Raw genomic sequence first — 124,506 nt, forward strand, 5'->3', positions numbered from 1 at the left:
AGAAATAGTTAATCGATCAGCGATACGAGCGTTGCGGGCCTCGGCTGCTTATCGCAGCTCTGTAAACGCAGTGTGACGCGAAACCGAGGCGATCGGAGTAGAACAAAATCGATCGGGAAACGTGCGTGGCGGACAGAAACGGAGAACCTTCGCGATAATTCAGTCGATCTTCTCGGATTCTCCGTTACGAATAATAAACTCGCCGACAAAGTGGCCGACGGGGCCACGGGCGGCGGCGCGGGGGACGGGAGGGGGCGGCGGGCGGCGGGCAGCGGCCGGCCGGCCGGCCGGGGATCGGACATAGACGCCTTCCACGAACCGCTTTTTTCCGTTTCGACCTTCCTCGCCGTAAAAGGAGAGTCGAGCTCTCGAGGAAGGACGACCGCGAAGTTTACGCCGCTCCGATATTGCTCGGCCGCTTTTACGGTTTCCTCGATAAACCAAACTTTGCTTTTATTTTTCGTAAAATGCGAGCTCGCGTTCTCGTTAGCTCTCGGGTGGTCCGTGCTGTTGCGGTTCCCGCGGACGGACACCTCGCTCGGGCCGCGTTCGTTTTCTGGACGCCTCGGATCCGGACCGAGAGCGCCCGGCCGACGAGCCGGGGGAAATGAAGCGTTCTCCTGTGGCGAGCGCGAGCCGAACGTAACTATGTTTCGAGAAAAACACGTTTCAACGGTCTGACGGCCGTACGTCTCTCTCGTCGGCTGCGGATCGCCATCGGCGCTCTTTACGTATCGGTCGTAACGTAATTCAAATAATTATGGTGTATATATAGATACAACTGAAGCAGCCAATGGAACAAGCGGTTCTCAACGGACATGCGTCAACCGTTTGCACTCGGTAGTTTCTCGCTGGAAACGTTTAACATACTTCGACGAGGCGATGTTCCTTGAAGCTACGAAGGGAAGTCAGAGGTACACCGAGGGACAAAGATATTTTTCAACGGTAACCCTTTGAACTCTGTAGGCTCAAATATTGCACCAGGAATAATATTAGATACTTTAATCTTAAAGAAACTACCCTACAATTGTTAGATTTTTCACAGATCCAAATTCTGCACTGAAGAAAATGGATCTAAGAAATGTTATAGCATTTCTCATTTTCGCTATAAAAATTAGTTGCTGGTAGATTACAGAACCATCTGGAGTGCTAAGGGTTATCAGATTTTAGTTTTACCAAAGTCAAATGACTGAGAGCCTTCAAAGGGTTAACGCCAATCCGATGAACATACGAAACAGTGTATCCTAGTGTTTACTATCATCTCTTTGTGCCAAGAGAAGTCTGAATCGGATGCGTCTGTTGAACGTAAAAAGTAAAGACTCGACTGTTTCGACGAAGCTTGAAAACAGTCCGCCGTTCCAACTGCGGAGTCAACCGATTCGTCATGAGTGCGCAGGGCTCGGTCTACCCGTCACCGCCGGCGGACCGCCGAGCTAATTGTAAGGCCGGCTCGTTCGAACTGTTGAGAGTCACTGGGTTCTCCCAAAGTGCGCAGAAACCGCTGGTCGTTCCCACTTCTGGCGCGGAGGTGGCGGCGATCCCGAGTTCCGACGCGAGTAGGTCAGAGTACGTCCTGCGCGTTGCACGCCTCGCGACTTGTTCCGCTCGACGCCGCGCGAGTCTGCGTACCACTGATCGCGAGGGGAACGCTCTCGCTTCTCCCGCTCGCCGCCACGGGACATCCCGACAGGTCGCAGCCGAGGAGGAATCGCGCGGTTTCCTCGTACGCATCGCGCTGCCCACGCGCAGTCGTTCGTTGCCCTCTGCTCCTACGAAAACCGAACGACTCGCCTCGCTCGCCTCTCCCTAGCCGCGGACGTTCGATTCTCGGCTTCGAAATCGCTCCGAGTTTCCCCGTGAAATATGTATCGCAGGCCTTTCACGCGTCGCTCGGCTACTCGCGAGCCAAAACTCCGTAGGGGCGGGAATGGTTCTTGCTCCACTTCGTCGCTTCCACAGTCGGGATCAGCTGGTATTCCCTCGTCGCATCTCGCTTCTTGCGTTCTTTCCAGCGACTAGTCTAATAACAAGAATCCTTCAGAACTTAGGTACCATTGTTGTAACTACTTACGGTTCCAAGCACTCTCAGCTCGTAGACAGTCGACCGAGTGAGTCATTCGTCTTTCCTCATTTTCGATGCTCCGATTCGACTCGTCGAATCCTTGAAGTTTTCAGCGGATTCTTGGACGATCTTGCTGCTATCGAGTTTCATGGCGCTAAAAGAAAATAAAGAGGACTAGTCCGGTTTGGTACAATGTATCGGTACCACCGAGGAGACTCGAAGGTGACCAACGCTCTTAGCGGCTTCCGAGAGTTTTGATCGATCGAGATCTTCGGGACCTAGGGATCGAAGATTCTGAAGATTTCGAACCTTCGAGAAACTTCTAAGATGGTGGAATCGTTCTTGGAACGATTCGAGTCTTTTGTCATAGGTTTAAAGCGATTCGAAACGCTTCCAGTTTATCGTCTTTCCAAGTTTCCGCTGTGCGACTAGCTAACCGACTAACCCGGACCTGACTCCATCCGATTTCTCGTTTCGAAAGACGTTTAGCCTAATTGTTGCTACAAGGAAAAATGGACCGAGTAAAATCTACATCTTTCCCGTTCGCGCGACCGATATTGCGCTATTCGAATGTGTCGCCGCTCGCATCCCGTCCCGTCTTGTCACGGTCGTCTCGACCTTTCTCTTTTCCTCGCATTTATCCCGAACGTGACCCGGCTGAACGATCGAGAACGTTGACCCGACGCATGGACCCCGCAACCTCGCTCGCGCGAATGCTCCGTGACTCTCCGTTCGGTCCCCGAGAAAGCGAAAAGCGACGGTGAACGGCGGGCGAAGCTGTTGCGCGCGAAACGTCAACGTCCAAACTGTAGGAGCGTACGCCGCGGACCGAAGACCTTGATACGCGACGAACACGCGACTCGTTGCCAACTACCGGCTAAGAAAATCACCGAGAACGCATGGGTATTTCCGTCGTATCGACGGGAGACCCGTGTATACAGAAGCACGCATCGGGAAAGCCTCACCCCGGCAGCTAACCGCGAAAATTCTCTGCTCCAGCTTGCTTTCTCATAAGCTTATCCTCTGTCTCAATTTTATACCAAGCTGCACTTCCCTTTGGTTGCACTTTCCTATTTTTTCTATTTACCTGCTCTCTATATCCTATTGTTATTTTTTCCTAAGCTCTATCTCAATTTTCTGCCAAGCTCTACTCGCCTCTAGTTGTACTTCCCTATTTTTATTTTTAATTGTACTTTCCTATTTTGTCTATTTTCCTATTCTCTATATCCTATTGTTATTTTTTCCTAAGCTTATCCTCTATCTCAATTTTCTACCAAGCTGCACTTCCCTTTGGTTGCACTTTCCTATTTTTTCTATTTCCCTGCTCTCTATATCCTATTGTTATTTTTTCCTAAGCTCTATCTCAATTTTCTGCCAAGCTCTACTCGCCTCTAGTTGTACTTCCCTACTTTTATTTTTAATTGTACTTTCCTATCTTTTCTATTTTCTTATTCCTTATATTTTATTGTTATTTTTTCCTAAGCTTATTCTCTATATAACTTTCCTCCTAAGCTCTACTTGCCTTTAGCTGTACTTTCCTATTTTTTTTTATTTCCCTATTCCTTATATTCTATTGTTGTTTTCTCCTAAGCTTATCCTCCATCTTACTTTTCTCCTAAGCTGTACTTGCCTCTAGTTGTACCATGGATACATCTTTATATCGTAGATCGTGTGTTCTTTATAGTCAGGTCACACCTTAGTACCGGCTATACATCGCCACGGATTTGTCTCTCGAATTTCATTAAACACTGAACTTCGATCTTATGATTTTCATGAAAAAATTCATCGAACATGAATTCCAACGATCGTAGATCATTTCGTTAAAATTCATATTCGATCAATTTTTCCATAACATGAGATCGAAGTGTTTAATGAAATTCGAGAGACAAATCCATGACGACATACATACATATTATAGATCATTATAGATCTTCAATGTTAATTCGTTGAAATTCATGTTCAATCAATTTTTCCAGAACACGAGATCGAAGTGTTTAATGAAATTCGAGAGACAAATCCATGACGACATACATAGATATTATAGATCATTATAGATCTTCAATGTTAATTCGTTGAAATTCATGTTCAATCAATTTTTCCATAACACGAGATCGAGGTTCAGTGTTTAATGAAATTCGAGAGACAAATCCGTGACGGACCAACGAACACGGAACGAAGGGATCCAAGTACACGGGAAGTGCAATTAGAGCAGAACCGGCTAGTGCTGCGAACAGTTTGAAAGGGAAGAGGCAAACGTTTTCCGATGCCGTGACGTGCAGCGTAGAACGAACACGGACCGTCCTGTCATTAGTTGCGTCCCAATAAAAATTCAATAAAACCTTCATCAATAACAATAATAAAATTATTGATTCCTCGTATTTCTGCAAATTTCTTGAATCTTGCTCTCCAGACTAATGAACTGTCATGGCGGCCGTAACGCTATACCTAGCAGATAAGATCCTTCTACAGCGAAAAGATATAAATGCTCTTCTCAGAAATGATTAAATGAATACATTCAGTAACGCGCAAATTGTAATATGAATCATTCGAAATCCCAACAGATGCATTTCTATATTTTGCACGAGAAAATGCAGCTTAACATGTTGCGTACTGAATTGTTGATGGAAATTTTCAGTATCAACTTATATTGCTATACATAGAAAAACTCAGATATATTGTTATGCAATGTATTTTAAATTAATCAATTTGCATCAAATTACACATTTTTCTAAGTACTACAGTAATTAGCAAAATTGCATAGTTAAGTGTCTTTATATAAAAATGAAATTTCTCGTTGCCAGTACGCAGTGTGCACTGGCCAATAGTTTCTCGTGATCTGTCGAATTTTTGAAAGCATCACGTGAACGACGGTAACGCGTGTCCAGCGCCCTCCTGCATACCAAAGCGGAAGTAGCGAGTCGATAAAAGTGAATCGCAAGATTTACCGATGAGCAATGCTTCCTGGGACCTCGCGACTCTAGCTGAATGCGTACAAGTGGTTTAAATGTCGCAGCATGACTCTATGGAGAGAATAAATGTAAAATTCTGTCAACAAGTTAAGCGCCAAAAATCTTGACCATTTTTCTGTACAATTATCCTTTTTAGCAAAGAAGAGTAGGGACAATTCTTTGGCGTTCCAATTCTTGCATTACACAAAATACACAAAATGGAGAAAATATAATATTGAATTACCCGATTGAATTGCATTATTATTATGCGTTCAACTAGTTAAATGTCAGCGTATTAGGTGACATTATTTACAATAGAAATATTTTCAAATAATTTGATCTATAGTAATTCGATTGGGTCACCGATGACCCTGGCATTCAACGTGTTAATCATTCGACATCAGTCACGCACATTAATACTGTCAACTCAGAAGCGTCAGTCATTTATGACTGACATGACACTTGACGTAACCCTTCTCTAAACCACACGACCTATTCCAAAAGAATTATTCGACATTCGCGGCGAACAGTAACCTAAACCGAAAACGAAACGAGCGGCGCGCGTTCGCGTCTGAGCGTGGCGCGAAACGCGTCAAGCCCAAGGAGGAACGTTGCCGCTCGAGCGTTGTTCGGGCCAACGGACAACGATGACCTCGGTTTCAGGGTCGTTTCGACTATTATTCGCTCGCGTCGCGTTGGCTTACCTCTCGTTCTACCCCCGCCTACCTCATTCTCGCTGAATCGCAAACGACTTGCACATGCATCCTTTCGCCTTGTTTCGTTTCATCTTGTCCCGTCCCGCGCTGTCCTGTCCTATCCCATCCTGTCCCGTCCCGTCCCGTCTCGTCTCCTGTGTCATCCGATTTTGTCTTGTTTCAGCCGGCCGTCGCACCGTTTCGCGGTAGTTCGCCGTGCTTCTCGGATTCTGCAACCATGCTCCGCTTCGCGAAATTATAAATGTAAGAAGAGAGCGAGGGGATCGACGCTGTTTTCCGAGAAGACGAGAATGTCGCGGCAGCGCTGCGGCTGCGTCGTTTCGCGTCCTCGCGGCGACATCTGCCGGCGACGGTCGGTACACGACGGACGAGAAACGAGGAGCGACAGGCGACGTCGCGAATTCGACGCTGCGTTCGCACCAATCGAAACGAACCACATGGTCCGGGGGATTATCCGGTGGAGTGGCTAGATTCTTAGTTCGGCTTGCAACGCTGCCCGAGCGTGGGACACCACGTCGACAAAGTACCCGGAAGCATGTTGGAATTCGTCGAGCCGAGGAACACCTCTTGGCAAGTTTATCCGTTTTCCGCGAAAACATGCTGGTATCGCGGGCGAACCTGGTTTGCGCGATCGACGGGAAGCCCGTTCGCGTAAAGGAGGGAACCCTACGGAAGAATGTCAGCGTCGTCGCGACGATGAAACGTGCGGTTGTGTGGTCGTTTCTGTTGTTCGCGTCGGGAATAGCAGTCGCCGCTATCAGTGCTTTTCTATCGCACTATTATGTGGGCCGTTTGTCGTCGTCGTCCTCTGAAATACCTGGTAAGTGTATGTTAACTTTTCGCACTCGAGAGGTGACTCTCAGTCACTTGATTTGATACAGTGAAACTGTAAAATTTGATGTTTAACCTTTCGCGGATGAAAATTGTTTAAAGTACACAAAGCTGGTAAGGTGTAAAACTAAATTTTACTCCGAATGCTTGAACAATAGGAAAAAAGGAGAGTACACTGGTCTCTTGTCATTCAAGTGATTAATTCGTTTGCAACTTAATATTCCAATGAACATTTCATCTCAAGATGTCGGCGTTCGTTCGCAAAGAGTTAATGTTGAACTGTGTATAATGTATCGATGTGTGAAACGTTGGGATAAAAAAGCTTCGTTTCACAATTCACTTGCGATTTCTCTTTGAGTTTATTTCATATAATATCGTCTATGTTCAGTTAGAAAATGTTAAGAATTTCTAACGAAATACATCTGAGAGTAAAGGGTTAAAAAAACCAACGTAACGACGTCGCGAAGACGCTAAGAGCAGTCCCCACAAGATCCTAACCTCAAATGGTTTCATTTTGCAGAGACAAGGGATTATCGTCGCGCGTTTGTTCCACTGCCGTCAGAGAGTGCGTTGAACGCTTTGGAGGAAGGTAGCGTGGATGTGGCAATACCGATTCTTACGGGGTCGGATGGCCGACGAAGGCATGGTGAGATATCAAACAGCGGTGGAACAGCATCCACCGTTGAGGCGTTCACGTCTCTGCAGTTGGCGTTTGAGATGAAGCTATCTGGAAAAGAGGCAAAGGCGGTGAAGCTGTTCCAACACGCCGTCGCCTTAGCGCCCCGTCATCCTGACATCCTGAATCATTACGGGGAGTTCCTTGAGTACGCTCAGAACGACGTGATCAAGGCAAACGAATATTACGTGCGTGCCCTCAATTACCAGCCGAATCACGAGGAGGCACTGATCAACAGCCGGCGTACAGCGCGCATAGTCGACGAGCTGGATCGCAGGATGCTCAGACGTATAGATGAGAAACGGGATAATCTCTCTGCGATACCTGATAAGAATGCAGCCCTGATACGTGCCAAGAAGGAAGCTTACTTTCAGCATATCTATCACACGGTTGGCATTGAAGGAAACACGATGAACCTAGCTCAGACCAGGGCTATAGTAGAAACCCGTACTGCTGTTGCTGGCAAGAGCATAGACGAGCATAATGAGATTTTAGGATTGGATGCAGCTATGAAGTATATCAATGCGACCTTGGTGAACAGGGTGGGTTCTATTTCGATCAAGGATATATTGGAGATACACAAGCGCGTGCTAGGACACGTCGATCCTGTCCAAGGCGGTCAGTTCCGTCGCACTCAGGTTTACGTTGGTGGCCATGTACCTCCTGGCCCTGGTGACATACATTATCTCATGGAGGAGTTCGCGCTATGGTTGAATAGCGAGAGAGCCATTCGTATGCACCCTGTCAGGTAAGGAAGTACATCTATTACCAGCTATTTATCACCGTTAACACGTTGACTGCCACGGTGGTCATCGGTGACCAGAGCTTCCAAATTCCTTGAAAATAATTACAATAAGGAAACTGATATTGAACCGAAATAGTTAGTAACATAAGAATCCGTTTCCCTACCTCTTAACGCACTCTTCTTCTTCTTCCATTTTTTTCTTGTTCTCACTGTCATTTGTTCATCACTGCCTTAGGTATGCGGCTCTGGCACACTACAAGTTGGTACGAATACATCCGTTCTCAGATGGGAATGGTAGAACGTCCCGGTTACTGATGAACACGATCCTGATGCAGGCCGGTTACCCACCCGTCATCATCCACAAGCAGCATCGGCATACTTATTACGAGAAATTGGAAATAGCCAATACGGGTGACGTTCGTCCGTTTATTCGATTCATAGCCGAATGCACGGAACAAACGCTAGACCTTTTCTTATGGGCAACCAGCGAGTACTCCAGGCAAGTGCCCGCTCTCGGCCAGGATTCCTTCTTTCCTGAGACAGCTAAGACGATAATCACGGAGGAAGTCAGTGATCTCGCCGACGCCTTTAGCAACGATTGAACAACGTTTTTACTTGCCATGTCGCGCCACGTCAAACCATTTTAAAGTATTTTATATAGACCAAAGAAAAAAAATGGTAAGACTTATTGTCAGGCTCGCCGAGAGTTCAATTCGACGATTCTCATAGTTTCCAATTTCGCGAAATATTTTTATCTCCGTTTAACGGAACCAAACGCTTCCACTAGTTCCCGTTGCATTCGGTCGCTTATACTTATTACTATTACTAAGATTACAGTCGTCGCCTAAGATAGAACTAAGTCGTAACACCGGGCATCAACACTGTATCCACCGAAGGTGTCAAATGCCACCTGAAATTTTATCTTACAATTATCTTCCGAGGTCAGTCGTATATTCTGAATTGACTTTTAGACTTTTCCAGCGATTATAAGATTAACGGGAAATGTCCAAAATTCAATTGAGGATAAATGATTAGACTGAGAAAATAATTTTAAGTTGAAGCTTGAAAAGTCTTTTGACACCTTCGTTAGAGATAGTGTTAAACGTGTTTCAAACCGGAGGACAAGCGAGTTGACAGAAGTATGATCTCTTCGATGCTCGGAACTCCAGCCACGTCACTTGGTACCGATTTTTGGGAGATCAACATTCAATTTACGACCTTGTATCGTGGCGACGACTGTACCGCTACTTCTGCTACACGCACGGAAACGACAAAGAACAGTATGAAAATTCGATGAAAGACTGTGATGATTTTATATGATGCATGTACGCGCAGGAAAGTAAGGTGCTGCCAAAGATGCGAGAAGTCATTGTAGAATTGACTCAGCGCGGAGAGAACAACGGTCAGAGGTTCGTTACATCCGATTCTGGTAGCTTTTCTTTACTAGTTACTTTTCCACAGGGTAAAATCGGTTTTTCTCTTCGTCATTATTTATTTCGCTGTGTTCGAGGTTGCGCGTTTGACGTTTAATCAACCGCTTTGCGGGACAAAGGTGAACCAAGCACATTACGTGTCACCGGACACAGGCGTGTACGAACCTTGCTCGTTGCCGTTAATGCGTATAATTGGATCTTACGAAATACCTTAACCGTTTTGTTAATTAGATTACCAAAATCGTTAAGGTATTTCACATGCTAGCGTGTGTGTGTGAATATATATAAACAAGTAATATGTATATATATACACCCACACGCATAATGTATTTTAAACGCGCGAAACAAATCGTGTTAATATAATAGAGAGTCCTCGCAATTGTTGCTTGCTGGTCAAGACATTTGCGATGCGCGATTGTACATATATATATATATATATGTATATATATATATATACATACGCGGCTTTTAATAAATGTATTATTTTGGAAATCATTGTTCGTGTATTTTGTTACGACTTCGTTCGATACAGATCATTAGAAATACACTTGTTAGGCGTGACTATGAGAGACAGTCACTCCCGTCATCTTCATCTTGTCCCGTTATTTTTCCTCGTTCTTTTCCGTAATCGATTTCTTGTAAAAAATACTCGGAGCACCGACCGACTTTCCTAAACGAGTACGCACAGCGCGCCCCATTTAATCACTTAAACGGATTGTTCTAAGAAACACCGTTCTAACGGGGTACCTTAGCAAATAAAACTCACCGAACCATCGATTCAGAACCTGAGTCGTGCAAAATGTAATCTGATTATATACCGAACCTTCGATGAGAAAATACGTAAATTAAGAGACTATTTTATATAAATATTTCACGTATTAACGCGTTGTACGGAACTGAACCCTTTGCACTCCGAACATTTCAAATGTCTTAATAGTTTATTTCTATAAGGAAACATTCAAGAACCTAAAATTTCGCTTTAAAAAAGGAAAATTACAAGTACACATGGATTCGCTTTTAATTCGTTCTGTCGATTTCCCGTATTTGAACAGAAAGGAGAATTTTACAATTTGAGATTAATGTAACATGACATCTGAAATTATGTCTCTATAACAGAGCCAACGGAGTGCAAAGGGTTAGTATTATATATAACAGTTTGTAATCTTGTTATATTGAAGCAAATGATGACTGAGAGTCATCTCTATGCAAAGGGCTAAGATTAATGATAGAAATGTAACTTTCACGATTACCAGTAGTAATTGTTAACACGTTGAATGCCAGCCAACCAAATTGAATTACTATACTTCAATTAAGCGACGATTATTCGAAAACATCTCTATATTATAAACAATGCCACCTGATATTCAGCGTGAACCTGTAACAATAACGCAATTCAATCTGACGATTGAATACCATATCCTTTCCTTTTTGTATATTTTGCTCTATAAAATCGTGCGGCATTCGACATGTCAATTATTCAGCGCGATCTCCTCGATGTCGATTGTAGATCGGTAACAATTGGAAAAGATAATTTGCTCGTATATAATCAGATACACATTCTGCCCGACTCTGTTCGGAGTCAACGTTGTTCGCCTTACATTCGGTCAGCTCGGTGTCCGTTCGGCGGCTTGGTTCAAAAGTACGGATGCTTGGTTAGGTCTTTGAACTCGCCGCGATTTACGAGCGTCCTGTTTGCCCGCGCGACGAGAAATCGTTCGTCGAAGAAAAACATTTAAAGGCAGTTCGTACCATTTTTTAAGCGAGTTTAGTTTTAATACGTTTCAGGAGTGAACAAAAACTTTGCGTTCGATACACCAAACGTTCGATTCTCTTTTTCTCGTACGCGCATTCTCTCATTCTCGCTCGTCCTCTCACACTCACACGCACGCGCGCGCACACTCTCTCTTTCTCTCTATACATATATACGCGTTGCAACGACGCTGTTACCTATATAAATACATTTCTATAAAAATCATATTTTGCCAACAATGCGAGTCGACTGTTTACAACTTTGAGTTTTTTTTGTTTTCTTATATCAGATTTCTTTCTCTCGTATTCTCTCCTTCCCCCTTTTCTCGCTCGTCCGAACATGCCTCTCTCTCTCTCTCCGCGACCCTCCGTTGTCCCGTCCGTTTCGTTCTCGTCACACGACAGTTTGGAGGAGGAAAGAACTCGCGGTATTTTGGTTTAAACAGCCCTGCGCTGAGATACTCTTCCTTCGACCGTTCGCAAGCTACAACAATGCTCGAGACAATAGGCAAACGTTTCGAAATCGCTCGGTTTATAAATAAGACTTGCGTGCCATGGCGGGAACGGAAAGATGCAAATGAAATTAAACGATAAAAACGCAATCCCCCGATGAGCGCCGCGACGACCGGAGAATCCTCGCGGGAGTAAGAGAATTAAAAAAAAAGGAGGGAGGGAGGGAGGGAGATGGAAAAAGGAAACAAAAGCTGTCTAAAATAATCGTCAGCTATTTCATCGAACTCACCGTGCAAGAGATACTTTGATCTCTCTCTCTCTTTTTCCCACGAAACTCATCGATTTAGATTATCGCAAAGACAGATGCTTCCGAGGCATCATTGAACAGGTTGATTTCTTAATACGCAAACTAAAACATAAGTCAATCGAAATCCCCTTAACGTTTCTATTAAAAAAAAAAAAAAACTAAAAAAACAATTCAATTTGACTGTTCCACAGTTCTAGCGTTAAATCGAAGCGAGTACATTAATGGAAGTAAGCCTAGGTCCGAAGCTCGGCCTTGATACCACGAAGAGCGGATTCGAGTGAACGGTGAATTGAAATTTTCCGTGTCTCGCCTAGGTCTTATGATTCGATCGCGTGAAGCGCGTACGATGAACGTCGTCCCACGTTCCAATTACGACGGATATGTAACAATCGACACCGTGAAGGCAATTAGGTGTTGATTCGCGATGAGTCAAACGCCTGGTAACCATCGATTCGCGGAGATGCTCTATGATAAATGCTGATATCCGACAGGAGAAAAGGATCGTCGAGGCTTGGCCTGCGAAGAGGGTGGAGGGGAAGGAAGGGACGCAAGAGGGAAAACGACAGTGAACAGGTGAAACGATAGAGGTACAGAATAGCGAAGGAACGTGGCAAACGACTCGCGAAAAACAGTGGACGGTATCATCGGTGTTGTAGCTATCCTCCCTTTCCATTCGCCGCACCCTTTCACACTAGAACTACCAGACACGTCGGAATCGCTCGCTTTTGATTTCTTCTCTTACAACTACTGACAAGGTACTGCTTTTATAACAGATTCTTAACACGTTGAATGCCATGGGGTCACCGGTGGTCCCCGTCGAATCTAATCGCTATAGTGCTATGTTATAAATAATGCTAGCTAAGTGGCACTCAGCTAGAACGTATAATCATCCGGTTCAATCAAGTAATTTAATATTTTCCGTCTTATGCATTTCGCTCTATGACATTCAACGTGTTAATCGACGCATTAACGTGCAAAACTAAAATACAAGATAATATTCCAACGGGTACACCGTAGTTCCCTTAAAAACAAAAATAAGAACTCGATCGATTCGACTGCTCGGTAGTTCTAGCGTTAACGCGACGGACGTTTCTGCTCGAGAATCATCTTGACCACGTCGTCGACGTTTTAAACCCTCGATCTTCTCTCCTCCGTTCAAGCAGTCGTTGCTCCGTCGCTCTCCTTTGTAATACGTATTCCACGATTCTCCCTCTCTCTTTCTCTTCGCCCTTCCTCAGCCCCTCGTTTTTCTCTCCTTTTGTCCTCTTCCTCTCTCTCTCACTCTCTCTCTCTCTCACACACTCTCTCATACTCTCGCTCTCTTTCTTGCTCTCTCTCTCTCTCTTTCTCTCTCTCTCATTCATAAAAGAGTCCCAACTTAGTTGTGCCGTAAGTTACGAGTTCGCGTCATCTTCTGGCTGATCTGTTCCTCTTGCAACAGCTGTCCGCGAAACTGACTCACTTGATCTAGCGCGGCGTTCAAGGTATCACGCTGCTGTACCAGTAGTTGCTCCCATTTTTGGGCATACGCTGCAACAAACAACACATTTTCAATGGCTCGGTTCGGGGATCTCGGTTCGCGATCGTGAATCATAGAGCTTAACGCTGGAACTGCCAGACGGTGGCTCGAATCGCCAATTCTGGGCTTCCGTTTGTACGATTTTTGAAAAGCAACGCGTACGCTTCTTTGAAACATCTGTTAACCCTCTGTAGGCCCGTGCGATTTTGAAGTTACGCATCAATGTACTGGGTTAAATTGATTTATTGAATTTTTTATTGAAAACTGACGAATGCCGTTAAGCAATTGATCAACTTAAACTTTCGTATACACAGGAGTTTAACGTCATTGTAACTTCGAAGCTACAAGATACATTCGTTTGAATAAAATTATTAAACTATTTATTAATGTCATACTGCATCGATTTTGTTATAATCACGAAATAAAATTCTTGCTCGTGACTATAAAAATGTGTAGTAGAGAATGAACATCAATCTATAAACAGAAATGAACAGTGGATTCGACAGCTTTAATAATTGTGCAAACGAATGTACCTTGCAAATTACTGAATTTTATTCGGCATTGCAAAATGATATCAATCAACAAAATACCAATATACTGATGCGTGATGAAGTCACACGGGCCTGTAGAGGGTTAATCAGTTTCGTCAATGCGCATTCGACGGTATAAGTCAGTTGGAATATGAATAAATGTAAATAATGATACAATTATTCGTAATTATAGTAATGATAACGAATAAAGTTTAAATATTCATGAGCAGCATAGAAAAACAAAGATCAACCGGTTCGATTGCTTGGCAGTTCCAGCGTTAATGAGTTCTGGTGAACGCGAGTTGTCGCGTCGAACCGCGCGAACGATCGAAGTGAACCCAAAGGACGAACAAGGTGAGAAGGAGTGACGGACGGAACGACGGACGCGCGCCGCGTCCGGTCGGTCCGTCGCGAGTTACATTTTGGAATTAGTGCGAAAGAAGCGCAATGTACCATTAGATTACGAGTCCATAAAAATAACGTTTATTGAGAACGATGACAACGATACGTCGGACACGCGTGAACAGGCGTTCCCTTCAGACCGTTCTTCGTTCGAATTCGTTCTCAGCCGAATTCGAATATTTCCCGAACCGTTTCGTTTCGTTTCGTTTCGTTTTCTCGTCTACACCGAATTCCTCGCCGCGCGAACAAGACAAAACCGGAAGACAGTAGGATTAAACACGCGCGGACGGCGATCGCGACGACCTCGACGGACGGAGACGTAGGAGACCGCAAGTCGAGTCCTCTACGGAACGAGAAAAAAAAAAGTTGAGCCGTCCATCCCGACGCGACGCTTTCGCTCGACGAAAGATGCGCGGTCGTCGCGTTACTTTCATCCGTTTCCGAGGATTCCCCGGGTGTCTCCCCGTAGCCCGATGCTGAAAGAACGGATGCCACACGCGGCGCGACCGATTAACGATTAGTGGTGCTTCTGGCGGGGGGGGATATATTAAGACAAGCGGCAGATTTATTTGATCTGTGATGAACTTTTATGATTGCAAATCGAATAATAGATTCGTACCGTCGGAGAATTGTATTCTCTCTATCAGTCGTCTACGCAACGAGAACCTCCTTGGGTTGGGCGACTCAAACTTTGCTCTTTTTCGTCTCAAATCTGCAACGGTTCGTGACGTTACAGCGTAAAGCTTGTTGCTCGGTCGGCTTTCCTTACGACTAGCTACAAAATAATGATCGTTGCGCAGTGTCGTTGCGTCCATCCGAGTCGCGTGCGGGGACGCGGTCATCCCGAGCGAACGGCGATAGCGGCGCGCGGTGACAATGCTCGACTGACCGTCGGCGTTCGTTCGCGCTAACGGCGAGAGTGTTCACCGGTTCTTCTACGTTCAATAGGGAATGCATCGTTGAAACTGGGAATGCAACGTTAAGACTGGGAATGCATCGTTAAAACTGGGAATGCAACGTTAAAACTGGGAATGTATCGCGTTACAAAACTGGAATAAAACGCGAGCTACTCGCACTCTTAAACAATTAACATCGTGAATCGAACGGAGCCGACTTATTCCTCGGCCGCGTCTCGCGCGCTTCTCGCGTAGACGAAGAGCCCCACGTACACGGTGGGTAAGAGAGAAAAGAGAAACAGATTCTTAACGACAGCCAGGAACACTCGGCAAGACCGGGAGACGAACGACGTCGATTCGCGGCGTTCACAGAGGGAAGCGTCCCGGCGTGTTCGCTCGGTCTCGCGGGACGAGGATCTTCTTAGCGACTGTCCCCGAGGTATCGCGTCGAGATCATTGCTCCCGGGACATCGCGCCGGTCCGTCGACGGTCCGTCGATCGGTCACCGTGACGTCGCTTTTATTGCAGCAGAACAGTTTCGTTTTCTTCGGTTTGCCCTCGTCGAAGGTTTCCAGGTTGTAATTGTAATCGGTGTCATTGTCCTCGGTCTCGTCGCCGACGACGTTCCGGTGGTTCCTCGGTAGACAATCGCGCGACGAGTGAAACGCTTTCCTGTGGCGTTCGCCGAAGCTCGAGTATCTCCTGGCGCGATCGTTGAACGTGCCGGACCAGTGGTACTTGGTTCTCTTGGCGGACGGGGATCCGAGGGACCCGGTCCGCGTCGGCGGCGGAACGTTTCTTCGTCGAGACACGCTCTCATTGAACTTCTTTGACACGTCAGCCGTTGCAGCTGGAAGGTCGTTCGATCCGTATTCGGCGGACGAGCTGTTTCTTCCACGTTCCACCTCGTCTCTCCAAGGGGACCTTAGCGGATGCTTCGCGTTGAAGGTCCCAATCGGCGCGACCCGCGCCACGTTGGCGGCGCCGTTCAATACCACTGTCGTGTCCGAAGCAGTCAGCGTTGCTGTCGTATCAGTGTCCGTGGTGTCTGTGTCCCTATCATCCGTATCTGTATCCGTAATAGTATCCGTATCCATAGCGATAGCGGTAGCGGTGGCGGTCGTCGTTCTGCCGTTATCCCGGTTCCGTTTAAACGTGCAGCTCGCACGTGCCTTACCTTTACCGCGCGAATCTGTTGCAAAATTTCATAGTCGATCAGGCTGTACCCTGATCCCATCCCGCCCTCCTCCGCCCATTCTTTTTTCTCTGTCACCCACGCGACCGGACGGAACGTGTTTTAGCCTCGACTCGTTCGTCAGGGGAGGATCTTCGAATCGTCATTTGAAAAGAAGGAACGCGCTCGCGCGTGGAAGCCCCCGCGGTGCCGATCGATAAGTCGATGAAACCGAGGTCTCATCGAGGGAAAGCTCTTGCGCCCCGAAGGGGAAACTGTGCTTCGAACTTGAACCGGCGGGAATGGAAATAAAGAAGAAAAAAAAAAGAGGAATATACGTGCACGTAGCCCGTACGCGATCGGTGTCGTGTAGGAACGAGAGAACATGCGACGAGCGTTACCTTCTTGGTCGTAGTCTACTTCGTGCGTCGCGCTGAACACGGTGCGAGCGTCATTCAGGAACCCGGTTGTATTTTCAATGACCACTTTGTGCGTGTCCAATACTTCCTCCTCCAGCATCTGCAGTGCCGACACTGCCTCGTGGAAAGTGTACAAGTCTTGCGAGATCTCGCCTTCCTGGTGAGAGAGGAAGCTCGGGTGTGAATACGGTAATAGAAACCGAAAATCGGTGGATGGGGTTCAGGCGATCGAGACTTACATTCAGCGAACGAAGCTGCGCCAGGTCGCTGTCAGAAAGGACGCTAGTGTTCGACTGCTCCTCGATCGTCGGCTCCCGACCCTCGTCTGTGGGGGAAACTTTCACCTCCGTCGGATCAGTCGCAGCCAACTCCTTCACTCGATCAGCGTACCTCAGAGTATTCAACGAGTGCTCGCAAGAACTCATTCCTGGGCTGATCATCGCTATCTGTAAACGAGCAACCTCTCTTCATAAATATGTTACTAGAGAATCGTGCGTATAGTTGTCGCTAAGATACAGAGAGAAGATAAACGAACTGACAGACATTTTATAGGACTTGGAAGTGCGATCAGCACCTTTGCTTCAATTGGAAGCAGTTCTGAAGAACTTAGATTCTACTTTAACACTAGAACAGGTCAAAATGACCCATTCCTGATTTCTTCTGGTACAATTATTGAAAGAGTACAGATTTCTGTGAGAAATCGTTAAAGAAGTCGATTTAGTAATACTTGTACTGAAATATAGACCAATTGAAATCCTAATAAATACACAGATGCTATATAAAGAAGTTTAGAAAAGTCAGTTTCAGTGTTTGCCAGTGGTAAAAGTTCAATTGACCTCTATCGTGGCGACAACTGCGTCAAACAGCTAAACGCGGCCGTGTCATTACCATGCAAGTCTTTGATTTCTCGCCGATGAAGCTGTCCCTCAACACTTGCGTCAGCTTGCTCGCTCTGAACGGTAAATGCGTGCCCTTGCGACTCAACGCTCGAATACACTCCTTCAGAGCCAACAGCGATTTGTTGATCTCAGCGCCTTCCATGCCTGGAAAGAAAGGAACGCGTGTCGGTTTCGAAACACGTGAGCAATCGATTTCCTATTGATACACTCACGGGTCTGTCTGTTGGCGGACGACGTGTCCGCTCCTCTCTCGTTCCCCGCGAGATCGATCAGAGAAAACTTCCCGTGGACCTTGTGCGTGCCCGGTGTTCGCGCTATAATTTGAAATACTGCGTGCGACCGTGAGGAGTTCGAGTTCGCGCTTGTCTGTCCGCTCGTTCTGGCGCTGTTGCCGTGCTGAATCAGCTTGAGTACTTCGTCGCAGGTCTCCACCACTTTCTCCGTCAGCCCGACGATTTGCACCTGAGAACACGCGGAGGCGGTGATAAGCGATGCGAGACGAAACGAGAACAGGGATAGTAACAAATATACCAATTACGCAACATCTGATCCTACCTGCTGCTTGCCATCCTCCAAGACCCTGAGCTTCTCTTTGTCCGCCAACAAATCGAACACCTTGCCGGAGTAAATCTCGAAGAAACTAGCCGATATGACCAAATTCAGAGGCCGGTACTTGGCCAGTTTCAGACACTTGAACACGTCTTTCGCGACCATGGCGTATATGCCTTTCTTGCAGTCTTGCGTCTTCCCGTTGAAGTCACCGCCCATGGTGTGCGTCTTTCCGCTTCCCGTTTGGCCGTACGCGAAACAGGTGGCCATCCCGCCCTCGAAGATCGTCTGGACCAGCGGCTTCGCCGTGTACTTGTAGACGATCTCGTTGGTGCAAGTCTCGTCGAACGCGTAATCGAACCGGAATATCTGATTCTCCAAGTACTTGGTCAGGTCGACCTTCGCCTTCGGCTCGTGGACCACCATCTGGTCCTTGCTGGGCACGCTGATCACGTCTACTTCTTTGCGCGCGTGCTCCTTCTTGTTCAACGGACGCTTCCTAACGCACACCGTGATCTGATGGTCCTCTACAGTGTCGGATTCCCGCAGCGGTCTGAACTCTATGCTGTTTTGATACTCTCTGCGAACAGAAACAGAGTAGTCAACTTTCCATCCGTATCTTCGAGAAATCTAAAAAGGAGGACATCAATTGGTAACAGAGGAAACTTTTGAAGAAAACATTTTTCAGTCCAATGAATCTCCTAAAGAAAATATTAGAACAATGAAACAGAAACGAGTCATGGAGTTCTAATATAACGTTGGAGCCTGCAGAGTTCAAAGGGTTAACCCTTAGCACTCCAGCTTGTTTTGTAATCTATCAGCAACTGCAATTAATTTTCATGGTATCTCTAATGAAAATGAAAAATGCATAGAGAAATCATAATTTATTCAGTTGGAACTCTATTCCTACGTAACGTCGCAGTGGAGATCGTCACGAGTCTGAAAGGTTAACGCTGCCCTTAAGACAAACCTTATCATAGCGAGGAACTCCCAGTTCGGATTGCCCGGATCCAAGTTCATCATAGCCTCCTTCTCCTCCTTGAGTTCCGCTTGCCTCTGCCTTCGCTCCTCCCTGTTCTTCTTCAGCCTCTCGACTTCCTTCACGACGTTCGAGCGCCTTCCGCGTCCATTCTCCACCTGGACTTGCATTTGCTGTTGCTGCTGTTGCTGCTGCTGTTGCTGTTGCTGCTGTTGCCGCGATTTCACTTGAGCGGGAGCGTTGAAGTCGAAGGTCGTAGGCGTCGGCGGTATGTTCTCCAGTTCTCGTCGGGCCGTCAGCCCGGTCACCGAATCCCCGTGTCCGTTCAGGGGCGCGGCGGGCGTCATTATGTTCGTCGGCCTACCCGTCTGCCGCGTGATTTGCCTGTTGAAGCCCGCTGCAAACGAGACATTAGCCACGAGATCTTTAACACGTTTATGTCGCCGCGGTAATTCACGTTTCTGTACACCTGCCGGCGAAATTCTTCAGATCTTTGGAACCGTCGGAATACGCGATATCATCGAGTAAAATACACGCAACGGAGAGAATATAATATTAAATCGCTTGATTGAATTGCATCGTGATTATTCACGTTTCTGTACATCTGAGGGCGAAATTCTTCAGATCTTTGGAACCGTCGGAATACGCGATTTCATCGAGTAAAATACACGCAATGGAGAGAATATAATGTGAAATCGTTTGAATTGCATCGTGATTATCACGTTTCTGGCCACGTGGCGGTGAAATTTTTGAGATTTTTGAAACCGTTGGAATTATTAACGAGTAAATTAACACGTTGAACAGACGATTAGAGTAGAATACACGCAATGGAGAGAATATAATGTGAAATCGTTTGAATTGCATCGTGATTATCACGTTTCTGGCCACGTGGCGGTGAAATTCTTGAGATTTTTGAAACCGTTGGAACTACCAACGAGTAAATTAACACGTTGAACAGACGATTCGAGTAAAATACACGCAACGGAGATAATATAATATTAAATCGTTCGATTGAATTACATTGTTATTACATGTTCATCTAGCTAAATGTCACCGTATTACGTAGCATTATTTATAACATAGAAATCTTTTGAAATAATCATCGTATCATTGAGTGATCCACAGTAATTCGATTTGATCACCGACGGCCATTCAACGTGTTAATTTTGACCGGAGTCTATTTATCAAGTGAATTTCATGAACTACGTATTCAACGGTGCACGCCGTCCGATGCGACATTCGAGTGTGATCCACCGGTGGTACACGCGAACGCGTTAAACGAGCACGAGCCGTTCGAATCCCAAATTAAACGATCCCACGTTACCGTGTCCAGTCTGTTCCGGCGAGGACGGCGCGTCCTCGCGGCCGTCGTCTCGGACGTTCACCCTGTTTTTCTTCCCGAAACAGTAGCTCAACGGGTCGAATTTCATGGCGACGATAACGGCGACACGACAACGCGATCAGACAGATAACCAAACGCGTCTCGAACCGTGTAAACGCGTTGACCACCACGAGAATCCTCAGCGTCTCATACCACTTACTTTTCCATAACAAAAGTACAAACAAAAACCATGTTAAACTCTACTGAAACCTCGAGTATCCGAACTAATCGGTACCAAGACGATTCGGACAATCAGACGCACAGTCGGGTCGGTCCAACCTTGAAACAAAGGAGACGATACGTTATTGATCGGCAATCGAGTATTCGGAGAACCAATAATCAAGCGACACGAACTGTGATCCAGTTACTTACGCTACCGGACGTGCATTCGGCGTCAGCGTGCATGATTGTTTTGGAACGACCCGGAAGCGCCGGTCACCGGTGACCGACGCGTGGCAGTCAACGCGTGAAACGGAACCGGAGCTAAAGAGAAGGAGGAGAGGCGACGTCGGCTGCGCCTGTTCGCGAAGGTTCGCCACCGTCAAGGTCCTTGCCCTTGCGCCTATGCATGTGGCGCGCGACCGGCGAGTCGATAGTCCGGCCCGGGAGGCACGAATCGCGTCCTCGTACTCCGGCAGACTGTCCGTTAACGCTCGTTCGATGCCGACGAGCACCGCTCGCTCGCTCGCTCGCGTTAACGGCACATGCTCGTAACACAACCCGGCGACTCGAAAAATCGATGGACGCGCGCGTCGCGGTCTGCTCCGCGGAAACTGTTCTCCGCCGGACACACACGCACGCACGCTCGGCCCTTGGTACCTCGGCGAACGCACGGCCAAGCGTTACGTACCTTTCACCGGGATCGACTGCTTCGTAGAATGCTGAAAAAAGAAACAGAGAAAAGGTATTGTAACATCGCAACGGATCAGGTGCTCGGGAGACGCCGGAATCATTCGAGCGAACAGCGCGCGATTGACACTGGATTCACGGGCGTTTGTTGCAGTTTATTCTATCGTTCACAGAAAGATCGATGGGATCTGGGGAATCGAATGTTTCACACGTACCACGTGTTTTTGTAAGGAGTTATACGATGGTGCGACTGTTAGTCACTTAGGAGTAAAAGGAATGATTAACCCTTTGCACTCGGGAGGTGACTCTCAGTCGCCACTCGATTTCCTACAGTGAAGCTATTAAGTTTGATATTTAATATTATACTTCATACAATGCATCAATCTGAAAAATATTGACGTAATAGCTTTGTCCGTCAATTCACGTGAATTTCGAGTTGGTTTCACGAAATATCGTCTTCGTCTCGTCAGGAAATGTTGAAATATTTATAGTGGAAAACTTCGGAGTGCAAAGGGTTAAAAGGTTGCTTTTGTGCCCGAATTTTAAGAGCCTAAAGAAACTTTTGGAAATGCAATATGAATAATCAAAAATTTGAAGTTCGAATGTGACTCATCGTGGTCTGATTAGAGTTAAGGTTTACCAAAGGTTTACCAAATAATGGTTATAAAATTCAATGGTCGAATTGGCTCGTCCGTAAATCCAGTGTTAACGAACGTTAGATTCTCAGACCTGATTGATCACTAGATCGTCGAATGTAGGGGAACGGTTCGCTGTCACACTGGGCGACAAACGTCCGTTACGGTGGAAAGTGAGATGTCACGTGGGAGGTTGCACACGTCTAATAATGCGTAACAATGTCGTATCTAAATGGTACCAGGTGGACGGTAGCCTTTTGGCATTCTTTTGTGTCTATTTGATTGAAACAGCGCTGGAAGGACTGGATCGACTCTCATCTTTTCTCTCCTCATTATGCTAATTAATAATAAATTCGCCCATACGATTGCAATCAGGAGTATAAACGAAATGATTCTTGTCCTTGTACTGGGGACTCTTAACCCTTTGCACTGGAGAACAGTCGCTTGGATGCAGCGAATTTCGAAACTTCGATGTTCGGTGTCAAAGTTCGTACAACCTGTCGACACGCGAAGCATCGCAACGAAACACTTTTGTTCCTCGAGTCATACACAACTTCTCTTCATTTCAGTTGTAGAGTCCCGTCGATATTTTGTTTGGAAATGCGAATATTCACGATGATTCTCCGAGTGCAAAGGGTTAATGAGCAACGGAGTAGCTCAAACGGGGACGCGTCCAGCTATTGTTGATGCGTGCCAGTGCAGGTAGGACGCGGCTCCACTTGGACTACATACGAGGAAGCCAAAAGGCTGACATTGACCTGGTGCCTTTCGGATGCGTTGTCAAGTGTGCGACGACCTTTAACACTAAACGTACCGACACTGTATGTACCTATCCCTATTGTAACCGGTCGAATGTAACCGGCTGCAAAACAGGTAAACAAATCGGACCACGAGTCAGTGGGAACAGAAAGAATAGAAAGGACAATTGAGAACTGACCAATAACGATACGAGGACCGATGTAAATTCGAGTAAATGAAAAAACGCAGAATTCGAAATCAGTTTAACCATTTGCGATCGGTGTTCTCTGGTGGCAAAGTGTTAAAGTCCTGCACTTTCAGTGTTTCTACAGAAAAATTTGGAAAAGTATACTCAGCTTGAACGCGGTACGGTTAGTGCTAAACGCGTGTTTCGGCAAGGTCTGAAGCTAGGTGTTCACTTCGGGGCGGAACCAGTCGCGAGTTGCTGCCCGGAGTATTTCTCGAATACCGCTTGGAAAGCGGCGAGTTCAACGATTCCTTCGGATGGCTACTTTCCGCGCGCGTACTCGCTTGCGAGAAACGTTCCTGCCAGTAGCTCGCAGTGGTTTCGCTCCGGAATGGACGCGTATCTTGGGACCGTGGGTAAGAGGTCAACGGAGAACGCGCGGAGGCAAAGTCGCCGCGATATTCTCGACCCGGAAACTCGTAGCGCGGCGGGAAATCGAGAGACCGTACCCTCGTCGATGCGAGAGAGAAAAATCGTGCAGCCGCGATCGGAGACGTTCAATCGATACCTAATCGATATTGTCGAGCAGAGAAGAGGCGAGGGTTGTTGGAAACGGTGAGCGCGACGAGGATCCGAACGCGGAAGGGAACAAGACGTTTCGAATTGCAGATCTGACTCAGAGGTTGAGGGGCTATAGTCGTTCGAGGGGTTCGGGAGTAAACCGTGCGCGATATGTGACTTCGTTGCTGTTTTTCGAGACGTTAGGAAGACTTTGATGGATTTTCTGGAATTTGGTTCAACTCTGCGGATGTCGGCTTCTCGGCGAGATGAAATGTTCGGATTTCGAAGACTGAGTCGTACAAATGATCTAATTAGTCGAACAGCAAGAGATCGCGTACTTTTCTTTTTTTCTATTAATTAAGCAATTGATGTATAATAGCTTTATGTGTTGAAGGTTTTGTACGTTTCGAAGGATCTTCGTCCGCAAAGGGTTAACACGTTCGCTACCAATGTCACATATTTGTGTAATTCTATATTTTACATAATGAAAATTTAATGAATCCTATAGATATTGTTATTAGAAATTATAAGGTACGACGTTATATTTAGGAACTCGATGGCTAGTTTCAGTTTCATTGTTCTAATATCTTGTTTAGAAGATTGATTGGATTGGAGAAAATATTATAATTGAAAATGAAATGAATCCTATAGATATTGTTACTAGAAATCATAAACTACGACGTTATATTTAGAAACTCGATGGTTAGTTTCAATTTCATTGTTCTAATATTTTCTTTAGAAGATTCATTGTATCGAAGAAAATATTATAATTGAAAATGAAACAGAATCCTATAGATATTGTTACTAGAAATCATAATCTACAACGTTACATTAGAACTCCATGACTCGTTTCTGTTTCATTGTTCTAATATTTTCTTCAGAAGATTCACTGCATCGAAGAAAATATAATTGACAGTCACCGAAATAAGTGTCGGCAGCGAACGTGTTAAAAGAGTCCATCTTCAAGGAAATCACCATCGGTGTACGAGTAAAACGGAGCATTCTAGGCGTAAATTAGTATCGGTCGTTGACCCCCGAAGATAGCTGACGGCGAAACGTTGGGATAACTTTCCTACTCGACGCGACTTACTCCAGAAAGCCTGGAACGACTATAAACCGTTCCGAGTCGCTGATGCATTCCTCAGTTCGCACGCGACGCGTAAATCGAGCTCGATCGATATTGCAACGGGGGTGGAAGGTGCGGTGCAGCGGGGTGCGGTGCGGTGCAGTGCGATGCGATGCGATGCAATGAAATGCGGTGCGGTGTAGCGCATCCGTGGTCCCAGGGGTTAAACACAGTTATGGTATCGGTTTCGGTTACAGAAGCGGTTACGGAGAACTGTAGAGCAGGACTATTACGGGCACGCTTGCTACCGCGCTCTCTCCGGAATAAGATCCATCGGAGCCCAAACGTATTCTTCTGATACTATAACATTAATCGACTTCGACAACAACGTAGACCCCAGTGCAACGTGAATTCCTATAACCCGATGATATTGACTATTTCCGTGTAACGCGATACGTAACAGAACACAAGTTCTCGAATTTAACCCTTAGCAGATGGTTTTGTAACTTATCAGCAACTGCGACTAATTTTGGCTATAAAAATATGAATTGCACTGTTTACTTAAAAATGCGCTCATGAAAAGATTATCGCATTGCTACGAATACAATTATCTTGCTTCTAAAAGCAGTATCACAAGTGTTTCTCAGACAAAAGACTCCCCCGAATGTTGACTGCCCTTGCGTAATTAAGGGTTAACCCCTTGCCTACAATGTCGTGTCAGCCTCGTGGTGACTCCAAACAGAATGTAACAATCGTATATAATATTCAATTTGTTAATGCAGATTACAAATTATTCCTATCATCAACGATCATACCTTACAGTACACGTTGACATAGAACAACACTGTAATCTTCCCTTATTTTCAATATATTATTAATAACAACGCAGTCAGATCGATCGCAGTTCAGAAAGAAATCAAAGGGCAAAGGGTTAACCGCATTAACACTGACTGCCACGTCACCCGAACTCGGAGACATTATTTCTTACACAAACATGTACATTTATGACGTATCAAACGAACCGAATTTTGTTGGATATATGAGATACAAGAAAGACAGCGGAGCAATTATTAATCTTGATTTCTCAGTTTCTGCTTAACGGAGAAAACTGTCTCGAGTACATGGGAGTTTTAACGAGCGTTCACGCGGCAGTCAAAGTGTTGAGCAGTGATCCACCGTATCGCAGTTCTCCGTAACGAGTTCCATCTAAACCGACGCGACAGTCTGACACAGTTATCCAAGCTCGTCGATCCCTGCGAGGTTCGGATCCTCGGTGACCACCGGGAAGCCGAGAACGCGTGAACGCAGGACAACGGTGCAGACGATAGCGCAGCGCGAAGCGTGGGACCGGGTTTACCGAGAGAGTAGACGTGACTCGTACAGGAAGCGTTGCGGATGCAAGGCCGTTTCTCGCCGCGTGACCGCCGTGCCGTCCAAGGGAGCCCTCCTCGTGGATCTCCGACTCGTCCACCCCCTCGTCCTCATCGCCGGAGGAGTCCTGCGTTCCCGGGAGTCCCCCGGGCGCGCAAGACGGCGGATCGCCCGGTGAATCGGGGACGAGTCGCGCGCGCGGACCGACGAGGATTGGGGCGGGTCGACGAGCCGAGAGCCGTCCAGAAAGGAAACGTCGGAACGATTCGACGACGCGCCGCGTCGCGCGACGATGATGCGAAGTCGCGTTTAGGATTCGTTAATTGGAGAGGGTCCCGAGATTGTTGATGATCCATCGTCGACCCAAGTCCGAGATAATGAGCAGCGTCCATGGGGGAAAAAAGATGTTAACGTGTTAGTAGCGGGAACGACGAGACGGCGTCGACGAGCGTGGCCCCGTCGGCGTGGCCCGCCGCCGCCCACGCGTCCGGCAAGCGATCGAAGAAAGAGGGTTCGCGCGGCGCGGAGGCGGCCAGACTACGCCGAGCGGGCGGCCGGGTGAAAGCCGAGTTCCGAGGCGGGGCCGAGGCGACGCGCCCCGCGAAAATCCGACCGCGACGATCGAGCGGAATGGCCGTGAGGAGAGCGGTTTTCCCGCGACGCGAGGCGACGGGTAGTGATGGGCTCTCGGATCACTGTCTCGGGTTTCGGCGCTTTCCCGACTGGCCGATGCGGGTCACTTCGAATAGGATTCGGCAACGTTCAGCTGTTCAGTGGTCTGGGAGTCTCGAGACTTCGAGTCGAGCCGAGGCTACTCGGTTCTCTTTGCGGCGCGCGAGTTTCGCGGACACGGTTGAATAGAGGCTGCCCGGAGTTAGGGATTTTGAGCAGATTAGGAGCCAATGCGTTAGTCTTGACAACCCGTTGTCTTTCGTTTCCGTGCCTCGTTTCTCACGTCTCCTCTTGGTTTCTTGATCGTCGAGAGGTTAAAGAGAGCGCTTGGTAGGTTATCGCTAATTGCGCACGTCTTCCACGGCTTATGACTGTTTTCGGAGACACTGAAGAGTCGGAGGGTAACTAATCCTATTCGAGGTGATTCGAACGTTCCGCCGCACGTGCAGATTCCAAACGATTCGAAGCCTTGGTAACCCATCACTAGACGCGGATCCAACTTGGCCGTGGCCGGCTAAGTTCATACACGTACCCTTGCTCTGGAGGACACGACGGCGTGGTTGTTCATCTGAGGCTGCGACTGCGGCGGCGGCGGAGCCATCGTCCTCTGGTTAGCCAGCTCGGGATTCAGCGCGAGGATCGCATCGATCTCCACCTGGAAATCACGCGGAAGGTTTACGTAGTCGGGAAGGGATCCATCGATGGATATCCTTTCTAACACTGTTTCTACCGAAAGTGTCAAACGCCTCGTGAAATTTCTGAAAACTGCTTTCTCGGTTTAGTCGTCTTTCCTCAATTGAATTTCGAACATTTCCTACAGTAAAATTCAATTAGACACGACTAAACTAGGAACATAATTTCCAATCAAAATTTCAGTAGAAACAGTGTTAAAAGCAAACGTGTTTCTCTTCAGGACATGAGATCACAAACATGTTCTTAATGGTCTGGTTAAAGGGTCAGCAACCGTTTCTAACGTACTCGCATTTGCCCGTAAATATATTCGAAAGTATCAAAAGTATCAACCCTTTGCACTTGGGAGGTGAGCCAGCCACTTGATTTGCGGTATAAAATTTGATATTTAATATTGAAATGTGCTGAAATAGATTCCTCAACTTGCGATTTCTGTTCGAGCTCGTTTGAACAAATATCGTCTTTGTCTAGTTGGAAAGTGTTGATTCCTAACGAAATACTTCCGAGTGCGAAGGGCTAATTGGATTCATTTAAGGTGAAATCTAGTTGTTTCCGTTAGGCTGGAACCAGAAATTTCAGACGGAGCCGCGGGTTGCCGACCCCAGTCCAATTGCTGGCCATCTCTAAGGCTTGATTTCCCAGTAACCGTTCGTCTTCGTTAGTATGTGCTCGTTCCCGCGAAACTCGAACGACTTCTTAACTCAGTTTCCCAGCGGTATTGCGCTATTCGTACTAGCGTACGCGCAATCCCAGGGAAACTGGTTACAGCATTCGACCAGGACGGAAAAAGCGAAGGAAACTGGAATCACTCTGTGCATCGATCGTTACCTCTTTTCCTTTCGTTTCCCCTCGCTCGAACCATTCCACGGTGACGGTCCGCTGTTCCCAATTCACTCCGGAAACGACCGCCGAGTGGACACGACCTGCAACGGACAACAACGTGAATCCGATAAATCGGGGCGACTTCGATCGCGAGGCGAATCCGTACGCCGGTCTCCGGGCCTTTCGGCGGAAAGCCGAAACCGGGCGATAGGATGAATTTTTCTCGAGAAAAATCGATCCTCCGATGACGCAAGATCGGATAAGATATAAGGCAAGACTCGCCGCGGTAGGAATCTTACGACTTGGACGTCCTTATAAGGATGCAGCGCCCACGCGCGCGCGTCTCGCCGACCACGCGCTCGCTTTCGGACAAGGACGGCCGCGACGCGGATCCTTCTCCGGCGAACGAGGCTCGCGCGGCACATCGATTCGTCGCGAAAATTTGCTTATGTTCGTTTTGCTCCACTGGCCATGGGCGAGGGCAACTTGCCAACGAATAGTGCGAGTCGGTGGTGGCCTAGTCTTTGTTAAACTGTTGTGAGTATCAATGCTACCTTACAGGAAATGTGTATTTGTGAAAAAAAGAAATATATAATATATTATATATATATATTATATCGATGATGGCCTAGTCTTTGTAAAACTGTTATGAGTATTAATGCTACCTTACAGAAAATGTGTATTTGTGAAAAAAAAGAAATATATTATATGTTATAGATATATATTATAGATATAAAGACAAAAAATTTATATATATAATATATATTCTTTTGTTCACAAATACACATTTTTATATGAGGAACAGTTAAATAGATCTACGTGCAAGATTCGACAATCTTGTGCCCGAGCCACCTCACCCCGAATTACCCTAGATTATTTCATTATTCTTAGGAATGGCTACACGTGCCAATTTATTTTCCATTCACTCGCCTTATCTCGAACTTCTGAGCATAGGATACGTATCTTGACAGATTAAAATCTGTCGATATTATCAACATACTGTGGTTCGACAATCTGTGTTCATTACAGATGATAAATTGCAATGACGTTCACGATGCAGATTTCTATCTCAATGTAACAAGAATCAACGCCTCGCCCTTCAACATAAACAATTTCTCGTCGTAAATAGTCAATAGCAAGATAAGATAGCATGTAGTTAACACTAGAACTACCGAGCGTCTAACACGATTAACTAATTAAAAATAATTAAAAATTTGAATTCGCATAACGATCAGTCTAGTAATAACACAATTTAATAGAAGCTCTTCCATTCAAAATTCCATTGTCAAATAGAATCTACGGTTACGATAATTCGCGAACAACGTTTACAAACAAATTTACCGAATTTCCATCAATCATTTATTTACTGTGTCTTGTATAAGGTCGCCATGGCGGAAAGGGTTAACCCTTTGCGGACGAAGATTCTTTGAAATATACGAAACCTTCAGCAGATTAAGCTAAATAATACACTAATTTCTTAATTAACAGGAAAAGAAGGAAACTACATGCCGATCTCTTGTTGTTCGACTAATTCAATCATTCGTTCGCGACTTGGTTTTCCAAATACAATTTCTTCTCGCTAGAGTGCCGACATTCGTCCGCAAAAGAGTCAGCTGCAAAAATATGACGAAACGACAACCACCGACGACGTCACGAAAATTCGTGAGGGGACCAAGACGCAGCGCAGATTTACCGTGCCAGCCACTTGTTGCGTTTGCGTCGCAGAACGTCGCGTCGCATAGCGTTGCGTTTCGTCCCATCGCGAACTCCGCATCGTCGACGACTCCGTCCGCCGCGCGAATCTCGAACCGTTCTTAACACACTGCGTACCGGCTGGTTTTTAGGAAACTGAATTGTGATGGCAATTTTCACTGAGGTTAACTTATATCACTATACATAGAAAAACTCAGATATATTGTTATGTAATAGATTTTAAATAGATAATCGATTCGAATCAAATTTTATATTTTTTTTAATGCTGTGGTAATTAGCGGAGCTGTGTAGCTAAGTGTCCTTATGAAAAAACGAGATTTCTCGTTATGGGTACGCAATGTGTTAACACTAGATTTACGGACGTTTATTCTACACTTTATTCCATTGTCTTAGAGAACTACGTCTATGTAAATCGAGAAAATCGTAGCTTCAGAACTAGAGCATTGCAATGCACATTCGTGTAATTGCACGAATCAAAACCGACTCAAACTATTACTAAATAATGTTTGAAAAGTTCAATATCCGTCAAATTGACGGGTTCCGTAAATCTAGTGTTAACCCCTTGGCCTATGATTTCTTTCTCGATTCTGATCGATACGGCTACTTTGCGGTTAATAATTTAATCGAGGTTTTCGGGAGTTCCGCTAATGTCAATAGTTCTCAATCTTGTCTCTCCATTTTCTCAAAATTTCGAGGATGTATGTTAACCCTTAGCACTCCAGATGATTTTGTAACCTATCAGCAACTGCAATTAATTTTTATGGTATCTCTAATGAAAATGAAAAATGCTATAACATTCCTTCGATCTTTTAGTTTCTTTCTCAGTAGAAAAGTTGGATGTTGAAAATCGGATAATTTTAGGGTAGTTTCTTTGATTGATTAAAATATCTGATATTACAACTGGTGTAATATTGGAGCCTACAGAGTTAAGGGTTAAGAGGAACACGAGATACCGTGCCGGTTCCGCGTGGCTCGTCCAATTTCCAATCGATCCGTAAAAACAAATGGTTCGCGTATATACCGAGCGGCGTCACCGCTAGGGCGACAGAGAGTCAGCCGAATCGATGCGATTCCCACTGACTTTGCAAGTCGTTTCGTTGCGAAGTCTGCAATCGGCTGGATGAAGATCGAACATCTGCAGAGATGCGAAATTGACTAGCGCAAAATCTGGAGCGTGTAAGAAGACCGCGATCAATGACTCGAGGAAGACGCGTTCCGTTCTGGTCTCGTTGTGCGGATAGGCGGTGAAAGGATAGGTCTGTCGCCCATGTTCCAGCTAGGTCCGCCGAAGGAATCGCATCCGCGCTGCACTGCGGCAATCCGAAGGAAAAAAAAACTCTGGAGGGAAACGAATACAATGTAGTCTCGGTTACACGCACGATTTCCTTCGCGATTATAGTCGTCCGATCCGATTTATTATTAACGCCTTGCATTCTGGCGGTGACTCTTAGTCACCATTTGATTTAATATTACGAAATTATTAAGTATACAGAATATTAACACTAGAACTACTGATCAAAATGACTGGTTTTTTTTGTGTTTCGCAATTATTGATATCTTCGAAGCATTGAATATTCGAAATGATTTTGAGAATAGTTTCATGATCTCCTTATAGTCGTCTGATCCGATTTATTATTAACCCCTTGCATTCTGGAGGTGACTCTTAGTCACCATTTGATTTGATATAAGAAAATTATAAAGTATACACAATATTAACAGTAGAACTACCAGTCAAAGTGACTGGTTTCAGTTTTTCTGTTTCGCAATTATTGATATCTTCGAAGCATTGAATATTCGAAATGATTTAGAAAATAAATAGTTTCACTTGAATACTATAACGACTGTCTGAAGAAACCGAAAATAGTCTATTACTACAATATTCATAGCGACTACATTTCATTACATCAAATGCTCGGTATTTCTAGTGTTGACACGTTGAATGCCAGGGTCACCGGTGACCCAATCGAATTACTATAGTTCACTCAGTTAAACTATGATTGATTATTTGAAAGGATCTGTATATTAGAAATAATGCTACCTAATGCGGTGACGTTCAGCTATATGAACATGCAATAATAATAATAATAATGCAATAATAATAATAATGCAATTTAATTGAATGGTTTGATATTCTATTTCTTCCATTTTGTGTATTTTCCTGTATGAAATCGTGCAGCGTACAATGTGTTACGCTTCGTGTAATCCAAAATATGTGGGGTATTGAAGTAATTACTTTGTTTCTTAACTTATGTATGTTCTCTCATTAACACGTTCGCTACCAGCGCTTATTTCGGTGATGGTTTCCTCAATTATATTTCCTTCCATGCGATAAATCTAAACAGAATATTAGAAAAATCAGATTGAAACGAGCCATCGAGTTTCTAAATATAACGTCGTAGTTTATATTTTCTAATAACAATATCTATAGGATTCATTTCATTTTCAATTATAATATTTTCTCCAATCCAATCAATCTTCTAAACAAGATATTAGAAAAATAAAACAAACTAGCCATCGAGTTCCTAAATATAACGTCGTAGTTTATAATTTCTAATAACAATACCTATAGGATTCATTTAATTTTCATTAGGTAAAATATAGGATTAGATCCGTTACAAATATGCTGGTAGCGAACGTTAAGTTCGTTTCGAAGAACGTCGTTTATAACTCATTGAAAAATGTTGAATATTACTAATGAAAGATTTCCGAGTACAAAGGGTTACCACGTGTGCCATACATGGTGGACGCGAATTTCTATAATAAAATATTTTTAAGAAACGGTCACGGATGGCGTTACAAAGCAGCGAGAACCAAAATACATAAAAATGACCAAAAAACTTGAATACAACTTGATACTCTATGAAAAAAATCAAAACGGTTCATAAACAAAATATAACCAAAATTTCCATGGCACAGAACGTGTTACGTTGAATTCCATGGGGGTCACCGGTGACCCAATCGAATTACTACAGTTCACTCAATTAAACCATGATTATTTGAAAAGATTTCTATATTATAAATAATGCTAACTAACGTGGTGACATTCAGCCAGACGAACCTGCAATAATAACATTGTTAATTTGCATTCATATGTGGATATTTATTAATTTTGTACTGCATAGATTTTGTTATAGTCATGAGCAAAAATTCCTATAAAAATTGTAACAGATTATTTTCAATTTCTTCAGGCATTCATTATAGCGCTCAAATGAAACTATTTATTTTCAAAACCATTTCGAATATTCAATATCGAAGTTATTCGAAGATAATAATTGCTAAATAAAAAAATTGAAACCAGTCATTTCGACTCGGTAATTCTATCGTTAATAACCATTACCAGAGCGTTCCAACGGGCATGCCCCTTGATATTAATATCTTTCTCGTTTCTTCTCTTTGTGTCACGTCTATCATCAATTGAATAGCAGGAGGATGTCGCACATGCCGATATTTCATTTTAAAGCCTGCGCGTAACGCAGCGGCGAAGAGGTCCACGCATAAACGACAAAGCATAACCTCATTCCTCGTCTCAACTACATGTGCCCTTCAAAGGTACATTAAACATTTAATCCGTCAAACTCGATCGTACAATACCGTCAACATATTTCTCACGATTCTATTAACACCAGAACTCCCGATCACTCGACGAAGTAACTGACTTTCACGAATTTCTTTATAAAAACCATAAGTCGTATTTAAGCTGTATTTCTGTTCTGAACCTGCAATAATAACAATGCAATTCAATCAAACGATTTAACATTATATTTCCTTCGATTATTTTGTTCTATGAAATCGTACGGCGTTCAACGTGCCAACCCTCAGACGAAGATCCTTTGAAATATACAAAACCTTCAGCGAAGCTAAATTACACATCGGTCGCTAAGAAATGAAAAAAATGAAACTACGTAATCTCTTGTTTGAGTAACTAAATCATTTATTATTCAGTGCTCCAACTGTAAAAATTCGATCTCCGAAATGTCGACATCCGTTGAAGGGTTAAGGTTTCCTAACCTTTTTCGTGGCATGCCCCACTTAAGCCTACTAAAACTATGCCCCCTATGTAACAAATCTACAATTTATAATATTATATCTTTGCTACATCGATGCACTGATATTTCAAATCGCCTTAAAGATCAGACGTCCCACGTTAGGAACGGTTTAAACAATCCTGCCCGCTTCCGATTAGAAAATATATTCCAAACGAAACACTCGAGTGCAAAGGGTTAACCCGAATTCCCCGAGGCAGCCACATTGCCCCGGATAAACGAGACTCCGCTGTTAGTGCGTCGTCGGTCGCGCGGCAAGGACGAGGAACAGTAAACAGGTGTGCGTAAACGCGATCGCGGATTCGTCGATCGGCCGAGGGGACAGGAACAAACGATCTGTAATACGGACTCGAATATATCCTCGCGATCCCTCCGAGTTCCTCGCGAGAGAACGAAACCGGTCCTCGGCGAGCGTTTCTGTAACGCAGCTCGACCCACGCGCGAATATCAACGATGTTCGTTTAAGGCCGAGAGCCTGTGTGGTGTCATACTCTGGCGGTTGATTGTCGCCGCGACGTAGACGAGAAGGCTGGTCGTGTCGGTACGAGGGCGAGGCGAGAGGAGGCGAGGTGAGGTGAGGCGAGGCGAGGCGAGACGGGACGAGTGTGCTCGAGGGCTGATCGCATCGCGTTGGCACGAGAAACCCTCCCGATCGGTCAGGCTAAATATCTAAAAATACCTGAGCAGCGTAGAGCCGCGGTGCGCGAATCTACTCACCGTCCGTTCTCTTGATATTGATGCTGCATCCGGTTCCGATGTCGTACATGTCCTGATCCATGGTCATTTAGCGGCGGTCTCGCGCCGTAGCCAGCACCGTGCAATAGCCGGCTGTTCACCGGGCAACCGAACGACCGCGATATCGTGGCAAACGAGACTCAGCGGTACGCCGTCCGTTCGCGAATCTTCCGAATCCGACCGTTGACAGTTACGGGCTGGTTCGTATTCAAAATTGCGCGGCGATGCGACGCGTTGGCTCGGCCCGTTCCGCACCGCGATAGTTTTCCTTTCACGCGTCGTCCCCGTTCTTGTTCCTGATCCGGCGATCGAGCTTTTTGTACCTGTTCCTGTACCAGTTACCGAATACGTCACCGTTTTGCCTCTCCGCTCGCCGAAGTGGACGTTGAAGCGTTTCTCGCGCGGCTCCTCGCGAAATGTTCGTCCTCGTCGTGTCCCCTTTGTGCCGTCCGTCGCAGTCGCAGTCGCGGTCGGAATCGGCCGTGCCGCCGCCGTGTATTTTCGCGCGGGGGACGTCGCCGAGTGGCCAAGGCACGCCCGTTTCGCGGATCCTCGAACGGTAGCTCGCGTGTCACGCGCGGCGACGCGTCTTCTTTTCTTTGATCTTCCAGTCCAGGCGAACCCGCGACAACTCGAACAAACGAGACGTTTCCGCAATTTTCGTGCCGGGACACTGCGTCCGTTATTGACAACGGAAAGACTGCGAGCGCCAACTTTCGGTCGAACGGACGACGGCCGCGACATCTGTCCCCTTGGTTGTTCCTTGTCGCCATTGCTGATCGGGCTGCCGCAACGATGTCCGTTGCGAAAACTCGCATCCTTCGTCCATCTGACGGGGGATGCGCGAACTGAGAGGAGGGGGGACGTGCCTCGGTCGGTACTGGAGTCGGTGCATTGACGCGTTGACTGTTACGGTGGTCGTCAATGGTTGGAGCCTCCGAATTACTGGAGAACAATTAGAATGAAAAGCTTGATTTTAAATAAGAATATTTAGTAACGTAAGTAGCTAGATCATAGCGTGATATGACTACTGTGATAGTAAATCATTAATAATAATTTTCAAAATCATTTGCCTTTATTAACGCTTTGTATTTGAGAGGCTACTCTCAGTCACCACTTGATTTCATGTAGTAAAACTATAAAATTTGATATTCAACTGTATATAATGCATCGATGTGTGAAATATTGGGATAAAAAGCTTTGAAAAGCGACTGAAAGCTCGATCTTTATTGTTAAAAATCGATAACAGCCATATTTTTCATCTCTGTTGATTCCTTTCGACCGATTCACTTAAGCGTCATAATTCTTCGCAGCACTGATTTCAATTGTTCCAAATCCAGATTCGCTCCAGCCTTGGCTAATTCCACGATGAGACGCAACCTGAAATCGAGGTTGTATCAAAAAGTTTACAAGCTTCTTAACAAAATTTAAGACATCGATCCAGCGACCGAAGAATCCTTACGCCTCGCAACGTCGACCGACAGGCGACGGGAGCTCCTGCTGCTTCATTGATTCGAACACCTGAAACCCGAACGAAAGGGGATCATTTCCAGTTGATTTCGGGTCGCGACTGCTTACCCGTAAGCTTCGTTGAACGACGCTCTCGTCTAGTTCAGCGATTCTCGCTGCCAAGTGAGCGAAGCTGCTCGACGCGCTGCCGTTGGCCAATCGGTGCAGCAGAACCAAAGACTCTTGCTCGTTGATGGCGTACTCGAAAGTCTGATCAAGATATACGCGGCGGAGCGAAATAAAAAGTACAAGATCGGTATCATTCGAAAGTTACCAATAGTTCGACGAGCGACGATTCGGGCAGCATCTCGAGGACCGCGTGCGCGTGCGTCGCCGCGAAAACGTGCGGACACTGCTGGCCCCTCGCCGCGAACTCGTCCAGGACCGCCGCGAGCAGCGAGCTTCCGCTTGACTCCGACGTTCCCCTGTCAAATTCATCCGCGAGCACCACGGAATCGGAGGTGGACGCTCGAATGGCAGTGTTTATCTGTCGAAGGTTCTGCAAGAAGGAGCTCGCGTTCAAGCCGACGCTCTCCGTGATGGACATTTGAGTGGAGATGCGACGGATCGTCCCTATGGTAGCCGATTTCGCAGCCACGTACGAGCCAACGTGAGCCATGAACAACAGCAGTCCGATCTGCTTCAGATAAACGCTCTTCCCGCAAGAGTTCGGCCCTGTTAAGATCTTGATCAGGCTTCCGTTGCTCCCGGATCGCACGTCGTTGGGTACGAAAGTCGTTGAGAACTCGAGCAGAGGATGCCGCGATTCCTTGGCGTCGATCACCTTCGACTCGGTTATAATTGGTCTCGCGTAATCATGGTCGCGCGCCGCACCTGCGAACGCCAATAGCCTGCGAACATCGGCGAGGATGATTTCAAATCGATTCGCAATAGCGTTTGGAGTAAAACTGTCGCGAGCAGTTTTCAAGAGTATCTCCGCTTGACATTATCGATAACATTTGACACTTTGAATACCGTTGGGTCACCGGTGACCAAATCGTAATACGGTCAATTAAACGATTATTTGTAAATATTTTTATATTACAAATAATGCTATCTGTATGGTGACATTCGGCAAGATAAACGTGCGATAATAATGAAACGGTTCAATGAATTTCATATTACATCGTCCTCATTAAATCCCCAATTTCCAAGATCTAAATGGTACATCAATCTTTCTAGGAACAACAGAATAAACCGGACAAACGTCCGTAAACCTATTGTTAACACATCGAGAACCCGAAAGAGTTAAAACGAGAGCTAAACATTTTCTAGAGCAGCAGCCTAATTTTACAAGCCGCCACTTCTTGAAAGGAAACATCAGCTACCATATAATACGCACGTGTCCAGTTCAGCGCAACGTTCGATCGCCCGCGCGATCGAGCCGGCGTGCTTCCTCGCGTACCGCGTCAGCTTCTGCAGGATGCGGTTCTGCCGGATCGCTATCTTCAGAATCACGTCGCCCACGGTCTCGTCCAGTTCTGAAACGAGTCGCATGAGCGAAACCGAAATCGAAGCGAGAAGGAAACGCAGGAGACGCGCGGCGCACCGACCTTTCGCCGAGGAGCTCTTGTAATAATGTACACCGTTGATGCTAAACTTGAACTCTAGGTTCGGCAGCTCCGCGGCGTCCGGCGGGGTCGGGTACCATTTGTTGATCGCCAGCACGTAGCCGATGTTCGGCAGATAGACCATGTTGCAGCCCGTCACGGACGGCGGCAGATGTTCGCGCATGTCCTTCTCGGCCATTCGGGTTAGTAGCTCGGGCAGGGCGCGCCGCGCGTGGTTCACTGGCGGTTGGCCGACATTGTGGATCGATCATCGAGCATTCAGCGGGAATAAGGAAAAGCGACCGTTTTACGCACGTTCGTCCAGCAAGGGATCCACGCTCGGCTTGACAACGAGCTTTCTCTCCCGCCTGCTCTCTCCGAAGTCCACTATGTATTCGATGAAGTATTTCACGTAGCGCGCTTCGTTCGTCACGCTCTCCGCGACCCGCTTGAAGATCTCGATTCTGTCCGCGTGTTCCTCGCACAGATCGGCGATACGGATCACGCGCGAAACAGTCTGGAAGTTTCGAACCGGGATCGCAGTCAGAGGAGCGAATTAACGAAACGGACGTCCGGAAACTGGGGATCGTTCACCTGGTGCATTTTGTACCAATTCGACGTCTTCGCTCGTGGCCCGGAGCAACAGGCTAGTACGGTGTTCGTCAGCCGATCGACGCGATCCAAGGAGCACGACAGATTCTCGACGACGGTTCGATTGCTGGGGTTCAGGAAGAACTCGATCGCGTTCAGTCTCTGCTGGAGCACGTTCGCGTCGCGCGTCGGGTGCTGCATCGTTTTCCTGCGGAAGTAGCAGCGAGATACATGATGTTCGATGGTATCCGATGACTTTGATGATATTCGAGGCTGAGATGCAGGCTCGCGTTTAGGCACTGTGGAGCTCAATTTTTACTTGATGCTATCGATAACGTTTAATGTAATGAGTTTTTTTTCTCTTTAATTCATTCTTTATACTTGTGCAATATATAATCCTCAAGCTCAATGTCAGCAGTCATCTCTCAGTTATGAAAAAGATACATTTGAGCACGTTGAGTGACGTTTGCCGAGACAAGTATAGAAAATGAAAACAACGTAATATCAATTGAATCACGTTGTTATTATTGCAGGTGTGTATTGTCGAATGTCAGTGCATCAAGTGATATTACTTATAACAGAAAATCGTTCGATCGAACGAATTATAGTAATTCGATTTGGTTGAGGTCACTCCATGGCATTCAACGTGTTAACACCTTCTGTGCCATGGAAATTTCGGTTATATTTTGCTTACGAACCGTATCTTTTTTCTCATAGAGCTGTATTCAAGTTTTTCTCAAGTTGTATTCAAGTTTTTCGGTCATTTTTATGTATTTTGGTTGACGTGTTAAAACAGAGACTACAAATATTCTAGAGCAGCACCCCTAATTTTCTGTATCAGTCATCATTGCTAGATGTCTTACCACAGGAACCGAACACCGGGTCGCGAACGGCAGTACCGCTTGAACAAGCAGAACAGACTCGCGCTACCGGTTTGCGTGGTGCAGTTGCCGAACTTGAAGAAGCTCGGATGATCCCTGGCCTGCACGATGTTCAGTGCTCTGTACGTGTCCTCGTCCAGAGTGACCAGGTCGTGTCTTGACCGGGAAGCAAGAGAGAACCCAAAGAAACGATCAGATGCGAACAGGGAAATCGGATGGGCGAGAAAACGGCGGGAGATCGCTTACAGCGCGAGGCAATCGAGAGAGCTGAAGGTGGGTCTGCCCGACGCTTCGAGAGCAATCTCGTTCCAGTGTCTGTCGACGAAGAGCAACAGTGATCCCAGCGCGTGAATCATCGCGGAACAGGCGAAGTTCAGGATGCTGTTCAAGAAGGTGATCCTGTCGGTGCTGCTCGCGTTCCTCGGCTCCGACGACAGCCGCAGGCTTCTCACCCTCTGCAAACATCGCTCGTAATTGTGCTCCTTTTTGCAAACGAGCTTTAGGGTCTTTAGGCTCGCGGAGCACGGTCCGTCCTCCGAGCCGAGCGAACTCGATCGCTCGCTCGGCGATTCCGCAAGCACTGTTCTCTTCAACGCGTTCAGGAAAACTGCCGGCGATCCGACGATCGTTACCAGGCAACGCGGTCTGCACTGCCTGTACAGCGCTTTGGTCACGTAGAAGCCCTCCGAGTCGTCGTTCGTGTCCTCCATCACGCGCAATTCGGAGGTCGCCAGGTCGTAGCAGGCTGCGCCGAGCCGATCTTTCTTCCAAACCATTGAAAGAATCACCTATGACGCAGATAGGAAAGAAAGACCTTTTCGTTCAGTCTTTCAGCGATTTTCGAGGTTATAGTCGTCAAAATGTAGCAGGAGAAACGAGCAAGGAAACGTGTTCTGCGACATCAATTGCTACGGACTTCGTAGATTCTATGTCCTATCTTAACACTTTTGAAGAAATTACATAAATCTGCAAGCATGTCCCTGAATCATTGCTGATTAACCCTTTGCACTCGAGTGGTGACTGAGATTTAATTCAGCAAAACTGTGAAGTTGAATATCCAGTATTCCAAATGAAACTTCTTTTAAATTGCTGACTTGTTTAGTATCATTATTAACACAATTCCGAGAAACCACTTATTTTCATTTCTAGTACTTCTCGCTACGGTGTTTTATAAACTATTAACATGAAAATACATAAATCTACATGTCCCGTCCATTAACCCTTTGCACTCGGGGGGCGCCTTAGTCGCCACCTGATTCGACGCAGCGAACTTATAGAATTTTCAATTCAATATTAAACCTTGCGTAATGTATCGACACATAAAACATCAAAGTAAAATAGTTCTGTCTCTTAATTTATAGAAGATAATCAATTGTGTTTTTAATGAAAAATATTGTCGAGTGTAAATATTGACTTCGCAACGCTTCGTCCACAAATATACCCACCTCATCTGGCTCATCCAACTCGGAAACCTCCCTCCCGGGACGTCGGGATTCAGCTCCACTGCTACCGCGTCGTTGACTAGTCGCAGTATTCTGATCGAAGGCCGTCTCGTCATCGCTGCTATCCGCTAGCAAGGATTCAAACTCGGAGCGACTGAAAACGATAGTAACGACGCTGGAGGACCGGCGAACTCGCAGTACGAAAGAAAAACTGCTGAATATACAGTAAGTTGCTGGAAGGCGTGCCTCGATTCTCGCCGCTGGCAAATCTACCAGCGGAAGTAGACGGGACGTTGCTCGCAGCTTCGTCGAAGACCTGCTCGTCATCGCTGCTCGCTAATAAGGATTCAAACTCGGAACGGCTGAAAACGATAGAGACGCTGAAGGATCGGCGAACTTGTGGTACAAGAGAAAAATTGCTGAATATACAGTAAGTTGCTGGAAGGCGTTCCTCGACTGCCGTCGCTGCCGATTCTACTGCCGGACGCATGTTTCTTGATATTAGGATTCATAGCGGTCACCGTTGCCAGCTCGCTACCTCTAATCGAACCTTCCGAAGCACGCACGCGCGTCTGCGGTGGCGCATGCGTGCGGAGCGCAGTGGCGACAGCGGGAAATGAAAGTGACATTCAAACGCAACAAAGTACTCGGTGCTTTATTACAGAAAATGATGCAACAAGATGACGTAGAAGAAATCCCTCCTGGTTCGAGGAGCCGTTGGCTCGCTGTGGCTGCCGAACCCGATCAGCTCGGGACGAACGTGGACGGACGGGGGTCGAAGGAAATCGGTCGGTAGGTCCTCCTCCTGGTGAACGGTCGCAGCCCGCTCAGCGTGAAATCGTGCGCAGGGTTCCTCGGTCGTTTCGCCGGCTCCACCGGAGTCTCCTCTTCCGAGGTCGCCGCGTCTTCGCATCGTTCCCGACTGGTCGACCTGTTCAACGTTCGTTCGCTGTTTTGTCTGCGTCCACGACGTCGGCGGGAAAGGCTCGCGACTGTCCGCGCGATCCTTCCTGCCCGGGTTCGTTGGGAGAACGACCGGAGCGGACGTCGGTTCGACGGCTTCCCCGGTTAAATAGATTCTTACGCGCTCGCGTCGCTCGTCCCGCGAACCCCTCCCGCGCGTCGCTTTACCGAAGCGCCGTTGAATGACTAGAGGCGTTCGAATTGAACCTGTTACGCCCGCTCGAAACCCCGGTAACACCGTGCGCGGTTCACGATCGAGGATCCCCGCGAGTTCTAGGTTTTCCGAAGAATTCGAGGGATATCTAGGATTCCCAGGATCTCCGGGACTTCGGGGATCTCAAAGATTCCTAGGGTCTCCAAGGTGTCTGGGATCTCGAGGATTCATCGGGGACACCGTTGAACGTACCTAGATCGATGGGCTTTCGTTTGTACTCCGGTCTCCCTGGACTGCGGCCTCGTGTTCGGCTGCGAGAGTTCGCTGTCGCTGCTCGCGAGAGACTGCTTGGCGATCATCGCGCCGTGCGCGAAATCCTTCCTGCGGAACGAAACGTGCGTTGCGATGCTTTGCTCGTGGGTTCAGGGATCGTCCTGAACACGACCCGGCTCTCACCTGTAATTGTCGGACCTGACAGCGGAGTCGGAAGTGGTCGCCGACTTGCCAGGTTGCGCGTTCAGCTCCACGAAGACGGGAGAGCTCTTCGGGATGTCGCAGACGATCTTCGGGTGAACGGTGGTTTGCTTGGCGTCCAGGTGCGACGCGTTCTCCGGCGCCCAGTCGTAGTAGTTCGGCCGGTACCCGTTCGCCTCGGCGCGACGGTGCTTGGAGTCGGAACCCGACCCGGAACCCGAGTCCCTCTTCCGATGGAAATCGTTGCACCTCTCGAGACTCTTTCGCGGCGGGGTCTTGCAGCTTCCGGCTGGCTGCCAAGTTGGCGAGGAGGCGGTGGAAGAGGGAGCGCCGTCGGGATCCGCGCGGCGCGCCTGCGAGCCGTCCCACTCGGCGCTCCCCATGTTGCTACAAAGATGTTCGTTATATCCATTATCATCCCTGTTCTTCCTCTTCCTACTTCTGTTATTAAACAAACAAACGAACTCCACGCGACGCGTTCTCCCCGGTTCGACCATGCACGCTTACTTGAAATTCTCCTCCATCTCCTTGAACAAGCGCAACTGCTGCCTGATGTTCGCCTTCTCCTTCGCGCGTTTCCGCTGGAACTCCTCTTCCACTTTCCTCATGGCCTCCAGCTCCCCTTTCCTCTGCCGCTCCTTCGCCTCGGCCTCCCTCGACAGCTTCTCGGCCAATCTGCGCCTCTCTATTTGTCTGACCGTCGACTGGAAGGTGAACCGCTTGCTCTTCGAGCCGCTCTTCCCTTGCGATTTCGTTTCCTTCGCGTCCTTCGCGTCTTTCGTCCCCTTCTCCTCCTTCGTTTGCTTCGACTGTTTCAACGAGCACGATTCTCCATTGCCGGACCAATTGTTGGATTCTCGAGCGAGTGGCTCTCGTTTCTGTTTCGACTCGCCCGCGGAATTCTCTACGGCCTCTACGGTCCTCGACCGTCGCTTCGAGATGTACCGATCGCGCGTGCCACGGCTACCCGCGTGCACGCGTCTCTCCACTGCCTTCGTCTCCTCGTAGTCGACACCGATCTCTCTCTCGATTCGATCGTGAGCCGAGTATTTCGCGCCCTCGTTCGTCTCCGGCAGGTACATCACGTGTCCGCCCGGAGACAGGTACGAGAAGGACGGTGGCTTCAGCGCTACAGGGAAATCATCCACGAACTCTTTCATCTTCTCCTCGTTCTCCTTGCTCTTCTCCTTGCTCTTCTCCTTCTCTTCGTTCTCGTCGCTGTCCTCGTCGTCGTCCTCGTCCTCCACTTCCTCCTCCTCCTCTTCGTCGTCGTCTTCGTTGTCGTCGTTCTCGTCGTCGTCGTCGTCGGCGTCGCCGTCCCCGTCGCCGTCGAACTCGGTGTCGCGATAGGTCCTCACGCCGGCGACGAACCTCTCCTCGCGGCTGTTGCCGTGGCCGCGTTCGCGAGCGACGATCGATTTCCAGCAAGAGGACGCGAACCTCGTCGTCGTCTCCGCCGACTGGCCGTGCTGCAAAGAGGTCGGCGCGCTCGTTGACAAGAACCAGTTGTCGTCGAGAGCGTCGTGCGAGTGCTTCCTCCGGAGCTCGTGCGCGCCGATCCCGAACGCCCCTGACACGGATCTCTTCAGCTTCTTCAGCGAGTTGAAGGTCGACAGCTGCTCCCTCGTCTTCGTTTCGGGGGCAACGAAGTGCGTCCCGTACCGTGGATCCTCGCGGGGCAGCGAGAGCGAGAAGACGCGCGCTCGGGGAGGATACTTGAAGGGGACGGGCAACGGCGAAGGTGAATCCACCCCCGCGTCGCTGCTCGATTCTTCGCCGAGGTCTTGCTGCGGCGTCCAAGTCGGCCGCGTCGCGGACGTCTTCACTCGGTTGATCGTGCTCACGTCCAACGAGTCCTCGTTGCCTGCCCCCGCGTCGCCGGATATTCCGGAATCTCCTGATTTGTCGTGGGAGCTGCGAGGACCCAGCGCCAGCAAAGGCGGCGGCGGAGGCGGCGGGGGCGGTGGCCTCGAGAGCCGCTCGATTCGCTCCTCGAACATTATCTGGAATAAGAACGACGTTAACACGTTCACTACCAGCGTCTATTTCGGTGACGTTCGTAATATTCTATTCGACACATCTAAACGGAATATTGAAGAAATGGAACTGAAGCGAGTCACTGAGTCTCCGAATATAATGCTGTACCCTATAACTTTAAATAACAATATTTAATTTAATTTTCTTTATGTAGAATACAGCATTGCTGCCGTCCTGTTAATACCGTGCACTTCGACAAGCCTCACTAGTCATCACGAGTGAGACTCGAGGTGACAATATCATAAATGTTTCGCGTGAGACATTTCTCTAGCGAAATGGTAGACGAATCGAACGAACGAACGCTAACCGGCATTTCTTCGCTGGCAGTGCTCATGCTGGGTCCCGGCGTCTCCATTGCCGAGAGTAACCTCCAGGCAGCGGACGGCGAGAACCTAGGAATCTCCAGCTGCTTCTTCGGTAGCGTCGGTCGCAGTTGCAGCGAGATGTCCTCCGCGACGTTGCGCCCCTGAAGCACAGCGAAACAAAGATACAAGGAAAACGCTGTCTAACGGTCACAAGCTCGAGCAACCCGACAGTTTCCACTCACGGAGGTGTCATCGGTGTCCTCGGCAGTCTCCATGGAAGATCTGCCGTTCTCTTCGTCTCGGAACTCGGTCCTCTTCTCCCGTTTCTCTCGCCTCTCCCGCTTCTCTCGCTTTTCCCGCTTCTCCCTTTTCTCCAATTTCGACTGGTCCAGCCTGCGACGGGATTCGCTCGAGGACACCAACAGCTCGTTCATGCCGAAGTAGAAGGTCTTCGGTGCGTGGCGTGTGGCCACGACATTCCTACCGATTCAGTTACTCATTCATCTCACCAATATCAAATACAAACAAACAGAAAATGAAAAATGATTCATAACGAAACGATGTAATAACCATCGTCGCGCAGCAACTGGCAAAACGGATACGACACTCACGGTTGTTGATACTCTCGTCGTTCCTCCGGAAGCGTCGGCTCGCACTTATCATCAGCCAGGTACCTCTGCACACCGTTCGTCGGATCTACCGGGTCGATCGCGCCGTTCCACCGACCGGGATCCAGATTTTCCTTGTCCCCGAGCCGTCGCTCGATCCTTCCTGGCACCCAACCCCGACCGTCCACCGCTTCTTTCGATCGTGTTGCCAGCGAACCGTCGGACACGTTCCGATCGTTGCGAACGTCAGGATTCGACCGACGACGGGCTGCACAGTCTACCGACCCCTGATCAGCGCTGGATAACTCGAAGTTCGAACCATTGATCTTCTCGTCGCTCTTAGAACCTCTAGGTAATCGTTCGTCCGTTTGTTCGTTGGTTCGCTCGTCGGTCCGCCGGTGCCGAGTCTTCGAACTCTGATTAACGTCTTCGTTCTCGTTGTCCGTTTCGGTCTCGACCTCGGGTCGGCTCAGGCCAGTCGCTTCCGAGCGCTCGCGGGCAGTTTCAAAGAGACGATCGGGTGCACGGTCGTCCGGAGATTCGTACCGGCGCTCCAACGATCTCGCCTCGCCGCTGATCGGATGAGGATGATTAGCGATCGCGGCGCCGCTGGCGCACGCCAGCTTGTCGCGGACTCTCCTGGCTACTTGGATTAGCTCGGCTTGGAACTCGGGGCTGCTGACGCTTCGCCGAAGCGTGTTCTTCCCGTCGTACTGATCCGCCGGTCGCTGGTGCTCGGCGCGTCCGCGTGCGAAATCCTCCGCGGCGCGCGCGCTCTCGTCGTCGGGACGGCACCGGTGTTGGTGCGCGGGCTCCACTCGCAGCGGACGCCTCTGTCCGTCGTAGCCGGACAGCTGCCAGCCGACCCTAGCCTTCTTCGTCTCGGCCCGGGTTTTGAACAGACGAGACTTCCTAGGGGGCGGTTGGACGTCGCGTTCGCGGCCGTAGGGAACCTCGAGGTCGCTGGGCCCGGCCAGCATCGAGGCCGACATCGAGGTAGAGATCGAGGTCGAGACGGAGTCGTTGCCGAGGTCGAGCAGCGTGGTCGGCGGTGCTGGAGCTTTGTACTTCTTCCTAGCTCTGTACCTGCTATCCACGCGATCCTTGTAGTCTCTGTCCAGCCGGCGGCGGTTGCTCAGGCGGTCCTCTTCGCCGGTCATCGGATATCCGGCGTTCGTCCGGGACTCCTGCGATCAGTGGTAGATACTCGAGTCCCAGTTGCAAACAGGACGTTTCCAACACGGTCGAAATTTGAATCGCTTCGAATAGGTCTCGATACTCCAACTCTTAGGTTTTCGTAAAGTTCAGAGGCTACGTATCCACATCGACGCGCAAGATTTTCAAGACAACGAATAATTGAAGGATATTGATTCCTATTCGAAGAGATTCACGTTGTTCTCTACAGTTAGAAGTGTTGATGATCCACTACCTGTGACTCGGCCGAGTAACGCAAGTCGGGCTCGCTGCCGAATCTCTTCAGGTCGGCGGCCGCGTCCGATCGCCGTCGAATCGCGTCGGCTTGGTAGCGACAGCAGGCTCGTTCGATCCTCGTGGACCGCGGCTCCGGGACGCGCGACGCCGAAGTGCTTCTGCAGCGGAACTGGCCCTCGCCGAAGCGGTCACGCTGAAATCAAGCACTCGTTGAATTGGCACGTCAACTTATCAACTAACTCGATCGATTCCTGCACAAATACGACCGGCAGATGCGAAGGTCACCGTTGGTCCACGAAATTTCACACGATTTGTAACTCGTCGCGTTAATTCCTTTGTCAATGTGTTCTCGATACACGCGAATCTTTCGTTCTCGTTTCCGGTGTCGCACGCTTTACCTTGGAGAGGTCGCGCGACGACGCGTACGTCGACGCTCTGCGACCGCTTATGGTCCCGCCGTTTTGGATGATGCTGCCGTTGTCGGTGGCGCGTAATCTCTGGTTGGGTGGCTCCGGCAGGACCTTTCGCGCCGCCGCCACCGCCGCCGCTCCGTTCGCCGGAGACCGATGCTTAGCAAGCTCACGCGGAAACGACTGGGACCAGCCGCGGTTCGCATCCGGAATCGGCAGCCCGTTCGAACGGTTGGACGCGGTCTGTTCGTTCCGGTTGCTGCTTCCATTGTTGCCCATCCTGGAGTTCGTCGCGTTGTCAACCCGTTAGGAGATCCGAGACTCCTCCTCCATCTTGCACCTGTCGCATAAAAATCGCTAGTTGAATCTCTCAATTATTTCTCTGATAATTATTGTAACTGCGATAAGCATCTATTGACGGGATATCCCTTTTAGTATGAAAAACAAGCAAGAAAATACCATGAAAACGGAAAGAACGAAATGAAATTCAATGAACCGATCGTTAGCGACAACGATGTATCAACTTGACGAAGTACATCAACGTCTAATATACTGTTCTCATTACGTTTCTTCCTTTTCCTTCTCCGTGTCAGTCAGTTGTCCCTCATTCGGATTCACATGGTACCCTAACGGGTTTTCCCGCGAAATCGGACTAAACAATTCGAGAATTTCACCGCGCAACCTCGTTCCGGTATATGTTTCGGCCGCGGCCGCTTCGACGGCGAGTTCCACGCGATCTATCCGCTCCAGCCGTTCCCGCTGTCTACTACTAGCAGGCCGTCGGAGTACAGCGAAACGAAACGTGGCGAAGCGAAGCGGGGACCAATCGAGATACCGGCGATAACGGGTTCTATCTAACGGTTTTGAATCGGTTCTAGCTGCGCGATCAATCGACAGACCGTCGATTCGCCGGGACGAGCGGTGGTGCTCTCGAATCGACTCGCTTTCCCTTCGAGCGCGCGATCCACGACAGAAACGCGGCGCGCGGTGGTGAGAACGGCCGCTTACGACGGCGTACCGTCGCGCCCCACCCTGCTTCGCCCCGGCCGACCTCCCTCCTCCGCGCGGTACCATCAATCCTCATCTCGAAACGGAAAAACTCGTCATTGCGTAAAGTCGAAGAGAAAGTTGCTCGGACGCGCATCACCGTTGCGATTCACCCGCGGTCTCGTCCGCGTTCTGTTCCTCGTTATCGACGACGTCACCGCCGTCTCGCCTTTTAACCCCTCGCTCGCCGATCCTCGGTCACCACCGTGGAATTCCAGGATTACATGCTTTCTACTAAACTGTCTGCAATAGCACTGCAAAATATTACAAACATCCGCGTTAATTAGCCTGTTCACACAGCCATAAACGTACGTCCATGATACGATTCTCGGAGACATAGCAGCTTTCAGTTGCAACACCGGTTCGACACTGATCGAATAACGAAAGGAGTATATAATTTAATAGACAACTCGTTGCTAAGGGAGATCCTCGTGTTCGCGCAGTGATCCGTTTCGAAAGAGAGACCTCTCCGATGAGTTGATTTACATATGATTTCTCCTCGCAAAACTTATCGTCGATGATCCTTCGGTTTCCCCGTAGCGGGAACGCTCTCGAGCGCGAAGGGTTAAATCGAGCAACTCGACGACGATCGGGCTGTATCGAGGTCGCGGTCCTTACGCGAAAAAGAAAGTCTTCCTGGGGCGCGGACGAGCTCGAGATCCGGTAAATCCGGTGAGAGCGGACGAGCCGCGGCTGCCATCAGCCCGTTTTTACGTCCCCGTCGCTTTCTTCGACGTTACCACGGCCCGTGGCGTCTCGATGACCGAAATTCGTTCAACGAGGTTCCGCGAACGGAACCAGTAAAAAAATTCCGAAAGTCGGCAAACGAACCCGGCACGCCGGAACCGGTCCTCGGCCGGCGCACGCGGCGGGACGCGGAAACGATCGGCGAGCTCGGCCCGGCGGCGATCGAGGAAAATCGAAACTCGCCGCGCGCGCCTGCACAGGTGTAACGATCGGGAACGCGCGCGCGTGCACGTCTAATGCAAATACCGGACAGCGAGTGTCCGCGCGTACTCGAGGAGGAGACGCGCCGATCTCTACGACCTACATTCCCTTGGAAGGTTTCTAGAGATCGGTGTTGCGTAAAGAGACGATCAGACGAAACGGGACCAGACGGGCCGCGAGACGAGAGCTCTGGTTCGTGTGTGCTCGGCTCATCGTGGACCGATTCGTGGACGAACCGATGGTCACAAAAACGTATTTCGATCACGATGCAGCGATCCTTTCATTTTTCACAGTTCCACGGGTGTGCTCTTTGTACTTGGGAAATGAGGTTTCATTCTGTTCGACGCGTACGAGGGAAAACCACGAGAAACCTGTTTAGTCGCGTAAATGAAATCTCTCGTTTCCGGGAGACAAGGCAGCTACTTTCTGCGAGATATTCGACTAACCCAGATTAAACTCAGAATTACTATTGATGGATACGAATAGCATATTTAACCCCTTGCACTCTGTAAGCTCCACTACGATACCAGTTATAGTATAAAGTATTTCAATGAGTCGATTTATAGAAACTATCCTAAGATTACTGGATTTCCCACATATCTGAATTTTGTTGTATTGAGGGAAATAAGATCTGAGAAATTTTATATAACATTTTCAATGTCCGCTAGGGGTATTATGAAAACAGGAGTTTGTCGGTAGATCACAAGACCGTCTGGAGCGCTAAGAGTTAATTCAAAAATATCGCCGTCTCCCTCGAGAACAGAGGGATCGAAGTTAGAGCATCGCGATGCCGAGCCACTCGAACAGTGGAGGAACGGGACAATTATACAAAGTGCGTACAGATGAAGACGAGGACGTGGAGAAAAACGAGGAAGAGGAGGAAGAGGAGGAAGAGGAACAAGAGTGGGGCAGAGAACGGCAGGTTGTCAAGAACCAGTACGGATGAGTTTTATTCGCGAGGCATGTGGGTCAGGCGCAGTCGCGCAAGTGCACCGTGGCGCACCCATTTCTTTCGCACCTGCGCGCATGCGCTTCGTTCGACTGGATCATAGATTTTTGCCGATCGCATGGGAATAATAAGATTCAAACGATCCGCGGGCTCGCCGCGACGGCCGGGCCCGGCTCTCGCGCGGTTTCCCGTGGTCCGCTCGTCGTCGTTTCGCGTCGTTTCCCGTCGTTGATAGAAATCGGCTGAGCACAGTTTCACAGGAATTTCGGTATGCGGAAGGAAAGCTGCGAGCCGAGGTGAGTCGAGGCGAGTCGAGGCGGGTCGCGGCGCGGCGCGGCGAGGGCAACGATTGAACGAAAGAAGGAGAGAACGGAAAGCACCGGGCGGGGGGCGGCGGCGGAACAGGCAGCCGCGCGAACCTTTATTACAATGATAGGACTGATTAGGGACCGCGGGAAAGGATAACGAGCAAAAGGAAAGCGACGCGAAAATGGAACCGTGCCTTCCGCGCGGAGGAAAACTGCCGATCGCGCGTCGCACGGCGCTGCGAATCGTGAATTCCCGTGTTTTTATCGAGGAACCGGTAATATTGATAATGATTCTACGGGGAACCGTTCGAGCGTAATGAGAATTCTAATAAGAAACGAGAAAGACAGACGAAACGAGGGAGAGACGAGCGTTTCGAGGAGGATCCTCGCTCGATCCTTGAAGCCTCCACTCCGATCTAGGCCTTTGATCGGCGCGATACACCTTCCTGCTGGTCGACGGTATCGCAACGCATTGTAGAACAGCGGATGCGAAGGGGAGTCCTCGTCGGTAACGGAGAAACGGCGCGAATCAACGAAAGGTGAAAGTTGCCCGCGCGCACGGTCGCGGTTCCAGCGGGACCGCGGCTGAAATTCGAGCGCGTCCGCGCGAACGCGGGCGGCGAGCTACGTGGAAGACGTTCTCCCGAAAACGTTCGACGCGCGGCTCGTCGGGACTTTCTCTTCTACCGGTTTCCCGTGGCACGCGGCCGCGGAGCGGATCTTACGGGATGACGGTCTCGCGAAACGAAGGGGATCGAGTCGGCGCGCGATGCATCGCGACGGTTCGCTGACCGAGAGGACGACGCGCGCTCTCGGGGGAGCCGGTGAACGAGAGAAAGACGGTGGTCCCGCGGCGCGTGAGACACCGTCGCGTTAATTAAAAATTAAGAGCCGGGCGAAAGCTCGCGGCGCGTGTGAGTTCCGCGAACGGCGGAGGACCAGCCCGTTTTATCGTTGCGCGTTGCGTGCGCTACCTTCGGTGCTGCAAATTTGCTCGCTCGATCGTTCGCGCGAAGCGTGCGGAGAGGACCATCCGTTTAGGGGATGAATTTTATGGTATTCAGGAGTTCGATCTATTCTATCCTTGACAATAGAGATCTCCGTGCGAAAGAGACTTCCTAAAACGATTTAAACGAGGATTAGACGGAAAGTAGTTACATCTTTGAAGAACCTTAACACGTTCGCGGACGTGAATGCTGCAGCATTCATTTTCATTGCGACGCAAAATGACATGGATAACATTCAGAATTATAAGTCACATGCATATAATTCTATATAGCTTCAATCTTTGGAAATTATTACGCACTTTAACTCTTGGATTGCATTTTAGTAGTTTCTGCAGCTCATTAAAGTCTGTCCTGTCCGCGAACGTGTCAATGAGCTGCAGGTAACACAATATCGTTCAATTCTACACAAGTCCGTGTACTCGTGTTTGTACACGCGTAGAATCCGCTGTCCAGCGACAGAACAGCAGCCGCGAACCGGTAAGAAAGGAACCCGCGCAATGGAGGCAGACCGGTCTCGCAATTTTCTCGGCGAAGGCTGGCTCTTCCAGCATGACGAAACCTGCTCGAACTCGAAAACACTGTTAGAAATGTACGCTCGTTCCGGCGAAGTGTTCCGGCGATGATATAAGCTCTCGCGGAGAAAAATCGAAAGCCCCGCCTTCTGGAATGCGCGTTAAGGCTCCGCTCGACTGCGGCAACAACGACCATAACCGACAATCGCTTCGAGGAGGACTGTCGAGAACACGTTTTCTCGGTTTCCAGAACATCGCGCGGCAGATTCTTCGAGGTTGATTGAACCTTGGAAGTTCCTCCGCCGAGATCGGGCGTAAACAAAGCTCGCGCGCGCGGTTTTGCTAGCAGCTGGAACGTCGAGCGCGCGGAACATAACGGGTCGACGTCACGCCGCGTGAACCTTCTTCCGATTTCGCTCACCGTTCCTTCCTAACTCCCATCCGTACTTTCTGTCTTTTCCGTGCTATCCTGGACTATCGTTTTATCGAAGAACCGATAAGAAAGAGACAGCATCGGGACAAACGCAGAACTCGAAATAAGGAGAGAGAGAATCGGAAGAAAATCGAAAATAAGGGTACCGATCGCCGGCGAGTAAATGAAGACGTTGGTAACGCGAAAGACACCTTCGAAGAACGCTTTCGAGAAGGTCCTCCTCGAGTAACGTTTCCCGCCGCGAAATCTTGCGTGTTCTCGCTTCCGTTTCCGGCTCGCGAACACTCGCAATCGGTGGTTCGACTTCGAGCCAGTAACCGCGCCTTCCTCGCGTTTCTTTCGCGAAGGGAAAGTAAGAACGATCCACGATCGCGAAGGGAATCGCAACGCGAAATTCGTCGATTTTACACACCGATCGTCGATTCCAACGGCTCGCCGCAGCTGTTCTCTTCTCAGCGTGTCCCGTCGTTCACCGTGATCCATCGATCGTTCAAAGTTTCATCGGTATGCCTTGCTGGTATGTTGCTCCCGATCAGAGTGAAGGACGAATCGGCGATCGAACAATCACCGCGGCAAGTTATCCACGATGCGACAATGTTTTCGCAAACACTCTTTCGCACTCACGCTCGAAACTGAATTCCTCGGGTGCGCGTTGTCACGACACTTGGACGTCTGTTTTACGGTACTGTGCCTGATGACTCGGATACCATCGGGCCTACTTTCGAATAAGCAACGGCGGACGGATCGCCTTTTCCTATCTGCCGTCGTCGGGACGGAGCTGTCGGTCAAAGTAGCGGAAACATTCGAAATACGCGGAGACTGAGAACGAGGAAGAAAGAAGAGCAGGAGGAGGAACAGGAGGAGGAGGAGGAGGAGGAGGAGGAGGAGAGGAGGGAAGGAAAACAAAAGAGAATAAAAATTGGAAACGGGGAACGGAACAACGATTCGAATGCTCGACGTCTCGAAGGGGAGTGCGAATCGGCCGTTCCCTATTCGCGAGCGCGACGCGAAATCAGGACTGAACGGCGACCCTCGAATCCCCACCAGCAAATCCGCGATCCACGGCTTAAAAACCATTCTCCTACCTTCGTTCTAACTTTGCTTACCTACTCCTACCTATCTTGGCCTATTCCCCACTACCGCGGAACGCATCGCGTCGCGCTGCCCCTCTCTATCTCCACCCTGAAACTCCTTCCTCTCTGCATTCCATTCGATGCCAGGCCTTCTATTCAAGAATCGCTTCTCGCTCGAACGGGATGCACGCTCGACTCGCGCGTCCGCTGGATCTTCTCTCTGCTCTCTTTTCGTCTTCGCCTATATTCCTCTTTCTAACCTAACAACTCTTCGTTTTGGTGCCAATTAACATTCATTCTAAATAGCCAGCTACAGTTGCGAAAACTTAGATTTATTTCTGGAACAGATTTTTATGCTGATCTCAATGCGCCGGTCGAATACGATATACATATGTTAATTAAAGGTATCTTATAAGCGATTAGGTATCTATTGTTTCAACTCTATGTACAAATCTCCTATATCGGATTTAAATTATTTGTGTGGCGGCCAATCCCACTGATGAGGAGGAGATTCCTCTACCAGGCTTTCCCATGGTTTCCAGAGTCTCATCTTTTCTGCGAGGCTCAGCTCATTCTTCGCTTGTATTATTAGCTCCTCCACTTGTCCACAGCCTATTTTCTCCTCTATGTCTGCTACGTTCTTGGTCTGCAAAATTAAAATGAATCGTCTGATAGTGTGTTACTATGTTTCCAAGAGAAGAGACAGTTAAGCGTTGCAGGAAACTTTGAAACATTACCTTACGCACGATATTATCCCTTTCTTGAACGAGCTTCATTGTGTGTCTTTTATAAGCTGATTCTTCCGGAAAGTGAGTCACAATACGCAAAATTCTTGCGTACAGATCCGTTAACACAATATGGGGATTGTGGCAGACAGCAAGACCCGTTATTCCTGTCGTCTAAAATAGTAATACACTGTCAAAATACGTACCATAAATAAATCCCAACGTATATTGTTATCGAAATGGTTATGTTTTCAAAACCCCTCGATCGAAGATAAATCGACGGTTTCTAAATACTATTTTCGTCGTCATCGATGTTTACGGATACTTTACCTTCTTCAGTGCCTGGGCCATGATCGTTGTCGTGATTCAAATCCAAAGATAACCGATTATGCGATTCACCTTTCGACAAACTATACACTCAACTCGATTCGGCAATGTACTTCTCCATTAGTGACACTGTTATTATTATACTACCATGAAATAACAAACAAGAGTGTATACGAGTGCACTATCGGTCAAAATAAAAAGCTATTTCACCACGCGCAATTTAAAGTAATCCCGAACTGGCAGAGCTCTTTCTTACACCGTTATATTCCATGGTTGAATGCTCCATTTTTAAACAGATGCAAAAGTACTGGCAATGAAAAATGCCTTCCAATACTGTTAAACTATTTACTAGTTCACATTATTTGATATGTTAAAAATTTTTAATAATTTCATATCCTTATACACATACGTAAAATATTGTCACCCTATAAAGGGCACTCATAGTAGCAAATATTAAATTTTACTAGAACTAATCTCCAATACGCATGCGCGTATTAGTTGTATCTCATTAACACGATTACCGAACACCGCAATATCGAGACGTATGCATTACAAAAATAGAATCTTTTCTTTTTTCAGTAAAGTAGACCAAGTAATGAAAGTATCGATTATGACCAAAGGTTCTAATATAAATTTCACTCTCGTATATCTGCTCGGTCCTTTTAGAAGCAGTATTAAGAAATATTTCAAGTTTAGACGCATGTCGTAATCACTCACCATGATTAATGGTAATTAGAACTTTTAATAAGGATCTGTGGTAATAAGGAAATCTATTTAAAGATGGAACATTTATTTGTATGTTTTTACGAAAAAAAGTGTTTATCGGTTCGATTTTGCGACACGTTCGAGTTCGTCCTTCTTTTTGATCGCATAGGAATTTGACGAGCCTTTGGCAGCGTTGATGAGTTCATCGGCTAGGCATTCTGCGATTGTTTTAATATTACGGAAAGCAGCTTCCCTAGCTCCAGTACATAATAACCAAATCGCTTGATTAACGCGTCGCAATGGAGACACGTCCACTGCTTGTCTCCTAACTGTACCGGCACGTCCGATACGTGTAGAATCTTCCCTTGGTCCAGAATTAATGATGGCTGTCACGAGAACCTGATGAAAATCATAAAAAAAATTGTTATACATCGACAATAAAAAACAGACATGAATGAAATGATAAATGGTGGTATTTATTATTTACCTGCAAAGGATTGTCGCCTGTGAGGAGGTGGATGATTTCAAAGGCGTGTTTTACAATCCTCACTGCCATTAACTTTTTGCCGTTATTCCTACCATGCATCATAAGTGAATTTGTTAGACGTTCCACTATAGGGCATTGAGCTTTTCGAAATCGTTTCGCTGCATATCGCCCAGCTGAATGTGGAAGATACTTTGCATTCTTCTCTTTAACGGCAATATAATCTTGCAGTGACATATCATTCACCTGTACATCATCGCAATTCCACCTGCCGAATAACTTAATCTCTGGTAATTCGGCAGAAAGTGTCACTTGTAATGTTGTTGCAGTGGGCACCACTGCATCGTCAAACGCTTCCATGTCTGCCATGATTTATCTGTAAAGTGTAAATCATCTTTTATTAAACAGAATAATTTACTGAAGATCTAACTACGTATAACAAACGAAAGAAAACTATCTGAAATGGAAACATCTGAATTCGACAAATATAATGCATCTCAGTGATGAAAGCAGTGTTCTGTTTAGGTGTGAGAATGTATTGTTGTTTATGAATAAATGAAATCAAAAATAAAATGATGATCATAATATTAGCGTTTTGATCAGGAATAGATTCGAAAACAGTAAATAAAGTTTCTTTGTGTCAGATGTCAATGAACGCAACGTATTCTCAACTAAAAAATAAGCGTAAAATTTGTATAACCGAATCACAAACTTGTATTGGATGGCGATACTTCGTAGAACTTTCGCAAATGTAGCACACATATGAAATACTATTTGCTCAGAGACTGAAATTTTATCCGAGAAACACATTTCTTAAGTCTTGTTGATACGAAATGTATGGAAATCGTGAAAACATGTGGCCATGTGGTTATACGGACGGTAGCAACACTCTCGACTCATATACTGTGAAATGTAAGAATACATTTACAATCACTGACAATCTTTACACATTTCCAATGTTTCAAAGATATTGTTTCTTACACGACCGGTAGGAAAATTCGTGGAACATCCGAATTTCTTACCACACTACTTACGTTCACGTCTTCGCTGGAGTAAGCGTGAACAGGAAAAGGCCATGACAGTGGTGGCGCTTCGGCCAGTGATTACCGGATTTCAATCTACCAAGTCAATTTAAATACGCAACGCAATAATAATTCAAGTCTTTAATATATATCAACGACATTCGAAGAACAAAATTCCTACGTTATTTAAATGACCATGTTATCCCTCGAAAGGTTAACAAAGCAAAAAAAAATAAGCTTCGGTATGAAGTCATTAATTTGACTACGAAGTGTTTACGGCAGTTCTGTAAACGCACAGAGACGATAGATTTGTGAGTTGCCATTTTGTGCGTGTATTTACGATTAGTTTGGTTCGAAATTTTCAAGCTCGTCGATTTTTAGTAGTTTTTATTTGTGTCGTTGTTATATTCTAGTAGTACGGATACGAAACGGTCGTTTACAGTGTGTGATATGTGGTTTTCATGTAGTGTTCTGGGTTAGTACCGGTTGCCGAGTAAACCGGTACGTATTTGGAAGGAAAGTTCGTGTTAAGTACGGAAGATGTCACTATTGGGAACTCTAAGGCAATTTCCGGTCTTTCAAGAGAAACGGTAAGGTTCGTTTTCATTTATACATTCGTTTCGATAAATGTCATTGCCGCTGACAAGGCAAGCGAAGTACGTAAACGTGTAATTACCATACTATGTTACGTCGCACTATATTATATATACTTGAACTTAGTTACATATCGAAGATACTCGAGGCGCGAAAACGAGCAGCCAATCAAACACTCAATTAGAAATCAAGCATTTCCAGTTTCCCCATTTACATCTAATTACAATTACATTTGAAACATTCTAAATCACGAATCATGTTTATGGTCTAATTTAACTACCGTTCAAGCCTAAACGCTACGACAATGTTTATACCGATAATCGACTTGGACTGAACAAACAAAAGAACTTGTGCATTCGTCAAAATAATTTCTACCGAAATCCAGTTATCGTGACCAGAAATCGAAAACAGAAGCCGTGCCGATGCACTTGATCTTCTTTGACCGGAAACGTCTTACCGATTCCTTTTGATATCTTCGCCGAGAACGTCTACCAGTTTCTTAGTACCCCTTACGAATATTATGGGAGGTTAAAAGGGAGCTGTGAAACGGGGACGTCGCGGAGAAATAATTTCTCGAAGCGTGGTTCGAAAGCGGAGACGCAACGGCACGCAACATTTCGACTGTTTTGATCTTGCCGTTCGAACGGCTACAAAAGGCAACAGCTGCATCGTAGAATCTTCCGTTCGACTCGGTTAGCTGCCGCGCGACGCGTTCACTAGAGATTTGTTTCGGAGTCCATGCGTAGTAGGCAGTCCTTGGAAATATAAAGCAAAAGTAGTTGAACAAGTACTGACAGCCTAACTGTGGGGGTTCGAGCCAAGGGTGTATCCTAGCAACTCGTCGAATACTACCGCTAGAGGGTACTTGTTCAGTAACGTAACCAAAATGTTCGGTACCTAACGTACCGATACAATTTTTTCAATGTAACCTTTTACCTTCCCCTCTGTCCGGTTAGAGATTGCTGGCATTATCTCGCGCTTCACCGTTATATTGACAAACATTTCTTCTTCAATCTGCCTGGGAGGATTTTTTATGGGACGTTCGCTATGCCGACATAGAGAACTGTTAGTTACCAAACAACCCAAAGGGAACGGTTACATCGGAATTCCTAAAGATTTCACTCGTTTACACCTAATTGCACTAGGTACGGAGATGAAATTATTTTCAGAGGAAAAATTCAAGTTTGCATTGGTTTATCTACAATTTTAACTCCTTGCACTCGAGAGGTGACTCTCGGTCACTCGATTCGATATAACAAAATTACAAAGTGTTATATGCGATATCAAGTTTCGTATAATGCATCCATATCCGAAACATTTATGTAAAATAGCTTTGTTTCTTAATTTACGTATGTTTTCTCGTTAATTCGTTTCAGATAGTGTCGTCTGAGTTTCATTGGAAAGTGTAGAATATTTCTAGTGAAAAGCTTCCGAGTGCAGAGGATTAATTTCTCATCTTTCGAATGTTTCATTTTCGAAATTTTTAATATAAGTAAAAATAATGCTGGGGGTCATCTTTCATAGAGAAACTTCGGTCTGAATGTGCTAACGTTCATTTCCTGGAAAGTGCACATCAAGCATGTACTTACACAGACGTGCGCATGGTATTAGGGAGAAGAACAAAGCAGTTTCATGATAACGGAGGAACTGTTTTTCAAACTCGTTCCCCGTCCCATCACTTGTTTCGCAATTCTATTTGTATTCTATTTGTATAATCACTCCGCGATCCATTTCACGTTTGATCATCTTCACTTTTTACCTTTTACTCGTCCTTTTTCATCCCTCTTTGTCGGAATAAGAGCGACAGGAGGTTTCGGGGTGGAAGTAAAGTTCATTCCATCGATGGCTCGATCCTCGTCGTTCCGCTAAACTGTTATTCATTCGGTTGGCGAGGATGTTATCTCGTTTCAGTTTCCTAAATGCGGCTTAACCAATTCGGGACCAATTGTACACCGACTGTGCGATGCATGGACCGCGAATGTTTATGCGTTTATGGGAAATCCAGAAGTGCAGAATTGCACGGAAATTACGCGACACGAAAAACATACAAAATATCCAAAGTGCAGCGGTTTCTATAATATTTCTAAAAAAAAACATTTGTCATCGTAATTGCATTTTTCTAGATATATTCTGAATTTACATTCATTTATTATGTTATTTTACATTTACTTCGAAGTTCGTAGTTCATTGTTATTCAGTAATTTTCATGAGTAAATACATTTACTCGACGCTAATCCTCTTATAACAATTGTTCCCAAACAGTTCGCTATGTTAGGCGATCAGTGACCGTTATAACACTCAACGCGTTAAGTATATTACGAACGTTTGCACGGGGAAATTAGTATTTGTACGTGCAAGGGGCGCGGGGCAGGGAAGTTGAAACCTTCGAGGGAAATTCGGTCCGAGCGATAAGAACAGGAGTACGAAATTGCTGCGAGATAGATGGTGGATAAAGGCGGACCAACAAGAGGGGAGAAACGAGTGAAAAAGGATCGAGAAGGGGGTTGACGAGACCACATGCCGCGAATACTCTGCTCCTCGCTTTCCGTCCCTTAACCCCTGCAGCTCTCCTTGGCCGCGGTCGTGTCTGCACGTTTCCCTCGCGTTGCTCCACTCGCGCCTCGCCCGACGAAACGCGATCTGATTTTTCCTCGAAATTGTCCCCGACGATCCGACACTTTCCTCGATTTCCGTCTTCCTCGCCTCGTTTCCCGCTGCATCGAAACAAACGCATCGAAAATACAGCTCGATAAGCAAAAGGGATTACGGATTCACCGGAACCGAGGGAACGCCGGGCCGCGGCGCAGAGGAAATTGCGAAAAAGGGAGAAGGGAAGAGGGAGAACGCGACGATTGAGCCACAAAATTGCAACGGGCCAGTAAAGCTAACGGTTTGGCGATCGTGGAAAGTAAAAGGCCGCAGCTTGCGCCAGATAAACGTACTAAAGGGGGTAGTAGTATCCAACGACTTCCGTGTCTTCCGTGTCTCGTCGCACGTACGAGCGATAATCGTCGGTCAAATTCGCGTGCGGGAATTAAAGGAGATAACGCGTTCAACGGTCAATCGGATTTCGCTGGTACGAATCGAGCCAGCAGTCTCGATCGCGAAGCGTTCGGTTCGAGTGGAGGCGTTGCTCCGAAACCTGTTCGAACTCGCAAGGAGGACAGAGAGTCGAGTTCGAATATTGTTTGTCGTCGAAGGATTTAGTGTTCGTAATAGTATCTAGGAAGATCGACGAGACCACGCCCATCCGGGTATCGATTCGTTGACAGGGGGTTGCTTTCCGTTCGCGCTTCGCTCATGCCAAACTCCCAACTGACAACATCATCGTGGTCTCTGAGAGTACGGGCTGGCGATGCTCGTCTTTCGCGTTTGTTCCGTTGGTTCTTCGCGTCGATCGCGAATACCGGCCGAGGATGGATCAAAGTTGCACCCCTTTCTTCCGGTCGTTACAAAGATGATGGAATCGGCGGCGTTCCTAACGAGTTGCAACGAATATTCCTAGCCGCGAGAACTTATTTCGCCTTTGGTCTGGAAAGATGGGAGAGGGACTAAGCGGGATGTTCGGTGGGTTAAAGGGACAGAAGGGGCGAAGAGAAATAGGAACCGATGAAGTAGGAGGTGAGGATGAGACTCGATTCGACTCGACTCGACTCGAGTACGCGAGGATGGGTATCCTTTCATCGAGGGGTGTTTCGTATCGACCGTTACTCGGCTCCGCCTATCGAGAGTACCAACGCCACGCGATTTCTCACTCTTGTTTCTTGCGAAACTGCCCCGGAAATACGAATTTTCGCTTCAATCCCATTCCTTACATGGCCGACGACACCGATGATATCAACAGGAAAGAACGTTTACATCGAACGGACCGATGACGTGTGCCACCGGAGCACGTTAATTTCCAATAGAATAAAAGAGAAAACTGACGAAAAGAGCGCGTTTACCTGGTAGTTTCAGCAACGCTCGAAACGCGCGTTTCGTGTTTAACCTCGGAAGCCTCGCGCGAGATGGGCCGTTGATCGTTTAGCTTTCGCCGCCGTAAACCCATCCCGATGGTCCACTCCGTGTACACGCGGTCGCTCGTATGATGTGCGTGACCGTACCGTAAGCGGCTAGAGAGATTGTGCACGAACAAAAATGAAAATAGAACGAACCAGCGAATGAGCTATCGGGGCGACGCTCCGCAGCGAGAACATACGGACAAACGAGCGACCGAGCGGAACGATAAAACGATCGAGTTAAAAATGCATCGTAGACGCGCGCGATCATTTTTCCGGCGACCTGCCGGCGAATTGTTGCCCGGGGGAGCGTTTCAACGATGCAAAACAATAATCGAGGATGCGACGTATTCCGTGCGCGCTCGAGAATCCCGCGGCCGTTCCCTTCGTCTCTCGATTTTCAGGCCGCGAGACGTCGAGGACAATCGTGTCGGAAGCGTAAACGTATAAATCTTATGACGACGATTTACCGGATACTTTATCGAAGAAGTAAAGTACCAATCTAGTCGGGAATCCGCTTGAAATCGAATCGATGCGATATAAAAGAGTCGGTGACGTCCGTGTTCGCGTATCATGAAATGTACTCGCGACCGTACAACGTTGCAGGGCATGTTTGTATAGTTATTTATACTTCTTATTTATTATTTATATTCATACGTACACGTGTACACACTTGTACGAGCAAAGTTATCGACGCGTAATCGTTTCTTTTTTTGCAATCTTCCGATCACGGCACGCACGTCGATAACGCGCCGATACACAATAAAATCGTGAAGTCAAGATAGAAATCTTTTTCCTCGGGCAGATTAGATATCGCAGGCGTAATTCGCATAATTATCGCGCCGGTGCGCGTCTCATTTGACGATTTTACGTTGGAACGGTCAACAAGGAAAATAACGTAACAACGTTACGAAGGAAATGGATTTTGACGGTAGTTTTGACTGCAGGCTTTAAAAGGTCAAGTTCCTCTAAAGCTATTATTAATGGGACGGGGAAACTGCTACGTCCATTTGCTCTTAACCACGAACCACGTCGTACGGTTCATTATGGGAACTAAGAATCGTCGAGGAGAAAGAGATGGTGCTCGAGCATGGTCGCATATGCGCCTGCGTGCTCGACAGAGAGAGACTCTGCGAGGTGGCAGGGGCGGGAGGGGTGAGGGAGCAGGGGGAGAGAGAAGAGGGAAGAGAAGAATGAAGCAAGGGTTGAAGTGGTACGGTGCCGAGGAGGGAGAAGGTTGGCGACGAGGAGAGATAATGGGAGGAAGAGAAACAGAAACAACAAAGTCACGGAAGAAAACAAAAATGCTCCTTCTGTGTATCGGTTTTGGATAATGCCTGGGAAGCTAGATATATTTTAGGGGACCGAACCGGGGCGTGTATACAGGATTCTAATCGGATATCTGCCAGAGTATTCTATTAATGCCAGCGAAAAAGGGTACGATGCTTTTCGGTTGCCGGGAACGAATATCCTGTTTTACATGTTGACAGTGAAGGATCACCGTAACAACAATAAGTCGAATAACTCGCTCCGGACATTTGAAATATTATTTGTCAGCGACGAACGGCTGAGATAGCAGTCGACGGGGTTTGCTCCGACGCTAGAACTACCGAGAGTCGACCATCCTATATATTTTAATATTGTAAGAATATATTTATTGAGATTTCGATTTGATTATATTCAAATGTAGGCGTTTCAATCGATTCGTTTAGTCGTTTCTAAAAGTGCGCTTGTCTTTTTGGTAACTGCGAAAGAAATCTGAAACGAGTAATTTTGACCCATCTAGTAATTCTGGTGTTAGAAGACGTTGCGCGAGATGATAGGCGGTGGTGGGGAGCGGTGGGGAGGACAGCGGCGCGGAGTAGAGGGTAGGACATAATGGAGAGGCCGAAAGAGAAAAGGAAAAAGAGAGACAGTTTTGTTTAGATGTACGCGAGAGTATTATACATACATAATATACATAGAACGATGCCGGTAAGCAGGGCTGCTCCTGGTTTCGTTGAGGAATAGAAGGAGGAAGAGGTGGAAAAGGTGGAGGTTGGTCTTGTAGCTCCTTCGGGCTCCTTCGTGCTCCTTCGTATTTCTTCAAGCTCCTTCGGCTTCTTTTCTTCTTTCCGGGTTTTGCCACGCTCACCGTGACACCACACGGCCTTCGGTGGAAGACGACGGAGGACGCCTGTGCAGAACCCTCACCCTGCTTCTAACGGTTGCCCATCACCGGAAACCGTCGACCGGGTGCCCCATTCCTAGTCCTTTGCAGTTTCCTGTTTGAATCTGTTGAATCCGTTCAATCTATTCGATCCACATTGTTCATTCCTCGATGTTCGAATAGGTACACCATCGCGGACCCCTCGGAATCGGAACGAACACAAGAATTTGTATTTTTCTATGTTCACGTATTTGCGCGCGAACGGTAACGATGCGAATGCCGAAAGAAACAAAGATCGGTAGATTAGAGTAATGTAATCGGAGAAACTCGTGCGAATCGATCGATCGACCGAACGTTTATTCCAACGTAGCGACCTCTTACGATCGTTTACATCGTTAACCTAAACCAACGACAACAGGCTGGAACGACCTGAACGAACGTTTACCGGTTAAAAACACGGAACGAGCGTTCAACCGTGACTCGATCCCGATACAGTGACCTTTATACGATCGATGGTAATCCCGATCAACGAGGGGATGCGATGAAACGTTGAATCGATTTACGAGAATGTATGTGCAACGATGGAAATGATTTTACAGCGACTGCCAGAACCAGTAGTGTGGCGATTGGCGCAACGGATACGGCCCTGCCCGAAGTCGACCGAGCACGGCCGGGTACGGCCGATCTTGGTGGAGGCCCGTAGCCATGTGTTGCGGTCTGCCGTGAGTGCTTTCTGACAAGGGAGGTGCGGTGTCTGCGTTTTTTCTTTACTCCTTGGAAACTAGAAACCCGCGATTTTCCGTGCTGCGAAGCGAGGTGTACGCGACCAAGGCATCAGGGAATCGCGTCGGAAAGGGTGCGGTGTGCTCGGACGCCAAATCAGCGAGACATTTTGGAAAGAAAGTGTGTGTATTTCTCACGGCGTCGGCCGAACGAGACGACGAAGAAGGAGCTGCTGCTGCCTGCCTGCCTGCCTGTCTGTCTGTCTGTCTGCTTGCCCTGTCTGCCAGTTAGCCAGCCAGCCAACCTGCCTTGCCTGCCTGCCTGCCTGCCTACTACCTTCCTGCCTGCCTGCCTGCCCGCTTGTCTGCCTGTCTGCCTGCCTGCCTGCCTGCCTGCCTGCCTGCCTGCCTGCCTGCCTGTCTGCCTGCCTGTCTGCCTGCCTGCCTGCCTGCTTTGCTTCGTCTCTCGATGTGTACGCGAGGCTGTGTTCGGTGTGCGATTGTGAGAGTGCGCGATCGAAACCAACGGCACCGATTCGGACCAGTCAAACACCGGTAGACAGGTCCGCGAACGCAAACACCGAAAACAGAGTCATCCAGCGCGAACCAAGAAAGAGAGAGTGCGCACGATAATCGTATCCTCGATAGTTACCGGATAGAGACGCGCAGGGTGCTGCGTGCAAACATCTTTCTCTTTCTCGCTGTGAGTGTTCCCCCTCGCTAACCCCTCATCCTCTATCTGTCTCTCTTTCTCTGACACTGACTCTCCGTCTCTTTCTCTCTTCGTCGCTTGCTCGCTCGCTTATTCGTACACACATACACACGTACATTAGCACACTCACGGAACCTCGTTCTGGCTCTGTCACCGTCCCCTTCCCCGCGCTTGACTCTCGTACCTTGTCCATCCTTCAGTCCGCGTCTTTCTCGATACTGTATCTCTCATGTGTGCGCGCGTGTATCGGAAGATGAGCGCGCGAGCAAACGAACAAACGAACGAGTGCGCACGGGCATGCTCGTCGTTTCTGTGTTGGTATTAGCATCGGCCCGTTCCTCGCCGTGTTTTGTGTATCCTACTTGTAAGCGAATGTCGGCTGGACAGTATCGGTGGCTATCGTCGCGAATAAATTGTGACGCGAGCCGCGCGTAAAAATCGCGTGTCATCAGTTTCGTAAATTGGATTCTGTGGCCAGGATATCGTCGTTTGGTGCCTGAGGGAGTGCTCAGCGGAGAGTCGGGAGCGTTTCGGAGCATCCGTAGGAGCTGCGAACGGTTCTCGTGGTCGTCGCGCGGCGTCGAGGAAAGAAGGAACGAACGAATCAACGAACGAATCAACGAACGAACGAACGAACGAAAGAACGAACGAACACTCGTGCGCCGAATACGCACTGTATTCTTCGCCGTGCACACCGAGAAAGGTGCCCGTCCGTGTCGTGCCTGCCTGCCTGCCTGCCTGCCTGCCTGCCTGCCTGTTCGCCTGCCTGCCTGCCTGCCAGCCTGCCTGCCTGCCTGCCTGCCTGCCTGTCGTCCCCTTCCTCTCCGACCATGTTGCGCGTTCGAGTTCATCGAGTGTAACGAAAAGTGATGTGTCCGCGATTTACTCGCGTTAAGAGATAAATCGAATATCTCGACGGAGGAGATCGAGTGCGAACGCAGGCGGGAGGGGAACGAACAGGGGTGGAGGTGGAGGAGGAGGTGGCGGTGGAGGAGGTGTGGAGTGTGCACGAGGTGTGGGAAAGAGACGAAGGTGAATCGACAAAGTGAGAGTGAACGTGTGCCCAGCGGAATCGATCGACTATCGCCGAAAAAGAATACGAGATAATCGACTCGGGTTCGATCGAGTCTGTGCGCGGTGTGCGACGCCGTATTTTAATTGTCGGATTCGTTGTCTCGCTCGCGAAGCTGTGGCCTGCAGCACCAGCATCGAGGATCGAGTGATTCGTTACGAGTGTGACACGACGACGACCCCTCTGTGTGCGTGCGCATGTATGTGCGTGGGAACAGGGTCGTGAGGTGAATTTGCCGCGTGTCACGAGACACTACTCTCGGCTCGCGACGTCGCACGGAAAATTGATTATCTTTCTTGGGACTGGATTACCTTGTGGAATGCACTGCCATCGACGAGTCCGCTCGTATGACCGACAGACTGACAACACCGGGGGGAGGAGGGATACTTTGAGAATGGCTGAATTTGGCCAGCGTGTGTACGTCTAGCCGTCGATACGCGCGCACAATGGTAAGAAGCTTGTAACTTCCGTCGATCGTACTTGGAGCGCGTGTGTGTGCGTGCATGCGTGCGTGCGTGCGTGCGTGCTGGCTACCTAGCTAGCTAGTTAGCTATCTAGCTTGCCCGCTAGCTCGCTCGCTCGTCCGCCTGCTTGCTTGCCTCTGCCTGCTGCATACTTCTCTTCTTCTTCTTCTTCTTCTGCACACAAACACGGCCCTGTGCATGCTTATATATCGTGCGCGCATATACTATACATATAATAGCCACCACTTGACCGTTGCGGCGTACTCCTCGTAGTCGGAGTGTATGCGCTTCGACTTGCCTCGCCTCGCTTCGCCTCGCCCCGACACGGCTTGCCTCGCCTCGCTTCGGCTCGCTTCGCCCCACCTCGTCTCCCCACCACGCCTCGCGCTGCCTACCTCCCCACCCCACCCGACCCCCTCTCGCCCCACCGCGGCCCGGCGAGCCGAGAGTCTCGAGCGGCAAAACCGAAGCCGGTACGCGAACGCAATACGTGTCGTGCACACATTCTCGGCGGCCCTGCGAGCAGCGAACCACTGCTCTCTTGTCTTCTTTGGAACCGGTATCATGTATTTTGCAGTATGATGCGCGTATTACTTCTATGCGCCGTTTCAGCCGCGACCGCTTGCGTTCGGAATGTTTTTCATCCTGTAGTGGCCCCCCGATTATCGGAACCGTGTTCAGGCCGTCGGTCACCCGGACCTTGGCTACCCGAGCTCTCGATTATCCGAACCGGCGATGGCATTGTTTTTTATCTGTTTCTCTGTGTTACTGTTATTACTTTATCGTTCCATTATACGTACTAATTGTGAGCGACGCGGGTCGTATAATGGTCCGGTTGAACGGTAGTGGAGCCTCGGTTATCCGAACTAATTAGGAGCAAGGTGGCTCGGATGATTGAACAGCGAAACAAATGAAAAGCGACGCATCACTGGTTCGTATAATCGAGAGAATTTCTGCACTCTTGGAGGGTTTCTTGGAACGGGTGTCTCGCTTCGATGCTTGATCGTCGGAAGTTAATATTTCGAGGACCTTTGACGATCGATCGATTAATCTCCTTTCGTACGCGTAACCTTCACGCGTTGTCTCGCGGATCTGTCGGATAGTGGAATCAGTTTCGGAGTAGCGCGAACTGTTCGGCTCTTTCCTCGTCTCCTACGTTCGCCGAGGGGAACGTAGGAAGCAAGCGAATGCGTTGCAACTGTACTTGAACGTAAACGTGCAAGTTTGCCAACCTTGTTGCAGTATTTGCAGTTTAAATTACGTAACGAGGAACGCAGTTTTTCATTCGCGGGAATATAATGGCTGCGCCTTAGGAATGGACGTTGCGTCGCAAAAACAATCGCTCGTCGAATTCGATCCGATCTTAATCCAGAAATCCCCCCCGCAGCTCGAGTTCTCCGTCTATTACATTGCATTCGGCTGGAGGGATCGTTGCACCGTTAGCCGAAGGTTGCGACGTCGTAACGATGTTAGCCGCGTATCGACGCAAAAGCGTTGATCGCGTCGTCGACGTTTGTCGTTCTAGCACGCAACGTACATGAGCGCGATGCTCCTCGTGTACGTGGCCGCGTACGTGCTGCGACTGGAGGTTGTTACGATGAGTGAGATCGTTCGAGATTCGCGCAGCATGACTTACGATCGCGTAACGTTTACACCAGAACTGCCGAGCACTGGAATGGATCAACTCCCGTTTCCTATTACAAATTACATTTGCAATTACGGCATTTCGAGCTAATGCTACCTCAGTGTACTCCGTTACGTGAACATATTCGATAATTCACGAGGACACTTCTCCCTTAACAACGGCAAAACAAGAAATTACAGTCGCACGGTAAATACGTTGACTGCTGCGATAGTCACCGACGATCGGAGCTCCCAACTTGACGTAGAATGGAAATATTTACTAACACGAGCACTGCGAATAATGAACAATCATTTCTAACACCAGTTTCCTTAATTACAAAAGATCAATCACCGTGCAGAACGGTCGAAATTCTCGTGGCAGTCAACGCGTTAACTGCCAGCCGCGCAGCAGGTTGACCGAGGAGTTCGATGTCACGGAGTGCAATCGCGAGGGCTCGTGATGCAGCCGGCGACCTTGCGTCTTTGTTCGGAAGCATCGATTTCGCGGGGAAAAATCGTTAACGCGACCGCGAGCGAGATCGAGGGCTAGGAGATGCGGTTCGGAAGTGGTAAAGACGCGAGCGCGCCTGTTTATGCACGTAGATAGGTGCACGTACATACGCGGGGCCCCGATACGATCGCTATTGTCGGTTTATAACCGAGAGAGCGGTGAGTGAACCCAAACGATCCTCGTGGAGAGTAATTAGCGGTCGCCGTTGGTGGGGCGGCGGATCGACGGAACGACGGAACGGCGGAACGGCTACGTTGCCGACCTCGAGGTGTCGTTAACGAGTGGTTTCAACGGTTGTCCTCGCAGCGAGAACGAGTAACAGTCGTCTGCTAGCGATCGACGCTAACGTTCGATACGTTACTCGAAACGCGATCAACCGGTCCGTCTGCCTGTCCGTCCATCTCGGTTTCAAACGGATTTCATTGTGCCCCCCCCCCCCTACCTCTCCGCGTTAAACGCGTGTCCATCCGATAAAAACTATCGCGTGTCGCTTTCAACGGCATTCTTCGGAAATGGACACCGTGTTCGCGGCATTGTCGAACTCATCGTCGCTCTTAAGGCAGCATCTACTCGCCAGAAATGCATTCGAGGGGAAACTCGGGATGGTTCGCTATCGAGCGGACATCTAGCTGTAGATTCGCCTGCGTTGCATTATCTCGAACCGGTCTGCATTTCCTCTTCGCCGTTCTTTGCGCCAACTGCAAAGTTGATTGGCCTTTTTGAATATTTCATGGAGACTGCAAGAGTTTATGGAGATCCGATTGATTCGCAGTATTGTCTACTTGTTGCGCAATTGATTTCTCTAGTAATTCTCTGGCGAGAAAAGACACCGGGGACTGGTCGTCTTGGCCCATCTGGTGGTTCTAAGATTAATACACCCGATTCAAGCCCGCGAGACGTACGTTATTCGCTCCGTTTTGCCAGCGGTACAATCGTACCGTTGCCCGAACCAGGTTCGCTCGTGTATGAATGCCCGCGCGTGTGCATTATTGCAACCAGGAGCCGATTAAACCGACTTTAGACGCATGCTCATCCAACGGTTGTCGCGTTTCCAGCGATAACCCTTGTTCGATAAAATTGCTCGTCCGTAGCACCGCTGAATCGTTGTCGCTGCTTTTGTCACGAGTGTGTGCGCTCGTTACGGGAATACCGAATTGAAATTATTCGACGATCCTTGGAATTGCTTCTGTGTTGACTCGAAGAATCGGCAGCACCGTTGGAAAGCTTCATACGAAATTCACGGAGAAACGTTGGTCGAGGAACAACGATACAGACCAACGTTCTAGCAATTCAGTCATGATTTATCGCGAACGCGCGTAACCCTGATGAACAGGAAGCGACTTCTGGCTGATTTAGATTCACTATTATATCACTGCTTCGTGAAACCAATTAACTTCGTCGCGTCATTCGTTATTTCACAGCTTCGCGAAGCCGATACGAACATACAGCGTGTAGGAATGTACTGCTGAGAGATCACTCGATGATCGGGCTGAAGAATCATACCGACCGATCAGTTTTTAGTTTTTCTCACCTAATTTTTGGTTGGCTTCATTCCCCGATTCCTAATACGATCATTGATTTACTGTTCGCCGATACGGCTACACGTGACCAAAACTATAGAACTAAATTAGAAATACACCTCTTCTCCCTGTGGCGTTGCAGCCAACGCATCGAGTCATCGAACAACTGTTCTCGGGTGGCCACCCAGCAGTCGCGTTTTTCAGGCAGAACTCGGACGACTCGTTTACGATGTTTGTCGCAGAGCGTACCAGTGATGTTAGGCTAGGTGTGACGCGCGACGCGTACAACGTCGACGAGTCAACCGTTCGCCTTTTCTTCCGTCACTGGTCTCCCGAGTCGCAGCGCGGACGCGGCGGGGAGTGCATCGCCGCGCAGCTCGAACTCGCCCCGATAACTTTAGGCCTGCTCGATCGAGCGGAGAAACGAGGAGGGAAAGTTTTCGAGAACCGGAGACGATCCGGTGACGCGGATGCTCACTGGGCCGGTGATCGCGTTTTCGAGACGCGAACCGTGCAGAATGAACCGACAAAGAGTAAGCTGGAACCTCGATTACCCGATTTAATTGGGCGACTAACAGTCCAGATAAACGAAGACTCGAGAGGGGATTCTTTCAAGCTCGCTCGCAAAACTCGAGCGCGAGCTCGAGGCTAAACGAGTGTGCAGTTTCTGGATAAACACGACTCTCGAGGATTGATTAATCGAGGTGCCAGCGTATTTTCAGTGGCCGAGCGTGGTCGTTCGATCTTTTGGCCTCCTCGGATCGATCAAGGGAGGAAACAATTGTCTTGGGTCGCGTATGACAAGCGTTTGCTGAAGTTTCCAGATTGCTTTCGTTCGAATGCCCTATGCCTATATCTAGAACTGCAGCCGTATGGCTTACACGTAATTTAATCGGAGGCAGAAGTGTTGACTTCCGTCGTTTTAATATTCTCTTTAGCCCCGGAGAAGCGTCGAATCCTTCTATTTTTCGTTTCATAGAATTCATCGTTTTCGAAAATGAAAGTCTGCTGCGAACGACTCGGAACAGTACTCCTGTAATTAAATTCCCATGAGAAACAAGCTTCTATGAAATGTTCTCAGATGAATTAGATGCTAATATCAATGCTTAATGGTAACGATTAACACTGGCATTCTCGTATTAGCATTCAATCGATTCAGGAACAGTTCACAGATAATCCTTTCTCGAGAACCCAAAAGCGCACTGCTGCTCCAAGCCGCTCGTAAATTTATTTCTCCGCTATGACCGCCGTAACTACCACTAATCATATACTCGAAAAGGAGGAAAATTCTATACCTACGTTTCCTCCGAAGTACAATAATGGATAGCAGAAGAGTAACATTTATTTCTGATTCAGAACCATCGAGTGGTATTCATGCCCCTCAAATCCTGTTCAAAATATTCGCCGCGAGTCGGACAGGCTGTTATAACGCGAGGGGTTGAAACTGTATAATCTTATGGGACTATGGTTATCGCGATATTACTTATCGTCAGCCGCGTATCGGGCGTACCTGTTATAAAGTGAAACATTCGGTGCAGTAAGGTCTGTCGGCGTTCGTCCACGCGTACACCGTAACCATTGTCGCTACCATTGGCCGAACAAATTCGTGACCCGAGCGAATCACGCGGCCAATACTTTCCCGGGGCAGGGACGTCGGGTCTACGGGCAAGCACAAAATGGCTGCCAGCAGGAGCGATCGACCGTGCGTGCGTGCGAGCAAGCGAGTTGCCCGATGTTGTTCTTCCCCTCTCCCTGTTGCTCTCGCTGTTCCTTCGTACGGTCGCGCATGCACGCGCGGCCGTGCTCGCTCCCGTTCGCGCTGGTTCGCGGCCGTTCGCGCGCGCACACGAGATAGAAGCCGGGAGAGCCGCGCGTCGATCGGATCGCCGATAAAATATCGTCCTCCGGCCCGTTCATAGCGGAGCTGCATGATTTCGTTTAATCCTTTGCGCTCGACGGTCCATTATAAGAGGAAATCGTACACAACTGCACCGAAAGTTCCACTTAATCAGTTTACCTTGCAGTTTCATTCCAAGTAACGTTTGTATTTCCGTGCCATTTTATCCCGGTTGTTCACTGTGCTGAGGGTAAATACGTCCCAGTGATCGACGGGTGATCTAACAAAAATTAGCTCAAAGGATTCCACGCCAGTGATAGGATAATGGATAGGGTAGCAGGGAACGCGTCATTTGTACCTCGAATTAATTGCCGAATACGTAGCTCCGCGCAACTACTGTCTCCAACACAAACGCTTACATTATTAAGCGAGACCGTATATTTCCACGCTCCGCTCTTCATCACCGGTCTGATCGCGGCTCCGTTGCAAACGTGCCCGTAGCCTCGTCGCACTGTCCCTTTCTCCTGTATTCGGAGACCGACGTTGTCCTTCCTCGTTCTCTCCCTTATTCCGATCTCCGCGTGCGTTCCCCCGGCCGTGGCTCGAGTTATCTTTCCATCGAGCCACGTCTTCCTCCGGCGCGTTAACACGGTCATGTGTCAAACGCGTGTTCCTCCGGTTCGCGGTCGCGGCGCCGCGGCATCGGTGGAACGGCGTTCGCCGTCTCGTTTCCATTTTCGTTCCCCTCGTAACCGCCGCTGCGAGCAGGACTCTGCGCCGCTGCTCCTCCTACTCGGCGTCTCCGCGATGTATTCGCAGAGGTGATCGGTTCGCTCGCCGATCCCTGCCTCTTCGCGCGGACTATCCTGCCTCGCGGCCTGCGAGCACCGTCCGTTGCACGAGAGGTGGCACTCTGGTGTTATTGGTCAGTTTGCATCTCTTCCCATCGCACTTTCGATACTGACTTGCTATTTATCGACACGATTACACGCCGCCGATCGAAGCTACGGTGAGCATTGGATAATTGCAACGCGCAAGAGGAACGGAATGTTGTGCTTAAGTAGAGATAGAGTCGAATCGACCGTAAGAAACGAAGATTTCAGCGGTAGAAAAGAACGCGAGCGAATAGAAGGGACTCGCGATGAACTTGAGATCTGTTATTCAAAAATCGAACCTTGTTATCTTTAGCTTCTGACGAATGAAACGTCGATCATCGTGTCTGCCATGTTTTCCCGATCAAAACGACACCAAACACGATAGAGTTACGATCGTAATTACTCGTATAATAAGCGATTGAGGTTTCGGATGTAGAAGAGGCTGCGAATAAAAGAGAAAGGGACGTTGAAATCGTCGACTTCGACAATAGACGGATCATGTTACACCATTCAACCGTGGCCGGTCGTCGAGCGGTATAGTGTGTTAAAAGGAACCTGGCGGGGATACGGTGGGAACGGTGTTGTTGTAATTACGAATGGATCCTCGATGTTCCAATTATCCGATGTCCACTGTATCAACAAACCGCGTAACGATCAACCTTTCTGGCCGTCGTATCGTCCCAAGTGCCAACTCCGGTACAACGGACGGTACTTAATTACACGGTTCGACGCGTGATAGTCTTTATCGGGCCGGATTAACGAGGATGTCCGCGTGTCTCCGTTTATCGCGCGCAGAACGCGTGCCGGCCAACGAGAACCGCGAACGCGGCCTGAAACGTGTCGCTCGGAATCCAGGAAACCCCGGGAATCGCGGCGACGCAGGCGATTCGTGTTGGTTCGACGGTCGCGATAACGCTGCAGCGGGATCGACCGACCTGCGGAAGAAAGGTTTCTCCGTCGCGGTTCTCCCGACGAACGCTGTCGTGACTTACGAGCGAACGACTCGTGACTTAACGTTTCAATCTCGCAAACTGTTAGACGTCTGACGACCGAACGCCCGTCGGTTTCATTTTGTTGCCTACATCCGTTTTATCGTGCGTTCAGATTTTACGGAGGGATCCATTGGAATACAAGGGGAATTCGAACGGAAAAGAATAAGACCACTTTTTCGCTTTCACTTGTCGATCGGGAGATATCTATACCATGTATCTATACCTTCAACTGTTTTTAGTGGTACGCTGAGAATATCCTTTGTTTCCGTTAGGTATCGGCGATATTTATAACGCGATAATTCCCTCAAGAAATGTGGTCCGTCTCTGCTGGACTTGTCCTGTCGCGTCAGAATTTCCTCGTGGATTTTCCTGGAATGTGCGAGGTCCGCGTGCAACGAAACACGCTTCGGTCTTTGATGATTCTGACAGGGAAAGATTAACGGTCGAGCCTGCGACCGCGGCCGCGACCGCGAAACCACGACCGCGACCACGACAGCGACGAAACTTGCATCGGTTGGCTCGCGAGGCTCCCACCAAATGCGAACGGTTTCGAAATTAAGGACGTCTGCGTCGAAATTCGAATCGTCGTTGAAATAACTCCCGTTTGGAATTACGCGACGCGGGAAGGAAGCGTAAAGGGTTTCTCGTTGCAACGGATGTATTAATAAATCCATCGGCTATGAATAGGAAAAAAACATTGAACGATGGAGTGCAAACGGTAGATCGAAAGTGGAAGGAAAACACAATAGCTGACGACCGGAAGAGAAGGGAATCGGAGGGGAAAGTGGAAATGCATAAGCGTCTCGGTTTTGATTGACGTGTAGAGGTCTTCGAGTAATCGATTTGTCAACGGTTCGTTGATGACGCGGACTAGACCGCGGTATCGAATGCTTCTACGAAATCCTGCGTGTATAAATAAAGCCGAGCGATTGGAGACAACCGGTGTAACGTTGCTTTTCACCAACTTGATCGTTATCGGTTGGCTCGGTTAACATCGAACGTTACTGTCTCTGCGCCGATGAAAGATTACTGCGAATCTGCGAGCAATCGTTGGCTTCTGATCATTCTAATCACAGTTCAGCGACGAAATTCACTGTCCAGTGAGACTGCTTACAATGGATGCGTGTTCGGGCGAACTGGCGTTCCGACGAATGAACATTTGGAGATCGCGCACACGCTGCTAACGGTTTATCAGTCCATTAATCGGATTTTCAATCGCGAATGCTTCGCCAACCATTCGTTAAGATCACGCTGCTTTAACCCTTTGAGGAGGATTTTGAAAATATTCGAAATCTTCGAAGGAAGCTGGAAAATATATGTCAAGATTCCTAAATGCTAGAGAAAAAGAGAAGTATGTGACTCAGATTTTCTCATTTGAATAATTAAACTATTCGTTTGCAACTTCGTGTGCCGGACAAGGAAGTTTGTCCAACGCGTCGACTGCCACGGCAGTCATCGATGGTCGGAGCTTCTAAATTACAAGGAAATAATTATAACTTCTAAGATAATTGGTGCTGAATAAAGATGTTCAGTGGTGTAAATAACTAGATGATAGTGTAACGTAAGAATTACGGTACCAACTAATTAATGGTTCCTCCTTTTTATCCTTGCTAACGTGTTAAATGGCTACGTGTTCGTCCTCAGAGGGTTGAAATAAAAGAAGTTATAATTAAGTTACACGTTAGCCAAACACTTTAATACCGCATCAGGTTTTCGGATCGAATCAGAGTGACACCATAATACGCTATCGTCGAACCTTCCAATTTGCATAGTCTACGCGTTACGCGTCGTCTCGATACCCGGGCCCCGGATACCGCGAGGCGTTATCGACGCATTATCACGACAAATACACCTACCGCGTATCGACACGTCGGGACTGTTATTATCGAAATTGTTGGGGATTGAGCGACAATTCTAGACATTCCTCGCGTACTCTCTCATCTTTCCCCGTTTTGCACGGTTGACGCGTTGACCGCCACGAGAATATCCAGCGTTTCGTGTTGCTTATCCTTTCGTAACAAAGGCAAGTGACACTGGAATTAATTATCAACGATTCAGTATCCTAGTCCTTTAGTTACACTACTATGTAATCATTTATGTTACTAAATGTTTCGATTTGGGATCAGTTTTCTTATTGTGATTCTTTTCATCGATGAGTTGCTTGAAAGGAATGATGAGAAACAGATCGACGTCGGATGAAGGTAACGCAAGTGACTAGATGATAGCGCAACTTAAGAACTCTGATACCAAATAAGCGGACGCAGCTATCCGATAACTAAATAAATGAATTCAACTATCGATGGAAAATATCAGAATACCCGCAACTGGTTTAAAACCAGTATCGCCTTTACTCGCTAATCTTTTATACCCAGTGACGAATAAGTTCGCGAACTTGGATTTATCGAGTGTCCAAGCTCTCGAAGGCACTCACCCCGTTATCGTGCATCTCGCGATCGATTAAACGATCGCCCGGATAACCGTAGATAGCAGATACATCAACGGGTCGAACGATCGGTCGATTCGAAGCCGCTCGGAACGGAAACGTGGCATCGATTGCGACAGTTCCCCGCGTTCGGGGCGATCGGAGTGTGTACGCGTATTATAAATATTGATAGAAACGATAGCAATAAACGATACACGCGACGGTAAATATTATCGTTCCTGTCGGTAAACAATGACGTTATTAACGATAATTGGTCGCGGGCAAACGTGCGTGCACGCGTGCACGGTTTTCTATATGTCGACGGGAATGGAATGCGCTACGATCATCGAACTGATGAATTTCGCGTGTTCCTTGGTGCGTAGTACGAGACGCGAAAGTACGGGATGGGGATCGGAAGATCGGTTCAAAGATCGACTGCGAAAGAAACGGGTTTTTATTCCGTTTTTCACGATCGTTGGGTTGTTCGAGAAAATCTATTGAAATTAGAATCGCGCGACAGCTACATTAATCAACTGCAATGAAACACGAACTCATAATAATTTGCTTTTCCTTCGATGTATCGTACCATCTTAGATCGCGATGGTGTATAGGTCTTTAAGTGCGCGAGGGAGTAGAAGAAAGATGGAACTCGAGTTAATCATTATTAGGAATTTCGACGATAAACTATTATAATGTATAGGATTGATTTGAACCGTATTTTATAGTAAGATCGATGATGATCCGTTGGATGTTAACAAGTCGAAGCTCCGGGGCGCGATCGCATTTGCTTCGAGCGCGTTTTACGGGAAAGCTAGTAAGGAAAGAAGGGAAGGACGGACGAGGAGGATGTCGCGTCGAATAATACAATAATTTACTGTATCCCGTGCGGCCGACTGTCTGGGACGGCAATGTCGACGGCGACGCCGATGCCGACGCCGACACGACTGGAGCATTGCCAAATGCCACCGGTAAAATTAATCGTTCCCTAACACGGATTCCCCTCTAAGTGGGAATGCCACTTTGTAGTCGATGAACGGCTGTTCGATGAGATTTTTGGAGCCGGGATCGGCGAGAAAGTTAACGGGCCGGACGGATACCGACGTGTATCCTGATCCGCGCCGACGAAACTTTCACGCGTATCGATGATATACCGACGACGATTCCGTTTTCCAATCGCGACCGCGCGTCACACCCTCGTTCGCTGATCTTCGTTCCGTACGACTCGCATGCACACAGTGTTCGTCCTCGTTGAACGGAAGATTGTTCGCGGCGAACGGGTTCGGTGACGAGATGATTAACCGTCCGGCGGTTGGAGCCAAATTATTTTAAACGAGCCAAAGAAACGAAGCGAAACGAAACGAAACGATGCGTCGCGTCGCGACGCGATCGTATCGAAACGCGCTTCAAGGGATTCAATGTTTTGGTTACAGATCGACGCAACGACAAAGGGCAGCAGCAGCAGCACGGTCGTCGTTTTAGCGTTGGGATATCGGAAGGGGGAGTCGAGCTCCGTACCGACGGTTGGCGAACGGACGAAGGGAAGACACCTGAAAAGCGTCTGAGGAAGCGGTGGGAAGAGCACCGTTTGGGTGGGCAAGGCGAGTATCATCGCGGTGACGACCCGCTCGCATGCGACTACGCGAGACTCGGTGACGAGAAAAGACGAGGAACGACAAGAACCGCGGTAGCGGTCGACGGTGTTGCGAAAAGTGTTGTCGAAGGGCCGGCGTAAAAAGACGGAGAGACGGGGGAATCGGAGTCGGAGGAGGAGGAAGAGGAAAAGAAGTTCGTGGCGTACGAGAGAAGACGATCGAATACCACCTTGAACACGATAGCGAGGGGTGTACCGGAAGCGAGTGGGCGAAGTTCAGAGAGGGAAGCTGTGAAAACGGCGAGGAGAACGGAAAAACGGGGACACGAACACGGGGATAGAGATAGACGTTAGGAATAAGAATCGGATCCGGAAGCGGAACCGACGGAAGGGCCGGATTGTCCGAACATTAGGGAATATCGGTGGAGGGCAGCTGCGAGACAGTAAAGTGATGTGTTCGATGGACGAGGCGCGTCTGGCGGGCGGAGGTCGGGGTAAAACAGACGCGTGTCGCGCGCGCTGCGATTGCTTCGAATCATCGGTGAGAACAGGCGGGCAGTCGGTGATCAGGCTGGCGGGCGCCGGGGAAACGTTTCAAAGGGCATGGCGACCACGCCACTAGGCGGTCGCCTCCCTAACGTAAACCGCAAAGGACCATCTCCGTTCGTCGGCGGTGGTGGTGGTAACAACGCTAATTACGGCAACGGTAACGGTATAGGTATCGGTAACAACAATAATAACAACAACGAAACTGGTGGCAACAACGGCCATCACAACAACAACAACAACAATAATAACCACAGTAATAAGAACAACAATCATAGCAGCAGTGGTAGCAGTAGCGGAAACGGTAACAACAACAACAACAACAACAACGTTGGACACCGTAACAACAACATCGGCGAGAGCAACGGTAACAACAGCAGCAGCAGCGGAGGCAGCAGCAATAATAACAACAACAACAACATCAAAAACCGCGTCGACGGTCACGGAAAAGTTTGTGTGATCGAGGGCGCCAACGACAACGACACCGATCTCGTTGCCAGCGGTGGCAACGGTAGAAACGGTAGCAGCGGTAGCGGGAACAGTAACAACAACAACGGGAACCGCGCCGGCAACGGGAAGCACAACGGCGGACAAGTCGTCGGTAGTTACGGTGGAGGAGGAGGAGGAGGAGGAGGAGGTGAAGGTCAATCGTCGAGGAGACAAGAGCAACATCAGCAACGAGGATCGGTAGGAAGGGAGCATCGGGATCATCGGCATCATCACCATCACCATCATCACCACCATCATCATCATCACCACCACCATCACCATCAGGGTCGGGACAGGTCCTCGTCGTCGTCGTCGTCGTCGTCGTCATCGGGACAGCAGCGCGACTCTAAAGCAAGCACGGTGGCTGCAAACACCGATGAGCTGGACCCGGCCGCGACGAATGCGACCAACAATTTCGAATACGACGACAACGAATGGGACATCGGTATAGGAGATTTGATAATCGATCTTGATGCGGACATAGAGAAGACGAGGGACGAGAAATTGAGCTCAGGGACAGGCATGGCTTCTACGCCTGCCTCGGCAGCATCGACTTCGAATACCCCAAATCATCACCACCACCACCATCATCATCATCATCAGCTTCAAAGCTCCTCGAACGGCTTGACCTCCTCCGGACTGTCTTCGTCCGTGGTCGCGTCAACAGGGCCGAACGGTTGCGGGCAATCCTCCTCGTCGTCGTCGTCTTCGTCTTCTTCGTCCTCCTCTTCGTCGTCGTCGTCGGCGTCGTCCTCCTCGGTGTCCTCGTCCTCGTCCGCGTCTTCGTCTTCCTCGTTGCCGACCTCGGTGTCGTCCGCGTCGTCTTCCTGCGGTCTGAACTCGTCCGGACGGTCCAACAGCCCCGGTAACGGGAACGGGAGCATCGTAAGCGGCATCGGCGGGATCGGCGGGAACGGTGCCGGTAGCGCGAACGGTTCCGCCTCGATCGTACCCGGGACGGGTGGCAAGCAGATAAACGCCGTCGCGAGCGGCGTGAACGCCGCGCACGGTAATCCAGGGAATCCCGGCAAGATGGCCGTTGAACATTCGGCCACCGTCGACAAGGGCCTCAAGATGAAGATCAAGCGCACGAAGCCGGGCACCAAGAGCAGCGAGGCGAAACACGAGATCGTGAAATCGAACGAAATGAACGGAACAGTGTCCTCGCAGGACTCGGCCGCCGGGGGTGGCCCCGTGCCGTCCTCCGGCGGCTCCTCGTCCTCGGCCGGCTCGAGCGGCTCGTCGGCCGGATCGGCGATCGGACAGAACGCTCAGAACTCGGACTGCGCCACGGGACTCGGCGGCAACGGTGCCGGTGGTGGTGTTGGTGGTGGTGTCGTTGGTATCGGTGTCGGTGTTGGCGTCGGCGTCGGAATCAGCGTCGGCGGTGCCGGTAGCGGCGGAGGCGGCGGCAGCGCCGGTTGTGGCGGTGCTGGTAGCGGCGGCGGCTCTGGCGGCTGCGGTAGCGGAGCCGGTGCAGCTGGGGCTGGCGGTGTAGGCGGCCCTGGGGCCGGAGTCGCCGGTGTCGCCGGCGGGCCTGGCGGCGGCAGCGTGGTGGGCGTCCAGTCTTCTTCATCCTCCTCTTCGTCCTCGTCCTCCTCGACGTCGTCTTCTTCCTCGTCGTCCTCGAACAAATCGAAACCCAGTCACTCGGCTAGCACGGCCGGTGGCGCCGGAAGTACGACCTCCTCCACCGCCGGTTCGAAGAGGGGATCCAGCGGACACCGGAGAGACAAGGCGCGGGACAAGCACGAGAAGCCACAGAGCAATCACGCGTCGGCGCAGCAGAGCAAGCCGGAGATGAACGGCACGGTCAGGCCGAGCGGCGGCGGCAGTGGAGGCGGCGTCACCGGCAGCGGCCAGAGTCAAACGTCCAGTGGCCCGGGCCCTGGGCCAGGGCCAGGTCCGGGGCCGGGCTCGGGATTCGGGGCCGGCGCCGGACCTGCGGGAGCAGCCGCGCAATCTCAGGGACCTCCAGCGGCCGCGACCGCTCCACAACAGAACCAGGGACCACCGCCCAGCTCGCGGACCGGGTTCTCCGTCTCCCAAGGGCCCGGCCCGCCGTCCGGCTCCGTTACAGCCCCTTGTCCGCCGCCAAGCCCGGCGAGCGCGTCCGCCGCCGGACTGGCCGCCAAGCCGGAGCAGACCAAACTAGCCGCGGTCGCCGGTAACGGACCCTCCATCATCGTGACCAGTGACGACGCTATGGACTCGGCGGGAAGTCCCCCGCCTGCCAAGAAACTCAAGACTTCAGCCTCTGAACCAAAGGTAACGCGACGCGACGCCCCTACCGGTGATGCTCCTGATCTCCAGACTCGACGCGGTTCTTCGCGTTCTCCGTCCCCTAGTGACGGGTCACGACCACTTGGAACGTTCGAACTTGAAACGTTCGGATCGCTTCGAGTGCGATTCGATAGCCTCCAATTCTTGAATGTCTTGAAAGTCCTGGACACGGTACCAGTCACCTCTGTGCGATGTATCGTCACGGTGGACCCTGGACTTTTGGGAGCATCGAAGTATTAGAAAATAAGGAAACCATGTAATGATCCTTTGTTCTTTGCATTATTAAATTCTCTGCTCGGAACTGTTGATTCTGATTACGTAAACCCGATGCAGCCAGTAGTCCTCGAAATGGTTGACACTCGCAGACCGTTGAGACATCAACGCTTTCGAGACATTCAAGAGTTCTAGGGTGTCGCGTCCTCTCCTTCGAAGCGATTCGAGCTCGAACCGTCCCGAAAACATCGGATTGCTTCGGAACTGGTATTCGGATGCCCATCGCGAGTGTTTCCCCAGATTTCGTTGTTCGTCGCTCCAACGATCGAATCTGGCGCTCGATGCGCGGGTCGATCGAGTCGCCGCGCGGACCGGAAACTTTCGCACGGCTTCGGACGTAGCGCCGCGATCGTTGCTCTCGCGAGATGCTAGAGACCGCCTTTCGTCGTCGCCGTCGTCGCCGCCGCCGCCGACATCGTCGTCGACGACGATGGTTTCCACGAAATTCGGATGGTCGTGGAATCGTAAGAGGTGGGTGGCTGTTACGAGTTGAAATCTCGGCTTGGGGACTAGGGGCTGTTGGCTCGGGGGACGGAAGCAACCGAGGGGCACGCGAAGGGGGTGAAATCAATACTCTGCGGTCTCCGCCCCCGAGAGTACACGAACGAATACATAGAGACAAATACGAGCAGCGGACAACCGTCCGGCCGAGTTTCTCGTTTCACCGTTCTCCGCGACTTTCCGCTTCCTTCCGATTAGACGTCTCTTATCGCTGTTTGTTCTTGATCCGCGTCCGATCGACAATCTCGTATCGATCGCCAACGCACAAACTTCCTTCGCGATCTTCACTCGCCTTTCATCCTCATCTTCCATTGTCAAATAACGCCGGTTTATAATTCTATTTACCGTCGAACCGATCGTGATTGTTCTATCGATCACGAGTCTTCGCCTTCTTTCCAAGTAACGCCCGTTCGTAATCGTATTAATCGCTCATTCGCGACCGATCGAGACATCTAGATCGATCGCGAATCCGAAATCAGAGTTCTCCCGCAGCCGCGAATCGTCGAGCGTCCGTCGTTCAGCTTCTTTCTCCAGATAAGCGTTCGCACTTATCGTCCGTTGAACTCTCCGGCGACGATTGGTAGCGTGGTTCGCGAATTGAGTGGCCTTTCGCGAGAACACCGGGTGTTTCTTGATCCTTACTCCTCGTCTCTCGTTTCTCGATCCTCAATCTCTTGTCCTTTGTCTCTCGCCCGGCGCGATGAACGCGATACGCGGGATCGAAACGCAGATGGCGCGAAAGCCCCCCCGACGTGAATCAATATTTCTACGGGTACATATTATGTTACGAGATGCCGACGCGTGTCCGTTTCTACCTACCGGCGGTTACTCGCTTTATCTACGCGTTCGCACTACCCGACTCGATCCATACGAGCCTGCGAACGAGCTTAACGCGTTGAATGCCGGCCGGTTTTCGTGTATTTTGCTCCGGGCGCTGGGGATTTCGCGCAGTGAAATATACGCCGCCTAAAGAATACAGTATCAAATTATTTATATAAATATTTCTCTTAGCCAGTTTTTACCGAACGGTTTCAAAATGTCGCGTATACCGAAAATGCTACATACAGGCCGTCCCAGGGTTTAATCTTCAAGCTTTGTACATTCCATGGCACCAAATGAGGAAACGATCTTGCGTAAACGTAGGTCGCATAGAGTTTTATTGAAAAGACACAACAACGAATTGTTACACATTCATCGCTTAGCGACTGTTGAAATCGAAAGCTGCAATGTAAAAATGCTAACAATTGTTCGCGCGTTATTCTAGTACGAACTTTCTTGCAATATATTTCTCAATGGCACAAACCTCGCTCGCCGTGGAAATTGGTTTCACCTAGTACCAAATTCGGTGCACACAGCACTGAATACAGTAACCGTGGCTCGTTATCGTTTTTACAGATTTCTTTTGATGAATATCGCCGCTCTATGTTGCGTCGTTCGTGAAAAGTTGGGAGCAATTATCTTTTAATTGAACGAATCACGGTGATTTGATTCAGTCGGATTCTCGGTGGCGATCCCCACGGCATTCAACGTGTTAACAGTAAAATAACGATGCGCAACACGGAAAATGATCCCCATCGCGTCGCTGAAACTGGGAAACGCACCATCGAAATGCGGCATGTCCTCGCGGCTGGCGAGTTTGCTTTTGAAAGGAATGCGGGTCGAATCGCGGCATTTTCGACGCTGATTTGATATTCATCGATACCGTCACATGGAAACGAACCCATTGACGCACACACCTCTCCCTTAAAACGTTCTTTCGATGCCGTGAAAAACTCGATTGCCGCCAGTGTTCCATATTCGATACAGTTCCTAGTAGTTATTCGGAACGTATCCTCGCTGCAAACATCGCTTGCCAGGTTGTAAATTAACACTTGACAGCCCTAGCCATCATTTACAGCTCCTCCGACATTTTCCGAACATTCTCTCGCTTCCTCCACAAAACGCGAACGAGACGCTATCACACGACACGTTGATAACACCATTTCTAATTCGACCGGATTGAAAACCAACCGAATGAAAACAATAACGATGAGAAAGAAACTATAGCCGTCATTCGGTCGATGGGTTAGTCGATACCGCAAACAAAGCACACAGACCCGAAAGACATCTCGCCAGCGCCGCAGTGCGTTCCACGTTGCTCGCCGCAATCATCGCAACTGGATCGTGACGGTAGTCGCGAGCAGCACGTCCCTGCTTCTGCATTAAACGCAAAAGAACCCGGCAAAAAAAAAGCAGCGCTTTCAACAACGGAGAAAAGTTCTTCGTCCTGGTTGGCGGGTAGTAAAGGGCGGCGTCGACGCTGGAGATTGGGGGTAGGGGGTGGACACGATAATTACCGTAACACGAACCAACGATAAACGTTCTTCCTATTCTTTATATTCGCCGCTGGTGATTCTCGTTGCCTCTTCCGCCCCCGTGATTCTTCGAGATTTTCGACGGGCAATTACGAAATCGTCCATGGATGCTCGTCTGTCTATTTCGTCGTTGATTCTTGGTGCCTCTGGTTCTTTCTGTCTTCTTTCGTCTTAGTGATTTTTAGAGTTTCGATCGATGGATCACAAAATTAACCCTCGCATTTCTGTTCATCTTCACCATCGCTAATTCTCATTGCTTCATCGTTTTTCTCCCTCTCCGTACATCTGCGCAATTAGAGACTTCTGATCAATCTACATGAAATCACCTATAGATTCTCGCCTTCCTGTTCTTTACATTTGTCACTGTCAATTCTCGTCTTCTTTCATCTTAGCGATTTTTAGAGTTTCGATCGATGGATTACAAAATTAACCGTGGAACCTCGCATTTCTGTTCATCTTCACCATCGCTAATTCTCATTGCTTCATCGTTTTTCTCCCTCTTCGTACATCCTTGCAGTTCTTAGACTTCTGATCAATCTACAACCATGAAATCACCTTCCTATTCTTTACATTTGTCACTGTCAGTTCTCGTCGCCTCTTCATCGTTTATCCCTCTTCTTCCTCCTCCTTGGAGTCCAACCTTCTCGACCCTCGTAGACTTCCGATCAACGGTGAATCGCGACCCATGGATCCTCGTTTTCCGATCCTCTCGGCTGCGTGGCCGGTTCTTCCGAGGTTTCGGCGAAGGTCGCCGGGTAATCGGTTTCCGATAATCGTTTTCCCCAGTGTTATCGGGATGCACCTGGATCCCGTCGGAGCGCAAGAGTTCGAATGGTACAAAGTAACGGACGGCAGCGAGCAAATGCCGCTTAATCGGTAGACTGAAGCAGCGCGTAGGCCGATTAGCGGTTTAAGCGCGGAAATATAAGCGGTTCTGTCGTTTGACGGTCGAGTAGAGGTACAAGGACGTAGAGGGGGTAATGGCTCGTCTAGGGAATTACGCTGCGTAGGGGGTACCGAGTGGTAGGATCGAGACGTGACGAGAAAAGAGTGGAGGGAGGCTCGTGTCGATGGGTTATCAATTCTTCCAATTGTTCCGAACGCGTACGTGCCGCGATACGTTGGAATCACCGCGAACGAGGTTCGAAGACATTCGGAAGTTGATACACGCGGCGACGCAGGCGTCGCTGCAAGCGACGGCTTCGAGCCTTTTTCACCTTTTTCCTCGAATGCAACGAATAACGAAACGTCGAAAGACTTAAACCCATCGCTTGTAGCGGTGCCTGCATAGCTGCGTTCCAACGTGTATGGGAGACCTTAGAATTTTAACCCTTTGCACTCCAGAGGCGCCTCTTGGTCAAATGATTTTATTTATTTATTTGATAGGTAATAATAAACTTTGTATGATGCATCAATGTACGAAATATTGAAAGGAAATAGTTCTCCTTGATGCACGTGAGATTTCTCGATTCAGTCTAAGAAAATGTTTGTATCTCGTTAGAAAGTATCGAATATTTCCGGTGGAAAACTTCTGGAGTTTGGTTGACAGCTTCGTCCAATGGCTAGATATATTTCTGTTGAACGGGTATGAAAAGTTGAGAATTCCTGTGATCCGTCCGCGATGTATTAAAAATCTGGAGAACATCGAATTGCTGTGAAAGTGGAATTCAAGTACAGTGTTGGAATTGGTTCGCTAGTCGTTCGATCATCGTTATCGTTATCGTCGTCGGGCGAAAGTGGAAGGAGATTCTTGGTTAACCCTCAGCAACTCTGCTTCTAACAGCGATTGACCAGCAGTGTCCCAGAGGCGCTTTCACGCTAGAATCAGCAAGCAGTGAAATTGATTGTTTTGTTTATATAGAATATAGAATTTGAGGAAACTACGTGTATCGAGATTTCAATTCGCTTATGATCTAATTTGCGTTTATCTGAATCGTATTTGTTCGTTTTTCCGAGAATCAGCTGTGGTTATCATTTTTGCTGTTGTTTATAGTAAGATTACTTAATTAGTATAATATATAAACTTTGAACTCTGTAGGCTCCAATATTGCACCAGTTATAAGATTAAATATTTTAATGAATCTTAAAGAAACCACCCTAAAATTATTCGATTCTCCGCACATCCAAATTTTCTACGCAGAAGGAAAATAAAAGATCAAAGGAATGTTACAGTATTTCTCATTTTCGATAGGAATACTGTAAAAATTAGTTGCAGTTGCCGATAGATTACAAAACAACCTGGAGTGCTAAGGGTCAAAATCGAGTTCGACTCGTTTCGATCGTCGAATGAATTCCTCGTCGACGGTCCATGCGATCGATAGCTCGACGATGATGCGTTCCGCTGATAGAGCGTAAACAGTTATTATCGCGATAAAAATCGGATCGCGTTGATCGCACGAGTAGGTTGCTCGAATCGCGTGCAATTTTCCACCGAGCGAATTCTCGATCTCTCCGCGCCCTTCGTCGCAAAGTCAGACGTTCCCGGGACGAATCTTCCTCTCCTATCGCTTGTAACTTTCGTTTACTCGCCTTTTCCCGCTGGGGAGTAAATAAATAAATCGAATCGGACGCGATCGGTCGCAAACTTTTATCGTCATCGTCGGTCGAAACCGTGGCAGTACGTAATAAATGGGCAATGTTATTACTCGTGTGGCTTATAAACCCGAGAGAGAAAGGAAGAAGAGGATCGAACGGTGAAAGTACGTTACGAATACGCGAAAATATCCCCTTACGTGAAAATATCGAGAGGTTTAAATGCACCGAAGTTCCGAAGCCGAATTTAGCAAATGTAAATATTACTTTTCCTTTCCAAGACGAAATTAAACATCTTTCTCCTGTGGACTCTGCAGAATTCTATTTCTCAAGTAATTAACACAATCAATGGGGTGGATCTTCCATTTTTCTTGGCAACCTGTTTCCAATTGATTTTCTGTACTCTCCTTTCTCTTTCTCTTTCTCTCAGTTTACTTGCTTTCTTCATAATCAAGTCGTAAGAAACACGGAATTATTGCTGTTGGATCATCCTCTATCGTTTGAAAACCTTTTCCATGCTTTATGAGATTGTTTATCTGGAAGGGTTAGTACACGCTTGCGAAAAATACGCGTCCGACGGTGTGCGAACGGTGATACAGCTTTAAAGAGGATAGTTGCGAGGGAAATTGCAAAGCAACGGGTTAATCGGCGCGGAGAGAACAGTGCCGCCGTTGATTCTAGGATTCGGGATATTCTCGGTGAGCTCGTGGTATTGACCGCGACCGCGTACACCGAGGGAGAACCCGCTTCCGTTCCGTGACACGAGGGGTTTACGAGAGTTTACGATCGATCCGCGTCGCCGTTTTCGTCCCAATTCCGAAAACAAGTCGGTTCGCGGGATTCCCGAGACCCCGAAATCGCGTCCCGATCCGGCAAATGTGTAAATCAGTGCATACGACGTTGCAGGACATGTCCGACGTGTGCGTCGGGACCAGCGTGGGGACCATTACCGAGCCAGAGTGTTTAGGACCCTGCGAGCCTGGTACGTCGGTTACTCTCGAGGGTATCGTCTGGCACGAAACCGAAGGGGGTGAGTATGAAAATAAGAGTGACGGAACTTGTCGGCGGTGATGGGAATCTACGGCCGAAAGATTCGCAATTCTGAAAGTTTGAGAAGCTGCGAATCTTTAGATTTGAACGTTCGAAAATTTGTAAATTCGAAGGTTTGAGTATTTGAATATTTGCGAATTCGAAGATTTGAATATTTGAAAGTTTGTAAATTCAAAGATTTGAGTATTTGAATATTTGGGAATTCGAAGGTTTGAATATTTGAAAATTTTTGAATTCAAAGATTTGAACATTTGAATATTTGCAAATTCAAAGGTTTGAATATTTGAATGTTTGCAAATTTAAAGATTTGAGTATTCGAATATTTGCAAATTCAAAGATTTGAATATTTGAAAATTTTCAATTCAAAGATTTGAACATTTGAATATTTGAAAATTCAAAGGTTTGAATATTTGAGTATTTGTATATTCAAAGATTTGAGTATTTAAATATTTGCGAATCTGAAGATTTGAATATTTGAAAATTTGCATATTCAAAGACTTGAACATTTGTATATTTGTGAATTCAAAGATTCGAATATTTAAATATTAGCGAACCTAAAGATTCGAATGTTTGAAAATTGGAGGACTTCAAGATTTTAGACTTATCGATTCGACCGTTCGCTGTACCGAGGGACTCTGAAGAACCATTTCGAAGCCGAGATTCGAATGGCCATCACCGTCCGTCAGAAGTGCTCGCGAGCGTGTACTTCCGTGCGCCGCGTAGGTACTGATATTCGACCTATTGATTCGCAGGTGTGCTAGTGGTGAACGTAACGTGGCGAGGGAAAACGTACGTGGGTACATTGCTGGACTGCACTCGTCACGACTGGGCCCCGCCGAGATTCTGCGACTCGCCGACCAGCGATCTCGATGCCCGGACGCCGAAGGGTCGCGGGAAACGCGGAAGGGCCGCGGCGAACGCGACACAGGGTAATGACCTGAGCAACTTCACGGAGACGAGGAGTTCGGTGCACAGCAAGCTAAGGAACGGCGGCGCGAAAGGACGACGCGGAGCGCAGGGCTCGCCAGCGGCGAGTCCGAGTCCAGCCGCGTTCGTCCCACCTCGACCGGACCCGGCAGCTAAACGGAAATCGCGGGGACCGGAGGAAGAAGACAAGAACAAGAGACGCGCCCCGCCGCCGACGCCTCCTAGCGGATCCCCACCGGCGAGCCCGGTGCTGTTGGAATGCCCGGAACCGAACTGCAACAAAAAGTACAAACACATAAACGGACTGAAGTACCATCAGAGCCACGCGCACGGCTCGGCGGACGACGATGACACGAAAGAGGGTATCACGAGCATGTCGGAGAACGATGAGAGCAACATCGAGGCACCTAGCCCGGCGACACCGGTGAAATCGCCGGCGGACAAGCCAGAGGGTACGCCGCTCAGGCCGTCCAGTCCCCCGGCCAGCAGTTTGCCGCCGGAAACGCCACCACCGCCGTCGAGGGTTGCCTCGCCTAGCATAGAACCGCCAGCGCCGGTTCACAGCTCGGACAAGAGTATCGTGAAGCCGGGTGTGCTGAGATTCGGTCAGGACGACCTGCCCGCACCATCGAACGCGATGTCGAGTTCCGCGAGGCAGCAGTCCGTGCAACAGCAGCAACAACAGCAGCAGCAACAGCAGCAGCAAACGCAGCCAAGTCAATCGTCGTTGGGTAGCAGTAACTCGCCGCAGAGCCCGAGTCCTCGCGCCAGCCAATCGCCCAGGCCGATACAGTCGCCTCATCCGAGCGTGAACAACATGCCCCCGCAGTTGAATATCCCGCAACCACCTCAGCCGTCCCAGATGTCGCAGCATCAACAACAGAATTCCCTTATGCAGCAGAACCAGCAGGCGCTGCAGCCTGGCCAGCCGACGGCGACCGCGTCGCAACAGCTTCAGTCGAGCCAACAGTCGCAGCAGCTTCAGTCTGCCGTTCAGCAGCAGCAGCAGCAGCTGTCGTCCGCGCACCAGCTCTCCGTGCAGCATTCGCTGTCGGCGCAATTGGGCCAGCCGACGCAGGCTCACGTGGTGCAGCAGCAAGCCGGAATGCAGCAGCAGCAGCAACAGCAGCAGCAGCCACCGCCGCCGCAACCGACCGGCTTGCAGAGTATCGGAAGCCAACATCCGGGCCTTCAGGGTCTCGCTGCTCAGGTGTCGCAGCAGGCGGCCGCGGTGGTGGCGGCCGCGGCGGCGGTGGCGACCGGTCCACAGCAGACCGGACATCCGGGCCAGACGGTGCAGTCGCATCTGCAGCCGTACCAGAGCGTCTCGTTGCACGCGAAAATGCCGCAATTCAAGGTGAAACCGACCGCCGCGCTGATGCCCGAGCAAGACAAGAGCAAGGACCCGCGCGCGACCAAGCCTCCGAGCTACAAGAAGAAATCGAGAAAGTCGCCCGGAGGCAGCCCCCATCCGTCTCCGTTGGAAGCGCCGATCGTCGACTCCGGCAGGGACGACGTCCAGAGCCCGGCCTACTCGGACATTTCCGACGACGCAGCGCCGGTCCTCGAAGCGGAGCCGACCGACAAATCGAAGCAGGTGCAAGAGAAGGACGGCAAGGCTTCCGCGGCCGCTCACTTACCGGCGCACTTCAGCATGTATCCGTACTACGGGCAACCGCCTTACCTGGTGCCGAGCGTTCAAGAGAGCAAACCGATCGATCAGAAGCCGACCGATCTTGTACCGAAGCAAGAGATGAAGCCGCTGAATATACCGCAGATGCCGACGATGGCCAGCCTACAGAGCGTGGTCGCGGAGAAGGAGAAGAAGGAGCTGAATCAGTCGGTCCCGCAACCGCAGCAGCAGCCTCATTATTACGGCAGCTACGGTGGTTACATGCCACCCGGTTACCCGTACCAGCCCCCGCAATCGGTGACGCAGCAGCAGCAACAGCAGCAGCAGCAACAACAGCAGCAGCAGCAACAGCAACAACAGCAGCAGCAGCAGGAGCAAGAGTTCCACGATCAGAAGGCGAAGATCAAACAGGAACCGCAACCGCAGCAGCCTAGCTTGAAGGACAAGCAACACGAGAATCATCAGATACTGAAGGAAAGCATCGAGATGAAGAGCCAGATGAGCCCGTATCACGTGTATCACGGATCTCAGAGTCAGAGAGCAGGTCCCCCGCCGCCGCCGCCCGGCCCGATGCAGGACGACAGAAGGTATTACCTGTACCCGGCCGATCAAAGGCGGAAAGAGGAGTCGAGCAAACAGAGCCAGCAGGCGAAGCCGCCTCCGCCGAGCCCGAAGCATCAGCCGAAACAGGAGAAACCGCAAGACCTGGGGAAGAGCGACGACTCGAAGAACAAGCAAGAGGGCGTCAAGCCGACGATGGAGACGCAAGGTCCTCCTCCGCCGACGTCACAGTACGCCTACATTCATCCTAGCTATATGCAGCCTCAGCATTACGGCGCGTTACCGTTCGACCCCGGCCATCCAGTGTACCGGGGTCTCAGTCCTATGCTCGTGCCGGGGCCGTACTCCGGCAACCCGTACCTGCACCAGTTGCCTAGGTATCACGCGCCGGAGGATCTGAGTAGGCCCCCGGGCGGCAAAGCGTTGGATCTGCTCCAGCACCACGCAAATCAGTATTATTCGGCGCACAAGATACACGAGCTTCAGGAGCGTGCGCTCAAGTCCCCTACCCCGAAAACGTCCACGGCCTCGGCGAGTCCCTCGTCGGCGGGGCCGACTCCGTCGAGGCCGCCCAGCGGACCGCCCAGCTCGGTGGCCGGCGCGGCTGGAGGCGCCGGCCCCGGGCCGCCGCAGCCTCAGGGACAGCAACCGTCGTCGAAGCAGCAGAACCAACAGGGTGGTCAGCAACCGCAGCAGCAATCGGCCGTCGACGCTGGGACCGGAACCTTGCCGAAAGACAATAGATCGCCCCCGCCTCAGCGACACGTTCACACGCATCATCACACGCACGTGGGCTTAGGCTATCCCCTTCTAACCGGACAATACCCCGCCCCCTACGGAGGTAAGCCTCTCGTCAGACCCTGACAGTAAAAGTCTCGACGCGCGACAGCTATTCTCGAAATATCGCCGACGCTTCTTCTTCGCGGATCGAGTCGTAAGCTTTGATCACGAGTCGGCGATAAATATGTTGCGCCTCCGACGCCGCCATCGCCGCCGCCACCGCCGCCGCCTCCGCCGTCGTCGACGTCGCCGCCGGTATCGGCCCCGGCCCCGTTAGATCCTAACGACCCGCCACCGGCTCGTCGTATCCACCTCCGAGAACGATCGAGGGACGCGCACGACTCGTCGTAGAGGAGCAGTTTTACCTCGGGACTCTCTTGTCACGCGATTCCAAGGATTAAGCATTCAGACGATATCACAGGACATTTCGTGCGGCGGTCGATCACCGCGATACGCAGCGCAACCCCCGTTTGTATCGTCGAAGCTTGATCGTCGAAACGTACGTACACCATATTGGTGCATGCGATTACAGTATTTCTGTTCCGAATCGAGGGAAACGACGAACGAGTTGCGAACTGTTCTTCTTTTTTCTTCACCCTTTTTACGTTTTCTCATCGTCTTCGTATCTTTTTGTCTCCTGATATCCCCACCCCCAGGGCCCGAGTTTCCTCTCTCCTATTCCCGCCGTTTTGCTTTTTTTTTTTATCCCTCTCTCTCTTCTGAGACCATTCCTGGTGGGGATGCAGACTCGACGCGTACACGCGGCCTTGGGCGCGTTTACGATAGAAAATGTGTACATAATCGCTATCGTTTTAGGACAACGGCGAACACGATACCGCGTCAGCTTCGCCAGCGAAGTGCAAACGACATTTTTTAACGGTACACTCGGAACTAAATAGAAAGTAAACTAGATACGTGTGTAAATACGCGATTAGACGGGCCCGTCGCTCGACCGCAACGCATTGGTTACTTTGAGGATAACATTTTAGGGTACGGATTGCGAAGTGGTGCGAACGAACCGTAGGGACGACCCGAGCCCGTCGAGCCGAGGCTCGTAGAACGCGTAATTAGACTTATAGTTCAGACTGTGATAAATGGTAATTGTCGTGCTCGCTTCCGTGTTCGGAAGGCGGCGAGGACGATTCGACTTGTAACGAATTCCTACGTGTCGCGCATCGATAGGGAACAACAACGGTTAGGTTAGCGGACGATACACAGCCTTACGAGACGATCACACTCTTTCTACCGCGCGAACTTTTCGACAGTCTTCCACCGAAGGACCTTCCTGCCCGAGGACAAGATCAACGAACGCGTTCGCGAACTTCCTCGAACTTGTGCACTTAGGGGATGCGAACACAGTCCGGTTAGCCCCGAAAACTCCGCGATCCCCTTCTTCTTTCCTCCGCGAAACGTTCCCCGTTCCTTGGTCTCCCCTGAAGGCTTCCGCGCGTCGCGATACACATTGTCGATACATGCATCAACGTCAACTGTCGCGAACGCGTACAGATTTACGATTCTTTTCAATTCACCAGGCGATACAGCCGACAACGGCGACAGTTTCAACGACAGAATCTAAATTGAAACTACACTACAAAACTAAAAGGACATTAGGGTTCCGATTACATCGACTACAAACCGCATCAGTGCTAATGATCTACGCCCAGTCTTAGCGTGTTACGTCGAGCGGTATACGAAATCGCGTTATACGATCACGAGAAAGGTTCCCGCGTAATGCGAATACCAGGAATAACTTACAACCGTCGTGGCAAACTTTTCCTACGTTTCACCTATCAGGGTAGCAAAACTACATTTCTAATGGAACAGTGCGTTGTACAGGTACCACGCTTTCACGCAACAGAACTCTCCTAGGAACTCTCGTTGCGCAAGACCCAGGCATCGATGCATGTATCAGCAACGCGCGCCGCGACGCGCGAGCCTTGGCGTTGCTCGTCCTCGTCCTCGCTCCCAGCATCCGTCAAACGAACAGACACCGGCGAGACTTGCGAAACTTTTCTGCCCGAATCGACTCGTTCGTTCCTGCGCGTTACTTGGGCTGGAGTGGCGTCGATCCGACGAAAAGGCTCGTCCTCCGATGTAAGCCGCGTGTCCCAGTTCCCGTGAATCGTCCCAAAACGAAGACCGACCGCGACCCACCGACCCGAAGTTCCGCTCGGAACCCGCCGTTCCACTGGCCCCCGACCGAAACCGCGAGGAGGCAGCGACATTGGCAACGACGAGGCAACAAAGAGCACTGAGCTGAAGCATTAATAGGCCCGTGCCTGTCTGTGTGTGTGTTACAGCGGCAATGCTGGCGAGTCAGCAGGCCGCCGCGGTAGCCGCATCGGTGATCTCGCCATTCCCGCCCAAGTGACCCGCGGCCCCCGGTCCCGTACTAGCTGCCGGAACGACCGGACCCACCTCCGCACAAACTCACCATACGTCTCATCATCCTCCACCGGTCAGCGGGGCGACCGCTGCGGGACATCCGCACCCTGCCGCCGCCGGCAGGCAACCCTAGGATACGGCACCCCTCGAGAATACCGCTAATTCGAGCCTGTTGCTTCTACTTCGATAACGCCCCGATGACGTTCGACGGCCATCGTCTGTCTACCCTGCCGTCAGCGTGCACCAGCTAGCCGACAGTTGCCTGCCCGACCCACCTGCCACCGTGCGCCGGCCTCTTTGTAGCCGTCGGCTCCAACGTCTCTCCCCTCTGGACAATCGCAGCTCCGCCGACGTTCGCGGGCATCCCGGTTCAAGACGAAAGAGAGGCGGCGAGAGAACAGACGAACGGACAGGATGAACAAAGAGATTAGGGACGAGGAGGATAATGTGAACCTCTCCGATAGGTGAACGATCTAGGCAAGCGATCGCGTGGTCGGTTCCAGCGTCGCTCATCGTACGCCTCCACGCTTCGTGAATCGATGGCCGATGGAACAACGGAGACACCGTTCGAGCGGCCCGATGACAAGGCGCGACGTATCACGCGGCGGGAAACACCCTCGGCAAGGCGAAGCGACACCGAAGCACGTACTTAAGATCCGATCGGAGCGCGCGCGTGTTCGTTCCCATTCTTCGCGGTACCGTTGCTCCGCCCGACGGACGGTATTCCATTTCGATTCGATCGACGCTCGACGATGGTCCGTCGAAGATCGTGCTTCGCACGGAAGCCGAGGGGGACGTAGGCAACAAGCGAAGAACTTCTCGAGGATTATGCCGACGAACGGGTCACACGTGTCGCGGAGGAAATCGCGTTCGTTCGGGTGAACGCGAGCGAGGGTAGCGATTGTCCGGAGCTACGAAGCAGCGGTGAACGCGTCGTCGAGCGCGCGCTGGTGCGGCAACCTGGACACCCGGTGAGAACGTGTTCGACGGTGCCTCCAGAGCTAGAGTGGGACGTCGGACGCGTCGGCTTCGAAAACGCTTCCAGCAGCTGCGCGCGGGGGGAAGGCCGCGCCGCGATCATCGAAGGACGGAAACGCGCGAGAGGAAGACGGCGAGGAAGAGCGCCGCGTTGATCTTGTCCCAGGCATCGGCTTCCTCGATGCCCGCGCACGATCATCGTTCGTCGCGCGGGGACGGACGAAAGCGCGAGGCGAGCCTCTCGGACCGCGCGCCGCGCGCCCACGAACCAATTTCAGTTGTTTCCACCTTTTCTTTTTTATCTGCCTGTCGTCTGTCTGCGCGACGCGAGACCACCCCGGCTTTCGCTCTCACTCGACCGCGGTCAGAGTCGAAGCAACGTTTTTATCGGTATCGTAGGAATTTTCGGGTGAATTACGAACGTGCGTGCGTGCGTGCGTGCGTGCGTGCGTGCGTGCGAACAGGGAACCCCGACGCCCCGCGGCGAGAGAACTTAAAAAAAAGAAACAAAAGAAAAAACGAGGAACGCGTGTGTTGCGTGTCGCGTACGCGCGAGCGTGCGTGCGTGCGTGCGTGTGTTATAATTTTTTTTGTTCTTCTTTCTCTTGTGTATACCGCGAGCGAGAATGTGTTTTAGCGAGAATGCGTTGTGTATAACGGTTACATTTACATTATAGATCGTTGTATTTTATTGTATAAAACAACAAAAAAAAAAGAAAGAGAAGAAGATTAGGAGGAGGAGGGAGGGAGGAGGAGGAGGAGGACAGGTCGCGGAACCGCCGCCCCCCGGACTCTCCGACATTTTTGTAGGGAAAAAAAATTTGTGTAACACTTTCGACGACGATGCATACGACTTAATTGAGACGTGATTTGACTACCTATCGATGTACTGTGTCGGGTAACGATATCAAACGAAGCGAAACAAACAAACGAAAAACAAAAAAAGTGAAAAAGAGAAAAGCTGAAAAACATTTTAAGATACTCGTCTCGTAGGACAGAAACAGTATAGGTGAAGAAAATCGGGATTCTAAATAATGATAAAAAAAAAAAAAGAAGAAGTACGCGGCAGTAAAAGCGATTGTACATTGAATACGCTAGAAACACGCTATTTGTTTACTAAAAATAACGGTAGTTAGCGATACGCGGATATCGTAGGGATGGTGATGCTGAACGAACGTGTAACGAGAACGAGGATGAGAATGGGAATGCCAGGGAGAAACTGCGAGAGAAAATCAGAGCACGGTGAGAGAGAGTGTGTGTGTGTGTGTGTTTGTCAGAGAGAGAAAGTGAGAGAAAGAGGATGGACGTGTTATTAGTGAGGGGTTGCGATGCAAGGGGGGAGAGGGAGGGGGATGAAGGGCCAGACGAAACGAAGAATAAGACTAATTAATGAGAAAAGGAAGAAAAACCTATTAGATATATATAATTAATGCCGTCGTGGTACATTCGCATAGTATCTTGGCGGCCACCTAACGTTAGTAGTTCAGTATCGATTATAATCCTTGTATCTTTTATTACGATTATTCATTAATAATTATCGGTTGCATTATTTTATTATTGTATCGACGAGAGATGATGGAAAGCGTTGTATGAACGAACGATTGGCGAAAACGCATTGCCGAGAATCCGACGAGAGAGCGAGAGAGAGAAAGAGAGAGAAAGAGAGAGAGAGAAAAAAAGTAATAGTTTTATCCTATGCCGTGCATACTATCGCAAATGCCAAATAAAACGAGAAAGAGCAAGGCGTCTATTTGTTTTTTTTTCTTTTTTTTTCTTCTTTTTTCATTTTGTTTGGTTTCTGTCTGTTCTTAATTCGGGTTGCGACGACGACGAGACGACGACAACAACAACAACAACAACAACAACAACAACAATAATAACGACGACGATTCGTTTTAGCGAAGCGTGCAGAGGGAGGATGCGGCGGGGGAGACATTTTTTTTTCCTTTTTGTTTCGTCTCGGTTTTAATGAGACGCGTGCGCGCGCGTAGGAGAAAAGCGGGCAGGCTTTAAAGTAAAAAGAAAAAAAGAAAAAAGGGGAAAAAAAAGAAAAAAGAAATGCTGGTGCTGTGCTGTGATTTTTATAAAAAAGAAAAACAACAAGAAAACGAGACACGAATCGGAGAGAAGAGAGAGAGAGCGAGAGAGAGAGAGAGAGAGAGATACGGACGACCGTGATTCTTCTTCTTTTTTGTCTTTTGTGAAAATATTGCAGATAGCCTAAGTACCTGGACACCTGCCCTGCGCTCTCCGAGCACATGTGACACTCCTGTAGAAAGAATGAACGGAGAGAGAAAATTCGATGAAAAACGGGTGGAAAAAAGAAGGGGAACGATAAACGAAGCTGTACGGATTGTGTATAGGCTGTAAAGTGTATTTGCTTTTAAACAAAATTTAATATAGATCGTTAATCGCTGATCCACGCGAGAACACACGGAGCTGTCTCCAATCGTCGAAACACTCTATTAGAATGTTCCGTATATTCTTTCGTTTCCCCGACTACCCACGACGAACCGACGGAACCAACCCCCTCTCTAACACGCTCGCGTATTTCGCAAAAAGAAAAAAAAACGAAAAAAGTGATTCGGAATTCTTGTTTGGAATTCGCGTAACTCTTTTTCATTTGCCTCGCGATATTTTCGTTTCTCCTCGATACCGCACGCGTACGAATAACCTTTCACCCGTCTCTCGTTATTCCAATTTTCGTTCCCTTGAAAATTCGGCCCCGCAAAAATCTTTGTCGATCAACGGATGTAATTAGCAATTGGAGACAACTTCCAACTAAGGATATACTTTAGCGAGTATTGCGTATTTGCCACGATGTTGCATAATCCATTGCGAAAATCCTCGAATGAAAAGAAAAAAAAAAGAAAGAAAGAAAGAAAGCAAGCAAGCGACAAACGTAAAATGGACTGAAATGTAACGTAACGTAACGTAACGTAACGTAACGTAACGTAACACGACGTAATAAACAAGAACCCTTATTCTCGTCTCCTTTTTTTTAGGATGATAAAAATAGCGAGTCGTTGCGCTTTATATATTATACACTTCGAATATATGAATATACGAGTAACATTACGTACAGAAAGCAAGTACAGAAATGCAGGCATCTTGTCGTTAAATTGTAAGATATTGTGTTCAAGCTCCAGAATGTATTCTGATCCCCATCCTCAGACTACTATATATTAAATATATTGTGCACTATGCTCCAACTTGTCCATACGAATAAATACATTGAAAAATCTCTCTATACGATATCTCCTCGATCGTAATTAGCGGCTTGTGGACGGTGCGTGTTCATCCGATGAATTGCGAGTAATCGAATTTCCCGCGTGTTTTTGCCATATTCAAAAATATCAACGTTCGATTCGAACCGATTCGAGAACCCGTAATGGCGGGAAAGAAAGTGTGCATCAGCTGTGCAAGCTCGTTGAATAGTTTTGAGTTTATTGCTTGCGTTAAATTCGTGATTGTCGCAAATGATTCTGTATGATTTTTATACGTTTGTACATATATCGAAGAGATATCTTCGGGTATGAATTGCAATTGTAGGTTAAGTATTATAACCTAAATGTTTGTTTACGATTGAACCAGCATTGAAATTTCTGTATGTAAATACGTGACGAGGTATGAATTTGTTTCTTGCATGTATTTCATGTAAGAAAGATCGTAAAATTGTGTCGTGTAACGATTTATTTTATACAAGGATATTTTTCATGTAAAATGGATGAAATCGAGTATAAGTTACAATCAACGAATCCTGTTTTGATATCGCACGTGAGTTATACGCGATTCTCGAAAATGTAATAATTCGTTTCATTTGAATCGTAATGTTTGTTGTACAGTGTTTCTTCTTACAGGCGATATCAAAACTTTTCGATGCCATCAAGAAAAAGAGACAGAATCAAGCAGACGATAAAATTACACAAGTAAATTTTCAATCTATCGAGTACCATCAACAGAAATTTGACGTTTTTCTAATATTTACGCTTATAACAGATATCTGAATTTAAATTACTGTCGACGAAACGAGATAGCGTAGACGTCGCGGTCAGCATACCTGCTTGTCAAGCTCTCGTCGCATTAGTCGAGGATGGGTTGTGGAACATCAATGAGGCATTGTCCACTTTCGTATCCAGCCTGTCTTCGATTAAGTAAATTAATTTAATTGACACGATTCGTTCGGTTTTCCTTAAAATTTACTTATAACGGATGCATTGCGTACTATAGAAATTACACAGCTGCTACTACGGCTATTGGTCATTTGTTGATCATGGATCTGAAGAATAAGAAGGAAAACAATGCTATATATCCGTTCACGCTTCATGCGCCACAACATCCTTTCATAATAATATTGAATCAAGATAAATATAGCTGGCAAACAGTGTTAAATCAAATATCGTACATTATGAGTCATCATGATTCACGGTACGTAAAAGAATGTATATTTTTATTGTATGCTCATGTACATACTAAGAATCCAAGTATTTCAGAGTCCGAAAAAACAGTGTAGAAATGTTACGTCCTGTGTTTTTGCATATTTTATGTAATCCTTTTTCAAATCCACTGGACTGCTGCGTACAACCATTTTGGCAATTGTTGATTAAATCAGATCACGGCATGTGTTTGCAAACCGAAGTATTACTTTGGTTGTACATTGCTGAAATTCATTCTTGTATAAATACAAATTATAGAATTTTAGAATTCGCTGAGAAAGTATCGCGAGAGAAAAATAAAGAATATTGTACAGCATTGGCCCCTGTGCTAGCATCTTTATCTCTGCAATTACTAAAACACGGATCAGATCCGAGACCGAATTTTATCATGTTATTTGTGATTATAGATCAGTGCGATACTTGCATAGGGAATCTCATGTTAATATTAATGTCAGAAATAATAACATTATGTCCAACTGTTTACTTATATAGTGTTTTGCAAATATGTAAGTACTTTCAACTTAAACATACTTCGATGTTCATGCTTGCTGCTTAAGTTTCATCATATTATGTTATAGGTACAACAATAACAAAGAAAATGTATTGCACGGATATATTTCTGAATACTTTGGTAGCGTCGATCTTAAAGTGGATGGCCTATCCGTCACTATTATGTTCCGATGCGTTAGATATGGCAACAGATTTATTGAAAGAAATATTTATCCAACGATCTCCGGCTCATAACGAGACGATGGTTATGAGTAAGATCTTTGAAGCGTTCACCCATTTCGAACCCTGTCTTCAGTTCCACGTGGAGATCGTTCGTTGTCTGAATACGTGGGAACCGAATGATATTGTGCTCTGGTTGAAACGTATGTCGCAAGTACCAATCGACTTAAAGAATAAATGTAAACTTTTATTGGCTGGTCTCCTCATACAAACGAACAGTTCAGAGATCGCTGAGCTGAGTTGTAACATACTCGTCGATGTTTGCAGAGAAGTGAAAAGTTTTCAATCGCATCTATTATCTCTGGTATTACATAAACTGACCAAGTCTAAAACCAGCACAGAATTAAAGTACCTGCTACTCGTCGTACCTGAGCTTGCAACCGTTAAAGAAAACATTCCAATCATCACTTATACGTTGGACACGCTGTTACTCGGTGACAGACAGTTAAAATGTTTCGCCATCGAATTGTATCTGAAGACACTGAAGGAACAGCCGGGTTGTTACAGATTTGTCTCAGCCGCGATAATTCGTCTAATGAAGAATGATACTTCCTGGCATTCGGCTGCGACTTGTGCAAGAGCTATGAAATTTATATGCGAGAACCATCCCGAGCACGGGGAAACGTTGGTACCGTTGCTGTCACAAATATTAAACCGTTCCACGGACACATACGGAGGAACCGCAAGCGCGCTTGCTCTGAAAAGTATTTCCGCGCTCTGTAAAGCTTCGGTGATTGACATTTCTTCAACGTGGCGGGTATTAGCTCCAAAAATGGAGAAAGAGAAACGTGCCATTGTATTGGAAAGCCTTTGTGAATTGTTCGGTGATGTCCCATCGTATCCGTCTTCTCTGCCCATTGAAGAGTACGACCAACTGATCTCTGACGTTGTATCGAATCTCTGGAAATACGCGACTTGCAACGATCCAAGAGTTATCGAATCCGCTTTAAAAGCTCTGGCTTCTTATCGATTAGAGCAAATCTCTCTGGAAACATTGCCGGCGAGCTTCCAGTCGCATCTTATTGTACAGGAGACACCCATGGATGCAACTGAGAAACCGAAATACGCGTTTCCGTATGTGCCTGGTACTTGTTGGATAGAAATGCTTAGGAATATTAACAAAGCAGCTTTATCGAGCGCTGGGAATCTCTTGATTGCCTTCGTGAACGAGGAAGTGAATTCTTTCCGATCTGGAATTTACGTTTGGCCCCATGGGGAACCACATAATTTCAAGTACCTACCAGAGAAGAGCGTGATAAGAGGGATCGGTGAATATTTGAGACGCTCCGACAAACTGGAATCCAGTAGTCGTTGTGTCATTACAGAATGCTTGAGAGTGTTCGCTCATAAGTATCCGAAACCGTTACCTAATGTAGATTGGAGTTTCCTAAAGAATACTATTGATCTGTCACCTGAAGCTAAGAAGTACACGCTTTCCATCGCATGTCATCACGCGAAGACATCGTTGTCTGCGAAATCTTTTGTGGAACAGTGTCTGTCAGCGTACACATCAATAACCGATATTGATTTGAATTTAAAAAGCGACGAGTACGCTGTATGGTATCAGAATCTCGATGATCTGTGTCAAGCCGTACAGCCGAGCACCATAAAACCGTTTTTAGAAACTACATTGGAATATGTTGTTGAGAAGATAACATTCGATAACGAGCATTTCATAAACTTGTTTATCAGTATTATGTCCTCGTATGCTAGAACTTTAAGAAACGAAGAAGTGTACGATGGGAATTCCACGCTGTTGTCCGGTTTGCTGGAGAAACTTTTCGACAAGATCGATTTGACGCGTCAACATTTACAGTCTTACGTTACAGCAGTTTTAGAATTGCCGACGAAGCATTTAGAAATAATAACGTCTCCTAGAACGTGGACCGAAATAACAACTCATAAATTGAAAAATGCTGTCGCGATCAGGGCCGAGTTGGTTATAAAGAAGTGTTCCGAGTTTTCGTTAATGTGGTTGAACGAGCACATCGAGGAAGCTGCATCCGTGCCTAGGTAAGTATTAAAACACGCTTACGCGATGTAAGTTAATGGTAGTCGGTGAAAGTGTACTTTATTATTTCTGTCGTAGCATACAGGCGTATTTTCTCGAAACTATTCAAAGAATGCACGCTGAAACGCGTTTTAAGAAATCAATTATAAATTGGGTATTGGATTTTATGATACAAATTCAGAGACTGTTGTTAGAATCGGTACAAGATCACAGTAGGAAAGTACAATTCTACTGCAGCGTTTTATTTGTTTCTGTTATCAGTTTGTCCGGCATAGATTGCATTTTAGTGAAACAAGATTTGTCGGTCTCGTCAGCGAATATCCGAATTGAATTATTTCCTCGAGCTCTCGCAATTCTGTCCGATAGACAAGAGTGGAAGTATGCGGTGCCACAGGTATTTATACATATACGTGACGTGCTACTATATAATGTATACAGTAAAATCCGGTCAATTTTGCCCTAAAAAAAGAAAAGAATATCTTACCGTTATTAAGAACTGAATATTTTATTATGCACTGCAATGTTTTAGATCATGGAATGGTTAAACTACATGAGAACAAGTACTGTCTCTGATGCATACAAACTCACCTTTCATCATTCATTAATTAGCTTGAGACATAATCCATATTATAAGGATGTATGGACCAAATATTTGTCAATTAAAACTGAGTTATAAATATAAATTGTATGCAATGGAAGTTCGTGGAATGTAATGGAAAAGAATACATGTAATCACACTTCATATATATGATGGTTTTGATAATATTAAACAGATGTTTCACTGTTATCCAATGCCATAACTGTCAATGTGTTGGGTCTTGATCCAGTTAATATATGATCTTCTGGCAGTTTCATCCTAGGTTCTAGTATGTTTCGTTTTGTTTCAACATTCTTTTTTATAGGTGTACGACTTGGACTAGATTTTCTACTACTTGGATAAGATTTTAATAAACGGGCTCTAAAATACAATTGTATTTAAACTAGTATGTAGTAACTTTTAATTGTTTTCCTCCCTTATTTTTCTAGTACTTACGCATCCATTAATTTGAGAAACAATCGAGTATACACTTGATACTCTTCATCTCCAAATTCTGTTGGATCATGTCTAGCATGCTCATACAAGTCACAAAACTGATGAATTAATCGTTGTCCACTTCCATTCAATGGAGTTGCTAATGTAGAGAGTAGGTAAGCTCTTAGATTTTCAGATGGATGTCTTTTGAGACAACTATCATACTTTGTAATCTCGGCTTCTACGAGAAAATTAGATAAAAATATTAAGTATCTACTTATTCTACAATTATCGATTTATCGTAATAAATGTTAAAATTACCTAAAACTCTGATATCATCTACTGCTTTCAGTCTATAATAATGTGGTGGAATTTGAGTGCGAGGAGTCACAATGAATCGTGGATCACTAATAAGCTGTGGTTCATATTGAATTCTTGGTATTACTTCTATCCGCCTTTCAATTTCCTTCTTTAGCGACTAAATAAATGAATGTTATAATTTTGACAACAACACAGTACACAACATAACCTCTTTCTTTATCCATACCTTTCTTGCATCATGCCCTATAGGAATATGAGGGCCACGACGTGATCGCAAAGCAAATCTCATAATTTGACGTTTCGCGAAAATAAATAATAATAACATCGTTAGTACACCAGCCGCTATAAATATTACTATTGCCACGCCAGAAAGTTCTTCCGTCATTTTTACATTATAGTGTTTTCACTTCTCCATTCGCGTTAAGAACTGTTTGCCATTCCCTTTCATTCAAGGGACAGGTTATATCATCTGATATTTGAGTTTTTCATTATCCCTACGAAATAATACGATTTAAACCACAACATTCCTTTGATAATAATTTAATTAATAGGTCATTTCATTTTAATTTACTAGTGATTTTTAAAATCAGTTCATTTTGAGGAAATGTTACATGATACTAAAAGCTAAGAATCATTTTCACTCGCATCTGTCAATTGAACAGTGTGCAATTACTTATGCATATTATAAATATTCATTTTTATTCATTTTCTTACGTAATAAATTTATTGATAAACTATGTACCTTTTAACATGTTTTGCATAGGTTTTTTGAAGAATGTTTGGTTTATATCACCAATTTCCCACAATAAAAGTTTTTGTTGCTCTGAAAAGTTTACATTAACTTTTATAAATGATAATACCAGTTTACCAAAATTTTTCTCCTTAGAAAATTCTAGTGCTTTCTTAGATAACAGATGTACAAATTTTTCTTTTGTATCAGGATCCATTTTAACAGATATTAGACTCTGTAGAATAGGAAGATGCCATAATTTAAGTTCTTTTGTATGTGACAAATATTCCCTGCACACATTATTAAAATTAGTCAAATATGTTGTTAAACATATTTGGATATATTTAAATAATTAGTTTCACAACATACTCAATCAAAACATGATTTCGCTCAGACTCAAAAGCATTTACTATAGCAGTGGTAATTGTTGCATCTTTTAAATTAGCATTTAACAAAGGAATGAAAATTGAGTTTTGTACATCATTAGGAAATTTTTTCACACTTTCCACAATAGCAGATATTAACATTCTTGAAGGTTCTTCCAAAGCAATTATCTATAACAGATCAAACATATCACAACATTAATTATAAATTCTTATGGTATGTAGAAGTGAACAAGCATTAAGATAAACATTAATTACCTTTGGTAATAATAAATAAGTATAAAAGATTGATACATATTTCATTCCTTCTTCTAAGCTCATATTATTCAAAGAGCAACAAAGATTATAGGTACCTGTTATGTTTAATTTTTTCTCTAAATCACAGACTAACTCCACAAGTTCTTCATCATTTATATTTTCTAACAAATTTATATCCAATTTTCCATTGGGACGTTCTAAACCTTCCAAAAGACATTCTACAATATCACATTTTTGTACAGATGTTTGTTTCATTTTGTCATCAATATTATTGTCGAATTGTGTAAAATAAAACTGGGTAGATGGAAATTGGTCACAACTGGACATTTTGGACAAACTGTGATCATTATTTACATCATTTTCATCTACACTTTCCTCTTCGCTTACACATGTATCACTTTCTTCCTAAATGATATACTTTTAAATAATTACTCTTATATTGTGCTTCTCATGCTGATACAAACCTTTCCTATCACAAAAGTCCATAAAGGATCAGCTTGATCTGTGCTTGTTTTTAATGCTTCTTTAATCAGTTTTAATTTATCCAAAGTATACTCTGATAATACATAATGTTTTAAATTATTCTTTTCATCCATAATCTTGAAAACAAATTAAAAATTATGAAGTCATTTGTTTCTCACTGAAAAATAATATTTTTAATAAAATATTAAATTAAAAATTTCGATCATTTCGAAAATAAAGAATTATTTTACATTGTATTTTATTCCACTGAAGAACAAATAAGCAAGTAATAATGAAATCTCAAACTTTAGGGATTCCCGCCAATATCACTGATCAACTATCGGCTTTTTTATGAACAAAATATTTTATAATAATCTAGCGGAGACTATCTGGTACTATTTGACTACAAGTTTGAGCATTCTCGCAATAGATAGCGCTACCAATCCGGGATAACATTTAGATCTATTGTATAAAGAAAACATTTAACTCTGTTCCAAATTCTAAAAAGGAAAAACAAAATACTGGAGTGAACATTTCTGTTGTTCCTGCTTCGTGTCCCTCGAGAAACCCCATGAACCCCCTTGAAAACCCCCTCGAAATATTCCCTCGTGCCCCCTCGTGGAATTCTGCGATATCCTTGTAGATTTTTTATTTATTTACTTATTTGTATTTATTTGCACTGTGTTGGTAAAGTTGTCAATGACACGGGCGTGTGATAAAAATTTACATTGTATGTTCAGTGTATCTTGTTTCACGTCGATGGTAATATGGAAATAACGACCCAGTTATCCATAGGTATGTATTTCCTAATCGCGGTAACAGTCAAAAACTTAATGTCAAAAAATGCAGAAATCGTATAGCTATATTTAAAGATATCATTACCGAAAAACGAACAAGTGAAAATATTTCCACGAATGAAGAGCAGGAAAAGAAAGTTTTGATTTAAAAAATTAAACATAAAAAAAATTGTGTCTAGGACATTTTTATTGTTAAATGATCTTGACGATTTTAAACTAAAAAATTTATACATTGAACCAGAGAATTTTTAAGTAACTGAATTTTGTGTTGTTGTTGTTTAAATATGAATTATTATTTAGCGAATCTTACAATATGCGTTCAAGGTTCTTAATCTTCTTGACATGAAGTGTGAGTCATGAAAACTGTTGCTGCTTTATTTACTGTGGGCTTGAAACGTAAGCTCTGAATGTGTCAATTGTTTATGATTATAGATGCTTACAAACAGTGAGATACGGAGCACAATCCAAAACCATTTTAAAATTCATAGTAATAAATATTTAACATTTAAATAGAACATAACAGGCAATACAAAATGCCAATTCTTTCCAACCTGTCTCGACGATTTCATATGTTAACAACAGATGCAATACCCGAACCACCACGAGTAGAAATTAAAGGGTATACCCATAATTTAAATCCTGATACAACAAATGAAAAATCGAATGTGAATCCTGCAATTGATAAATTATTGACTAATGGTTCTGTACCTACAAATACTAATCCTGATACACAAGAAGAAAAGGAAATTAAATTTCCCACTTGTGATTCAAAACCACGTAGCAAACCTGATGTTAAAACGAAAACAAAGCCAAAGCAATTCAAGCAATGTAAGTATTTTGCAGCTGCTGCAGGTTTGTTCTATAACATGCTGAATATTTAAATTTGAATTCTCCTTTTTAGCACAAGGAACACGGGTTGTAAATTACAATATAGTCAATTCTAATGGAGTAAAGATTGGCGCAAGAACCAGCTATATTTGCAATGTTAATCAATTTCCTTCTAAACATACTGGACCATCAGATGATTCCTGGTCGAAACCAAGTACACAACAGATGCCTATAAATGTAAAACATTTATGTACTTGTATAGATGAAATTACTTTGGAAGATATATTTATTATTAAGACTCATATTGGACATGGTTGGAAAGACGTTGCTAGAAGATTATCATATTCAGATGGCCAAATTGAACAATTTGAAGAAAATTACAGATATAAAGGAATAAGTGAAGTAAGCTAAATTGTTACAAAAAATGCACAATTACTTTTTCCTTTAAGTGTACTCATTCACAAATCGTGATTTTCAGGTCATTTATCAGATACTTTTAGATTGGAAACAGGCTAATACAAAGGATGCTAGTATTGGTAATTTGACAAATTTATTATGGGTCTGTCAAGAATATGATTGTGCAACACGATTAGCTTCTGTTCATGAGAATACAATCTGATTTTTTATCACGTTCACGCCGATATAATCTACTGGTAATTTGTAAGATGCACATTTATCTAGTGCACCAAACAGCTCTAATGTGAACTTGTTGAACTTTTACTTAGTATAGATTGTCATCTTGGTATGCTTTTTTTTAATTATTGTACTTTTTTATAAACCAGAAATTATTTCTCTGGTGAAATACAATAATGCATTTTATTTCTATTTTAACGTAAGACAATAATGCAATACATATCAAATATAAATTATACAATTAACTTTTTATTATTATAATTTGTAATACATGTTATGAATATTTCATATGAATATTATAGAATTAAACGATTCTAACAATACTTATCTTCTATAAATTCGTAGTTACTAAAAAATAAATTAAAATTCGATATTACTTAGCAATTAATGATATTTAGTATTATTTCACTTTTTGAGTATATGACAATATCAAATGTATGTATATGGATACGCAATACTTGCAAAATTTGTACACATTTATGAAATTTATATACAACTGAAACTTTTGGTAACTGACTTTGTTTAAAACTCCATTGGTTGTGTATATATAATTATCGATCAGAATTGTACAAAGAAGAATAAGATACATTCGTTTGTACAAGACATTCAATAAAAAAATAAATTAGGTAAATTTAAATACATAATGACTCTTGTCATTGTTATTTCCATTCATTGATTGGATATATTGAAGCTGGTTTACAAATTACATTTTTTGCAGCTGTTTTGTCTTCTATTCTTTTACCAAAAATGTGGTTTTTGCAATATTCAAACTCCATTACCATCTCTTCTAGAGTTTTGTTTCCATCTAATACTAAAACTGGTGCTGGTAAAGTAAATAATGTCTGATAATAAAGCCATTCATCATGAATATCATGAATTTGTTTTAAATATTCTAACGATACAGAATTTTCTTCCATTCTTCCTCTTTTTTTCATCCTTCCATGTACAATATTTGGGGATGTTCTTAAATATACTGTTTTAAATAAAAATAGTGGTTAGTACAAAAGATTAATATTTAGTTTTCTAATAATGAAAATTCAATTGTCTGCTAAATTTGTGCTGATACATTACCTATTAAATCTGTTTCTATATTAGTACTTTTTATGCACCAGTCATACCAATCTTCTAAAACATTAACTTCTACATCTCGTAACAAGTTTGTACGTTTCATATTTTCAATAAAACATCTTGCACTATATACAGATCTTTCCATAATTTTATATGGATGTGGAGTTTTATGTGTATGCAATTGAAGCATTGTTAATTGCACGTAGGATTGAAATAGAAAGCTATACCGAATAGGATCACTGTACATTAATTCCTGCACAATGTTATTTTATTTATGTATTTATTAATCTTATTTGCATTTAATATAGGGTTGCTATTAATATTTAAATGTATGAAAGCTTACTAGTAAGTTAGTCCCAGAAACATTACGCCAAAGTTCTACAGGTTCTTGTAAAACTGTTGTATTGTTGAATTTTTTAAAATGACTTAGAAATGTTGTTTTACCGCTTCCAATATTTCCCTCTATACATACGGTAAATGGACGTTTATATAATTTATAAGATACATCACTCATTTTTGTTAATACTGTGATCACAGTCCTTCCTTTAAAAATCCAAGAAATATTTATTAAAAATTATCACCATTATTATAAAAATATTTTTAATTGTTTTAATATTATGTATTGAACAGCTTACCGTGATAAATAAAATAAGAAAATCAGCTACTTTTTAAAATATAAAAACGAACTGCGAGGTGAAGTGAAGCTAAAATTTTAAGCGGGAAAGTAATCACTCACACTAGCAAACCATGTGATATCTCACAATCAAACATTAAGGTAGTATATAAAAGAAGAAAATATAATAATTTTATGTTTAGGAAAGGAAAGAAATTAACGGAGTATAAAACGATATAAAGTCACAGATTCATCACGGCACTTTATTTAAAAAAAAAAAAATCAAAATAAGAGTATACAAATTTTATTTTTGGGCGTATTGTAAATAGATTCGTTCTCATCCATAACAAAAATCCAACCAATGAGAGGTTTATTACCTTTCAGTTTTTTAATGACGCATATATATTATAAAATTATAATTATCCACATGCTATACCAGAAATACATAATTATAGCAAAACAGAGTTATTCTACTAGTATATCTAGATATGTTACCCATTGTTACAGAATATTTCCGATATCCAGGATATTATGTGCATTTTAATTATCTTCGATAGTAATGATTTGTTATTTAATAAATTACAACTTACCAATGGAAATCATGGCTGTTGAACTGTTATTGTCATGCAATTTACAAATTATGGAAAGTTAAATAAATTTAAACTTCTTTCTTCGCGTTTCTATTACTCTACACGAGGTAATAGTCATAGAGTATTCGGAACACAGATCTCTTTGTTTGTTGACAATCAGTAATAATGTATTGTTACCAACGCATGAACTATAACACCAATCTTTTTTAGTTATTTAATGTAATATCTAAATTTGAAATTGAAGTAAAGCTGAAAAATGCACTGCAATATGTACGAATCATAAGAACTACTAAAACTAACGAATGAAAAATCACATTTAATATTATATATATCTTTTATTTTTCTTATATTTGCAAATAATAGGGCAAAATTATTATTAAAATCATAAAAAAACTAATAAGTTTCATTTTGTACATTTTATAGATCAATTGAAAATCAAGGAAAAATATAAGCGAGCGTTGAAGGACAACAATCGATACTAAAGCTTCACATGTCGTCTTCATTAATATGTAGATATGGATTTGACGTTTGACAGTACAGGGACACAATTTCTTTTAAAAAATGATTTAACGAATCATTTTTGGATAGTTATAAATTATCAATCAGAACGTAGTACGTTGTAGTTTTCACTGATGATAGTTAATGAATTACATACTTTGTACAGAATAAATTTTTACCACCTTATAAAATTATGATTTAAAAATATTATGTATTATATGTATACACAATACGTAATGCAAAATTACTTTAAACTTATTGATAGAGAAATTTTACATTTTTACACTTGGGAGTGCAATCGGAAAACATTTAACGTGGACAAATTAAGGTTGTAAAACAATTTAATAACTTGGAATCATTCGTTTTATATTGTAAGTTACATTCTAATAAAAATGCGAAATTTTATGAGCGACCTCATAATTTGGTAAGTCATTAATAAAAGTACACATTTTTGTTTTCCTTCAAAAAGTATACCTACTCAAATATTATACTATATATGAATTAAGTTCCGATTACTTTGAAATGCATTAAGACAATTTTTTTGCAGCATATTGCTACTACTTTCAGTGAGCCTTGTATTTGGAGTTAGTGAACTAATTCAGTATCTGGTAAATACAGGAGAAAAATTCTTAGAATCTTCTTCTTACAATTGGATTGTACGCTTATGCTTAAATTTATTAAGTTATGCGACTGTACTGTTACCGGGTTGCCTCATTTATAAATACGTACGTCACACCAAATATATACAAAGAGGAGGTAAATAAAAAGGAACCACTATCAGTTTTCAATTAAATTTTTATATAAAATTGTGTTTATCTATGGAACAGGTAAAGGATGTATTCCAAGGTTGATACATTCATGTTTTATGGGTCACTGCGAAACAGGGCTCTTGGATTCTTCTTATACATCTACACCATCTAATATCACTCAACGTACTTTTATGCAAGAAGCCTTATTACTTCTATATTGTTTTGTTGGTTTACAAGTCAGTTATTTAACATGGGGTTATTTACAAGAGAAGATAATGACACAGGTATGGTTCAATGGATGCAAGTATATAATGTTAGACACATGTAAAATTATTAGATGTATCCTGAGTATCAACTTACAAAAACACAACATGTGCCCTAGAATGAAATGTCCTTGAAAAAAACTTTATTCTGCACATTTATAAGGCTGTCTCTAAAAAATCAAATGAATTTCATTCAATGATCGTTTTCCAAGTATATTTTGCTTCGGTTAAATATTTGTATACGAAGTCTCTCCATTAACTTAGATTTCAGAATCACAATGCGAATCATCTAGTTACTACTTCTAGGAGATCCAGGCTTTCTGTGAAACAAAGTTCTGAAGATGGTGTTTAGTACCCCTTCATTACATCAGCCACGGTATGGGTACTAATAATAATACCCACAATACTTCAAACAAATGTTGAAGTAATATTTTATTGAAATTAAGTTTGATACTGTTACATCGAAGCTTATTACAAAGCACAAGCTGCAGAATAAATTACATAATACAGTTACAACTGTTGACACATAATATGGTCCAATAATGGTTTTATAATTGGAAGGTTTTTATGATATAAAAACATTTGTTTCTCAGGAATATGAAGATGTTAGCGGGAATAAGGACTATTTTCAAGATTCTCAGTTTCTAGTATTTGTTAATCGGATTCTGGCATTTTTGATGTCAGGTTTATATTTACTAGTTCAAAGACAACCGCAACATAAAGCTCCACTTTATAAGTATGCATTCTGTTCCCTGTCAAATATCATGAGCAGTTGGTGTCAGTATGAAGCATTAAAATATGTTAGCTTTCCAACACAGGTACTTATTGTCTTCTTATCTACTTTTGAAACATTCATAATGATAAATTATATAAATACTTACATATTTCAGGTATTGGCAAAAGCTTCTAAAATCATACCAGTTATGATAATGGGGAAAATAATCTCGCATACCACATATGAGTATTACGAATATGTCACAGCAATACTTATTTCAATTGGAATGACATTCTTTATGTTAGATAGCTCTGATTATAAAAACAGTAATATGTCTGACATTAATAGATAATATATATTTTTTATGTTTTTAATCTTATCAGTACTATAATATTAACATTTTCAGATGGAGCTACCACTGTTTCTGGTGTTATTCTCTTAGGAGGCTACTTAATATTAGATAGCTTTACAAGTACCTGGCAAAATGCGTTATTTATGGAATATGGCGCAACAAGTGTACAAATGATGTGTGTAGTTAATATGTTTTCCTGTTTATTTACCGCAATGTCCTTATTTCAACAATCGAGTTTTCCTCTCGTATTTTCGTTCATGACAAAGGTAACAAATTAAATTTAATGGAATAAATCTTCTTGATAATTATAATATTATTATTTCTTTATAGTATCGTAGATTTATTATCGATTGTTTACTTATGTCGATCTGTTCTGCAACTGGTCAATTGTATATTTTTTATACAATTTCCAAATTTGGACCAGTGACATTTGTCATTATAATGACTATTCGACAGGTAATAATCTTTATTTAATTATGTTGTAATTATGCTTAGTATTTTAATGTTAGTAACGTGTACGAGATATAAATGAAATTTTAATTCTGTTTCAGGGTCTAGCTATATTATTATCCTGTTTAATGTATCACCATCGTGTAACAGTTATTGGAATAACTGGTATACTGTTAGTATTTGGTTCTGTATTTCTACGAACATATTGTAATAATAGACTACGAGCAATTAGACGACGCAGAGCGGCGAGCAATAATATAAAAGATTAATTTTAAAAACAAGTATAGGTATAATTTCTATCATTTCTGTATATTACTTTCCTTGAGTTTGTCCACTTAATGAGTATAACATATCGATCACGATAAGTTGAATTTTGAACGTTTATTATTTTATTATATACCCCTAAGTAAAAATTTAGAGCATACATTGAAACTTTTTATATAAGAGACACGAATCATTCATTAAGATTATATTTATTTTCATATAATTATTTCGTGTAACTATTCTATGTAATTGGATAATTTTTATAAAAAAAATGTTAATAAAAAGGAAATTTATTTTAAAAATAGATATTGCAAATGTCTATAAAAATCCGTGTGTGAGTGTATAAATGTGTGTGTGTGTGTGTGTATATATACGCATATGTATGTACTGTTACATAGTATCAAAGGTATAAAAATTGAATATAGATAGAGTTTCATTATTTTCATTTCTTTCCCTTTTGTATATTGTATACATTAAAATTTTGTAATATTTGAACTTTATGTTGCATTTATAAAGATGATAGAAGACAATCAAGGAGGTGCTTACTCTTCAGGAGATGGTGGCCGATAAATAGCTATAAGGCACAAGATCGAGATTATTAATTCAGACGCCAATAGGACTAATTGAATACTGCAAAGAATTACTTCTAGCCTGAGCACATAGTTCTGCCAGATCAAAAAGTACAATGTTGCTAAAGAGCTGGGTACAGTTAAAACAACTCCAATCAGAATTGGTAATCCATGCTCAGTTAAGTTTCCCTTCCTTCCAAGATAAATTCTAGCCCCTTCCGTGGCTATGAGGAAGAACAAAAGTGCAAACTCTGTCAATGTTGTGCTTATACCAGGTGAAGGTAAATTTGCAGCCTTGAAGAATCCCATGCCTAATTCGCAAACAGCAAACATACCAAAGTAAAAGGAATTTAGGTACATAAGAATTTCGTACGTTAAAGAAGAACTGGCTATTGTTGGCATTCTATTAAATTTTAATCAGCATACAAAAAAGTTGTATGCATCAGGCTTCGTGTACAGTCTGTTTACTTGAACTTGGTCTCTTTAACGAAAACGTTCTTTCTTCCGTTGTAAATATTCATTATCATTTAAAATCTCCTTTCCAATTATTCCGATCGAAATTAATGTTTTATCATAATTTTCCTGCTTTGTCGTTTATTAAATGATTTCTGTCTGTAAAGAGTTTAATCGAATCTCCTGTAATACGACAATATGATCATCATTTACCATGAAATACTGTTTAAACGTTTTAATACATACATGAGTGCATAGAGGATAAAGAATACAACGATAGAATTCAAATTATTGCAACGAACGGTCGTAAATCAAAATACAATTTGTTTCTTACTGAATATCGAAGGCTACGAGTAACGAACCACTTGGGTTAGAAAGATGTAAACATGAAGATATCGAATTGCTAGAATTTTCTTCGTTTTTTTGTTGTATCCGCTCTTTCGTTTTGTATTATCAATGCCCGTTGAACGCCACCCTCACCCATTTCAAAATCTTGTAGTTATTTACGTGTTTACGTGTACCAGGAAAACTAGAGGAATATTACATAAATTCCAATCAAATGCTCCGTTCGATCATGTCAAATCATTCGATGAATACTCTTGAACGGATATTACGTATCATCAGTTGTTTGGTCCGATGCTCTTAATTGATATTTCAATTTTTCCAGAAATAATGTAAATACGACCAGTGTTGGGAATCATAACGGAAGATGAACATCTTGTTGCACGTGATCACCAGTGCACCATACAAACTAGAAACTAGAACTGTATTCTAGATGGTCAACTTGTCAGTCTATAATTACACTTGATCCAATTATGCATGATGTCGCTGTACACAGCTCTAGGGGATGTTCCCATAATCAAGTGTAGCCAATCTGTCGGTAACGTATATTCTAGATACAGTCAATTTCTGTTTGTTATTAGAAATTGTTCAGCTATACATCTTAATTTTTTCTATCTGGAAAACCGGAGCTGCTGTCCCATGGGAATCTCGAGAATTATTTTTCATGAAATTTGTAATGACTGATCTGTAAAGTCGAGCTCGAAAAATTAGTGAATCATACACACCGGAATTATTGAAAAGACGATATTTCTCTGAAAAATGATTAAAGACATTGATTTAATACAAAAATTGAATTATAAATCTATTGAAGTCAATAGATGCGATCTTGGAGTTTCTATAAAGGAATTTCAAACAGTCAATTCAACTGATCGTTAGTCTTAGTGTTAAACAACTCTCCATCATACATAAAAAAAAAGGAAATATTGTCTAAATAATAATTAGCTACCGATGATTGCATATTTTATATTTAACCCTTTGCACTCTGGAGGTGACTCACTCACCACTTCATTTCATACAGTAAACCTATAAAATTGATGATTAATATGATATTTAATATTATAACTCGTATAATGTATCAATTTAAGAAATGCTAAAATATCTTTGTTTCTCAATGTACTTGTGATTTCCCCTCGAGTTAGTTTCAAAAAATATCATCTTCGCCTCATCAAATGTGAAATATTTCTAGTGAGAAACTTCCGAGTGCAAAGGGTTAAATTACAAGATTATCGCAGCCAATTAGCCTAACGTAATCCTTCGCAGAGAATATTCTACTCCGGATAACGTTAGTTGCCCAGGTCTCACCGCGTGGAGGTTGCTGCGAGGAGACCCTGGGAGCTGGGTGGAAACTCAATTCCACCGACCTCCCGTTCTACATCTAAGTCTTATCTTTAACGCACTTATTTTTAACGCACTTATTGTTAACGCACTTAATAATAATCCCACGACGGCTGTTTTCTTTCTTGAGTCTGAAAATTAGTATCCCACGGTGGACGATCGATGTCTTCTTTCGCAATCTTAACTCTAACTTAGTTTAACCTTAACGGATAACTTAAACTATACAATCATCGCAGTAAGGGTAGTGAATCAAGGAAGAAGTCCTTGATTCGAGCATCATACTAATCAGAGAAGAAGTCTCTGATTCAACAAGAGCAAGATCAGGGGTTACAATCTTAATTCTAAGTTTAGCTTAGCGAATAACTTAGATTATTACAATCATCGCAGTACAGGGAGTGAATCAAGGAAGAAGTCCTTGATTCGATCGTCATTCCAATCAGAGAAGAAGTCTCTGATTCAGCAAGAGCAAAGTCAGGGGTTACAATCTTAGTTCTACCTTAGATTAGCTTAGCGAATAACTTAGATTATTACATTCATCGCAATAGAGGGAGTGAATCAAGGAAGAAGTCCTTGATTCCGTCATTTCAATCAGAGAAGAAGTCTCTGATTCAGCAAGAGCAAAGTCAGGGGTTACAATCTTAGTTCTACCTTAGTTTAGACTTGGTATACATCGCATTGTACGCAGATATGTCGAGGAATTATCGGGCCAACAGGCAAAGGGAGTGAATCAAGGAAGAAGTCGTTGATTCGAGCATCAGACGAATCAGAGAAGAAGTCTCTGATTGAAAACAGGCAAAATGAGGGTGACGCGAAGCAAACCGCGATCAGACCAGCCAGCCCACCGTGCCGAGTTACGATGCTCCCTCCCCTACGGAACAGAGGATGATCTCCACCGGCGCCAGCGTTCCCCCATTAACTCCCCAACGCCCCGTCCTCAGAGAGGACTAGAGACGGATTACAAAGAAGTAGGATCTCCGTGACAATTATGGCTTCGATGGGCACAAGCGAACCGGTCGCCCTTCCCACAGAGTGCATATCGGCAACATGGTACCGATCCGGACTCCACCATCATGATCTAATGAGTCGGTCACACCGAGGTACGAGAACGGCGGAATGGCTGATGTGACACGCGGCCCGATCCACTTGCGTGCATGGCTAAGTGAACCGGAGTAAGGGAAACAAGCGGAATTTTACATTAAACTAAAGAATAACTGCTCGGCATATTTAGACAATTTCGCAGCCATTGGCCTAGCAGCATCCTCGATAGGAATTACTCTGTCGGCGATGCTGCTAGTTTCCAGGTCTACCACGTGGAGGTTGCTGCGAGGGACCCTGGGAGGTGGGTGGAAATTCAATTCCACCGACCTCCCGTTCTACATCTAAGTCTTATCTTTAACGCACTTATTGTTAACGCACTTATTGTTAACGCACTTAATAATAATCCCACGACGGCTGTTTTCTTTCTTGAGTCTGAAAATTAGTATCCCACGGTGGACGATCGATGTCTTCTTTCGCAATCTTAACTCTAACTTAGTTTAACCTTAACGGATAACTTAAACTATACAATCATCGCAGTAAGGGTAGTGAATCAAGGAAGAAGTCCTTGATTCGAGCATCATACTAATCAGAGAAGAAGTCTCTGATTCAACAAGAGCAAGATCAGGGGTTACAATCTTAATTCTAACTTAGATTAGCTTAGCGAATAACTTAGATTATTACATTCATCGCAATAGAGGGAGTGAATCAAGGAAGAAGTCCTTGATTCCGTCATTTCAATCAAAGAAGAAGTCTCTGATTCAGCAAGAGCAAGATCAGGGGTTACAATCTTAGTTCTAACTTAGATTAGCTTAGCGAATAACTTAGATTATTACATTCATCGCAATAGAGGGAGTGAATCAAGGAAGAAGTCCTTGATTCCGTCATTTCAATCAGAGAAGAAGTCTCTGATTCAGCAAGAGCAAAGTCAGGGGTTACAATCTTAGTTCTAACTTAGATTAGCTTAGCGAATAACTTAGATTATTACATTCATCGCAATAGAGGGAGTGAATCAAGGAAGAAGTCCTTGATTCCGTCATTTCAATCAGAGAAGAAGTCTCTGATTCAGCAAGAGCAAAGTCAGGGGTTACAATCTTAGTTCTACCTTAGTTTAGACTTGGTATACATCGCATTGTACGCAGATATGTCGAGGAATTATCGGGCCAACAAGCAAAGGGAGTGAATCAAGGAAGAAGTCGTTGATTCGAGCATCAGACGAATCAGAGAAGAAGTCTCTGATTGAAAACAGGCAAAATGAGGGTGACGCGAAGCAAACCGCGATCAGACCAGCCAGCCCACCGTGCCGAGTTACGATGCTCCCTCCCCTACGGAACAGAGGATGATCTCCACCGGCGCCAGCGTTCCCCCATTAACTCCCCAACGCCCCGTCCTCAGAGAGGACTAGAGACGGATTACAAAGAAGTAGGATCTCCGTGACAATTATGGCTTCGATGGGCACAAGCGAACCGGTCGCCCTTCCCACAGAGTGCATATCGGCAACATGGTACCGATCCGGACTCCACCATCATGATCTAATGAGTCGGTCACACCGAGGTACGAGAACGGCGGAATGGCTGATGTGACGCGCGGCCCGATCCACTTGCGTGCATGGCTAAGTGAACCGGAGTAAGGGAAACAAGCGGAATTTTACATTAAACTAAAGAATAACTGCTCGGCATATTTAGACAATTTCGCAGCCATTGGCCTAGCAGCATCCTCGATAGGAATTACTCTGTCGGCGATGCTGCTAGTTTCCAGGTCTACCACGTGGAGGTTGCTGCGAGGGACCCTGGGAGGTGGGTGGAAATTCAATTCCACCGACCTCCCGTTCTACATCTAAATCTTATCTTTAACGCACTTATTTTTAACGCACTTATTTTTTAACGCACTTATTTTTAACGCACTTAATAGTAATCCCACGACGGCTGTTTTCTTTTATGAGTCTGAAATGAAGTATCCCACGGCGGATGATCGACGTCTTCTTTCGCACGCTTATTTCTAACTTAGCTTAGCCTTAACGGATAACTTAAGCTATACAATCATCGCAGTGGTAAGTGTAGCGAATCAAGGAAGAAGTCCTTGATTCGAGTATCAGACGAATCAGAGAAGAAGTCTCTGATTCAACAAGAGCAAGATCAGGGGTTACAATCTTAATTCTAAGTTTAGCTTAGCGAATAACTTAGATTATTACAATCATCGCAGTATGGGGAGTGAATCAAGGAAGAAGTCCTTGATTCCGTCATTTCAATCAGAGAAGAAGTCTCTGATTCAGCAAGAGCAAAGTCACGGGTTACAATCTTAATTCTAACTTAGTTTACATTTGCAAAGCGGTACGTTTGACGCAGATATGTCGAGCAATTATGGGGACAAGAAGCGAAGGGAGTGAATCAAGGAAGAAGTCCTTGATTCGAGCATCAGACGAATCAGAGAAGAAGTCTCCGATTGAAAACAGGCAAAATGAGGGTGACGCGAGGCAAACCGCGATCAGACCAGTCAGCCCACCGTGCCGAGTTACGATGCTCCCTAGTCATCGGAACAGAAGATGATCTTCACCGGCGCCACCTTCCCCCATTAACTCCCCGACGCCTCGTCCTCAGAGAAGATTGGAGGCGAATTACAAGAAGTAGGTTCCCGTGACGATTTACGGTTCCAATGGGTCAGGCGAACCGGTCGCCCTACCCACGGAGTGCACACCGGCAACTGGGTACCGATTCCGGCTCCACCATCATGATCCGATGAGTCGGTCACACCGAGGTACGAGAACGGCGGAATGGCTGATGTGACGCGCGGCCCGATCGGACTTGCATCCATGGCTAAGTGAATCGGAATAGGAGAAACAAGCGGAATTATTAGATTAAGTAAATAATAATTAATTAACTGATTAGTTAATAATTAATTGAAGAATAACTGCTCGGCATATTTAGACAGTTTCGCAGCCATTGGCCTAGCAGTATCCTCGATAGGAACTACTCTGTCGGCGATGCTGCTAGTTTCCAGGTCTACCACGTGGAGGTTGCTGCGGGGGACCCTGGGAGGTGGGTGGAAATTCAATTCCACCGACCTCCCGTTCTACATCTAAGTCTTATGTATAACGCACTTATTTTTAACGCACTTATTTTTAACGCACTTAATAATAATCCCACGGCGGCTGTTTTCTTTCTTGAGTCTGAAATCGAAGAATCCCACGGCGGATGATCGACGTCTTCTTTCGCAAGCTTATTACTAACGCACTTACTACTAGCGCACTTATTAGTAACGCACTTAATAGTAATCCCACGACGGCTGTTTTCTTTCTTGAGTCTGAAATCGAAGAATCCCACGGCGGATGATCGACGTCTTCTTCCGCACGCTTATTTCTAACTTAACTTAGCCTTAACGCACTTATTACTAACGCACTTAATAGTAATCCCACGACGGCTGTTTTCTTTCTTGAGTCTGAAATCGAAGAATCCCACGGCGGATGATCGACGTCTTCTTTCGCACGCTTATTTCTAACTTAGCTTAGCCTTAACGGATAACTTAAACTATACAATCGTCGCAGTAAAGGGGATGAATCAAGGAAGAAGTCCTTGATTCGAGGATTCTCGTTGAATCAGAGAAGTCTCTGATTCAACAAGAGCAAGATCAGGGATTACAATCTTAGTTCTAACTTAGTAGCCTTAGAAAACTATACATGGGTCGCAGTTGCCGAACAATTATCGGGCCAAAAAGGACACAAATACGAAGCAAGAAGGAAGTCCTTGATTCGTTTTATACTAAAGAAATCAGAGAAGAAGTCTCTGATTAAAAAGCAGCAAAATGAGGGTGACGCGAGCAATCCGCTGTGAAACCGGTCAGTTCCACCGCGCTGAATCACGACGCCATCACCTACGGATCAGAGGATGGTCACGGGCCAGCACCGGATTCCCATTAACTTCAGAATTCAAGAGAATTCGAAGTAGGATTCCGACACTGACTGCCGCGATGGACGATGGCGCGAGCACCACCGCCCTACGGTGCGCACCACCGGTAACCTTTCAGCTCAGACACCGATCTCGAGCACGGCGTACCTGGCTGGTTTTACGAACGGCCGATCACTTGCGCAACATGGCAACGTGAATCGGAATAAAGGGAGACAAGCGAAACGACTCTAAAGGATAATTGGTCGGCACATTTTTACATCGATGGTACAATGCCGCAGCCGATCGGCCCAGCATTATCCTCGATAGGAATTACTCTACCGGCGATAACGCTGGTTTCCAGGCCCACCACGAGGAGGTTGCTGCGAGGGACCCATTTCCGTTCGCGAATTAACTTAACCCCTTGCTCTTTCGTTTCTTTCTCAATCATGATCGATAAGATTGTTTTGGCATTAACCCTTTGCACTCGGAAGTATTTCGCTGGAAATATTCAACGTTTTCTAACTATACGAAGACGATATTTTTTTAAATGAACTCAAAGTAAAAAATAAAAATAAGTAAAAATCACAAGTAAATTGAGAGACAAAGCTTTTTTATCAGAATGTTTCATACGCCGATGTATTATGCACGATTCAATATTAAATATCAAATTTTATTGTTACTGTGTCGTTTACCGTGAAGTGTGATAATTGATGACAAGAATATTTAATTAGTATTCAAAGGAATCGAGTAATATTTATGATTAACCGTTTGCACTCCGAATTTCTTTTGCACTTTTTCCTTGATAACTCTGTATTATAATTGATTTGAAATGCATTTGAAAAAAATAATTAGTTTGTAGAGAGCAGTTTAAATGATTTTTACTAATAATATTGAAAACAACGTAATAATATAATTTATTTGAAAAATATTGACAAAGAATCACAACTGTGAATAACAAAGGTTAAATTCTGTTTGTAAAAGCAAAAGGTTATTACAAAGTTCTTCCTGCGAGATTATCCGTCTTATAGTAACAATATATAATAAATAATGATAAATGTAAAGTAGTTTAAATAGTAATTGAAAGACTGCGAATTTTTATGCATTTCCAGGGAATTTGAAAGCTGCACGTAATGCGCACAACACGAGAAAACATACGAGTATGAAATATTCAAATCCTGGTGCTGCTTTACAATGTTTGCTGGGAAAAATAATTTTCTATTGCAATTCTATGTCTTCAATTATATTCTGAAAACGTTTTAATTCGCATAAAAGTTCACAGTCTAATAATAGTAACGAATAAAGTAAGTAGTAAGTAAAGTAGTTAGCAATACATGTGGAATTAATACTAACGCATATACATATAACGCAAATACAATCATTACAAGTACCATAATTATTAGTCAGATGATTTAAAAATAATTGTGACATGTTTATAAAATAATATTCAATTGTTGGGAACCAATGTTTGGTTCCAAATATTCTTCAGGGACATCAAATTTCGCAATATTATTTACGATTTGATTCAAAGATATAAGAAAAACTGTGAAACGCGTCATTTCGCAAAGCTATTTTATAAAACGACGAATCGAATATAAGACACGAACACGAATGGTGCTTCATTAAACACAACACTAATTTATTCAGTATAAAATACAAAAATTACACGTGCACCTTTATTTCTTTTTACGCAACTCTATATGGGGAATTGCGTGCAGCCATTTTAAACTGCAAGGATCAGATGCAGCCATTTTGGCTACTGCAAGGATCAGATGCAGCCATTTTGGCTACTGCAAGGATCAGATGCAGCCATTTTGGCTACTGCGAACCATCATGCGGTTCGAGCAATGGTTCCAGCATGTTTCTGGGCATTTTCTAAATCGCAACACTAAGAAAACGCGTTAAATATATATCGCAACACTAAGAAAACGCATTCAATAAATATTTTAACACTAAAAGAAACGCATTCGATCAATGTTACAACACTAAGAAAACGCGTTCAATAAATATCGCAACACTAAGAAAATGCATTCAATAAAAATCGCAACACTAAGGAAACACGTTCAATAAATATTTCAACACTAAAAGAAACGCATTCGATCAATATTACAACTCTAATTACAAAAACAATCGTAACAAACCGCGATTCATTCAGTATCGCGACACTAAATAAAATCAAAACCGATTACTTTCATTCGCAACGCTATCGTAAAATAAAACAACATCAAACTATAATTCAGCGTTACAATAATCTTTATCAAACGCGATTTGTCTCCGTCATACGCAACTCTATCATTAAAATTATTTCAGGAAACAACTAAAATTGATTTTAATTAGAATCACAATTACATTATTCGCAGCGCTAAGTCAAACCGTGATCTTTCTTTCGCAACGCTAATTAAAAGTCGCGAAATGCCCATTGTTGCTGGTGGATGGGGCGGCTGTGGCCAGCCCAAATTAACTACAACTACAACTACAACTACTAGAATTAATGTGAGTACAGTGACAAAGTAGCGACAAGAGAATGGCGTTCCATTTACATGCTAAAATGGAGCGCCATTAATAGTTGCCCTCTTGAGCGACATTTTGTCGGGGCCTCTTCGGCATATAGCCTCTTGCTTTCTTCGGCAATCTGCCATTCCTGTGAAATAATGCTGCTCGATATCGAACCAGCATAATCAACAAATCGAAAGGGATCATCAATCTTTCGAAAGGACTATAAAACGATTTCGTAAATTTTGTAAATTTCGTAGAAAGGAAAAGTGGAAAAGTCGCGGTCGAAGCAGATAAATCAAATGCTTCGCGTTTTGTTATCTCGATTCTCATTCATAAATGCAGCTATAAATTAGTTTAATTTATTATTTAATTTATTATTAAAGGACGTCTCCAAATACCTGCAGGTTATCAACTATCGACTCGGATTATCGAAATTTAAAATCGACTGCACACGCGTAGCGATACATTATTAAAATATTGATCATTCAGCGTTATTCATTGAAATTCGCATTCAATTATCATTTATTACACTTGATCCAACATTGCAAGATACAAATTTTCAGATTTGTCGATTATCGTGTTCGACCGAACAAGAGGAAGAGAAGGAAAAAGAATGCGCACCTATTTCATGGTAGATTTGTTTTTATGTATTTAAATTCAGCAGAAAATAGAAGCAATTAATGCAGAACGATTATCCTGAAAATCCTAGCTAGAAAATTGTTAATTTCAAGCTCTAACGGGCTAAGATTTTCTGATTTACTTTCAAAAATGACTCGAATTATTTCGAAAAATGATTGTAATTTTCTATAGATGAGAATATATTTTAATATGGAAAGTTCTTCGAAGAAAGATAAGTAATACAAATTGAAATATAAAGAAAGAATGACACTTGAGCAACATTTTAATTACGATTAATCTGATCTGAATAAATGAGAAATATTTAAGAACCCTCAGGCAACACCTTCGTCGAAGCAAGCGTTTTTAAAATGGAAGCAAAAGTATTTCATCATTGTCACTTCGACTCGTGTGTCTGCCTGTCGCGAATTGTTTTCTTGTACATTGTTCTAGTATCACATTCACGTAATTAGACAAAATTCAATGCGAACAAATGGTAATATTAATCATTAATCTTTAGAATTCTAGTTCAAGTTTGAGAATAAAAAACCAGAGACAAAATAACACATCTGTAGAATCAATGTATCAGCATATTTCCATTT

The 124,506-nt window shown here is 45.9% G+C and overlaps 14 protein-coding genes across 42 annotated transcripts; 5 read left to right on the top strand and 9 right to left on the bottom strand.

Annotated features, from left to right (window-relative positions):
- Positions 1-6,078: 6,078 nt before the first annotated feature.
- Fic (FIC domain protein adenylyltransferase) lies at positions 6,079-9,906 on the top strand. Its single transcript, XM_031969456.2, has 3 exons — positions 6,079-6,546; positions 7,078-7,981; positions 8,214-9,906. Exons 1-3 carry the CDS (start codon positions 6,324-6,326, stop codon positions 8,578-8,580), a joined length of 1,494 nt encoding a protein of 497 aa, XP_031825316.1. The 5' UTR covers positions 6,079-6,323; the 3' UTR covers positions 8,581-9,906.
- A 1,253-nt stretch (positions 9,907-11,159) lies between these two features.
- On the bottom strand, positions 11,160-35,516 carry Klp10A (kinesin-like protein 10A). Of its 6 annotated transcripts, none has more exons than XM_076370306.1 (13): positions 34,733-35,513; positions 28,266-28,360; positions 27,280-27,402; positions 26,062-26,202; positions 21,519-21,549; positions 19,279-19,684; positions 18,315-18,888; positions 17,972-18,221; positions 17,749-17,903; positions 17,100-17,306; positions 16,843-17,017; positions 14,991-15,146; positions 11,160-13,450 (listed from the first exon to the last, which is right to left on the bottom strand). In XM_076370306.1, the coding sequence occupies exons 1-13, from the start codon at positions 34,797-34,799 to the stop codon at positions 13,299-13,301; spliced, it is 2,532 nt and encodes an 843-aa protein (XP_076226421.1). In that variant the 5' UTR covers positions 34,800-35,513; the 3' UTR covers positions 11,160-13,298. The 6 variants fall into 6 exon arrangements, with proteins under 6 accessions (XP_076226421.1, XP_076226422.1, XP_076226423.1 ...); XM_076370307.1 differs by having other exon boundaries at positions 14,991-15,083; positions 34,733-35,512; XM_076370308.1 differs by lacking the exon at positions 14,991-15,146 and having other exon boundaries at positions 34,733-35,512.
- A 992-nt stretch (positions 35,517-36,508) lies between these two features.
- On the bottom strand, positions 36,509-38,819 carry LOC116423817 (mutS protein homolog 5-like). The gene is made up of 5 exons (XM_076369982.1): positions 38,404-38,819; positions 38,125-38,326; positions 37,813-38,049; positions 37,602-37,740; positions 36,509-37,110 (listed from the first exon to the last, which is right to left on the bottom strand). Exons 1-5 carry the CDS (start codon positions 38,599-38,601, stop codon positions 36,519-36,521), a joined length of 1,368 nt encoding a protein of 455 aa, XP_076226097.1. The 5' UTR covers positions 38,602-38,819; the 3' UTR covers positions 36,509-36,518.
- A 194-nt stretch (positions 38,820-39,013) lies between these two features.
- On the bottom strand, positions 39,014-53,562 carry LOC116423860 (uncharacterized). 3 transcript variants are annotated; one of them, XM_076369977.1, is made up of 12 exons: positions 53,416-53,562; positions 47,094-47,445; positions 46,694-46,888; positions 45,268-46,451; positions 44,899-45,136; positions 44,659-44,817; positions 42,822-44,317; positions 42,297-42,701; positions 42,093-42,221; positions 40,727-40,877; positions 39,528-40,069; positions 39,014-39,437 (listed from the first exon to the last, which is right to left on the bottom strand). In XM_076369977.1, the coding sequence occupies exons 2-12, from the start codon at positions 47,382-47,384 to the stop codon at positions 39,260-39,262; spliced, it is 4,968 nt and encodes a 1,655-aa protein (XP_076226092.1). In that variant the 5' UTR covers positions 47,385-47,445; positions 53,416-53,562; the 3' UTR covers positions 39,014-39,259. The 3 variants fall into 3 exon arrangements, with proteins under 3 accessions (XP_076226092.1, XP_076226091.1, XP_031825411.2); XM_076369976.1 differs by lacking the exon at positions 53,416-53,562 and adding an exon at positions 52,722-53,364; XM_031969551.2 differs by lacking the exons at positions 39,014-39,437; positions 39,528-40,069; positions 40,727-40,877; positions 53,416-53,562 and adding exons at positions 41,360-41,654; positions 52,722-53,362.
- Positions 53,563-53,693: 131 nt separating this feature from the next.
- On the bottom strand, positions 53,694-54,665 carry ND-13B (NADH dehydrogenase (ubiquinone) subunit ND-13B). The gene is made up of 3 exons (XM_031969550.2): positions 54,438-54,665; positions 54,120-54,281; positions 53,694-54,028 (listed from the first exon to the last, which is right to left on the bottom strand). The coding sequence occupies exons 1-3, from the start codon at positions 54,456-54,458 to the stop codon at positions 53,855-53,857; spliced, it is 357 nt and encodes a 118-aa protein (XP_031825410.1). The 5' UTR covers positions 54,459-54,665; the 3' UTR covers positions 53,694-53,854.
- A 542-nt stretch (positions 54,666-55,207) lies between these two features.
- On the bottom strand, positions 55,208-56,778 carry RpS5a (ribosomal protein S5a). Of its 4 annotated transcripts, XM_031969549.1 has the most exons (4): positions 56,605-56,699; positions 56,336-56,526; positions 55,627-55,999; positions 55,208-55,538 (listed from the first exon to the last, which is right to left on the bottom strand). In XM_031969549.1, exons 3-4 carry the CDS (start codon positions 55,990-55,992, stop codon positions 55,254-55,256), a joined length of 651 nt encoding a protein of 216 aa, XP_031825409.1. In that variant the 5' UTR covers positions 55,993-55,999; positions 56,336-56,526; positions 56,605-56,699; the 3' UTR covers positions 55,208-55,253. The 4 variants fall into 4 exon arrangements, with proteins under 4 accessions (XP_031825409.1, XP_031825406.1, XP_031825407.1 ...); XM_031969546.1 differs by lacking the exon at positions 56,336-56,526 and having other exon boundaries at positions 56,658-56,778; XM_031969547.2 differs by lacking the exon at positions 56,336-56,526 and having other exon boundaries at positions 56,646-56,727.
- A 107-nt stretch (positions 56,779-56,885) lies between these two features.
- Positions 56,886-96,757, top strand: LOC116423816 (uncharacterized). Of its 11 annotated transcripts, XM_076369966.1 has the most exons (7): positions 63,789-63,901; positions 63,986-64,289; positions 65,299-66,341; positions 77,567-81,030; positions 87,612-87,735; positions 88,508-91,717; positions 93,957-96,757. In XM_076369966.1, exons 4-7 carry the CDS (start codon positions 78,331-78,333, stop codon positions 94,025-94,027), a joined length of 6,105 nt encoding a protein of 2,034 aa, XP_076226081.1. In that variant the 5' UTR covers positions 63,789-63,901; positions 63,986-64,289; positions 65,299-66,341; positions 77,567-78,330; the 3' UTR covers positions 94,028-96,757. The 11 variants fall into 11 exon arrangements, 10 of the variants coding, with proteins under 10 accessions (XP_076226088.1, XP_076226084.1, XP_076226081.1 ...); XM_076369971.1 differs by lacking the exon at positions 63,789-63,901 and having other exon boundaries at positions 64,012-64,131; XR_012999153.1 differs by lacking the exon at positions 63,789-63,901 and having other exon boundaries at positions 64,065-64,289; positions 88,508-92,155.
- Positions 96,758-98,428: 1,671 nt separating this feature from the next.
- Positions 98,429-102,871, top strand: LOC116423871 (focadhesin). 2 transcript variants are annotated; one of them, XM_031969563.2, is made up of 8 exons: positions 98,429-98,796; positions 98,865-98,948; positions 99,019-99,173; positions 99,250-99,447; positions 99,513-99,961; positions 100,034-102,197; positions 102,274-102,589; positions 102,725-102,871. In XM_031969563.2, exons 1-8 carry the CDS (start codon positions 98,743-98,745, stop codon positions 102,869-102,871), a joined length of 3,567 nt encoding a protein of 1,188 aa, XP_031825423.1. In that variant the 5' UTR covers positions 98,429-98,742. The 2 variants fall into 2 exon arrangements, with proteins under 2 accessions (XP_031825423.1, XP_031825424.1); XM_031969564.2 differs by having other exon boundaries at positions 98,880-98,948.
- On the bottom strand, positions 102,240-103,913 carry LOC116423877 (protein C1orf43 homolog). The gene is made up of 5 exons (XM_076369979.1): positions 103,755-103,913; positions 103,529-103,685; positions 103,229-103,448; positions 102,784-103,153; positions 102,240-102,654 (listed from the first exon to the last, which is right to left on the bottom strand). Exons 1-4 carry the CDS (start codon positions 103,911-103,913, stop codon positions 102,961-102,963), a joined length of 729 nt encoding a protein of 242 aa, XP_076226094.1. The 3' UTR covers positions 102,240-102,654; positions 102,784-102,960.
- LOC116423873 (uncharacterized) lies at positions 103,755-105,755 on the bottom strand. 2 transcript variants are annotated; one of them, XM_031969570.2, is made up of 6 exons: positions 105,613-105,755; positions 105,364-105,539; positions 104,900-105,304; positions 104,628-104,812; positions 104,271-104,548; positions 103,755-104,022 (listed from the first exon to the last, which is right to left on the bottom strand). In XM_031969570.2, the coding sequence occupies exons 2-6, from the start codon at positions 105,493-105,495 to the stop codon at positions 103,994-103,996; spliced, it is 1,029 nt and encodes a 342-aa protein (XP_031825430.1). In that variant the 5' UTR covers positions 105,496-105,539; positions 105,613-105,755; the 3' UTR covers positions 103,755-103,993. The 2 variants fall into 2 exon arrangements, with proteins under 2 accessions (XP_031825430.1, XP_031825431.1); XM_031969571.2 differs by lacking the exon at positions 105,613-105,755 and having other exon boundaries at positions 104,900-105,300; positions 105,364-105,529.
- A 262-nt stretch (positions 105,756-106,017) lies between these two features.
- imd (death domain-containing immune deficiency protein) lies at positions 106,018-107,753 on the top strand. 2 transcript variants are annotated; one of them, XM_031969578.2, is made up of 4 exons: positions 106,018-106,156; positions 106,741-106,986; positions 107,060-107,388; positions 107,465-107,753. In XM_031969578.2, the coding sequence occupies exons 1-4, from the start codon at positions 106,129-106,131 to the stop codon at positions 107,603-107,605; spliced, it is 744 nt and encodes a 247-aa protein (XP_031825438.1). In that variant the 5' UTR covers positions 106,018-106,128; the 3' UTR covers positions 107,606-107,753. The 2 variants fall into 2 exon arrangements, with proteins under 2 accessions (XP_031825438.1, XP_076226093.1); XM_076369978.1 differs by lacking the exon at positions 106,018-106,156 and having other exon boundaries at positions 106,692-106,986.
- A 133-nt stretch (positions 107,754-107,886) lies between these two features.
- On the bottom strand, positions 107,887-110,058 carry dnk (deoxynucleoside kinase). Of its 2 annotated transcripts, none has more exons than XM_031969572.2 (4): positions 109,891-110,058; positions 109,031-109,230; positions 108,691-108,940; positions 107,887-108,592 (listed from the first exon to the last, which is right to left on the bottom strand). In XM_031969572.2, exons 1-4 carry the CDS (start codon positions 109,901-109,903, stop codon positions 108,279-108,281), a joined length of 777 nt encoding a protein of 258 aa, XP_031825432.1. In that variant the 5' UTR covers positions 109,904-110,058; the 3' UTR covers positions 107,887-108,278. The 2 variants fall into 2 exon arrangements, with proteins under 2 accessions (XP_031825432.1, XP_031825433.1); XM_031969573.2 differs by lacking the exon at positions 109,891-110,058 and adding an exon at positions 109,323-109,567.
- On the top strand, positions 110,052-113,473 carry LOC116423872 (adenosine 3'-phospho 5'-phosphosulfate transporter 1). The gene is made up of 10 exons (XM_031969569.2): positions 110,052-110,160; positions 110,314-110,502; positions 110,654-110,812; positions 110,936-111,144; positions 111,216-111,421; positions 111,994-112,218; positions 112,291-112,441; positions 112,522-112,733; positions 112,798-112,923; positions 113,019-113,473. Exons 3-10 carry the CDS (start codon positions 110,781-110,783, stop codon positions 113,184-113,186), a joined length of 1,329 nt encoding a protein of 442 aa, XP_031825429.1. The 5' UTR covers positions 110,052-110,160; positions 110,314-110,502; positions 110,654-110,780; the 3' UTR covers positions 113,187-113,473.
- Positions 113,474-113,607: 134 nt separating this feature from the next.
- LOC116423878 (transmembrane protein 216) lies at positions 113,608-114,991 on the bottom strand. Of its 5 annotated transcripts, none has more exons than XM_076369981.1 (3): positions 114,450-114,986; positions 113,826-114,386; positions 113,608-113,755 (listed from the first exon to the last, which is right to left on the bottom strand). In XM_076369981.1, the coding sequence occupies exons 2-3, from the start codon at positions 114,150-114,152 to the stop codon at positions 113,690-113,692; spliced, it is 393 nt and encodes a 130-aa protein (XP_076226096.1). In that variant the 5' UTR covers positions 114,153-114,386; positions 114,450-114,986; the 3' UTR covers positions 113,608-113,689. The 5 variants fall into 5 exon arrangements, with proteins under 5 accessions (XP_076226096.1, XP_031825441.1, XP_076226095.1 ...); XM_031969581.2 differs by having other exon boundaries at positions 113,608-114,386; positions 114,450-114,732; positions 114,818-114,984; XM_076369980.1 differs by having other exon boundaries at positions 113,608-114,386; positions 114,566-114,991.
- Positions 114,992-124,506: the final 9,515 nt, after the last annotated feature.

Source organism: Nomia melanderi, chromosome 8, assembly GCF_051020985.1.
Source record: "Nomia melanderi isolate GNS246 chromosome 8, iyNomMela1, whole genome shotgun sequence".
Lineage (NCBI taxonomy): Eukaryota > Metazoa > Arthropoda > Insecta > Hymenoptera > Halictidae > Nomia > Nomia melanderi.

Bases quoted from the DNA above. Each gene is read 5' to 3' on its own strand.
- Fic (XM_031969456.2), top strand. From the start codon at position 6,324: ATGCTGGTATCGCGGGCGAACCTGGTTTGCGCGATCGACGGGAAGCCC. The intron at 6,547-7,077 runs GTAAGTGTATGT...TTCATTTTGCAG, and splicing joins GTCGTCCTCTGAAATACCTG to AGACAAGGGATTATCGTCGC. The intron at 7,982-8,213 runs GTAAGGAAGTAC...TCACTGCCTTAG, and splicing joins ATTCGTATGCACCCTGTCAG to GTATGCGGCTCTGGCACACT.
- Klp10A (XM_076370302.1), bottom strand. From the start codon at position 34,799: ATGACCATGGATCAGGACATGTACGACATCGGAACCGGATGCAGCATC. The intron at 21,550-26,061 runs GTAAACCCGGTC...TTCTTTTTTCAG, and splicing joins GAGTCACGTCTACTCTCTCG to CATTCTACGAAGCAGTCGAT. The intron at 16,460-16,842 runs GTAACGCTCGTC...ATTTTGCAACAG, and splicing joins AGTAGACTACGACCAAGAAG to ATTCGCGCGGTAAAGGTAAG.
- LOC116423817 (XM_076369982.1), bottom strand. From the start codon at position 38,601: ATGCAGCACCCGACGCGCGACGCGAACGTGCTCCAGCAGAGACTGAAC. The intron at 38,327-38,403 runs GTGAACGATCCC...CGAAACTTCCAG, and splicing joins ATTGGTACAAAATGCACCAG to ACTGTTTCGCGCGTGATCCG. The intron at 38,050-38,124 runs GTGCGTAAAACG...GCCAACCGCCAG, and splicing joins GGATCCCTTGCTGGACGAAC to TGAACCACGCGCGGCGCGCC.
- LOC116423860 (XM_076369977.1), bottom strand. From the start codon at position 47,384: ATGGGCAACAATGGAAGCAGCAACCGGAACGAACAGACCGCGTCCAAC. The intron at 44,318-44,658 runs GTTAGCGTTCGT...TTCTTATTCCAG, and splicing joins CTGCCAGCGAAGAAATGCCG to ATAATGTTCGAGGAGCGAAT. The intron at 42,222-42,296 runs GTGAGAGCCGGG...TTCGTTCCGCAG, and splicing joins GTCAGGTCCGACAATTACAG to GAAGGATTTCGCGCACGGCG.
- ND-13B (XM_031969550.2), bottom strand. From the start codon at position 54,458: ATGGCCCAGGCACTGAAGAAG. The intron at 54,282-54,437 runs GTAAAGTATCCG...TTACTATTTTAG, and splicing joins TGGCCCAGGCACTGAAGAAG to ACGACAGGAATAACGGGTCT. The intron at 54,029-54,119 runs GTAATGTTTCAA...TTAATTTTGCAG, and splicing joins GGGATAATATCGTGCGTAAG to ACCAAGAACGTAGCAGACAT.
- RpS5a (XM_031969546.1), bottom strand. From the start codon at position 55,992: ATGGCAGACATGGAAGCGTTTGACGATGCAGTGGTGCCCACTGCAACA. The intron at 55,539-55,626 runs GTAAATAATAAA...GATTTTCATCAG, and splicing joins CAGGCGACAATCCTTTGCAG to GTTCTCGTGACAGCCATCAT.
- LOC116423816 (XM_076369973.1), top strand. From the start codon at position 78,331: ATGGCGACCACGCCACTAGGCGGTCGCCTCCCTAACGTAAACCGCAAA. The intron at 81,031-87,611 runs GTAACGCGACGC...ACGACGTTGCAG, and splicing joins CTTCAGCCTCTGAACCAAAG to GACATGTCCGACGTGTGCGT. The intron at 87,736-88,507 runs GTGAGTATGAAA...ATTGATTCGCAG, and splicing joins CTGGCACGAAACCGAAGGGG to GTGTGCTAGTGGTGAACGTA.
- LOC116423871 (XM_031969563.2), top strand. From the start codon at position 98,743: ATGGATGAAATCGAGTATAAGTTACAATCAACGAATCCTGTTTTGATA. The intron at 102,198-102,273 runs GTAAGTATTAAA...TTTCTGTCGTAG, and splicing joins GAAGCTGCATCCGTGCCTAG to CATACAGGCGTATTTTCTCG. The intron at 102,590-102,724 runs GTATTTATACAT...GCAATGTTTTAG, and splicing joins GGAAGTATGCGGTGCCACAG to ATCATGGAATGGTTAAACTA.
- LOC116423877 (XM_076369979.1), bottom strand. From the start codon at position 103,913: ATGACGGAAGAACTTTCTGGCGTGGCAATAGTAATATTTATAGCGGCT. The intron at 103,686-103,754 runs GTATGGATAAAG...TCATTTATTTAG, and splicing joins TAGGGCATGATGCAAGAAAG to TCGCTAAAGAAGGAAATTGA. The intron at 103,449-103,528 runs GTAATTTTAACA...ATTTTCTCGTAG, and splicing joins AGATGATATCAGAGTTTTAG to AAGCCGAGATTACAAAGTAT.
- LOC116423873 (XM_031969570.2), bottom strand. From the start codon at position 105,495: ATGGATGAAAAGAATAATTTAAAACATTATGTATTATCAGAGTATACT. The intron at 105,305-105,363 runs GTTTGTATCAGC...TATATCATTTAG, and splicing joins GGACTTTTGTGATAGGAAAG to GAAGAAAGTGATACATGTGT. The intron at 104,813-104,899 runs GTAATTAATGTT...GATCTGTTATAG, and splicing joins CTTATTTATTATTACCAAAG to ATAATTGCTTTGGAAGAACC.
- imd (XM_076369978.1), top strand. From the start codon at position 106,692: ATGCCAATTCTTTCCAACCTGTCTCGACGATTTCATATGTTAACAACA. The intron at 106,987-107,059 runs GTAAGTATTTTG...TCTCCTTTTTAG, and splicing joins GCCAAAGCAATTCAAGCAAT to CACAAGGAACACGGGTTGTA. The intron at 107,389-107,464 runs GTAAGCTAAATT...CGTGATTTTCAG, and splicing joins GATATAAAGGAATAAGTGAA to GTCATTTATCAGATACTTTT.
- dnk (XM_031969572.2), bottom strand. The intron at 108,941-109,030 runs GTAAGCTTTCAT...AACATTGTGCAG, and splicing joins TTTCTGGGACTAACTTACTA to GAATTAATGTACAGTGATCC. The intron at 108,593-108,690 runs GTAATGTATCAG...TATTTAAAACAG, and splicing joins TATAGAAACAGATTTAATAG to TATATTTAAGAACATCCCCA.
- LOC116423872 (XM_031969569.2), top strand. From the start codon at position 110,781: ATGCGAAATTTTATGAGCGACCTCATAATTTG. The intron at 111,145-111,215 runs GTAAATAAAAAG...TCTATGGAACAG, and splicing joins CAAATATATACAAAGAGGAG to GTAAAGGATGTATTCCAAGG. The intron at 112,219-112,290 runs GTACTTATTGTC...TACATATTTCAG, and splicing joins ATGTTAGCTTTCCAACACAG to GTATTGGCAAAAGCTTCTAA.
- LOC116423878 (XM_076369980.1), bottom strand. From the start codon at position 114,152: ATGCCAACAATAGCCAGTTCTTCTTTAACGTACGAAATTCTTATGTAC.